Genomic DNA, 139,524 nt, shown 5'->3' on the forward strand with positions numbered 1-139,524 from the left:
TAAACCAATATATCATAAGCTCATTTTATAATAGATTTATATCAACTACTTTTAAGTCTATGCTACTATTAATTATGTTAGTGCGTCAATGAGTAATAGCTCAAATGGCATAGTCTCTCCATACTTAATTAAGAGGTTGTGGGTTCGAGTCTCCTATCTTTAGTAAAAAAAAAAAAATTAATTATGTTAGTGCATTTGGATAATGTGCTAGGATCTTTATTGTTATTCCTTTTTCGGTTTATTCTCCATGTGTATCTTCAGCAAATTAGTAATTTAGCTCCTGTATTGGATGATAAATTGTTTTTTAAATTCTTATATATTGTAATTAAATTTAACTTTTATGAAATTACATATAATAATAATAATAATAATAATAATAATAATAATAATAATAATAATAATAATATAAAGTTTGAACGTTTTACATTGTAATTTTTCTGAAAACATTTTAACCTTCTGGAATTGTTATGGTATAAGTAGAGAATTAGGAAGAATTTATTTTAGTTATATTGTTTTTTATATAGAATTGGTATATGCATAAACATGAAAAATTAGAATCAATTTCAATTTCAAACCTCAAACAGAACGTAATAAACATTTTTTTGGTTGGTACAGTTAAAAAATACAAGGTGAAAAGAAATGTTTCACAATTAAATTTATAATTAATAACATGTTCTGTCAAAAACACAAACTGGCATGAGCAAAGACAAAGAGTAATACAATGGATAATGCTTTTATTTTATTATAAGACAATTTTTACAATTCCTCATGTGAGCTTAATCCTTATTAATAAGTGAGTACTTATTAGATTAACTTGAAGAATTTCGAATTATTCATACACTTGCTGCTTGCACTGTTTGCAAAGAAAGACTTTAACTGTTAAGCAAACTGGTAAGTTTTTAGTATTACTTTTAGTGTTACTTTTTTACCATATATATCCGTTTCTTTTCCGTCATCCCTTGCCTTAAAGTTCGTTTTTTCTTTTCCTCAGGGCACCCCTTGCCTTGAGTTCGTTTCTTCTTTTCCTAAGTTTTTAGTGTTTTTTTAGTGTTCTTAAAAAAAAATATCATGTCCTAAACTGTTCAAAATGTGATGTTGATAGTTTGATGCATTAGAAAAGATTAATAGAGAGAAATAAGTTATTTTCATTGTTGAAAAGAATGAAAAAGTTAGAATTATGTAAATTTAACAATTCTAACTTGGAAACATTTGCAAAAAATCCACGAAGAAAGATAACCAACTAGCTTCACAAGTGGCAACAACAAAAGACCTATATTCAGCTTCTGCAGAGGACTTGGCAACAGTGGTTTGCTTCTTACTCTTCCAGTTAACAAGAGAGTTCCCAAGCATGAAGCAATAACCGGAAACGGAGCGACGAGTATCAGCGCAGGTAGCCCAGTCAGCGTCGGCAAATCCAGTAAGATGCAGATTAGAAGTAAAGGAGAAGAATAGACCAGTTGCAGGTCAGCCTTTTAAATATCGGAGTACGCGAAAAGCAACCTATAGGTGAGAAGTGGTTGCACAGTCCAAAAATTGGTTCAAACGTCCCACAGCATAAGAGATATCGGATCTAGTGTTTGTGAGGTAAAGGAGTCGGCCGATGAGCTGTCCGTAAATAGTGTTGTCTGTTTAAAATGGTACCTGATTCCTTTGAGAGTTTCTAACTATAATCAAATAGGGTAGAGAGAGGCTTGCAATCTAGATAACCAAAATCCTTGAGAAGGTCCATGACGTACTTCCGCTGATAAATGTGAATTCTAGATTTAGAGCGTGCTACTTCCATTCCCAAGAAGTATTTGAGATCATCAAGATCCTTTATTTTAAATTTGTCATCCAAATTTTGCCTGATGGAATTGATTTCGTCAATGTCATTCCCGGTTAAAACCAAGTCATCAACATATACTAGAATGGCAGTGAAGCTTTCAGATTGTTTCTTGATGAAGAGTAAATGATCATAAAAAAACTGCTTATAACCAGCATCCACAAGAGTCTAAGTGAGCTTAATGTTCCATTGCCTGCTTGCTTGCTTAATCCCATATAGAGTCTTTTGCAATTTACAAACCAAACCTGGTTGTGACACAGCAAAACCGGGTGGTATATTCATATAAACTTCCTTGTCCAAATCTCCGTGAAGAAAGGTAGTATTGACGTCCAGCTGTTTCAAATGCGATTTCTTTGTCACTGCTAATGCTAACATTACTCGTAGGATAGTCATTTTGACAACTGGACTAAAAGTATTACCATAATCTACTTCTTGCACTTGAGTGAATCCTTTTGCAACTAGCCTCGCTTTGTGTCTCTCTATGGTACCATCGGGATTGAATTTTACCCGAAAAATCTATTTACAATCCACAACCTTCTTGCCTTTTGGGAGTTCAGTGAGACACCAAGCTCTGTTATGATCTAGAGCTGTCAATTCATCTTGTATTGCCTTTCTCCAATATTCATATGCAGCCACTTCCTCATAAGTGCTAGATTCTGGATTTGAGGTAATGGCTAGAGAAAGTGACTTATATTTTGGGGTTAGTTTATCATATGACAAGTGTTGTGAGATAGGATATAAAGAGCTAGAGTTGGCAAAGTTGCTAAAGTGAGCTGTGTGGGTTATCATACAATGATAGTCCTTCAAATAAACAGGCGGTTTCTTGACTCTTCCATATTTTCTCGTGATGCAGTCATGTGTGATGTCAAAATGTTGTGATGTAGGTGCATTGTTAGTGTGTGGTGTGGTAATGGGTGCAATGGTGTGTGAAAAAATTGGTGAGTACAGTGAACTTGAGAAATGTTCATCTGAATCTGTGAGTGTGGTATGTGTGGGTGATTGCAAATGATGTGTGGATAGTATATCCTATTGAAAAAGATCAATGCATTGTGGAGTACGAGTGGGTACTGATAAAGAGGATTATGTCGATTCAGAATTTCTCAAAATAAGAATCACTTCGTTGATAGCAAAGTCCAAACCGACAATCTATCCTCTCAATCAAAGTTTAAATTCCAAATACAAATATAATCGAGAGTAATTCAACCTCAGGTCGTTCTCCCTAGAAATGTAATTGAAGTGTCACGCTTTCAGTTATGAGGAAAAAGGATTTTGAAATCAAAGAATGAAAGATTAAAGGAACTAAGGAATAAAAGAACTAAGATATGATTAAAAAAGGGAATTGATGCAAGTAAAAGGAATATAAGATCAAAACTTAGTGAAAATGCTATAAATGCATAAAGAACCTTAACTCGGGAATGAGAATTAAGGAATCCTATCATCGTCATAACCACAACTATGGCAACTATGATGAGTCAATCTCGCTTCGTCTATCCATAACACCGAGGAGTAAGTCAAGCAAGCATAATTGACCTCAATCCATAAGTCCTAGCTAACTTACCAAATTAATTGGTGAAAAGCTAGCGTCAATGGAAACAAGAGTCAACTAACTACCCAAGAATTGCCACTAAATGTCGGACATTATGACTCTAGTATCCTAGGAACTCAAATTCCAAACCAAGGTGTGAAAATCTACTCAAAACTCATAATTGGCATTTTCACAAACACCTTGTGGTATAAAACCAAAACATGTAAAATTACAAAGGAAAAAGGAAAAAGGAAAACTATAGCCAAACTATTCACAATATCAACAATAAACATGCAATCAAGCAAACATAAATCATAAAAGACAAAATTCATCAATCAAAACTTCAAGAAACCCAAAATTGCATATATTAACAAAGTAATTTGAACCAAAAGAAAATGAGAGTAAAGATGATGTAATTAAAGAGAAATTTAAGAGTACTTACAAAAGAGTTGATCAACCCAAGATGAAAACTTGATACTATAAAATGCTACAATGGAAATTGACAAAACCATAGGAGAGAAATTGCTATCTACACTACTCCTACTCCTAATTATGTTCCAAGACTATCTAAGTGAGCTCCCTTGATGTATGATCACTTCCCTTTGATATAGCATCACAAAAGGCTTCAACAACTCCAAAAATTGGGCCAAAAGAGCCCCAAAATCGCGAGCCACGTGCTTCATTAATGAATCCACGTGCAGGGACCTGTGCGTACGCATACCTCTGATTTCTGTACTTGTGCGCATGCACGGGAGGTTGTGCGCACGCACACATCAGTGTGTGCTTCTTCTTTGTTTTCTTCATGTGTTCTCCATTTTTGCATGCTTCCTTCCACTTCGTGTGTTTAACGCGTGCATTTAAGAAGCTAAAACGTGTGAGTATCATCTCAACTTATGTTCTCTCGCTTGATTCCTCCCCGAAGTCTCTTCGGTGGTCGAAAGCTCCCCACAGTTGGCCAACAAGTGGTATCAGAGCCGATGGTTAATCGGTCTCGCTTGATTCCTCAAACTCCCCACGGTTGGCCCAACAAGTAGTACCAGAGCCGATGGTTAATCGGTCTAGTTGTTTTAAGGGGTATCCAAGGTCGAAAGCTCCCCACGGGTGGCCCAACAAGTGGTATCAGATTCGATGGTTAATCGGTCTGGTATCATCTCATCTAAATTTACGTTTATATAATTTTTTTTCTCTATTTTTACAATGCTAATTTTATTCTATATAAATTTTTGTATTTTTTATCTAATTTTTTTCTGTATTTTTACAATGTAGGATTCTATATATAAGGGTTTTATAAAAGAAGATCGTTATCACACAGTTTTAGTAGTGGGGCGTGTTACTAGAAAAATTGGAAGAAAAATGAGGGAATACTATATAATTAAAAACTCATGGGGAACAAAGTGAGGAAAGAATGGTTTTGGAAAAATCAATCGTAAAGTATTTATAAGTTAATGTTACAAGTGTGAGGTGTATGAAAAATTAAAACTCTTAATCTTAATGTTGTTAGTGTTACCATGGTACAAAGAGTATAGGAAAGAAACCAAGAATTATTTAAAAGAGTATTATTTTTATTATTCATATTTTTTCTGTGATTACAAAGTTCTTACCAATATATAAACAAGAGTACGCTAAGAGTACGCTCGTTATAGAATAATATCCTAATAAATTACATTGATTTTTTTAAGGAACTGCCGGTAGAAACTGATTTGTTAAATTTAAATTGCTGTTGGTTATAACAGTGGCAACTGCCATAGAAATTAGGTACAATATAATTGACAAATTTAATGGTGGTGAAAATATTATTATTTCACCATAAGATTTGTTGGACAATTATTTGAGGAATGACCAAATAGACAAATTAAAGAAGGATGAAAAATACCTGCGAAGAATAGGAGTTGGTCGACTCGATGACCAGGATTGTTATACAGCAATACCTTATAATGTTTTAAGATGGATGATTACAAATGGGTGCGTAGAAGAGAGCATGTGCAAGTTTATAGCACAAAGACAATGTAACACAATCAACAGAAAGGTATCCATTTAATTAAATATTGTTAGAAGTTTAATAATTTTTATTTATTACAATAAAGTAATATTTTTTTTACATATAAAATAATATGTTATAACATAACTTAACTTATATGTTCTTATATATATTTATGCAAGCTGAGTTTAAGGTGGAAAATTGTGAAGAAACCAAAAATTATTTAAAAGAGTATTATTTTTATTATTTATATTTTGTCTATGATTACAAGATTTTTACCAATATATAGACCAAGAGTACGCTAAGAGTACGCTCGTTATAGAATAATATCCTAATAAATTACATTTATTTTTTGAGAAACTGCCGTAGAAACTGATTTTCTAAATTTAAATTGCTTTTGGGCTACTTTTTGTAAGAGCTGTGAGAGCTCGCGACCTTCCGTCGAAGGATGTCAAAGGACGTAAAAAATATACTAAATTTAAAAGTATTGTTTAAAAAATATTAAATTTAAAGTCTTATTTGTAATATCAAAAGAAAGACTTGATCTTCACCGTACAAAGTATATTTTTTTTTTGCCTTTTTTGAGCAGGCAAGCTTGTAGTCTTACTGTTAGTTAGTGTTCTTTTTAGTGCAACTCTATATTAGTGTTCGTTATCACACAGTTTTAGTAGTAGGGCGTGTTACTAGAAAAATTAGAAAAAAAATGAGAGAATATTATATAATTAGAGATTCCTGGAGAACAAAATGAGGAAAGAATGACTTCGAAAAAATCAATCGTAAGGTATTTATAAGTTAATGTTGCAAGTGTGAGGTGTATGAAAAATTAAAACTTTTAATCTTAATGTTGTTAGTGTTACCATGGTACAAAGAGTTTAGGAAAGAAACGAATAATTATCTAGAAGAATATTATTTTTGTTATTCATATTTGGTTCTTACCAATATATAGACAAGAGTACGCTAAGAGTACGCTCGTTATAGAATAATATCCTAATAAATTACATTGATTTTTTTAAGGAACTGCCGGTAGAAACTGATTTGTTAAATTTAAATTGCTGTTGGGCTATAACAGTGGCAACTGCCATAAAAATTAGGTACAATATAATTGACAAATTTAATGGTGGTGAAAATATTATTATTTCACCACAAGATTTGTTGGACAATTATTTGAGGAATGACCAAATAGAGAAATTAAAGAAGGATGAAAAATACCTGCGAAGAATAGGAGTTGGTCGACTCGATGACCAGGATTGGTATACAGCAATACCTTATAATGTTTTAAGATGGATGATTACAAATGGGTGCGTAGAAGAGAGCATGTGCAAGTTTATAGCACAAAGACAATGTAACACAATCAACAGAAAGGTATCCATTTAATTAAATATTGTTAGAAGTTTAATAATTTTTATTTATTACAATAAAATAATATTTTTTTTACATATAAAATATGTTATAACATAACTTAACTTATATGTTCTTATATATATTTATGCAAGCTGAGTTTAAGGTGGAAAATTGTGAAGAAACCAAAAATTATTTAAAAGAGTATTATTTTTATTACTTATATTTTGTCTATGATTACAAGATTTTTACTAATATATAGACCAAGAGTACGCTAAGAGTAGGGGTGTTCGCGGTGCGGTTTGGTTCGGTTTTTGAAGGAAAAGCCATCCGATCCGATCGTTTAATTAAGATGCGGTTCGGTTTGGTTCGGTTTTTTTTTCAAGGTCATCCGAACCAAACCAAACCAATTAAAATCGGTTTGGTTTGGTTCGGTTTGTTCGGTTTTTTCAATCAAATAAAAAAAAATTCTACCATACTATTATGCAATGTCATAAGATTGAAATCAACAAGCCAAAATACACAATAGCTAACAAAGTCTTGATCTAATAAAATATAACGACAATAAATTCAAATACGACAATTAAAGAAGTTTAATATCTCAACACAACTGAAGTTTAATTCCCTCGGCCTCTACTAGCAAGCTTCCTTGTGTTTCGTTGAGGAGCTGGCACAGGAGGCAAAGCAGTCGGAGATCTGATGCTTGTTGATTCATTCGGAATAGGAATTGGAAGCAATCCAGTGTCGCCCATATTCTCACTTGAACTAACCTCAAACTACATAAACAAGCAATAACCATTAACCAGCAATAAACAAGCAATAAACAAAACAGAACAAAACTTGATAATGCAAACAAGCAATGAACAAGCAATAAACAAATTAAACCAGCAAGGCAGCAAACAAATTGAACTTGATAATGTGAACCAGAATTAAACCAAACAGAATTGGCACTTGATAATGTGAACAAGCAATGAACAAATTAAACCAGCAAGACAGCAATAAACACTAAACAGAATTTGCAAATTGAACTTGGCAATGAACAAATTGAACTTGCCAAATTAAACACTAAACAGAACAAAACTTGATAATCTCAAAATTAAACCAGCAATACCAAGCAGCAAGCAGCAATACCAAGCAAGCAATACCAAGCAGCAAGCAGCAATACCAAGCACCAAGCAGCATTGCAGCAATACCAAGCAGCAATACTTATAAACTATTTTTCAGGTTAAAATTAAAACTGAACATTGAACAATAACCATTAACCAGCAAGCACCAAGCAGCAATACCAACAACAAGGCAAGAATGAATCAGTAAAGTTTACCTGAATAGATGGCTCGGGCTCCATATGCACTTGAATCGGTGGCTGGGTGGGAGGCTTTCTGGGCGGAGGCCGCGAGGTCGGAGGTGGTGAGGGGACCCTACAGAACCCAAAAACGCTGCTGGGTGGAGGCTTTCTGGGTGGAGGCGGTGACGTCGGAGGTGGTGACTGGTGAGGTCGGAGGTCCTGTGGGTGGGTGAGCCGGGGAGGGGAGGGACTCGCGCAGCAGTAACGCGTTTGGGGGATGGGGGTGGGGGTTAGGTTTCCTTATATATATTTATGCAAGCTGAGTTTAAGGTGGAAAATTGTGAAGAAACCAAAAATTATTTAAAAGAGTATTATTTTTATTATTCATATTTTTTCTATGATTACAAGATTTTTACCAATATATAGAACAAGAGTACGCTAAGAGTACGCTCGTTATAGAATAATATCCTAATAAATTACATTTATTTTTTGAGAAACTGCCGTAGAAACTGATTTTCTAAATTTAAATTGCTTTTGTCTACTTTTTGTAAGAGCTGTGAGAGCTCGCGACCTTCCATCGAAGGATGTCAAAGGACGTAAAAAATATTCTAAATTTAAAAGTATTGTTTAAAAAATATTAAATTTAAAGTCTTATTTGTAATATCAAAAGAAAGACTTGATCTTCACCGTACAAAGTATATTTTTTTGCCTTTTTTGAGCAGGCAAGCTTGTAGTCTTACTGTTAGTTAGTGTTCTTTTTAGTGCAACTCTCTATTAGTGTTCGTTATCACACAGTTTTAGTAGTAGAACGTGTTACTAGAAAAATTAGAAAAAAAAAATGAGAGAATACTATATAATTAAAGATTCCTGGGGAATAAAGTGAGGAAAGAATGACTTCGAAAAAATCAATCGTAAGGTATTTACAAGTTAATGTTGCAAGTGTGAGGTGTATGAAAAATTAAAACTTTTAATTTTAATGTTGTTAGTGTTACCATGGTACAAAGAGTTTAGGAAAGAAACGAAGAATTATTTAGAAGAATATTATTTTTGTTATTCATATTTGGTTCTTACCAATATATAGACAAAGAGTACGCTAAGAGTACGCTCGTTGTAGAATAATATCCTAATAAATTACATTGATTTTTTTGAGGAACTCCCGTAGAAACTGATTTTTTAATTTTAAATTGCTGTTGGACTATAACAGTGACAACTGCCATAAAAACTAGTTACAATATAATTGACAAATTTAATAGTGGTGAAAATATTATTATTTCATCATAATATTTGTTAGACAACTATTTGAGAAATGATACAGCAATACCTTATAATATTTTAAGATGGATGATTACAAATGAGTGCGTAGAAGAGAGCATGTGCAAGTTTATAGCACAAAGACCATGTAACACAATCAATAGAAAGGTATCCAGTTTAATAATTTTTATTTATTACAATAAAATAATATTTTTTTACATATAAAATAATATGTTATAACATAACTTAACTTATATATCCTTTTATATATATATATATATATATATATATGCAGACTGAGTTTAAGGTAGAAAATTGTGAAGAAGTATCTGATATATGGAAAACTGTTGAAAAATAACCGTGATTGCAAACATTTTATTAACGAGTGCATTTAAGAAGCTAAAACGTGTGAGTAACATCTCAACTTATGTTCTCTCGCTTGATTCCTCCCGAAGTTTTTTCGGTGGTCAAAAGTCCCCACGGTTGGCCAACAAGTGGCGATGGTTAATCGGTCTGGTAGTTTTAAGGGGTATTAAGGTCGAAAGCTTTCCATGGGTGGCCCAACAAGTGGTATCAGAGTCGATGGTTAATCGGTCTCGTTTGAGTCCTCAAGCTCCCCACGGTTGGCCCAACAAGTGGTATCAGAGCCGATGGTTAATCGGTCTGGTAGTTTTAAGGGGTATTCAAGGTCGAAAGCTCCCACGGATGGCCTAACAAGTTGTATCAGAATTGATGGTTAATCGGTCTGGTGTCATCTCATCTAAATTTACATTTATATCAGAGTATTTTTTTTACAATGCTAATTTTATTCTATAAAAATTTCAGTATTTTTACAATATCTATATATAAGGGTTCCATTGCAGAAGAAGAGATAAAAGAAGATCGTTATCACACAGTTTTAATAGTGGGACGTGTTACTAGAAAAATTGAAAGAAAAGTGAGGGAATACTATATAATTAAAAGCTCCTGGAGAATAAAGTGGGGAAAAGAATGACTCTGGAAAAATCAATCGTAAAACATTTACATGTTAATGTTGCAAGTGTAGGGTGTATGAAAATTAGTCCACATTGAAGAAAGCAAGCAAGGAAGAGTGAGGAGTTTATAAGATGAGAGACTCATTAACTTACTACCTTATGGTTTTGAGTTGGATGTGGTGTCATCTCATCTTATGTTCTCTTGCTTGTTTCGATAAAATACCCAAAAATTGAACATCGATTCGTTCAGTATATAAATAATTCTTATTTGAATTGTGATTTTTCAATTATTTGTAATTTAAGTTGGAGATGAAAAAAATTGGTGCCAAAAATTTTTTTAATCAATATGTTCTGTGATACATTGTCAATTATTTTTATTACAATTGAAGATGTTTATTTTGTTTGTTCTTCGTGTCCTTGACAAGATTTTTTTTATACAAAAGTCACAATTCTACTCATAGTTTATTACCTCAAGAATTTTAAATGTTATAAAAACTAAATACTTATAAGAATGCTTTATTTTGAATTAAAACAAAATATTTATAAAAATTACTTAGATTTTGTTGAAATTTTTAGAAGACCATTTCTAGTTTGAGGATTTAAAATAATCTTAAAAAGTAAAATTTTCTCTTTAAATATTCATCTAATAATGATTTAGTATTTGCTAATTTTGTGAAGTATTTTAAATTTAGATCAATAAATCTTTTCACTCTATCATAATTTACATCCAAAAACATTAAATTGTTGTACCGGTCCTACAATAGTTTAACATGAGAAAGAATATTAATAAACGTATTTGTTATGTTTAATCAATTTTTTTGCTTGAGAGATTAACTGTGTGGCCAACAACAAATATTTCACCGACATTTTTTTTACTAACTCATTTTTGTCTTCAAAAAATTTTGAACCAGTCATATTGAGATTCTCTCAATTTATTTATATAGGAAGTTAGAGATAATTTAAAGGAAAGATAATGTAAGACTAGCGTTTTGGTGATGAAAGTCTGAAAAGTGACCATGTGAGGAGATATTTGATTTGTTCAATCAAAATTTTGAAGTTTCAACTAACTCAAATTGGACTAGCCAATAATATTGAGCTAATTCATACGTATCAATTTCATCCATTTTAAAGAAGTGTATATGAAAAAATAATTCATGAACGTACGTGATAATTGGACTCGAATATAAATATTAAATATTATAAAAAAGGTTAATGCAGTTAATTTTTTGTCTAGAAAATTCAATAGATTAACTTAATCTTATTTTTTATTCGTCAGAAATTTACTAATATAACTTATTGAACGCCTGAAAATTAATCATATAACTTAATGGATATTTAAATTTGGGTTGAATTAAACTGGTTAAGCAAAATTTACAAAATCATAAAATTGATAATTTGAAATAATGGATCGAACAAGTCTAGGAATCTCACAAAACATGCATTATCAATTCGTGCATATGTATACAATTGCTTCGATCTAAAAGAAAATTAATTTATGAGTAAAAAAATGAGTTTGTCTATCTTATGTTCTAACTTCTAAGAACACATGCTAGAATTTATTAAAGAACGATCATAAATGTACATAACCATTAGACTCCTATATAAATATTTAATATATTCATCTTTGTAATTTTTCTTCTTTTTTCCCCTACTTTTACATTTTTCTTCTATATTCATGTTTGTATTAGAGCCAAATTTAAAATTGAGAACGTTATTTTTTTGAAATACAGAAAGGTTAAAAAAGTGCAACAGGTCCAAAATTACCACAGCAAAAAAGAGTAGCAAGAAACCACACATTCTTGGTTTGATTCCCTTTATTATGGAACAAGATTCTAAAAATATAAGTTAACGGTTGATAAATACAATTCATACTGTTCAAAAGAATGTTGTAAAAAAAATTTTGTAAAACAAATAAACATTTTTTCTGTGAAAAAAATTATATGAAGTAATTATTAAACACAACTTACACGGCTCATATGGCTCATAGGCATTAGATATGGAACAAATGATTTTAAATTGAGGTTCACAAGAATACCCATAGAAGCAAAAGATAAGAAAATATAAAAAAGATAGCACATCATACAGCAGTACAATTAACTAAGATATTAAGAAAAAGTGTAGATTGAATTATGAATACCCCTTCTAGCTTTTTCACTTGTGTAAAATGGTGACCAAATGACATATAGCGGTTACCACACAGAACAGGTGCTAGATATACTTTCAGCTTGTCCTGCAAAAATTTCAGTCAATATGGTTAACATAGCTAAATCCGATAATATCCAGTACAATAGAGAAGTGGATATAGGTGTTTTATATATGAAAACCATGTTATACACTAGCTTATGGAAGATAATTAAATATGTACAGAGACAATGGATGAAACATGCTAAAAGAAGTTAGAATAACATGCTATGAAATATACTAGAAGATAGAACTGAGCATTTAAACACCCAGAACACATGTCTACAAAAAATTATTTAAAAATTGTCAACTACTTTCTACTTATATATCTGGTTAAGAACATCAAGGTCACAAACAGCTTCTGCATCACGAATGTTGCACCCATTCTCTAGCATCTTTAAAGCTGTTTGAACAGCCTGAATACACACAAGACATAACATAATCTTAAAATAAGATCCACATGACACCACATTGCACAAATAATATATAGCTATGTACCTTAACAGAGCACTCCAACTTCCTAAGTGTAGTCTTTTTTATAAATTTTTCAATGAGTGAGAATGAGTGCAAGCAAATTTATGTTTTTTTATAACTTTCTTAAAAGTAATTGATGACGTAGCTTCATTAAACAAATCCAACAGTCTAAATCACAAGAAAAAAATATTAAAAATAACATATCATAAATAACTACATAAGATCAAGACATTGTATAAGTTTTAAAAAGAATTCGGCGAAGATAACTAGTTTACAAAAAAAAATCAAGGCACAGGGATAAAAAGTTCGGTGGCTTGTGGTGGTGTACAGCAATTTGCTCATAGCTCTAAGCAATGAAGAGCAAAATTGAAAGTAAACAATTAATAAAAAAAAGGAGATTTAGTGCTTATAATTTTTGTGGTAAGTAGAATTGAGTACATTAGAAAACAAGAGTAAGTGTAGAAATTTAAAAGAAGTTCTTACTGTCCCTTCACACAACACACACCTTCAAACCACCAAATGATATCCTATATTCAAGCAATCATGGTTAAAAATGGAGATATGGTGGTCTAACAAGTGGTATCAGAGCCGATTCGGTGGTCGAGAACTCCATAAGATGTCCCAACAAGTGGTATCAGAGCCGTTTTGGTGGTCAAAAACTCTCTAGGGTGACCATACAAGTGGTATCAGAGCCGCACGGTGGCCCAACAAGTGGTATTAGAGGCGATTCGATGGTCAAAAACTTCCTACGGTACCCGAACAAGTTGTATTAGAGCCTAACAAGTGGTATCCGATCCGATTTGGTGGTAGAAAGCTCCCTACAGTAGCTCGATATTTAAAGATTGTAACTTTTTGGTCCATGCATAAGATTGATTATTGGTCCACTCCTCCGGAGACTAACGAAAATAAACATTTTAACTGAAAATATTAAATTCAAAATACTACTCACCAGCTGCCATCTTGATAGATATTGAACAAAAACAACTTTAAAACATTCCCACAATATACAAAGTAAAAAGAATAATTAGAGAACAAGAAAAGTTTAAGCACAACAACATTATAAATAAATGAACAAAGAAAGATGCATACCGTAAAAAGTCATAGAAGAGGAAGAAGAAGAAGAAGGCAAATGAAGAAATGGTGTGATAGTTTGAGTGAGAGGGATATAATTGAACACCTCTATTATATAACCGTGCTATCCGATAAAAGAGAGCAAGCTCATCACAAAAGCAACAACAGTTTGTTGGTGAGACTTGAGAGAGAAGCGTTAAATACAAATGACCAACCCCATTTACCTAATGTTTAATGCCTGACCCTTATTAGGTTTTAACTTTTCATAGAAATAAAAAAAAAATTGCTGAAAATTTAAAAGGACGAAGATGTGGGATTTGTTGGTTTAAAATAAAGATATCCTGAGTTTAACTCGTTAGTGTAAGTAGTAAGGTAGATGGGAAGTTATGAAGCACCTTTATTAGTAGAATCCAAATTAGTTTGGACGTAAAAATGGAAAAAACAATTTTAAAAGTGAGCAAGGCTTTTTAAAATGGCTAAAGTATTTTGGAATACTTAGTAAGAATGAAGAAGGCAGTAGGCTTGTTTGTTTAGATGAGATTTTAAAATATATATATATATATATATATTTTTAATTTTTTTAAAATGATCTTATAAAAAAATAAAAGTAATTTTTTTTGGATATCTGATATAAAAAAATTTATTTTATTAATTAATTATATTTAGTTACAACAATATAAAATTATTATTTTTTATTTATTACACATCAAAAACATTTTTTTAAGAAAAAAATTTAAAAAATATAAATTAGATATTTTTTATTTTGTTAATATTTTTATTTTTATTATTAAAATTTTGTTAAAAACACTAACAAATAAAAAAAATAAAAAAATATTTTTTTAATGAAACCCAAATAAACATAATGTAGCTTTTGTATTTAAATCTTCTAAAGTAAAAAAAATTAATAAAGTGATAAAATAAAGAGTTAATCACTATTAATTTTATAATTTTTATAATATATATATATATATATATATCACTATCTTAATTAATTTAAAAATATTAACTACTCATTTTATTATTTTACTAACTTTTTCATTTTAAATGATCTTGATCTACAACCGTTAATGTGAGTAATTAGTAAAGATTAATGTTACTAATATTTTAATCAAAATTTGGTTATGTTGTGAAAGCATATGTATTTTTAGAATAATTATTACAATAATAATCTATGAAAAGTTATCTAATTTAGGGTCATTTTTGACAAAAGTTTAAATAAAAAACAGCCTCAGACACATATATAAATTTATTTTTCTGTATATTATTGTCTCCGTAATATTTAAAAATAAAATTTAAACTTCTTTCTAATATTTAAAATTCAAATACAAAAATTTATCAGATTGTTTAATATTAAATTCAAAAAATCAAAATTATAATCTAAACAAATCTGAAATTATGTAAACAACATCATAATCAAATTAAAAAAAAATCCAAAACTCTAAACCTTAAATTATAATTCCTAAATCATAAACAATAAAATTCTAAATTCCAAATGATAAAATCCTAAATTATAAACACTAAAATTCAAAATCCTAAATGCGTGTTTGGACGCTATTATTTTGATAAAAAAAATATTTTTTCAATAAAAAATATTTTTTTTTATTTTTTAGCGTATTTGGCAAATTTCTAGTAGTAAAAGTAAAAGTACTAAAAAAATAAAAAAAAAACATTTTTTTTTGAGAAACTGTCATTTATATTTTTTTAAAAAGATTTTTTTCTTTAAAAAAATATGTTTTTCATATAATAAATAAACAAAAAAGTACTTTTATATTGTTATACCCAAACATAATTAATAAATAAAAAGATTTTTTTGCATAAGATACCCGATCCAAACATAAAATTATTTTTACTTTTCCATAAAATCTTTTAAAAAAAATAACTAAAAAAAAAAGATATTTTCTTAAAAATTCACTAAAACAAACCATAAATTTTAAACAAGAAAATTCTAAAACGCAAATAATAAAACTAATCTTAAATTCTAAATCCTAAAATTCCTATTAGTTGAGATATTTCAAGATTTAAATTTGTATGTTGAATCTAAGTGCGAGTAATTTTCTTATAAAATAGATGACTAAATTTTAAAATAAGATAGTCATAAATTAAATTATACTTACCTAAAAAAAAAGGCGACTTAATAAAAAATTCATTTAATTATATTATTAGATTAAAAACTGAGTGATGGTTGAAGATAAATTAATTATTCGTACTATATATATGTTCTACTTGTTCAACAAGTTGGATAGATGAGAATGAAAAACTTTGATAAATTAAAAAATAATTGAGAGTCAGAATTTTAACTTATATTCCTAATTATTCTCATAACTTTTATATAAAAAAACTTTGATTTTATTTTAATATTTTGATATTTTTAGAAGATAATATATATAATTAAATTTTTATTTTTTAAATATTAAGAAAATAATTAGAGAATAAATTTTGATTTAAGATTATTAGTGTACTCATATTATATATATGGAATTAGTTTAAGAGGCGGCATAAAGTTGTTGAGATTTATTATATATTATATATTGTATAGTTATATATTTTCTTCAGATTATTCTTTTTTTTATTTGATAGATATTTTCTTTACACTATTGAGAAGGCCCAAGACGGCCGAACTATACCTCATCATTTTTTAATGTTTTTTTATTTTTTTTATTTTTGGTGTTGTTTTAGTATTCATTAATATATGCATTGGATTTTACACAACATTTGATTCAATATACAGTTTCATTTTTTATTTATACATCACGAAAAATTAGCTTCGTCCCAAAAAAAAAAAATCATAATTCTCGAATCAAATGTCAAACAAATTGTTCCCAATGTCCCTGGGCCTGGAGAATGTTTTTTTACATATTATCAAGGGACACGTTCGGGTCCTTTTATGTTAAAGTTAATTTATAAGAGCCCAACATATAAGCCCAATAAACAACACTTACCTCCATCAATTCAAGGTGGCGTGTCTAGTCCAAGGCTAATAGCCAAGTTGTTGCTGGCCTTATGTATTACATTATTAATTTTACTGCACATTCTCGGGATAATGCGTCTCAAATTTTTTGCTGCAAAGTATGGAGAAAAATAATTAATGAATAAGGGAATAGAAGTCAAGTTTTGTGAGATGGCAACTGATTAAGCAAGTACCATCATGATTTATCTGATTTTTATGGTGTATCTTGGCATATTGTTTGTTTTAGTTATGATTTTATTGTTTGTGTGTGGATGTATCTTTTACTTTGATAATGTTGTTTTACTTTATGATTACTTTATCATAAGGTTTGTGTACATTGTGACTCAAATAACTATTTGTGATTGTTAAGTTATTTGCATGAGTAATCATGGTTAGTGCCTATTATAAAATAATCAATACATAAGTAATATTGCTCTTATCTTTTACTTTATCAAGATATCTCATTTGATTTTAGCGTGATCTTTTTGTATATATTGATAATTATTAACAAATAAAAATTAAAAGATGCCATGGCTTCAAGTATTTTGTAGCTTTGATTAAATATTGTATTTAAATATTTTTCTCTTATTTTTCATGTGATTTGTCTATTTTTCTGCATTGATTATTTACTTTGGAGCTAATGTTAACAAATTGAGATTCTATTTTAATTTATTTATACGAAAAGTTGGTACATATCAGATGGTGCATATTAGGTGTAAGTTGCAGACAAGTCTAGGTCCTATCCTAGTTGTATTCTATGGGTTATTCCTAAGTTATTATATAATTTGGTGAGTTCTATGGTACCTTTATTATGGTGTCCGTGGATCGGATCGGATCGGATATGGCAAAAAATTCGATCCGATCCGCATTAAAATTATCGGATTGGATCGGATCGGATATCGGATATATCCGCAAAACACAAAAATATTTTTAAAAGCTTATTTTTATTAAAAAAATATTAATAAAATTTATTTTTTCTATTCTTTTAAATATGTTTACTCAATTAAGAGGTTGCGGGTTCGAGTCTCCTATCTTTGGTAAAAAAAATGTTTACTCTTAAAATAATATTAGCATACTTTTCTTAAATAATAAATTAAAATAATATAACATATATGACAATTATTAATTGAAATAAAACATAAAAAAAATATTTACTTATTTATTTCTTTAATTTTGCGGATACACGGATATGCGGATATCAACACAAAATCCGCAATCCGAACCAATTAGTGTGCGGATCCGATCCGATCCGATTCAAAAGCCTTGCGGATCGGATCCATATCCGCAATTTTCGAATCAGATTCGGATAAACACCGCGAATATGCGGATAGTATCCGATCTATGGACACCCCTAGGTGTCTAAATTATCTAACTTCCCTTTTAAAGTAAAAAATAATTATAGTAAAAGAAGATGTTACAGCAATCCAAATTAATTTTTCCGCCCAAATTTAATTTTAAAGGAAGAAGTTGTACATCTGATTGGGCGGGAATTTTACCGCTCAAATTTGGCCCTAAGAAATCAAATTTTCTAATTCATCTATATACTCATGCTCCCCCATTTACTCTCATAACTACCCTCTTTTCTTCGAACCCTTTACCCTTCTCCTGAAATTCTAAAATTCTCTCATTCTCATCCTCTGAAATCTTTTCTCATCTAAAATCTTGAGTGGGAAAACAGGAGATTCGTTCCCAGCAAGAAGAAGGTGTGTTGCCGGCAATTCTCCCTCTTTCGTCGTTGCCGGAATGTCTTAGACGGCGTCGATCCCCTGTGACAACACCTCCACAGATGTACCAAAAACACCCAAGCGTCGTCGTATGGGGTGGCCGCTGCTACTACAACGGTGAGGATCTTCATGGTGTTTTACTCAATGTATGGACACGTGGAAGGCCTAGCAAGGAGGTTGAAGAAGGGCGTGGACAGCGTTGAGGGAGTGGAAATGGTTCTCTACAGGGTGCCAGAGATGCTCTCAGCAGAGATTCTACAACAGACGAGGGTGTCGTCCAAAGACGATGGAATACCTGTGGTAACGGCAGAAGACCTGGCGGTGGCGGACGTGGTGCTGTTTGGGTTTCTAATGAGGTATAGGAGCATGGTTGGCCGGGGCGCAGATGAAGACTTTCTTTGACTCCACTGGTCAGCCGTGAAAAAAAAGTAACAGTTGTTGCAGCAATTGACGAACTCAGAAAACTTGGAAATTCAGAGTATGTATACTATTTGTTTGTTTGTTTTTTTCATTAAAAGTTGAAATCAAAGATGATGAAATTGTTTGATTGTTTATAACCTTTTTTACCTACTAGATGCGTTTGTCAATTCAGAAATTTTCTTCCATTTTCTGCTGCTGCTGGAAATTATTTTAATGATTCCCTACAAAAGAAGATTTGCCATTAGTCCAGCTTAGTTCATGACTTCATTCTCCATATGCCAATGAAATGGAGTAATTTGTCACTGTTGAATTGTTTAATGAGTGTGTGATAATCCATCCTTCACTAAACCCATTCAAGAAGATGAAGTTCGTGTTGCTGCTGAAACCTGAGGTTATTTTGTTGAAGTTTTTTTTTTTTTTTGGTGATGTTGTGTATTCATTGTGTCATCTTTGCTTACCATTTACCTGCAATTTAATGATACCTGCTTGCTTTATGATCAGCTAGCGAGAATGAAGAGGAGGTTGATGGATGGAAGTGGTCGAGGACTAACATAAGCACTGAAGACATAAAAGATTTAAACAAAACAAGGTATATCTTAAACAAAACTATATTTTATTTTTTAAAAATTATTTTATTCAAGACACTTTTCTTATGGGTGTTAATCATAGGCTAAAGTGGATTGAGTTGAATTTGTCATTTTCCTGTAAATGATATGGCTTGAGTTTTACTAATATTTTGAGCAAAATTTATGTAAAATTTTGTAGGTTGCAGATTATAATCTGGTTAAAAAAATATATACATGTGCTTTTACTAAAACTTGGCCCAAATTTAGTTCTGTTTATGAGTGTTAATTTTCTTTTCAAGGTGTTTTATACACTTCCATGTACTGATTAGTTATCCATATTATATCCAATATATACTCATAACTTGTGGACATTTCTGAACTATTTAATACTGTTTTCTTTTCACTTGGATTTTTGGTTAGCAGAAAATGCTAAAAGATCATAGGAGCAAGGTGGTATAAATGATCATAATTATTATGATTATTTAAGTTAATAGTGTAAGATTATGTAGATTTATTTTAATAAAAATTGTTTTGTCAAAGTCTAAACTCTACTCCTCAATTGTTACATCTATAGGTGGAAGCCATCAAAAGAAGTGCTGTGGATGTTGTTCAACTGAAAGAGTTGGAAAATGACATGGGAAGAATTTATACATTAAAAGAGAATTTCGGCATATTACGGTAACATGGGAAGAATTTATACATTAAAAGAGAATCTCGGCATATTACGGTAACTCTAATGCTAATAATCAAGAAAAAAAAAATAGCCTAGCTACATAAAATATAGGGAAGAAATATTTAAATACAATTTTTAATCAAAACTATGAAATACTTTATGCAAATTATTATCAATATATATAGTAAGCAAAATGAGAGTAAAATTAAATGAGAGATATCTTGACCAGACAAAAAATAAAAGCAATATTATTAATAATTTTGATGATTTATGATAGATAGTAGTTTATTCATAATAAAAAGAACAAATTAAAATATCAAGATATATTTAAAATATGAATAAATGATGATTCATGCTCTTCTAAATAGATATTGTCTTCCATTTTCTATCTTTGTTTTTTCTTGTATGTAAATGACTTATAAATGATTTTTTTATAGCCATTTTGTTCCATTTTTAGCTTCTTAGAAGCATGCGTTAAAATATTTGCAATCACTGGTTGTTTTTCAACCGTTTTCTATATATCGGACACATGTTTGCAATTTTTCACTTTAAACTCGACCTACAGAAAATTTATATAAGGATATATAAGTTAAGTTTTGTTATAAGATATTATTTTATATGTAAAAAAATATTATTGTAATAAATAAAAATTATTAAATTAAAAACATTATTTAATTAAATAGATATCTTTCTGTTAATTGTGTTACATTGACTTGTGCTGTAAAGTTGCACATGTTCTCTTTTACGTACCCATTTGTAGTTACCCATTTTAAAATATTATAAGGTACTGTTCTATAACAATCATGGTCATAGTTGACCAATTCCTATTCTTCGCAGTTTTTTTCGTCCTTCCTTAGTTGTTCTACTTGGTCATTCTTCAAACAATTGTCCAACAAATCTTGTGGTGAAATAATATTTTCACCACCATTGGATTTGTTAATTATATTGTATCTACTTTCTATGGTGGTGAAATAGTATTTCAATGTTGCCATAGAAACTAGGTACAACATAATTGACAAATCCAATGGTAGTGAAAATATTATTTCACTACAAGATTTGTTGGACAACTGTTTGAAGAATGACCAAATAGAAAAACTAAGGAAGGACGAAAAAAGCTTGCGAAAAATAGCAGTTGGTGGATTGGATGGCCAGGATTGTTATACAAAAATATCTTATAATGTTATAAGATAGGTGATTACAAATGAGTGTTTATAAGAAAGCATGTGCAAATTTATAGTACAAAGACAATATAACATAATCAATAGAAAGATATCAATTTAATTAAATATTGTTACTAGTTTAACCATTTTCATTTATTACAATAAAATAATATTTTTATTGCATATAAAATTATATGTTATAACTTAATTTATATGTCCTTATATATATATTTGTGCAGATTGAGTTTAAAGTAAAAAATTGTAAAAAAGTATCTGATATATAAGAAACTGTTAAAAAACAACCAATAATTACAAATATTTTATTAACATGTGCATTTAAGAAGCTAAATTTTTTAATCAATTTTTACAATGTTAACTTTATTCTATATGTATTTTTACAATGTAAAATTCTAAATATAAGGGTTCTATTACAGAAAGATAAAAGAAAATCCTTATCACACATTTTAGTAGTGGGCGTGTTACCAGAAAAATTGAAAGAGAAGTGATTAAACGCTTGGAGAACAAAGTGGGAAAAGAAAAAGATAGAAAATGGAAGACTATTGAGCTTTTAACAGAAGGATTAATTTCTATTAATGTTTCTATGTTAGAAGAGCAAGTATCATCATCATTTATTCATATTTTGGGTGTATCTTGATATTTTAATTATGAGTAAGCTACTGCTTATCATAAATCATATTACTTCTATTTTTTTTTTCTGGTCAAGATATTTCATTTGATTTTAACCTCATGTTGCTTACTACATACATATTAATAATTGGCATGGTATTTCATAGTTTTGATTAAAAATTATATTTAAATATTTTTTTCTTATATTTCATGTGGTTAGTCTATTTTTTTTTTCTTGATTATTTATATTAGTATTAATGTAACATGCTGAGATTCTCTTTTAATATATTTATCTAGCAATCTGGTAAACTGGTACATCCAGGAAGCTAGTACATCTCAGGCGTAAGTTGTGGAATCTTGATTTTAGGTTTATGTTCTTTTGTGCGTTTGTGGTCTTTTCACGAAGAAAAATTCTGATGCTGCTATATAATTTTAATACTCATGAAATAGTACAATGTGTATTATTACAATGATAGACATAACTGATGCTGTTATATAATTATATGTACAATTTCGAACCTCAAACAGATTCTAATAAACATTTTTTTGGTTGGTACCATTAAAAAATACAAGGTGAAAAGAAATGTATCACAATTAAATTTATAATTAATTACATGATCTGTCACAAACACAAACTGGCATGAGCAATGAGTAATACAATGGATGGTGCTCTTATTTTATTATAAGAATTTTTACAATTCATCCGGCGGTGAGCTTAATCCCTATTAATAAGTGAGTATTTATTAGATTAACTTGGAGAATTTCGAATTATTAATATATACACTTGCTGCTTGCACATATATCCTCAAACTTAAAACAATAAATGATGGAAATTTCACACTTAAAACACCTCTTCTTCCATCATTTCTTCACACATTTCCTGCATACTTGGCAAAAGAAAATTAAGAATCATCAATCATATGTAAAGCAATTATACAATTTTTTTTTCCATCTCTCTTTTATCTCATAAGTTCAATTTATATACATGTACTGATACATTTACCTTTATCTTAAAACATGTCAAAAGGTAAATAATGTTAAAGAAAAAGACAGAATAATAATAGTATTGTAAATTTAGTTACACTATTTTTTGGATTCACGTGCAAAGTTATTTGGTGAAAATTCACTTGTAGATGTCTTTATGTGAAGTTGATATTTAAAAATTGTTAGATAATTTGACAACTTTAATTAAATAATTATCTAACGATTTTCAACTATTAACTTTACGTAAAGACAATTGTACGCGAGTTATAGATTATTACCAAGTTTTAGTATAAATCAAGCATTAGTCCAAAAAACTTGCATTCCACCCCAATCCTTCTTTGGAACACCCAAGGCCTTCCAAACAGCTCTGGAGGCATCAACAACATTGTTAGGGCAAGGAGGCTGGAAATCATGCTCAGAATCACACCCCATTGTAGAGTCACACTCATCAACCACCATTGCATTAATCTTTCTTCCATTCCCAAATATGCTAATCTTGTTCACGCACCTCTTCTTTTTGTTGAACCACCCCGACGACAGTGCCACGATTGGAACGTCGTCTGAGTGGTACTTGTCGCACTCAGACGGCGCTCCTCCGTCCTTACCCTTCTCAAATCCGTTCAGTGTTAAGATCGCCTTCGTTCGGTTCGTGATCTTGGGCGAACAGTCGTACGTTGTATAAACCTTGCCATGTTTGCAACACTTAGATAAATTGTCTCTCTTGCATTTTCCTTTTGGCGGTTTTTTGCCCCTTAACTTGCCACTAGGCTTACATGTGTGATCATCATAATCATGTTTATGAGCTTGGGCTAGTGCACTTAGAAAGCTTATTATGAGAAGAACCAAGATTACACAAGCTTTTGAGATCTTCATGTTTAAATAGATGCTTTCTAATCCAGGTATGATGGGAGCTATTTATAGTTTATATTCGGGTTATACATACAACGCATATTTCCTTGATTACATAAAACAAGGCATCTTTTTATTTTTAATATTTATAACCAATTCTAGTCTCAAATAACATTTATCTTCCATAGACATATAAAGAAAAATAAGTACAAGTAAATATTTTTGGAATATCAATTTAATTATTTAAATGTTTTAAGATTGTTAAGAGAGAGAGTTTGAGTAGCATTTATTATGAAAAAAATTGTAGAATCGCCTCTCAAGTGGTTCGGACATGTGAGAAGAAGACCGACAGAACACTCGGTCAAGAGGGTGGATGAGATGGAAGACGGACAAAGGGTAAAAGACAGAGGAAGACCTAAAAAGACCATTCATGATGTGGTCAAACGAGATCTACATGTAAACGATCTTTCTATAGACATGATACATGATAGAGCTCGATGGTGTCGTTTGATTCATGTAGCTGACTCCACCTAATGGGACAAGACTTTGTTGTTATTGTAAACGTTTTAAGATCGTACAAACATTTCTTTTTTTATTATTTTTTTAAATCATTGTTCTGGAAGAGTGTGATTAAAAAATCAAGAAGAAAAAATTCACATTTAAAAAAAGGGGGGGTTCAACTTTTTAATAAAATGAATGTCATAAAAATTAACCACTTTTCTTGTTTTAGCTCCTTAGTTAGAGTGAAACTAATGCTTGCTTATAATAGACTACTAATAATAATATACTGATGGTTAACAAAACCTTTTGTTTATTTAGTTTTCATGGTGTGGACGAAAGGAACCAAATATGAATTAGTTAAAACTCCCCAAGCATAAATAGGAATGTTGATTGTATCACCACGGATGAGTAATGCAACAAGTTAAAAAACCGCCTAGTAATTTGAATAATAACTTGCTCAAAGTTGATGATTCTGTGGGCAAGTTGTTGTCCTTGGAATCTTATTCTGCTTTGTTGGCAGAATTTGTCCACATAGTAGAATCTTACCCACATTTGATGTATATTGAGATTCTGAAGTTGCTAGAATAAGATCAATTAGAGTTTAATAACCTCCATATATAAGTGGTATAGACAAAGAAAGAAGGAGAAATTCCATTAGGCACAACATTAGCAACCAAATCTTCATACCAACATTCGCCCTGGCTTAAATCTATGCCTAAACCAACAAATAAACAAGTACAAGTATTCAATCAAGGTACATGAAATCTTCCAAATTAAATACTCCTCACAGCTAAAGCCAAAGTCAATCATGGGTTTGGGTTCCAAATTAAAAAGTCACCTAAATTCTCTACTCTCATCTCTTCTTGCTACAAGAAAATTAGATTTGTGACCAATAATCTGAATATATATACCAAGTACTAGTTTATATCTGCTAAACAAGGTTTCACCCGCGCATTAAATCGATGTCAATATGCGAATGGCGCATATCCATTGGACGCGAACTAGGCCACGGACTTAGAGACGAGGTTGGAGTAAGATTTTGATTCGGGGAAATGTTATGAACCGTCTGATGATCCGGCTCCATAGCAACTTCTGCTCCTTCGGAAGAACCTTCTTTTTTCTGTTTCTTCGCCTTCGATCCGCCCCAAATAAAGCTCCCAACTACAACCTGCAACCACAAACTTCATCAAATCTAGCAACTACAGGTTTAAGGATGGATGCACAAGAATATAACTCTTTCAAGTTCCATAAGTTGCACATTTTGATGTGAGAACTAAGATTTTCGAGATATATAATGCTGCGACAACAAAAAAGGTGTAGTTACCTGAACTGTAGATGCTGCAACAAGTACTCCGCCAACTCCTCCGCCGATAACACGGCCATCGGGACTAGCAAGGGAAACACTTAGTCCCCCAGATCGATTGCGAGATCCACCACTATCGGTAAGTAAGTAAGAGCCTGATAGGCACAATATCTCAAAACGGCCCTATTGATTAACCAATAATCATGGGTGAGTTTAACCATAGATAATATTGCCATAATAGATTTATGAATGATTGGGGGAAAGGAGAAAATAAAAAAGCTTCTGACCTACTTAGGATTACACTATTTTTCCGAATTAAATTAAGAGTGTTATTGAAAAAAAATTATCATGATATTAAAAAATGACAATAATTTTGATACTTTACTTTTCAGAATGTCAGATATAGTAAAAAGGAGGAAGTATATAACTGCAAGAAACTGATCATCAATGACCATGATTAGGTAGGGTGGCAACTAGAGCTATTTATAATTCAGCATCGGTTTGAATATTCGGTGCATCTAAGAGTCTATGAGAATATGGAAGTGTATAATTAATTATGAACATGAACGTGTTACTAAGAAAGTTCCAAACCTCATATGTTACAGTGCCGCCGGAAGTTGAAGGTTGTCGAAGTGTCACGGTAGAGACAGCACCAGTGGCTGCCATAATACAAATTGCTCTAGGCCCTTGCTGAGAAAACGCCATAACTTTGGTTGCGATGTCCTAAAAGAAGAAATAACAAAATGTTCTAAAGAGTACTTGTAAAATATTTGTCAGAAATGGCCTAACATATAGCACAAAACTCAGAGAATCATCTCTTGTAATCATTAACAGAGATGTACAAGATTTGTGGCAACATTGTATATCTGATATGAAATCGACATCAAGGTAACTTACCATATGATTTTATCTTTCCATGATAAACAATCAAGTTTGACACATTTAGTTTGATGCATTCACACACCATTATCTTCTTTATTATCATTTCACAATGCTTGCTTTTGGCTTTACTGAGTCAATAAAATAGTAAATCCAAGCATCTATCTTGGATTTAATACTATCAGCTTTATCATTAAATTCAAGAAACCATTTCAACACAGATAATATAAACACTGAAAAATATAAATAACAACTTCATCTAGAGATTATAAATACTGAAAAATATTCTATAAGTTGAAATATTTAACGAAACTAATAAGAGAACATAAAGGTTGATACAAATTCCAAAAGAAATGTAACATACTTCTCCAACAGCAACGGTGATGATATGAGGAGTGAAACCCATCCCAGCCGTACCAGACATCAATTCACCTGGCAATAAGAATAGAGGATGGCATACACATCAATAAAAATATTTAAACAAAATTTAATATGAATCCAAGCTGATCTTATTGTAACAAGTTTACAAAATATTTATCCATTTTTTTTCACAATTTTACACAGCATTACAGGTCTAAATTGTTATTTTTTTATATTTTTTTCAGTGCATAGGATCAACTTAAGACTAAGAGCATAACCCCATTTGGGCTATACAGATACCCGAGCATTTTATATGAAGAAAAACAACACTAAAGAAAAATACATATTGCTATGTCTACAACTTTAAGGTCTGTTTGATCTCTGTTTTCATTTTCCTATTTTCGCTTTTCTTTTCATTTTCTAATAGTGAAATTAATGTATGATAGAACTACTCAACCAAAATCTCAGATCAAGAATGAATCATTTCAACCTGTAAACAATTTTCATAATAAAAAGTTTGCATTAAATATTGTCACTCTCAATAGTTGTAACTTTTAACACTCAGAAAGCAAAACTTCAAAATAATATCAAATCTAGCGTTTTCACAGTAAAAATACCATTAACTTTATAGTATTGCATATGAACACTAGATTGTTTTCTAATAAGTCTCACTATTAATTACAAGTTACATGATAAATGACAATTCACACCCCTGCTGTGAACTCAGCATATAATTTTTTCTTTACCAATATGTCTGTTTTAATAAGATTTTGCCTTATTAAGATTCGCGTATTAAGACAAAACCGTATCTTGGGTTCAGTCTAAAGTTTATATTCATGAGATCCGTTTAGAGGTATAAATTGAAATTTATTATCTAATACACAAACTAATGGACAATGACTCAATGAGAAATTGAGGATTACTCAACACTCAAGTGCAAACACCTTATTTTTATATTTAATTACGAAAGGTAGGTTAATCAGAAGAAAAAAGCTAAATACATATATATTTGGATAAGACAAGCATTTCTATAATTGATAGTTAAGCTGCAAAAGCTATGAACAATTTGGATTTTTACATAAATCTCAATAAGTATTTTCAAACAAGAACAGTAACAATTCAACATCAAATTATAATAACTTCAATTCATCACAAGACATCATAAAAGTTGAAACAGATATTTACCAAGAGAAGCCAGCTGCTGTTTCTTCCCAGACCCTGGGGGGCGACCTCTACCCCGTTTCTGGCCTTGTTGTGTCATGGTTCCTGGATGAGTAGCTGGCGTTGGAGTCAATGCCAGTGAAACGGTTCCATCCGGCCCATACTTCCTAGGCCTACCCCTCTTCCTTTTGACCGGTTCTCCGGAAGGAGCTCCAGCAGGGGCACCAACATTGACACATTGAGACGACATCCCCGAAGATTCCAATGGCATCGTGGATCCAATGGTACTACCCCCAATGGTTTGCTGAAATGGGAGGTTAGGATTCGACAATGGACGCATACTAGGCGAATTGTGCAAGTCAGGTTGCTGTGTTCCAGAACCAGGCATTCCTCTCTGCATATAATAAGATGCAGAACCAGACAACGCCATTTGGTCCCCACGATCCATGCATTTACTCTTCAAGCTCCTCTAATCTCAAGAAAATTTCACAACAAGATTCCAACCCCACAATGTTCAATACACCTAACTGTTCTCATAAGCAGTCAACAACAAATTTTAACAGGGGGAAATGCACAAAACCAGAATACTGCATATGAAAATCAATAAAACTCAATGTCCAAAGTTCTTAAATTATAAGATTAGTAACTGCAGTTTGAGAAGAACAACAGAAGTCCTTCAAATCAGAAACTAAAGCCTATAGATATATATACATGTTTGAAGGCCTAAATAACTATATGTTCAAAAGGAAGAGAAAAGGACTTCAAGATTTAAAGGCACACACACACATGCAAAAGACAACCATAAAGTAGAAGATAAAAATTGAAAGCATAACTAACCCTATGAAATAAAGGCAGAAAAATTCCACAATAGTTCCAATCAACCAAAACAGCAAAGACAAAAAGAGAAGCTGGTTTCACACAGCTTACCAAACTTTATAGAAAACAACTAAAAGGCTTCACATTAAAGATAAAAGACCAGCATGAACTGCAACATGTCCACTCACACACCAACCCATTATAAAACCTTAAACACCAAGCAAAATTCCAAGCCAAACACCCCAAACAACATAAATCAAGCTCACCCAAAAAAAAAAGAATATTTTTTTTTTCAAAATAATAATTTAAAGGGCCAGTTAATTACTTCAAGTCAGTGTCATGGAATAATTGACAAACCCCAGTTCCAAAATTAAAGCAAACAGCAGAAAATGCCACTCAGAGAAAACATAACAGCTCAGAGAATCACAGAGAAAGTTACAAACTTTGGTGAATTAACACACACCCAAGATACTGAAAACAAAATAAAACAAAGAAGCAATGCTATGAATGCATCAGGAATTACACTTGAAAAAGGAATTGAAGTGGGGAAATAAAAGAAAAGGAAACATTACTGACATTTATGTAGAGATTGAGGATCAAAACTGAAAAGGGTCACAAGACAGAGGGTTATGAGTGATTGTATGAAGAAGAGCAAGCTTAGTGTTGCAACGGTTTCATGGAGCAGAATTAAAGAGCGGTGACAGAAGCAGCAGAGAGGAGAGAGTGTGTGAAAGTGAAGTGAGTGAGTGGAAACAGAGAAACAGAGAAACAAAGACATTAACTACATAAGAAGATGAGTGAGAAGAAATGCAAAATTCAGAAACATATAATAATATTATTATTTATTATGAAGTCATGATGAAAGTGTTGGATGAATAGTGAGTGTGTGAGGCGCATAAGTGAAGTCCTTATCTGAATGCATATATTTCTAGGTCAGAGTGCTGAGGATCCAGATTTGATTAATGAGTATTGAGTACTCATCAACCATTAACGACCAACCTATGACTTGGATTTACCTTATGCTACTATTTACCATCATCATCATCATCATCATCATCATCATCATGAGATCTTCTATAACCATATAATCCTAGCTTGTAAGGTAAATAATTAAGTTAATCAAATAAACATATTAATGATTTTTTTTCTATTTTAATTATATCTTTATCTTGAATATTGTTTTAAAACTAACCAATTACAATCTTAGATAATATCTGATACCACCTATTAGTCTTTTAATTAACAATATAGATATGAAGACATTGACAACATAAACTTATTTTAAAATAAGACAAAAATATTTTGTCAACTGGTCATTCTTTTTTCTTTATAAAATATGTTCAGAATCTTTATATAATTCATATCCATTCTAATTGACTACTTATGAAACCATTTTTTGTTGCAAATTGATTTATATAAAAGTCCTATAAATTAAAACTTTTTTATAATAATATTTCCTAATTTATGGTATATATATAGTATTGAAAAAATTTTAAATGTATCAAAAATATTGATGTTCTTAATTCAGATCAACAGTTAAAATAATTAGAACAACCAGAATTTTTAGTATAGTTGAAATTCTTCCTATAGTATTATATATGTTGATTAAGTATGAATTTAAGAAAGTGTTACAACTGTGATTATCTAAAAATTACTCTCTACTCAAACTTCGGATTTCACAAACAAAAAGGATAAACATGAAAGCACTTCTTGTTTGGAACTGGATAACATTGAATAATGGATTTTTCTTATTTTTCGTTTTTTTATTATTATTTTACTTTACTTTTCTTGTGTCTTTGCTGAACAATTAGTTGGAGTAACTTTTGCATATTATTATTTTTTAATAAATTTTTGTAAATTATTAATATAAAATATTTTATACTGTCAATAAATTATATCATCTACACATAAAAATAACCGTAGTTAATATTTAGATAATTATTAAAAACTTAAGTATTTTTAAAATATAGAATAATTTAAAAGTAAATTGAACGAATTGCTTTTTACTCTAATTTTTTCAACAAATGATTTTTTCAGTAGAAATTTAGCGTCTATTGAATCCTGATTTATCTAACTATAATGAGTGATGAGACACCTTGATGTATTGTCTTCCAAAATATTGTTATGAAATTAAAAAATTTAAATCCCAGAAAAAGAAATAATTTTTAAATTTAGAGATGTTTATTGCATCTCCAATGGTGGTAACCTTTTTTTTTTATTGAAATTCATATTATTCAAATATTAAATAATTTACATAAAAAGTATAATACAATTTCACAAATTTTCTACTTAGTAATACAAATTTTGGAAAGATAATATAATAAGAATTTAATTTAATATATTGTTACTATTAAAATTTAGATGAATATCTAATTATACATTAATACATTACACATAGAGTTTACTTAATTATTTAGTATTGAAAAATATTTAAAAGTATAATACATTAAAATAATAATCAGAGTTGCCAAGTTTGATGAAGCGCCAGTTTGACAAAATTTAGGTCTAAATCCAGATGCAGGATTGTCTTTTACCTCAATATTATCGAAATATCTCTTGAAGAACTAAAAAGTAATTTTAAAATATTCAATTAGTTTAATAAAATAAACGTGATTTATATATCAGTATTTAAATATTCATTTTGATCTATATTATTACTCACTTTCTAAGAGAGTAAGAGATCCTTTATCCTGTTAATTATGTGTGATTATTAAACTTTTCATTTGATAACAATTATTTGCTGCTTCTTTTTTAATAGCTTCTCACTTTTTATAAATTGTCAAAACTTATAAATCAAAATTACTTTTGAAAACGGAATTAATAGGACAAACATATGATACAAATATTAATGCTATTGAGATTTATTCTTTTACCTTTTAAATAATGGAATATAGTAAGATAAGGGAGTGAAAGTCAAAGACCATATTTTAAACTGAAATAGAGAATTAAAATACAAGACTAAAAAAAATAATTTTGCTAACAAGAAAGAACAAACATAAACAAAATAAATAAATAAATAAAAATGTTGAGAAAGAAGCAGGTCGAATAGTCAGTTTACTCGTTTATTTAAACAAATATTCGAGATTTGAATTATATTTTATACGGATTAATAGTTAAATTAGTCCCTAAAAGATAAGGCATTCTTTAAATTTATCTCTGAAAGATTTTTCAATCAAATTGGTCATTCAAAGATTACAAATTAATCATATTTGTCCTTCAGTTACTCCACTCACAATTTTTATCAACGATTGATAATGTGCAATGTTAACTAATAGCATACACGACACATAATATGTTCAATTAGACGTTGACTAAATATGTTTACGAAAATATATCAATTTAGTCACTAGGTCATATTAGGAATAGGATTTTTATAATTGGAAAAAATGACTAAATTAATAAATTTTTATAAACATATTTAGTCAATATTCAATTAGACACATTAGGTATTATATATGTTATTAATTAACATTTTACAACATCAATCTTTGAAAAAAAATTTTAATCGAGTAACTGAAGGATAAATATGACTAATTCGTAATTTTTGAAGGACGAATTTAATTAAAAAAAATTTTAAAAATAAATTTAAAAAATATCTTATCTTTTAAAACTAATTTAACTATTAATCCTATTTTATATATATAATAATTTATTAACTAACCATAAACTTTTAAATAAAGTTAAGCTTGCTAGGAAAATATCGCCGATAACCCAAAAAAAAATGAATGATGGAAGGCATAAGCACTTACGGGATTGCTGCAGAGAACAGTGAGACATGAACGCGCCACGTGAGCGCGTGAGTTATAAACGAGAAGGCTCGTGAGTCTGACTGAGAAACGGGTTTGCCACTTGGAACCTCACTTTCTTTGCACGTGACTTCTCTTCACTTTTCTCGATTCTTTTCTCTGCTTTTTACTTTTTACTTTTCACTTTTTACACACCACTACAATAATTGAGCTCTTCTCTTATTTATACGTTAACAAAAACAAAAATCTAAAGGGTTAAGATTGCTCAGTTAAATTTATTAGTCATCTTTTATCTATAATTACTTAAATACAGTCTTCATGACTTGTTTTTGCTTCTGATTCTCTCTCTCCGTATTATATTATGAGAAAATTTTTAAATGTACTAATATAATAATTAAAAATTATTAAAATATCAGTATTAGTACATTTAAAAATTTTTATTATGCCAATGAGTTATAGTTCAAATGGCATAGACTCTCCATATTCAATTAAAAAGTCGCGAGTTCGAGTCACATATCTTTTCAAATTGCCAATGAGTAATAGCTCAAATGGCATAATCTCCTTATACTCATCTAAGAGGTTGCAGGTTCGAGTCTTCATATTTTTGATAAAAAAAAAAAATGGGAGTGGCCCCATCGCCCATACTCAACAAAATATCTTTGGAAAGTTTGCATTTGGATAGCTTCAATTGGATCCTTCACTCCCTTTCCCTCTTTCTTTCTCTCTTTAAACTCTCCATTCCACAATGAAAGGGGTTTGTATAATGACTTAATAGTATTGATAAATTTATAATTAAGGTTAAAACTCTGTTTTCATTAATAATCTTAACAAGTGTGTCATTAACAAAATCAAATTTTAAGTTAGTTGTATTCTACTTGCATTTATATCCAGTGAAAAAATCCAAATCAATTTTAGTTTGTCAATGTGTTAAAAACAAATGATGATAATCTTAATTGTTAAATAATATAGTGAAATTATGGATCAAGTTGCAAGTATTTAGCTACAAGTATCATATTGTAATATAGTTGAAAATTTTATTAATTCTTATATTATGACAAATAATATACAACTTGTTTACAAGTTATATGATTAAATTTTTTTTGCCTTTACAAAATTAATATAAAGAGTTTAATTTATACGATTTATACAGTTAGTGCAATCATATCTATTTTTTTGGATAACTATTCATGCGATTAATGTGAATGGTAGTTATTTTTACTTATATGATATTACATAATTGGATGCACGTGTAAAACTACTTTGTAGTCTATATTAACGATAGTGCATCAAAATTAAATTCTAATATAAATAGATAGTTTGATCTCAAGTTTATGTATAGTATTTTTCTTAAGAATTATAAGTCATAGTTAGTGAGTACTAAAGAGAAAATTATTAACAATCTAATTCTCTCTCTTTCTCTTTCAAAATAAAGATTAGATGATTGTTTAATTTACTTGCAATAATGAACTGTTTTATTGCTGTTAGAAAAGAAATTAAGATGTGAATGGAGTTCCTAACAAATAACAAGTAGGGTTTCTTAGTCAATGAAACACTCATAATTCCTTAGAAGACTTTATATGTACCAAAAGACACCACTTATGTTGACTCTAATGAAATAGAGAGGTTGAGGTATGCTTCATCCCACACATATAAATCTCTTTGCTTTTTGAATTCCTACCTCATATTTTGCTTTCCTCATAAGTGTTGTTTCCCACTACCAAAATTGATGGAGAAGGCTACTTATATATATATATATATATATATATATATATATATATCATTGAATTGAAATATTTTCTTAGGGTTATATGTAATTGTATGTTAGTGTGATTAATTAGATTGTTGTTTTATTATTTCCAATACATGGTTCATATGATGTTATTATTTTTACTATTATTTATAAAATTCTAAAAATAAAAATATTAAAAATAAAAGTAGAAAATGTTCTTTTAAACCAAATCATTAATTAGTCACAAAAGAAAAAACAAATAATTAATTTCTCTTAATTATACTACTTTATATAAAATATTACTACCACTCATCATTGTAAATGATTAAAACCATATGGATCTGAGTAACTACACTTCTGTCTTTAATATAAAATAAGATTTCATGATTGTACTTCATGAATTCGGACAGAATTAGTTAGCTAATCAAACCATTATAAACTTTAAATGTTAAATTAGGACAATAATTAAGTGTGATCATTATCTTTTTCTTTTTTTTTATAAATAGAAGCTCAACACATAAAGTGAGGTATAGAAAACACGAACAGATAAAATAAAACAAATAAAAAAAAGACAAATAGAACAAACAAACAGAATTATATATTCTCTTATTATCTCTAAAATTACTATCAACAACAAAAGGTTCGCACCTAAAATTGTTAACTCTTTAAAATAAATTGATGTATATTTCTTCCTTAAATAAAATGGTCGCTAAATACAAATGACCAAATGAAATTACTAGCATTAATACGAACACCTCTCTCAATTAAAATCGAGGCTCAAATTGGAAGAGATTAATCCTTTCCCATTCTTAATATTGATTCTTAAACTAATGCCTGTACGAAAAAAAAAAAGGGTGAAAAAATGCTTAAATAATGATAAAATCAGAAGTGTTGGCTCAAAAAGAGTGTTATTATATGTTTCCAAGCAATGATTAGATCCTTGCTTATTTTGATAACTTGTTACACATATAAGATCTCATCTCACTATGGGTCACTTTCAATCTTTAAACTATTTTTTAACAGACATATGATATGTTCTTCGCGCGCATCGATATAAAAATAGATCAATATTAATATGTCAGCTCAAAATAATATTATTAACCCTACTAAACTCCAGAAAAGAGTAGGGGTGAACACGGGTATCGGGTACCCGATTACCTGTCTGAACCTGAACTGAACCAATTAAATTGGTTCTGGAATCAACAGGTAATTGGGTCTAACCCGAACCAAACCAATAACCTTTGTTAGTAATTGGTTTGAGTATCGGTTTTGGGGGTGCGGAACTCAAACTAACCCGTGAATTCGATCATATATTAATTAAATAAAAAAATAAAAAATAAATATGATTTTTAGTGGCTTTTAGTGAGATTATTCACTATTAATATGTTTAAATTTTAATGAGTTTAATTTTTAATGTATTTGGTATTCAATATGTTTAGATCATTTATATTGAAGTTACATGTTTATTGTATTTGTTGAATTTTTAAGATAAAATTTGGTTTTTTTATGAATTTTAAAGTCATTGGGTACCCAATTACCCGAATTGAACCAATTCATTCTTAATCGGTTTGGTTTGGTTCGGATACATACACAAAAAAATACAAATCCAAATTAAATTGAACCAATTATATTTTGATCGGTTCGGTCTTAATTTTATCTTAAATCTAAACCAAACCGACCCGTGCTCACCCCTAAAAAAGAGAGAGGAAAAAATGTAGTTGGCTTGACATGTATGTATATATATATTGACGATTAGTGCCATGTATTATCGAGTAATGCCTAAAGTACAGAAGTCGTAATTAAAAACAAAATTCCTTGATTTGGCCCACAGGGGAATCATGAATAAATAATGAATTAGATTCCTCTATTTCTACAAAATTTAATATATATTAATATTGCATTTGACTGGTTGATGTCAACATATATGCTAATACCGCTATGTCCTTTAATATATATATAATTTACCAGTAATATTAGATAGAGAAAAAAATAATTAAATTTATTTTATTTAACATTCATTATTTTTAATTTTAGTTAATTTTTTTTATTATCAAATATTTTCGTAATTTAATTTGATTGCTTAAGTAGAAAAATGGCTAAACACAGAGTGGTGAGCCAACTAATTAATATCGCGTTGTTTTTAACATCCAATCAAAACAGATGTGCCGTCGTTTTCATAATTATAAGCATCATGTAGGGATAGAATTAGATAAAATATTATAGAAAAACAAAAAATATTTATATAATAAAATAAAATTAAAATAATATTTTAAAGAGATTAAACTAAAATTTACATGTAAAAGTTTAAAATTAGAGAATGTCATTTTTTCCTTTTTCACTATGTGAGTGATCAATCTTAATGTAGAGTCCACTATGTGAGTGATCAATCTCAATGTAGACCCTCTGGATGTTTAGGATTTAGGGTTTTTTTTTTTTTTTTTTTTTTTTTTATAATGTGTGGGGTGATAGAAGGGAATGAAGGAAATTGTGGTATACATAGATGAAGAAGGAAAATGTTTTGAGCAGATGGAGAAAATGACCAAACACACCACTCAAAATCATGATCCAAAGATTATATCTTTCAAAAAGCCAAATTAAAAATTGAGACAACTAAATTTTTAAAGATTATATTAATTTATTAATAAAACTTTTAAGATCTTATCTTATTAACAAAATTATTTTAAATTTAACTCGTTGAAAAATGAATAAAACAATCAACACATTACTCATATTTGATTACAACAAAGTAATGAATGCTTTGTGAAGTACTAGTAAAATAGGTAGATTACTATGATATATCATATATCTATATGATTATATGCAGTCCACAAAACTCTTAACCAAACTATTCTTTATAGTTTTGGAAACATTTCAAGTGCATTAGAAGTATCGGTGTTCCAGTTATTTTAACCGTTGATCTGAATTATAAAAAATATATATATTATATATTAATTAAAATTAACAGTTAAAACAAATGGTGCACCGGTACTCTTCGACTTGAAATGTTTCCTATAGTAAAGTCCGAAAGCCTGAAAGACTGAAACTGACAAATAATGAGTTAAATTCGTAATAATAATAATAAAAAAAAAAAACTCGGATGCAATAGTTTCAAGTCACGATAAAATAATAATTAAAAAAAAAGTCCAATCTAGGAATGACAACCCTATTAGCTAGCAGTTAGCAGTACAATAGAAATGCATGCACACACGACACACCGAAATTCCAAAACCAAAACTTAGTACGAATACATGCATCATTGAGCTTGTGGCCGAGGTTTTGTTCAACGAAAGGTTGGGCCCTACTATTAACGTATGCAATCATTGGTACTCCTTTTCCTTTTTCTTTTTTAAAAAAAAAAATCAGTGATTTTATATTTAAGCTCTAGGTTTTCAGGTTTTCTTAGGAATTAGGACACTTATTTATTTATTTTCCCATTTTAAATTCAAGATTTTAACTACCAAAACGAATTTGGACTTTTACTGACAAATGTTACAAGAATATTCTTTAAGGATCCAAAAAAGAGCATTATTGACATGTTAAAAATTAAAATTTCAATAGCATTAGATACATAACTAAACTTAAAATTGTTCCAATTTTAAATTCTTAAAAGTCATCTTTTTTGCCACTAATTATAGAACTCTTAAAGCTTTTAATATAAAGATTAGGTTGAAGAAACAATTTTCAAACTAAATGTACCACTGTATTTGACTTTAGACATTAAATCATAATTACTGTAATCTCCTTTTCATGTTAACTAAAAGAGTGACCAAATGTTAAAAAAAGGGTTTATAGATAAATTATGGTCCCACACTATTTTCGTACTAGAGGGATTTAAAGTAATCTCGAATACTATTTCGAATATAAATATAATTTCCCATCTACTAAAGTCAAATGAATCTTTATAAAGCAAGGTACCAAAAGAAAAATTTCCACAAGAAAGGGTAATACTCTTTTTTCCTTTTCGTTTTTTGAGATCAGCAGGTAAAGAGTAAAATCCTTTCTAATTTCTTCTCTTTTTTTTTTGTGGGCCGGGGTGGGGGGGGGTGTTTCAGAAACATTCTTTCTAAGTTCTTTTTGTTTTGGTATTGAATTCTTTCTAATTTCTATTATGTTACCTTACCCCTTTTTTTTTTAATTTGGTGAGAGCTTTGCTAGTTGGGCCACCTATACTATACAATTTTGGGCTTATTTCTTCCAATCACACGGCATTTCGCCCCCTCCCCATCTCAAAGGTCTCGGATTCGAGTCCTACCAGCTGCAACCGAGAAGAAAAAATGGGTAAATATGTGAGGAGTGTGTGGGTGTGTACTGTGTACCTAGGATTGGGGGTTGTCCAATCCACCGACCCAAAAAAAAAAAAAAGGATGTGAAGAAATATTTTTACACAAAAACAGGATGTGAAAAACACTGCAATTTTCGGTTTTCTACCATTCTTAAGGATTTCAAACATTACTCACAAGCATTAGTCTCCCAAAATCTTTCTGAGATTCAGCATTACTCACAAGTCACTACCAATCATTTTTAACAGCACTTACATCAACAAACTCATTACCATTCTTAAGACATCGGAATCAAGGACAAGATGCAAATATTTGATGCTCAAGATGCACATATGCAGACTTAGATGGCATAGAAGGACATTAATAAATCAATTACACCTCACAAGATCCTATAATAATGAACTTCACTCAGTGCTAGTACTAAGTATATACCGCATCAAGTAAACAAAAAGCTTAGCTTTCTTCCTATCAACAACTAATTTATCCAACAAACACTATATAGGCTGCGTGTGACGACACGAGTGTAAATTGTCTTTTATCAATAATAAGATAAGATGAAAAGATAGATCTGTAAATTGTATAAAGTTCATAGATGATCAGAGGCAAAGTTACAGAGGAGAGACAACTACCACAACAAAGTTGAATATACGAGCATAATTTGTTATCAATGAATAGTAATATGTAAATGGAAATTCTTAGATTGTATTATAAAGTTCATAGATGGTGATTAGAGACAAAATTGTAGAAGAGAGACAACTATTACAATGAAATCAGTCTGCCTAATATACAGAGCTTGCAAGTCACAACCTTATGTGGAAAGCAGAAAAAAAAAGAAAGGATTATCGAACGTCAACAACTCTGTGATCCATCAAGGTTAAATACATCACCTAAAATCACAAAAATGAAGTCAAACCTCATTTATCAAGCTCCATTGCCTGTGTAGCTTTAGCTTTAGCTACTGCTGTCAACTTGGTCTTCAGCTTTCTCTTCCCCACTTGAAATCCACTTCCACCCTTCTTCTTGCCACCATCAACCTATAAATATTTCCCAACAGAATACCATTAATCCTTAATAGTTAACACACACACACCACAATAAATAGCCACACATGAGTTTAATTGCTATGCAATCACAATGTAAGAGAGTTTTATAAGCCAATTAGATGTTTGTGTTTGCATTAGTTATGAGATCATGGTAGTTGAGTCGAACACCTTTGCTAATGCAACAGTGGAATCACATAAAGAAAGCAAATTTGATGCAGTATCCTCACTTAACAAAACTTCATATCATAGTGGTAAGTAGGATAACCACTTTTCCACACTCACCAAAAAGAGAAAGAACCTTTTATATCAAATTATCAAAGTTGGAATCTATAAAGGTATAGTAAGCTCAAAACAAACATTCCTAACTTTCTTACACAAAAAATAGAAAATAAAAAAGGAATTGAGAAATTGAAAGGGGAAACTTACTTTCATCTTGTTTTTCTTTGCGTTGAGCTTCTGTTCTTTCTTCAGCTTCTCCTGCTTCTCTCCTGAAAGTGAATTTACCGCAACAACAGAACAATTAGAACACGAAAGCTTGAATTTTCAAAATTGGCAAAAAAGAATTGGGAAATTTTTGCAGAGGAGAGAGTGGCAGACAGTACTTTGGAGATCGAATTCGTACTGCTTCTTTCTCTTAGCGAGGTTGTTCTTCTTCGACATTTTCAATTGCTGATTGATGAACTCACAAATACAGAAGATTTGGGGAAAATTTTCGAGCCTCTAGGGTTAGGTATTTGATTACAGTGTGCGCTGAATCAGTTCGAGTTAAACCCTAATCCCACAGAAATCCTCAACTATATTATTAGAAGCCTTTTATTTTTCAGTTAATTACTTAATTTACATTTGGTCCTCTCAGTTTGCTCATTTCACATTTTCCTCCCCAAATTTGTTAATTATCATTTTCAGAGGCGCCGCAAAAAAGTATTTATCTGTTTATTAATTATTCTATTTTAATTTTGTAAGTTTATAAAATTATAACATTCTTTAATTTAAACTAAAACATAAAAATTAGATTTATATTTTTATTAATTTTAGATATTTATATTTTAAATTTATTAATTTACAATCATGAAAATGAAATGTCAATGTAATAAGTTATTCATATTTCACTAATTAAATATTTGTATGTATTTTACTGAATTAATAATGTACAAGCTCATGAAATATTTCGTATTTTTGAATAAAAAATAAAATAATAATTTTTTATATTTTAAAAGTTTGATTTTCATCCAATTTAAATTTAGTATAATTGTGATCTGAAAATATTTAAATTTCATTAAATTTAAGGATTAAATTAAAGTCTAAAAAATAAAACTAATGTATATTAAAATTAAGTCTAAGTTGAGACAAATCCAATTTTATTCGTACATTCCTAATAAGTTGATTAGTTGCTCAAGCAAGATGAGATTCCCGTCGTCACTACCCACTAAGATATATGAATTTTATTTATTTGATCAAAAGCCAAGGATATACTGGTCCTTGAGCAGTCCAAACAATAAATATAGAAACTAGACATGATTAAATAATTAATCGCCAGCTAATCCCTTCAGATTTCATAACAACAATTCGGCAAAGAAAAATGAAATAAAAAAGGAGGAATAAAAAAAATACTTCCGAATATTTTCAATGAGCTTATTAATTATTATTTTTTTTAAATAATAGAGTTCAATATAATAAGTGAAGCAAGAGTAACAATAAACAAACAAAAAAGTTTCAAAAAAAATTACAAAAAGACTCATTAATTATTTTTTGTGCTCTTCCTTTTTATAGTGTATTTCTAATTTTGTACTTATAGAAACATTTTCAACCACTCCACTCTTATTAAAACTCTGTCAAATCTATTGTAAGATCGCTAAGTATAAGTCCTCCAATAGGAGTGCACATGGCCCGGTCCGGCTCGAAGACCCGGCCCGGCCCCGAACACTTTAGGGGCTAATTTGGTGTGATTTCATTGGGTTTAGGGCCAGATAATGGTCTCAAAAATAGACCCAGTTATTATTTTGGGTCAGGTCCGGGTCATAGCTCGGGTCACCCGAAGTCAGCCCGGTGGCCCGGTCATCATACACAATTAATATTTTGTATTATTAGTGATGGATCATGGCTATTCTTATGTGAAATTTAAGTATTGTAAATCTTAATATTTTGTGTTATTAGTCATTATAAGACTATAAGTTAATGTTTTATGTTTAGAATGCATAAGACTTTAGACTAATGCATAATATTGTGTTATTTGTATTAATTTAAATATTTGGTGTTATTAGACAATATTAGTATTGATTGTAGTTATGCTTTAGTATTGATTGTGGTTATGCTTTAATTTTGAAGAAGGGTTGGTTCTTGTTATATTTTTCTAAGTGAATTTTACCATGTCAAATAATGGTTGGAGTCTTGGAAATTTGGATATTTTTACATGCTAGCTTATAAGAAGGTATCAACGTAATGTAATGTTAACGATCCGGTTTTCACCCGGTATAATTGTGGCCCGAAATTGTATTGGTTTTATCGGATTTAGGTCGGGTTCGGGTCTAATAAATAGACCCGGTGTATATTTTCGGGTCGGGTCTGGGTCACATCAAACCCGGCTTCACCCGACCCATGTGCACCCCTATCCTCCAGTTGCATATATTGTTGTATCAAATTCTTACTTAAACTCTGTTAATCTGAGAATATATTTTCTCCTCTTCACCAGCACAATCTCGTTGAAGTCTCCCATAGAGACGGACATAATCCTGCAATATAACTCAATTTGTCCCACTCAGCAAATTTCTCTTCTCTTGTATGAGCCCCATACACCAAAAAAACATTATTGAAATTATTTTTAATAAGACCCTTTCAACACATAACTAAAGCTTCCCTTTATGACAGCGACTCATTTTAAACATTATTTCATCCCAAATTAACACTAAACCACTTGAGGCACCATCCGATTCAACATATTTTCATCCCGCAATATCATTCCCCAAATTCTTATTACATCAAACTTCGTTACTTCTTGCCACTTAGTACTAAACAAGTCTAACATATTCATTATAATTTTTTTTTTGAGATTTATTATTATTATTAAGATTTAACTCATACATATCTTTAGAATATATATTAAGATAATTAATTAAAATACATTTTATAAAAAGTAAATATTTTTTATTTGTTTAATATGTTTGTTGTATATTTTGTTGAGTCAAGATTTAAATATTAATTCTTGTGATGATAAATATAATTAATGTTTCTTATTATGTGCATAACAATTATCAGATTGCTTTATGATAGAAAAGTTGCTACACATTGTAATCAAGTCAAAAAAGGAAGTTATTTTCAATTAAAGTTAATGGCTATCTCCTTAGTGAGTGCAACGAACGACTACTACAACAATTAGGGAAATGATTTATACATTAAAGGAAATTATCAACAAGCTCTATATATGATGATTTGTTCAAAGAAAAAGGCAATCAATTTGAACTGAACTAGATTCAATTCACAACCTTTGCTGATATAGTTTTCTTCTTTGATATTTAGTGTGTTTCCATTTTTATGTTGTCTATATTAAATTCTGATTGGGAGATATAGAAGATAAAAAAATATTCACTTAAGAGTTATTTTTATTTTTGTTTAAATGTTTGTCACGAGAATTGTTTTTTTTTTAGTTGGCACTTAGAGATTACTAAGTTTGGGATAATTTAAATGAGCGATAAAAATGTGAATAAAGGCAAACCAAGATATATTGTAAAAAAAAAATTAAAATTTTAGATATAAATATGGAAAATCTAATGATATAATATAATCGTAGCATCTTTTAGATTCGATTAAGTACATGTTTGGGCGCCATTATTTTGTTAAAAAAAGATCTTTTTTCAATGAAAAAAGATCTTTTTTTATTTTTTAACGTGTTTGGCAAATTTCTAGTAGTAAAAGTAAAAGCACTAGTAAAATCAAAAAAAGATCTTTTTTGAGAAGCTGTAATTTACATCTTTTTTTAAAAGATCTTTTTTCTTTAAAAAAAAAGATGTTTTTCATGTAATAAATAAACAAAAAAGTACTTTTATATTGTTATATCCAAACATAATTGATTGATAAAAAGACCTTTTTACATGAGATATCCAAACATAAAATTACTTTTACTTCTCTATAAGATCTTTTAAAAAAAGATAACTCGAAAAAAGATCTTTTTTTAAAAGCTCACCCAAACAAGCCCTAAGTCAATTAGAATCTTACTAAATCAATTATATATATAAAAAAATTGATTATTTTAAGTTAGAAATGAATGGATAGAGTTAATTTGTTGAATGGATAAGTAATAAAATTAATTGATTAATTCATTAGAAGAAAACCAAACTTTTGTCTCTTCATAAAATAACCGATTGTTTTAAAAGAAAAACTGTTTTCATTCACAAATCAATTGATTATTTGTAGGGTCGTTAAATGGGCTAGCCTAACCTATTTAGATTCGACCGTTTAAGTTCGCTTCAATTACGGGCTATAAATTTTTAGTTTGGACTGTTTATAGTCAGTTCAATGGGTTAAACGGATTCGCCTATTTATCTTTTTATTTTATTTTTTAAAAAATATTTGTGATACAAAATATTATTTTTATGTCAAAAACTTTAATCAAACAGTATTTTTTTAGTTGATGGGGCGTATTTTCGAGTCGAGTCAGGAGAAATATTGTCTAAAAGTGTTATTTAAAAAAATATATAAAAAAATTAAATGAGCCACCTGTTAAACTTGTAATTTTTTTCGAGTTAATCGAATTCAGCCCGTTTAGTCCGAAATTTAAATAGACTTAATTTTAAAGATAAAATCTACCCGTTAAACGGATAAATATATTGACATGATGGGTTTAGTCTATTTCAACAGGCCTAATTATTTGAATAATAATTTTTTTTTTGTGTAAATGGTGATTTCTCCAACTTCAAAAAAAACTCACACTTAACAATTAATATAACATAATTAGAGTCATTGCAACAAATTAATAAACACAGTAAAAAGAGATTTATAAACTATTACAATTATAAAAATTAAATAATTAAAAAAAATTAATGATAAATTATAAAATTATTAATATTAGGATTGAAAAGAAAAAGTTAAGATCCGAAACTAAAAATATTAATGTTAAAATTATAAAATAAAATAAATGATAAAATAATAATTCAAATAAATTAAAGATAAATTTTAAAATTAAGTGACTAGTTAATAAATAAAATTGAAAAACATGGTTTGTTACTTAAAAATAAAAGAGTTGTGCTAGTAACTAGGAGTGGAGCTATACAAGAGGAGATCGAGATTCGAGATTCGAGATTCGAGAGATCGTTGTTTGTTGCAGAGATGGAATCATCGTCACCACCAGAGAGCCGTAAGATCTATATGGAACTGTTGCAGAAGCTCCAATCTGAGCCATCTGAGGATGTTCCTCCTTCTCTCGAGTATTCCATGATTATGGATGAGTTGAGGAGAATAGATCGATACATGGAGGGGCAATTCAGATCCATTATCCGGGAACAAGCTCGCCAAAGGGATGCCATAGTTCGTGAGAAACCCCAATTTGAGCCATCTGATGAGTATGTTCCCAAGAGGCCCAAGTATGAACACTCAGCGGAGCCATCTGAGTGAGTTGCCCTAATTTACCTATCAATTGAATTCAATTTTCATAAAAGAATTATTTACAGTTATTTACAACTGATCATGGCTCTTTCCAATGATAGCACATTGAAAGCTCAAGAAGAAGCAGTTCAACCTCCACCTCCAGAGGATTCCATCATTCTACGTTGATATAATGCCATTTAATTAAACTCTTCTTTTGATTTACGTTGTTGCTTCCTTGTTTTTATAAATTGCTATATGTATAAGCACATTGTCACAATAAAACTGACTTCTTTAGGTCACCCTTGTGCCAGCAAATTGAAAGCATGTTAAACATTTCTGTTCAATTTTTTGCTACTGTTCTTGACAAAACGGAAACTAAGTTTGAAAATGGATCTTCATCCTCAACTTGGAACTTCTTGGGGTTCCAACTGGGATGATGGTGGTGTTGTGGACAAAGAGGAAAGACTATGATGAAGGTGATGTCATGGAAGAGACATGCAAAATGGAGGCAAAATTTGTGGAAGGCTCAGAGGAGGTGAGGAAGCAACTTCATTATTATTGCTATGTGTGTAACAAATAATCTTAAAGGTGGAATTGTTCCCATGGCATATCCTATATCTAAGAAGATATATTTCAAACATTCAAGGGCAATCTTGCAAATTTCATAAATAGATAATATCTATGGTGTGTGTTCACTGCCAAAGGGATTTGCCCAGCAATTTTGCTACATGTTTTAATCAATGTTTTGAAAATGACATGAATAACATTAAGCTTGAAAAGGAACAATTTGTTGCTTGTGTAAAGGAATTGGAGACTGAAGTGTCTCTGAGGCTTTTGGTTAAGGGTTCTACCGAGCAATTTCTCTTTGTTTTAATAATGCAAAAAGGGGAAAAAGAATTTAATTAAGGATTTTTTTCATGCTTTGATATATCACAATTAGATTTCTTTAATATAAAAAATAGTTGTTTTGAAAAATTGAGAGAATAAACATAAACATGGATATAAACATAATATGTTTTCTTAGATAAAGGAGGAACTAAGTATTAATTATCCTGTTATCATGTTAAGTTGCTTTTGCATTTGATATTGATTTTGTGATTGAAAAATCTGTTTTTCATATGCGCTTTTTCATTTAACAACACAAGTTAGATTAACTTTTATATATTGTAACATGTATGATGAAGATGATAAACTAATAAATCATAAATCATAAATGAATTATCATGGTTTATCATATATAAGTGAAAAATGAAAAGTGAAAACGGGTGATCAATATTTGATTCAATTATACTAGTAGTATATTACAGTGTTAAAAACTATAATGTTAACTTAGATTTTGGTACTTTATCTTTCCAGTAAAATTGATTCTTAATGTCAAGAGATACTCTTATATGAGTGGTTTTGTTTTTGTGAATATCGCATTAAAAAAAGTATAAAAAAGAATTTAATCTCATAATTAGCTAATTTTATTTCAGTTGGATAAATTAGAATATAAAAGAATTTAAAAATTAATAGTTTAAACTTAAAAAATTCCATTTAGTTTATATAAATATATATAATAACTTATTTTTGTTCCATCAATAATTTAGCATCATAAGAAACTCGTTAAAAGATGTATGTAGTAATTTGTTTATGTATATATACACCACTAATAAACTTTTTTTTTTTCTTTTGAAAGAAATATTAGGAAGACAGCTGTATAGATCCACGATTTTCAGCATATGTCCTTGAATCTTGTTGATTATCATACCAAAGGACACTATCAATGAAAATTATTTTCTCTAAAACTTGATTAGAATATTATCATTATTTGGAACCATAATAATCCTTGGGATTAATGCAATTCCTCCTATTTTAATCTCTGTAAGTATTTTGCATTCAACTAAGTGATTTTTAAATCTCCTAACCTATAGTCGTGTACCATTATATAAGTCATCTGACTGGTTTATGTTCCTAAATAACGTCACCAAAACACTAATATAAATTACAAAATAATATATTATATAAAATTTATAGTTATGTATGTATGGCTAAAAATATTATAAAAAAGAAATAAATACTTATAGTCAAAACTCTTAAGCTCTCTAAATTTTAATATAATAATAGATTGTCTATTTGAGTGATTTTGCATGTACTCAATGAATTATTTTGTAAATTTTTCTCCCAATGTGCATTTCAATTTAGGTACACTCTTATATCACATGAAGACAAAATAGTTAAAAACATAATAATGGTTAGAAATCTAAAAAACAAACTTAATAAAACTATCACAATTGTTTTAGTTTATCCCATCTCATCAAGTTCTAACACAAAAAAAAAAAAAAAAAAAACTTATAAATTTATTAAAAATCTCTAAATTTTAGTATAAATTAATGAAATCTCTATAAAATTCAATTATTAGATCACACATCATACACAAATCACAAAATACTAAAACATAAATTATACCCTAATCTAACCTTATTATTTATTCTAGTGGTAACTAACTCTATCCACTAAATTCCATTTTTTTCAAATCAACCTAATTGTTGTATGATTTAGTTACCACTAGACATACGTCATGTTTTACCATTGTTGTGATTTATGTATGATATGTGAACTAATCGAATTTAGTAGAGATTACATTAGTTTATGCAATAAAAAATATTATACTTAGTGAAAAAAATGTAGGTGAAATATTGTGTATTTATAAATAAGTTTTTTTTGTCGTTTTAGCCTTTCAAGCAAAAAATTTGATTAAACATAACAAATACATTTAATAATATCATGTCTCATGTTAAACTATTATAGGACCAGTACAACAATTTAATGTAAATTGTGATAGGATGAAAAGATTTACTGGTTTAAATTTAAAATACTTCACAAAATTAACAAATAATAAATAAATAATTTTTATAAATATTTTATTTTAATTCAAAATAATGCATTTTTGTAAGTAATTAATTTTTATACCATTTAAAATTTTTGAGGAAATAAACTCCATTCATGATAAAATTATAATAAAATTACTCTCATTTATAGAATAGAATGGTGACTTTTGTACAAAAAAAATCTTGTCCAAACAAAATAATCATCTTCAATTGCAATGAAAATAATTGACAATACATCACAAGACATATTGATTACCAATTTTTTCCATCTCCAACTTGAATTACAAATAGCAGAAGTAGAACAAATAATTAGAAATTCACAATTCAAATAAGAATCATTTATATATTGACCGAATGATCAATATATAATATTTATAGACCATGAAGAAGCTCAAAATTTTCAAAGTTGACAATTCGCAGCTAGTAAAACTTGTTGATGTTCAATTTTAGGGTCATTTATTTTATTGAAACAACATAGAACATTGTCAATTGATATTCTGAAAGAAAATTTTGAAGCACTTCTAAAACCACCATTCACAAATCGAAAATTATATTAATGGAGCTAAGTTAATGATAGAAGCTAGAACACTAACAAATTCCATAATATCTGTAAACAGTGCTCATCAGATGTCAGTTATATCTATCATTGTACTAATACACACTGCACTATTTCATGAGTATTGAAATTATATAACATCAGAGTTTTCCTTTGTGAAGAAACTATAAACACACAAATATAACATGAATCCAAACTCAGATTCCACAACTTAAGCCTGAGAAGTACCAACATCCTGAGATGTACCAACTTCCTAAGTAAATACATTAAAAGAGAATCTACATTAACTCCAATGCAAATAATCAATGAAAAAAATAGACTACCGCAACCACATGAAATATAAGGAGAAATGTTTAAATACAATACTCAATCAAAACTATGAAATACTTGAAGCCAATTATCAATATATATACAAGGAACATGAAGCTAAAATCAAATGAAATATCTTCATCTTGACAAGAAAAAAATAGATACAATATCATTAATAGTTTTGATGATTTATGATAGGCAGTAGCTATGATTACTCATGCAAGGAACTTAACAATCATAGATAATTATGAGTCACAGTATAAGCAAACCTTATGATAAAGTAATCACAAAGCAAAACCATACTATCAAAGTAAAAATGTATCCAAACACACAAACAACAAAGTCATAATTAGAATAAACAAATTAAAATGCCAAGATACACCCAAAATATGGATAAATGATGATGGTACCTGCGCATCACCAATCGCACAGAACTGGACTTTGAGTTTATCATTGATTGTTTGCCATACTCTGCTGTAAAAGGTTTGAGGTGCATCATCACCAGAGCGTGCATTGAAAATAATGTAAAACAGAAGGCCAGCAACAGCACAATCAATAACGCTGACAAGCTTATCAAACTCAAAATTCAACTTCTACATAGTAATAACAAGAATAAAAATAATCATTAGTGAATGAGATTATAGACATAAATAAGATTATGGACATAAATAAAACACAATAAAGCAAAAACAATCATAGACACAACATTTTGGCGATTGTAGATTCGCAAGCTTTTCTGAATCATATCCTTCACAAGTTTCTGACTATACTTATCAGTCATCGGATAGGGTCCAACTCCGCAACACATTCTACCTCCATCGTCAGGAGGAACGAATCTCTGTAAACAACATAAAGATAAAAAAACCCTAAAGAGTTAAATTATGAGATTATCAAAAAAAAAAAAAAAAAAGCGTGTGGTGAATTTAAAAGAACCTGAATGTTGAAGAACTGTCTAAAACATTCATGAATTTGTTCATCAGTGAGTATCTCTTTAGCCGGACGGTGTACAATAGAAGTTCCTTTCACCGTTTTCTTCGGTTTACCATCCCCATCATCCCTACCTCTTTTAGGTCCGACAGGAGCAGGAGCCATATCTCTCTCTAACTGTCAATTTCAGAATCAATCAATAAATAACAACGAAACAGGATAGAAGCACACGGAGTTTCAATTCAATGATGCACAAAATCAAACGTGTGAATCGGAGAAGAGAAGGCGGAGTACTTACGACAATCACCGGAGCGTATGATATGAACAAAGAGGTCGACGATTCTGATTCTGGTGAATTGGGGTTAGGGTTTTTATTAATTTTTTCCTGGTGCCTTCAACGTTGAATTCACGGAGGTAAGTGGTTTATTGGGCTTATACGTTGGCCTTTTTATTGGGCTGCTTGTTGGGTTTATTTTCATGATTTTTACTACCATGTAGATGTTCTTGTAGGTTTATAATTGGTTCCGTTCTCCGGCGGCGCAGGAAGAGAGGGAACAAATCACTTCGTTCAGGCCGGGCGATAAGCGCGAAGCTTCATTGAAACTCGACGCGAAGTTTCAATGTCGGCAGGTTCGGACTTCAAGCGACAACGGTGATGCAGGATACGACGGCGTGGTGTACGAAAACAGAGGCGCAGGCGACGGCGGCAGGGAAGGCAAGTACCACGACACAGGGGTGGGCGAGGTTGCGGTCGACGACAGTGACGCAGGCGACGACAACGTGGCAGGCGAAGGCAATGAAATGGACGACGGTGGGGATACGGGCAGTAGCGCTTCACAAAGAGAAGAAGATCGCACCTTGAATCGCATGCTTCATACTTCATAGACAAATCCGTGTGTTTTAGAATCCGGGTCGAGTTGGATTTGGAGCTTCGCTCTCTTTGGATCTGGGCCGGCTTGGCGGTCCGGGTCTTGACAAAAAAAAATTGGTTCCGTTTCATTTTATTTAATATTTATAGCATCAACAAAAATTTGGTATATTCTTATATTAATGTATCTTTGATATATATAGTATTTAATTTTAACTGTAATAGTTAAAAGAAAAATAGTAATATACATATAGATTTAGTTAACATGTCTTCAGATTACGTACCAAAAAAATTGTATAAAAATATAAATTTCTAAAAAATGATTAAAAGATGTTGAGCCTTCTTAATAATGTGAATAAAATATACATAAGTATATATTATATAACAAATCATTATTACTTTGTGCTTGCTCTTAAACTAATTGCATATATACACAATATAAATAATAATTGTGAATCTTAGTTCATCTTCAAATTTTCTCTTAATATTTAAAAGAATAAAAATTTAAATACATGTTATTTTTTTAACATAATATACTGGTCTAACGAAAAATAAAACGATGTAATAATAAGAGAGGAAAAAAAAGAGACAAAGATAAATTTAAATACATATGTTAAAAAAAGGTTGCGATTATATATTTATTAGAAAAATAGACAATAAAAAATAAATTTATAAATTATTATATAGAATTATTTATTTTATAATAAGTGCTAAGTCTTGCGTTACCTTTCCCTCAAGTTATCCCTGGCTTCCTATATAAATAAACTAGCAAAAAGTCCGTGTTTATGAGACAATTTTTTTTTTTATAAATTTATTGATCTCAAATTATAATTATATTATTAATAATAGATGTTTACGTATTATTGATTTGTATGAAAATATCTGATGTAAAAATTTTAAAATTACCTATTTAAATTTTAAAGTAATAAAATAGGTGATATATAACAAAAAAATATAGAAATTGAATAATAATATATTTGTCATATATATATTGAGTTTGGAAAGATGATTATAATAATAATTTAATTTGTTTATAAAAAATTAATATATAAGATTTAAAATGGTTAATGCCTTTAATAATAGTTAATATATTTACAATTAATAATTTTAGTTAATAACTTTTAAATTATATTTTAATTAAATTTATAAATACAAATAAATATATGGATTTATTGTTATATAAAGGTGAAATTAACTATCTTATATGTATTTTAATTGAAAAGAGTAATGATACATAACTAATAAAAAAAAAGAAAAAAGACAGATAGGTCCTTTACTTTTTAAATTTTTTATAAATACATCCCTGACAAAATTTAAATACAAAAAAGTCCCTAACTTTAACAAACGGAGGACAATTTAGTCCTTTCGTCTATTTGCCTCTCATATACCAAATGGAACTGGCTGACGTGGCTGAAACGGTGTCCAAGTGTCCATTACGGTGTCACGTTGGAAGGACAATAAAGTTTGAAGGACAAATAAGTCCTTGAGGTCATTTTGCAAATAAAGTTCGAAGGATAAATACGTCTTTGAGAATTTAGTTTATTATACTTCTATATGTATCATATATTACTATTTAGTTGAAATATACCTATATTATGTATCATATATTACTATCTAATTTAATAATCAAATGTGTCACATGACACTCTTATTAAAATTGAGAGAAAATATTTTTTTTTCAAAATTAATAAACTCCTTTCCTAAATTCTCTCATCTACCTCTCTCCATTTTTCTATTTCTCTCTACTATTTTTACTCTATATATAATTATATTTTATATATTTTATATTAGTAATTTGACAAATCAAAATATGTCATCCGATATTTTTTTACAATTAAAATATTTTAAATGTAAAAGTATACACATTAAATTATTTTAAATTTTAGATAATGAATGTGAAAATTAATTATTAATAAAAAATTAGACTTTTTCATATAAAAATAATAACTAAAAATCTTATTATTTAATTTTTTATCTACAGATATCTTGGTCTTCTTAGCCAGAGACTTTTGTCAACTTACGACTTTTTTGTAAAAGTAGTTTGATTTTATAAATCTTTTGTGTCATGCATAATTTATACTGTTAGAACAAAGTGAACTATAATTTAAAAAAAATTATTCTCGTAATATTATTATGGATAAAAATACTAGTTCTAATATAATACACAAATGCACTAATGCTAACTTAATACATGAATTATGCACAAATGAACTAATGCTAACTTAATGCATAAATGAACTGATGCTAACTAATGCTACTGGTATGATGAAAACTGAATTAATGCAATTTAACAAATTCTAATATAATACACAAATGCACTACAACTGAACTAATGCAATTTAAGAAAATAAGTAGAAACAGAACAAGCCCAATTTTCGCAATTTTAATACAAATAATTTAAATTGCAGAATACAACAAGTTAACTAGATTTCAAAATACAAGCATAATTTTATAAACTAAATTCTCATAATAGAAGCATAATAGAAATATAATGAACTAAATTCTCCATAACCTATTTGTCCTTCGAACTTTATTTGCAAAATAACGTTAAGGATTTATTTGTCCTTCGAACTTTATTCCCCTTCCAGCGTGGCACCGTAATGGACACCTGGTGCCACGGACACCTAGACACCGTTTCAGCCACGTCAGTTTGGTGTATGAGAGGCAAATAAATGGAAGGACTAAATTGTCCTCTGTTTGTTAAAGTCAAGGACTTTTTTGTATTTAAATTTTGTCCAAGATATATTTGTCAAAATTTAAAAAGTCAGGGATCTATCTGTCTTTTTCCCTAAAAAAAAGACAAACAGATTCTTGACTTTTTTTTGCGGATATTTTTTGTCTTTGACCATTAAAAAATACTTTTAGATATTCTTAAAAGTTGAACGAATTAGTCCCTCTATCCAAATAACAAAAAATCTGACATGACACTTGTCACGCGTACATATACACATCGCCTGGCAGATTTTCCACCCATGCCTACGCGTCGACATAAATTCTCCACTTCATTAGTTGGCATGATTGAAATACTTAATAGTCAAAACTCAAAACGGGTGAGATTTATTGGGTGTTTTGTTTGCGTTTCGTTTTTAATTTTTCTCTGAATTCCGTATATGAACCCCCCACAATTCGCAAGACCTAATTCTCCGGTTTCCAGTTGCAGAGATGGAATCATCGTCACCATCAAAGCGCGGTAAGACCTATTCGGAAGTGTTTTTTCCACTTCCTCCTCTTAATCGAGAGTCTTCCATCATTATGTATGAGTTGAGGACAATCTATCGATACATGGAGGAGCAATTCTCATCAATTATCCGGGAACAAGCTCGACAAAAGGGTGCCATAGTACCCCAATATGAGTGTGTTACTCTGTGTCTCTTGGATATTCCTGATGACTATGTTCCTCTGAGTCCCATGTATAGTCCTCATTCCTCCGAACACTCAGCGAAGCCATTTGAGTGAGTTTCATGCATTCATGCATGTCCTAATTTACCTATCAATTGAATTCAATTTTCATAAAAGAAAGCCTTGAGAATTATTTACAGTTTTTATTTTGTACTTAATTGATTGTGTTTTATTCTTGATAGCAAAACGGGATGGATGGGGAAATGGATGGTGTTCAATTATCCTTATTCTCCTCCTGATGATCTACCACGGATGAAAGCTCAAGAAGAAGCACCTCAACCTCCACCACCTCCTCCTCCTCCTTCTCGAGAGTTTTCCATGATTATGGATGAATTGAGGAGAATGCGTCGATACATGAAGGAGCAATTCACATCCATAGTTCCTAAGAAACCCCAATCTGAGCCATCTCCTCCGAGTCCCGTGTATTATACTCCTTCCTCCAAACACTCTGAGTGAGTTTCATGCATTCATGCATGCCCTAATTTACCTATCAATTGAATTCAATTTGCATATTATTTTCATAAAAGAAAGCCTTGAGAATTATTTACACTGTTTATTTTGTACTTGATTGTGTTTTATTCTTGATAGGAAAACGGGATGGATGGTGTCCGATTGTCCTCCTCCCGATGATCCACCACTACCACAAGGCGGTGATGATGTTCAAGCCAAGATGGATCGGATGAAAGCTTATAAAAAAGCACCTCTACCTCCACCACCTCTTCCTCCTCCTTCTTCTCGAGAGTTTTCCATGATTCTGGATGAGTTGAGGAGAATGCATCGATACATGGAGGGGAAATTCACATCCATTCTCCGGGAACAAGCTCGACAAAGGGATGCCATAGTTCCTAAGAAACCCCAATCTGAGCCATCTGATGAGTATGCTCCTCTGAGTCCCGTGTATTATCCTCCTTCCTCCGAACACTCAGCGGAGCCATCTGAGTGAGTTTCATGCACTCATGCATGCCCTAATTTACCTATCGATTGAATTCAATTTGCATATTATTTTCATAAAAGAAAGCCTTGAGAATTATTTACAGTTTTTATTTTGTACTTCATTGTGTTTTATTCTTGATAGCAAAACGGGATGGATGGTGTCCGATTGTCCTCCTCCTGATGATCGACCACTACCACAAGGTGGTGTTGAAGTTCAAGCTAAGATGGATCGGATGAAAGCTCAAGAAGAAGCACTTCAACCTCCTCCTCCTCCTTCTCGAGAGTCTACCATAATTCTGGATGAGTTGAGGAGAATCCATCGATACATGGAGGGGAAATTCACATCCATTCTCCGGGAACAAGCTCGCCAAAGGTATGCCATAGTTCATTTGTACGCCAACTTTTTGGTTCATATCTTGCCGTGTTTTTGTTTGTTAACTGTTCTTTTGCAATTTGATAATTGTTCTTTTGAATACCATGGTTTTGAGTATTGTTCGGGCAATTCTGTTATTTTTGTTGTGTTTATCAAGAGCTGAATTGTGATTTAACATTGATATCATTGTTGATCATATCTCTTGTTTATACATAATGACATTTAATTAAACTCTTCTTTTGATTTACGTTGTTGTTTCCTTATTTTTATGGATTTTGTCGTGAAAATTGTTATATGTATAAGCACATTGTCACAATAAAATTACTTAGGGTATCCCACCATTTGTAAAATTGATTTCTTTAGGTCACCCAGTTTTGTATTGCAAAACACTTGGGGCCCCTGCATCAGTGTACCTTCGGTAAACGTGAGGAAAACACCCTTGGGCCAGCAAATTGAAAGCATGTTAAACCTTTCTGTTCAATTTTTTACTATTGTTCTTGACAAAAGGGAAACTAAGTTTGAAAATGGATCTTCATCCTCAACTTCTACTATTGTTATTAGATAATAGTATAAATTGAATCCCTCTTATTTTATTTATGTTTTAATGTTGTTATCATTCTATGTGAAGACAATTTTTGATTTGTATATGTAAACTAAAAAAGAATATTGCAGGTTTTTCATGCATCGACTCACTGAAAACGATAGCTGTTTAAATTCTTTTTTAAATAGGGACTCCAAGTGGGATGATTGTGGTGTTGTGGACAAAGAGACACACAAGAGGAAAAACCATCATGAAGGTGATGTCATGGAAGAGACATGCAAAAAGAAGGCCAAATTTGTGGAAGGCTCAGAGGAGGTGAAGAAGCAACTTCATTATTATTGCTGTGTTGCTATACATATGCTAATTCTGTAACACGCCGCTCAAGCAAATAATCTTAAAGGTGGAATTGTTCCCATGGCATATCCTGTTCTAAGAAGATATATTTCAAACATTCAAGGGCAATCTTGCGAATTTCATGGCGGCTACTATTAAAAGATTATCCTTTTTTGGCTGGAGATGATCATAAATAGATAATATCTATGGTGTGTGTTCACTGCCAAAGGGATTTGCCCGCAATTTTGCTATATGTTTTAATCAATGTTTTGACATTTTGTTCATTGATTAGTCACATTATTCTACATGAGGTTAATTATCCTGTAAAGTCTCCCCAACTTAATATTCTCTCTCTATACACACACACATTGTCTCTCCACTTCACTCTCCCAATTGTTTGCCCAACTCTTTACAAATTCAAAATATTCACACAGCTTATTGAGGTCATTGTGGTCTAAGCTTTTTCCGTTTATGGCTCTCTCTGATCAGTTTGGCCAATTCCCTGCTGATGGGAAGATGATCAATGAAGTGGGACACATAGGTGCCAGTTTGCAGGTATGTTTTGTTTGTTTTGATGAGTTATTGTGTGCTTAATGCTACTAATTAATATTTTTGCATTAGGAGGTTGGTGCTCGCCTTGTATCCATTGGTCGGACACAAGAGCTTGAAAAGGAACAACTTGCTGCTCGTGTAAAGGAATTGGAAACTAAAGTGTCCGAGGCTTTTGGTCAAGGGTTCTATCGAGCCGTGACCCAGGTTAAGGCTGTTTTTCCTGAAATTGATGTGGATAAGCTGGATGTGACCAAGGTGGTTTTAGATGGGAAGCTTGTGGATGAAGATGCTACTGGTGAGAAGAATGATTGAAGTTCTTCATTTGTAATGGTTTGCTTTGTTTTTTCCGTATGTTTGTAACGGTCGTCGTGCTTCCTCTGTTCGCTGAAGAACGAGGTCGCCAATTTTGAAAATTCGGGGAACGACTTTTTTTTAAGAAAAGTATAGGTAGACAATGAAAATACTAAAAAATGTGAACAATGGATATATTGGATGTTCATTTCACTAGGTGTACAGATGGTTATTCTAATATTAAAATTTAGGTGGGTAATTTAGAAGTGTAGTGTGTTTTGATTTGATTGGTGGTTGTTTATATTGTTCAAGAAAATTATTGGTTATCTAGCGTTACCTTTTTTTATTGTACTTACGTTGAATCAGTTGTTGCATTGCCTTTTGTCTTAGGGTTGCGATCTCTCTATTTTATTGCTTTGTTTTATTATTATGCACTAACCTTAGTAAGTTATGAGTTTTTTATTATTTGGCTTATGGTACTCTTTGAATATGTTTTCATATTATGCTTGCTTTATATTATTATGACTTGGATATTTTGGTTTGCTTATATATATATATGGTGCATGAATTCGTTGTTTTGATGAATGTCTTATAAAATAGGTCTAGTACACTTATTAACATTATAATTTCTCTTTGTTTTTGATAATGCCAAAAGGGGAAAAAGAATTAGTTAAGGATGTTATTCATGCTTTGATATAACACAATTAGATTTCTTTAATATAAAAAATAGTTGTTTTGAAAAATTTAGAGAATAAACATAAACATGGATATAAACATAATATGTTTTCTTAGATAAAGGAGGAACTAAGTATTAATTATCCTGTTATCATGTTAAGTTGCTTTTGAATTTGATATTGGTTTTGTGATTGAAAAATCTGTTTTTCATGTGCACTTTTTCATTTGACAACACAAGCGTAAATGGTCTTTTATCAATAATAAGATGAAAAGATAGATCTATAAATTGTACAAAGCTCATAGATGATTAGAGGCAAAGTTACAGAGGAGAGGCAACTACCACAACAAATTATGCTTGGCATAGTAACAATTTACAAGGAACAGTAGCAAAGACACAAATTATGCCTGAGCTATATAAAATTGAAATCATTGCTGACTACAACAATTTATATAAATTTAAAAAAGGGCAAAAATGTAATCAAATTTCTCATTTAGAATAATTAGGTAATAATAGAGTTAGATTAATTACGGGTGAAAATTCAGCCATTCAGGTACAATCAACTTCACATAAAATTGATAGTTGAGAGTCGTTAAATGACAATTTAGTCAAATCAGTCAAATTATCTAACCGCTCTCAATTATTAACTTAAAGTCGAATGTAGCTGAGTTTCCAGGTGAGTTTCCACCTTAATTAGTACATGCCAAAATCAATATCTTCTAGTTTTGTTGTAACTTGTATATATTGTATACATGTATGATGAAGAAGATGATAAACTAATAACTCATAAATCCTAAATGAATTATCATGCTTTATCATATATAAGTGAAAAATGAAAAGTGAAAACTGGCCATGAATATTTGATTTAATTATATTAGTAGTACATTACAATGTTAAAAGCTATAATGTTAACTTAGATTTTGGTACTTTATCTTTCCAGTAAAATTGATTAAGAGAATGGTACTCTTATATGAGTGGTTTTGTTTTGTGAATATAACATTAAAAAAAGTATCAAAAGAATTTAATCTCATAATTAGCTAATTTTATTTGAGTTGGATAAATTAGAATATAAAAGAATTTAAAAATTAATAGTTTAAACTTAAAAATTTCCATTTAGTTTATATATTTAACAGCTTTTTTTTGTTCTATCAATAATTTAACATAATAAGAAATTCATTAAAAGATTTATATAGTAATTTGTTTATGTATATATACTCAATTAATAACTTTTTTTTTTTCTTTTGAAAGAAATATTAGGAAGACAGCTGTAACATGAGAAAGCAGAAGCAAGCGATGAGGAATAGAAGCATGAATTGAGGAATGGGAATGCATGTTGGAATTTTGAAGTGCATAATCATTTTTTTATGATCTTTTAGTCTAAAGCAAGACATCTATTACTATTAACACCAAAAGAGAACACAATGATAATTATGTGCTAAGGATGCCTTTTTAAATATATAGATTATTATACTCTTGACTTTATTATATATATATATATATATATTTCTTTTTTAGAAGATCAATTAAGTGACTGATAAGTTTGGTATTACTCCTAATCCTATAATGTTAGATTTTTTTACTGTATTTAAACTTTTAGTAAATTTTAAAACTCACTTGAATCTAATTAATTTTATGCAAATTAAATTTATTTATTATAATAAAATTTGAAATAATTCCACTTTATATAGATGTCAAATTTAAAACTTTAAAAACATTACGACAAAGTTGTTTAAAGAGTTAAATCTTAATTTGGTCTCTGAAATTTGGTCATATACTTAGAATGACCTCTACAATTTCGTTAGTCCCAATTAAAACTTTTAAATTTGTAATTGTGGCTCCAGCTTGTCCTTGCGATCATCTCCGTTACCGAAATGCTGATCTAGCACAATTGCATGACATGGTTGACACTACTTAAACGACGGCGCATTAGTTTTGCGCCCAAACTCTTTGGAAACCATACATTGTAAGGATTTTCTTGATGTTTTGCAACTTATGATTGTCGTAGTGAAAAAAAAAGGAGTTTTAACCCACAAAAAACTGAAACGACGTAGTTTCTAAAGAGTTTAGACGCGAAATTAATGCGCCGTCATTTAAGTTGTGTCCACCATGTCATGCAATTGCGTCAAATCAGTATTCTGGTGACGGAGATAATCGCAGAAACAAACTGGAGCGACAATTATAAATTTAAGGATTCTAATTGAGACCAATAAAATTATAGGATTGTTCTGAACATCAGACTAAATTTTAGAAGTCAAATTGAAATTTAACTCTTATTTAAATCACTCTAAATTTGACGGGTGAAAAATTATTATAGAAAATAACACATTAAAAGTTTCTATAGATACGTGACAAATTCTTTTGTCACCATCCATAAATTATGAATTATTTGCACGAAATTCTCAGTATGAAAACTGAACTATCACATTTCCAAATCTCTGAAAAATCTTTATATAGAGATTTGTGCATCCAATTTCATAGACACATTGATCCAATGCTGAGCCGTGCAACTATTTGTCGTCATGAGCATACCCACACCATATAATTTCTTTTTAATCCTTCCAAAATAAATGGCGGTGGAAATACATAAATTTATATTTATATATAATATATATAAGTTAACATCAACTTATATTGGTGTAATTTAAAGCATGTGTTTGTACAATTGTACTTATAATTCTTATTCTTAGAGAATATATTTTTTTAATTCGATATATACTGAAATTAACTACTAAAATCAGTATGAAATATATATTAAAATATAAAATATACATTAAAAATAAATTAAATAAAATATAAATTTTTATATATTTATATAGAAATATATAATGATTAATTTTAGTTTATAAATAATATATTTTATATTGATTTAATTGGAGAATTATAATTATCTATTATAAGAGTTATTGTGATAATAAAAAATTAGATAAAAAGTATATAAGAAATAAACTTTTATTAGCACAAAAATGATTAATTTATAAAATTAGCTAGATAATATAAAATTTAAATCCAATAACAAATTTTATAACAAAATTGAATGAATAAAAAATTATTTACATATATTGTTTCTTTAATATTATGTTAGTATAATTTAATCTTGAAATAGATTAAATATTTTAAACATAAGATTCTTTTATATTAAGTTTTTGTATATTGTCTACTATTTATTTATTATATATTTTTTTAGTTGACTAATTTTACGATTTAGATTTCATTTAAAAGTTTGTTGTTGACTAATAAATTATTGTATATATAAAATGAGTTCAAACTTTTAACACTTATTTAAAGTGAATTGCTCAATTTAAGTTAATTATTTATTTATCATATATATATTAATCAATAATTTTAAAAACGAAAACAGAAACATTATAAATGGAATATATAAAAGTCCACAAGACAATGTGTTTTGCCAACAAATCATGCAATAAAAAAATGTTTTAAATAACATGCAGATTCCAGATCTTCGAACATATGCTCATGACATACACTCATGACATGTCGGTAATAATTGATTTTTTTTTCACATTTTTATATTATACTATTTTTTATTTAAAAAAAAAACAAAAAGAAAAATAATTGTTTAGAAAAATCAAAAGCATATAGCTAGCTCCATCATCCATCACCATCTTTCTTTTTCTTCTGCTCTTCACACACAACCCTCAGATCTTTCAGTTCAGCTCCGAGTTTCTCAACTAGCTGCCAATTATTTTTCCGTTTCTCATTTGATTTTGCTCATTAAAAAAAAGCAAATTTTCATTTTTAGGGTTTAATGTTTTTACTTGATCTGTTTGGAAGTTGGAACTAAGAAGTGGTGATTTCGGGAAAATGCTGAGTTTATGAGGAGAAATGGTTATTGGGATTTGTTTGGATCGAGGAAAAGACTTAAACTTTTCAATTTGCAAAACGAGGGTCCTTGTTTCCAAAATGTGGATCTTGTAAAAGCTGTTGACTTTGATCAACAAAGAAAAATAAGAGAAAAGAGAAAAAAAGGAGCAACATTTCCCTTTTTTCTTTCCAGCTCAAGGTGGTTCAACTTAGAAGAAGCTTAAAGGTTAAGTAGCTTTTTGAAGTAGGATGAAAAAGTACTGTGTGTATGTATATTTATATGTTGAAGACTTGACTTGAGTTGCATTTCTGGGGTTGTTGAGTAACTGAGTTGACTCTGAAATCAGATAAGAAGGTAGATGCTAAGATAGTAGTATGTAGAGTATTATTTTATATGGTTATGAAAAAGTTAGGTATTCAGCATGTGTGTGTGTGTTTTAACTTTTACCTAAACCATTTTTGGATTAATGAAGTTACATATTCATGTGTGATGTTTGTCTCTCATGTTTTATTAGCTTTAAATGCAAAAACTGAGGTTGCTGGTGTTATTAGTTTTGGTTATGAGAGAATGTGAGATCACCTACCAAAAGTCCTTTTGATTTAATGAAGTAGCCTTAGATTTGATGGAGTTTTATTTGGTGGTTAATTATATTTTCTGTGCTTACTTGATCCTACAAAATGTTCATGAAGTTAGTGGCATCAGAAAATAAAGTGTAGAATTGACAGAATATTCTGTTGTAATGGCTTGGTACTAAATTGAGGATCACATTGTTGTTTGGTATACCCTTTTAACTTTCTACTTACACTGAGCTTTTAAAGTGATTTGCAGACAGTTCTAGCTCCAACATCTTACTACATGAGATTAGGAAAACCAAGTTAAAGACCATGATTGAAGTATCTCGAGGCAGCGAATAAGGTTTTGTTAGACTTCTGGTGGAGTGAAGGGGACTTGCCATTTTTAGACACATTTGGAAAAGGCACATTATTGAAAGTGGAAGAAGCTTTTGTTAATTCAAGTTTGACTTGTGCATATCAGAATGGGGATTCAGTGCTCCAGATTCTTTCCATGTTGTATGAATTCACAAGTTAAGGCATCTGTTCCTGAAACTCCAGATGCCGGTGGGTAAAATCATACCATAACCATAGTGGATTGTGTTGTTCTGGTTGTGTGACAAGAAGTTCTGATTTATGATGGATGTTTATTTGATTTTTGTTCCAGAAAATGAGGACACAAGTGAGGTCAGTAACTGGCCTATGTTCTGTGAATTTTCTCTAGAGCAACTTAAGAATGCTACCTCTGGTTTTGCTGTTGAGAATATTGTATCCGAACATGGAGAGAAGGCACCAAATGTTGTTTATAAAGGGAAGCTGGAGAATCAAATGAGGATTGCCGTTAAACGATTCAACAGAAATGCTTGGCCTGATTCGCGGCAGTTTTTGGTAAGTCTTTCCCCATGACTTCCTCCACAACTTAGTTTTCAATTATCATGTTGATGATCTAAGACTGTATCTAAATAAGTTTTCTTTCAAAGGGTAGATAAATAACATCTTTCAGCTTCATCTTTTATGTGAAGCTAATGTCCATCAAGTTGTGATGGTAGACCTTCTTTTTGCCCTTTTGTTTTAACCTACTAAAAACAAGTTTTTGCAACAACTGTAGGAGGAAGCAAGATCGGTTGGTCAGCTTCGGAACCAGAGACTAGCAAATTTGCTTGGTTGTTGTTGTGAAGGAGATGAAAGGTTGCTTGTGGCTGAATATATGCCCAATGAAACACTTGCAAAGCACCTTTTCCATTGTAAGCAATCCTTCCATGCATATATTTTCTCCTTGTCATATTTGAAAATATTATTACTATATCTTGAATATATGATTTATTTATTTAGTTTAAGGTTTTGTTAGGATTAGTGCCTAAGCCACCATTTTACTAACCATTTTCCATTTGGAATTTACATGATACCAATGGGTGCAGTTTATTTTTAGTTATAATGTTTAAAAGTTCTGTAAACATCAAGAATGAGTGGCTAGGAATGTTCTTGAGCACACATTAAATGTGCTCCAAGAACGTGCGAGTATTTTTGTTATACAATTCAAATGACATTAGAAAGGGCGCCATGAATAGATTCGACTTAAGAGTGGTTCTATTTCTTGTGTCTAAACCAGGGGAAACACAACCCATGAAATGGGCAATGCGGCTAAGAGTTGTTCTACATCTTGCACAAGCTCTAGAGTACTGTACAAGTAAAGGGCGAGCACTCTATCACGACCTTAATGCATATCGGGTTCTATTTGATGAGGTAAGCTTTATGTGCCTTGCCTATTTTATATGTGTCTAACATAATTAGATTGAGATAAAAATGTTAGAAACTTTCAGGATGGTAATCCTAGGCTTTCGAGTTTCGGCCTCATGAAAAATAGTAGGGATGGGAAAAGTTACGGCACAAATTTGGCATTTACCCCTCCGGAGTATCTCAGAACCGGTACGAATGTTGTTTAGTCTGGCCTATTAATGCTTCAAACTCAGCATAGTTGAAAATCTGTATTGCATTTTAAATTTACAACCAGTTATATTTTGCAAGATCTGAGTGATGCAATATTTCATATATCTCTTTGTTCCATAGGGAGAGTAACACCGGAAAGTGTGATTTATAGCTTTGGCACTCTTTTGCTGGACCTTCTCAGTGGGAAACATATCCCCCCAAGTCATGTAAGTTATTCCTTCTGGCTGAATTCCCTAACAAAGACATAGCATGTTTGTGTACTATTATTAATACACATACATATATAAGTATTGTAAAATTTTGTGCAGGCCCTTGATTTGATTCGGGACAGAAATCTTCAGATGCTAACAGATTCTTGTTTGGAAGGGCAATTTTCTGATGATGATGGGACTGAGTTGGTGCGGTTAGCGTCACGGTGTTTACAGTACGAACCTCGAGAACGGCCTAATCCGAAATCGTTAGTGGCTGCACTGGCTCCTCTTCAAAAGGAAACAGAGGTTTGTTTATTAGTATATGTTCACATAAAACATGCTGAAATGACAAACATATCACAACTCCTTACTATTTTCTCATAACAAAATTTAGATCTCATCTTTTCTTTATAGGTTCCTTCAGATGTCTTGATGGGAATTCCACATAGTGCTGCTACTTTTGCTTCATTGTCTCCACTTGGTGAAGCATGTGCAAGAAAGGACTTGACTGCCATACATGAAGTTCTGGAAAAACTTGGCTATAAAGATGATGAAGGAGTGGCAAATGAGGTTCTTTATCTATATTATGTTTTAATTAATTGCTATATTCCTTTTAAAATTTTTTACAAGATTTATGTAATATACATTTTATATGCACAAGTGGACAAGATGCTTACTTTTGTGTTTGCTTTTCTCTTTTTGGATACTGCAGTTATCATTCCAGATGTGGACTGATCAAATGCAGGAGACATTGAATTGTAAGAAAAAGGGCGACGTTGCTTTCCGGCAGAAAGATTTTAAACTAGCAATTGAATGCTACACGCAGGTAGTTTTTATGCTCTCTTAATGATTTACATGCACTTGTATGTTATACAGATCACTACTTTTTACTGAATTCGAAGGTAACTGGATCCTAATCCTTCATAGTTAGCATGAAAGTTTCATGTTTGTGAATAATGCTTTAGATTTCTAGCTAGAGCATAGTTACCATGGCTCTCTCTTATTTGCATGTGTACATTTACTGAATTCCCCATTTCCTACACTGCTTAGCAAATTCTCTATAAAATATAGTTTAATCACAAAAGGTACTGAATTTAGTACTGAAACAAGTCGTATATCCCGCTTTCTGGTAACTAGAGTTTCACATCAATATTTTGTTGATAAAGGAATAGTTTTGGTAGAATTTCTGAATCCATTCTTTTTAACTGTTCATACACAGTTCATTGATGCCGGAACGATGGTTTCTCCTACAGTCTATGCACGACGCAGTCTGTGTTATCTTATTAGCGACATGTATCAGGAAGCACTGAACGATGCAGTGCAAACAAGAGTGATTTCCCCTGTATGGCACATTGCATTTTATCTTGAATCTGTTGCACTTGGAGGACTTGGAATGGAGAATGAAGCACAAGTAGCAATTAAAGAAGCTACAACACTTGAAGCTAAGAGGAGTTCAAATGCTAAACAAAAGTGAATAAGGCTTTGTACAGAGACAAACCTTTCTTGCTGATTTATGTTCTGCATGATGATGATGACAACCACCACCCCCACAAGATTAATTATTACAAAGATTTCATCTTTGATTACACCATAGATCCACAACAACAAAGTTGAATGTGTTTTTTTAAGACTACTACTTCAAGGAACAGTGATTGGATTGGATGAGTGTTGGTTATGACACACCCCTTCCCCCTTTTTTGTTGGGTTGGTTAGGATGTTCAATTTAGTTTATGATTTGATTCATTGAAGCATGGCTCCTTACTTCTGGCAAAATTTTTCAAATTTTTTTTTTTCTATTTTATAAAAGGTTGAAAGTGTGAAAAGTGAATAGCTTTGTTGATCATGGCCTTGTATTTTCATTATTTTTTGTTGGAATGCCAAGATATTGTGTTCATTTGTTGGTGCCTTGAAGCTTGTGACATCAATGCTTTTGATTGAATGAAAAAAAAGAAAGGGTTGGATGAGAAGTAAAAAATGGGAAGAAAAAAACCTATGATATTTGCAAGTTTCATCATACTTAAGGTATCATAATGTTGGATATGCTGCTCATTCAATAATGATGAGAGCTATTTGCTCACTTTACACAATATGAAGGTTGGTTCATAACGAAAATATACACTTGTGAATGCATCATTTTATATGACAGGCCACAGGATCCAAATAAAAGGGGAGGAAAGTTAACAAAAGATAAACGAAACATATCAATACATAATTAAAGTAAGAAAATGGACGTTGGGAAGAGTATAGCAATGGAAAAACTGACAATGATGCTACTCTGTCATTTATGCCATTGGTACTGAACTTGAGTGGGCACACTTCTCATGTAAAATGAGTATAACAAACATTTCTCGTCATTCAACCATTCTATTAGACAACATTAATTCACATATGCAAATGGCTAAAAAGAAAACCTTCACTCATCAAGATGAATCAAATGTTATGATCATAGTATGAAGATGAGTTCATGGATTCTCCTTGCCGCTGTCCAATTTCGCCAGGTTATTTTCTTGAGACTCTCTCTTTGATCCGAAAATGTACTCCTTCACGGTACTCTGAGCTGAAAGTATTTGCTTCTTAACCTGCCATTAAGAAACCATTCCATCAGAAACAAGAGGGAAATAATCCTTAGGAATTAGCATTTCAACTAAATCATCTTCAACTTGACAAAAAGGCTTAAAACTAAATAAAATAAAACAGTATTCTCATTCAATCTCTAACTCCCTACCTACCCCCCCCCCTTTTTTTTTCTCTCTCTCTATTTATAGACAACTATCTCTTCTAACTAACTTTGGTGCCCTGATATTATAACTTGAAAAGTTGAAAGTTGTAAGAGAGTAACTAGCAATATATATTGAAAACAAGTTATTCTGCTGTTATAGATGCATCAAACGTTTTATATAGCCATATCTATGGACTATGATAGTGAATGTTGACTAGTGAATTACTAATAAGGATAGGTTTGGTTGCGGAATAAAATTCAGGTGGACACTTTCATGTATCGAATTCATCCATGAAAACTTCATCCCATTTTTACACCTCTACCAAACAAATAAGTGTAGTAGAGATGAGATTGCTGAACTCTTTTGGGTATGACCAGACAAGTAACAAGTAAGACTAATAACAAATAAAATTGTGAGGCAGAATCTAGTATAGAGAAGATGACATAAACTTAAATAATAAGACTAACAGATGCTCTTAATAAAACTGTAAATCAAACATTTTCTGAAGCTTTTGGGTTTTGATAACCCAGTGGCAGTAGATTGATGTATTGACATTCAGGCACTCCTGCCAGTGAAGCACATAAGCATCAAGGGCTCAAACTATGCACTCTATTAACAAGGTTTATTCAGTGATACTTGAGAAGGTGAACTCAAATGAGGAAGTTAATTTTCAGAGTACAACCAGAATAGAGGTTCTAGAAACAGCATTCTAACTAGAAAAGGCACATACTTATCTCTATTGCAAGGCCATAGTTTCTAATATACAAAGTTAGTTATTAGTGCAACATTTTACAGCTCATCCACAAGCAATTGCATGTACTTGCAAAAATGAAAGTATTGATATTTGATTATTTGAATAGTTTTTGAGAAGGGAACCATGCACCAGTAGAATAATCATGGTGGTCCAACCCCCAATTCACCAGTAGATTTTGAATAAAGTTTCAAATTGAAACCAGCATTCATCCAATAGGTATAACCAACACCAAATTAGATGACCTAACTTGACCTTTGTTTGAGACAAAAAAAAAATTCCAAATTGCAGCCATGAAACTTGCAACTAATAAGTAATAGCCCATAAACCAGAAAATCAACTGAGAAGTATGGGAAAAACTAGAACATCTATCCAATAATAATAACAATAAAGAAGAAAAGGGTAAAGATTAAAGCTTTTGAATCAGAGAAAGAGAGAGATTACACACAGGGTCGAGAGCGTTAGGCTGAGGGCCATAATCAGCGGTCAAGAGGAAATAGGAAGCGGTGACGGTTGCAACAATGGTTACCCTTTTCACCAGCTTCTCCGTTTTTGGACTCAACAAACTCATTTTTCTTCAATTTGATCAGATCCAATGCGATTATCTTCTTCGCTTCTCTCTAACTTCAAGCTTCAAGCTTCAAACTCTGTTCCAGGTTCGGCACTTGGGTTATTCGTTATTGTTTGTTTGTTGCCATTACCACTATCAAAGTAAAAACGAAGAAGATAATATATTTATTTAAATGAAAAAATTCTAAATAGCCCTCGACAATTATTTTAAAAGACAATTAGGTTTTGGAAAAAATAAATAAATAAATAAATAGGTCCTGACTTTTGTCCCGCAGGTATTTTTGTCCTTGACTATTAAAAAATACTTTTAAGTTCTTCACTTTCACAAAATTTAGACGGATCAGTCCCTCCGTCCAAATGCATCCGTCAGGACTGATCTGTCCAAATGTCTCCGTCAGGAACTGATCCGTCCAAGTTTTGTGGAGGTCAAAGACTTAAAAGTATTTTTCAATGGTCAAGAACGAAAATATCCGCAGAACAAAAGACCAGGAACCTATTTATCCTTTTCTCAAAAAAAAATACTCATTCCAATTTCTAAACTTTATTTTTATCGTATTGATTAGGCTTTGTGCCAAAAAAAATTTTTACACATAGCTAATCAATCCCAAAAAAACAAAGATCAAGAATCAAATTAAATATTTTTTTTGTCAAAAATCTCATTGTCCTTTCGAAATCATTGTAAAAAATCGAATCGAATATTCACTCTTTATTTAATAACTTTTTGTTTTATGTACCTTCTGGATTTAAGACTTTTTAATGGAATTATTGAATTTTATTTACCGTTTATTTATATTATAGTTGCTTTGGTGACTTTATTATATTACAAGAGAAAGTATGTGTAATTAATTTTAGAGTTTAATGTTTATAATTTATAATAAAAGATTAAAAATTTATAGTTTATGATTTAAAATTTAAAATAAATAAAATAATTTTAAAAGAGTTGACTAGTGTTAACTAAAAAAAATTAGTTTAGAATATATTTGTTAAAATGTATGCTTAGAAGTAAAAGTTGAAATATAATTTAACATATAAAATAATTTTTTTTTCAAAAAATTTAAGTAAAATAAATTATCTTAAGAGGATGGGATGGAGTCCAACTAAATTGGTTTATAATTATCACATTGTTTGAGTAATATATGGTTTTCAGTTTTTCACTTCATCTTATACGTCCCAACTTAGAATTAGATGGAATAAAATAGGAGGGATTTGATGGAATGAATGGAAATATGGAATCTATTTTATGTAGACTACTTTACTAATTTACTTCATGAAATTGGCAAGTTATATAATAGAAGTCTATTCAATTATTGAGAAGAGGACAAATAAGTTCTTGACCTTTAAAGTCTGTAGATATTTAAATTTTCAACGATTTGAAAATATATTAAAATTTTTGACTTTCTCAAAATTTAAATACATCGTTCTCTCTGTTCATTTGGGACCAGCAGACCTAACAAAAAAAAATCAAACATGATTTTCGTTATACTGACCTGATGAGAAAATTTTTAAAATAGAATAAATTAGACCTAAAAATCGATATGTCTAAATTTAAAAAAAAAATTAAAAACTTAAATGTATTTTCAAATCATCAAAAATATAAATATCTACATTTTAAAAAGTCAAAGACCTATTTATCATTTCTCTAAATTCTTTTGATTTTTAAACTCTACTTACTTCCTATAATTTTATACCACCAAGTCAACACATGGATACCCTAAAAAGAAATTGATTCCATGTTATTGATTTCTTTCTAGTTATTAAATTAGTGTTTTGCTTTAAAAACATATTAGTGCACTAACATATCACTCACACTTAGAATATGTATATGTCTAGTGAAGAAATCAATCATTTTGAGTAACACTATAATTATCTATGAATAAAGACACTAAAAGTTTCTCTAGAATTTGGTTTATACTTTTCTAGAGAAATGACATGTGTGTTCCATAGCAATTAACATTTAACAGCCTCTCAAACCAAACTACCCCCATCCTCTCTCTATTTCACACACACCTAACCACTGAAACTACTAACCAACAGTAACTACCTACTCTTCACTCTCACACCCTTCTTCATCAAACAAAACCAAACTATGCTGTGTCTTTGGAGACGAAATACAGAAACACATTCACACAAACCATTGAGGCATTAACACAAACACAACATGCTCACATATTCATATTCATAGTCCCACCCTTCATCAATCTTCTTCCTCCGCCATTTCCAATGAACCAATACCACACAAACCCCACCACCACTACTACCAAATTTTATTCCCAATTCACCCCAAAATGCAACCACCTCAACCATCACAACCCCAAACCTCTCTCCTTCAACCTCACCATATCTTCTTCTCTCAAAAACCAATCACAAGACCCATCAAAGGATCCTCCTTTTTCACAAACCCTAACTTCAATTTTCCTCTCGCTGCCGGACTGGGCCGACGCCGTCAAAGAGCGTGGCATGCAGAGGAAGAGGGGACTCTACACCCACACCGAGTGGCTCCAGCACCGCTCCTCCCTCCGCCACCTCCGCCACCTCCTCTCGACCCTCTCCTCCCGTGTCGTCCTCTCTTTGCTCCCTCCAGTCCTCGCATTCACAACCTTCGCCGCCGCTATCGCCGCCTACAACTCCGCCGTCTCCGCACACTTCCTGCTCCCGGAGTATTTCCCGGTTCTCAGGGCTTCTTCTCTGCCTTACCAGCTCACCGCACCCGCCCTGGCCCTCCTCCTCGTTTTCCGAACCGAGGCTTCATACGCAAGGTTGCTACTCAGATTTCAGATAATGGTGTGAAAGAAAAAATTATACTTTCCTGCTTCGTAGTAGAATTGTTTACTCAAGTGAAAATTACTTGATTTATGATATTGTATCGTTGGATTCTGTAGCTGATTTCGTCAATTGGGATAAGTCTTTAGTTGTTGAATTTCAATTTTCGGAAAGCAATGCTACTATAACCGTAAAAAACAAGGGGAGAAAAAGGAGGAGATTTCAGTGTTGCTGTGAAAAACACCATGGTTGTTTTGGTTGTCAAATGGAATAGTCTAAGGGTTAACTTGCATGAACAAATTTGATTTGAATAAATTGGGACAAAAAAGTTCTGGCTAAAGGAGGTTGTTCGATGGAGTAAAATGGAGGGATATGCTTGCCCCTTTGAGGTTTAACTTGAATGGCACATGGTGATTTTGCCAAATAATTACATGCACAAATTATTGTTGTATAGTATTCTTTTCATTCTCTGAATTGTGTGGTATATATTATATACTCTTGTCATTCAACACAATCTACTATAGCAGTGATTGTGGAACAACTGATGCAACTAACTGCAAGTTTATGTGGGTTTCATTCCTGAGTACAGATTTGTGGAGGGGAAGAAGGCATGGACCAAGGTCATTGCTGGGGCACACGATTTTGCTACGCAGGTTATGGCTGTTGTTGAGAGTCCTTCGGATTTGCCTCTCAAGAAGGCACTTTTGCAGTACATCATGGCATTTCCTGTTGTGCTTAAGGTTGGAACCGTCTTTGTCTTAGTTGGGTTTTCATCAAGTTTAGATTACTCTTAATTACTATTGTGATGGTGGTCTGTGAGGTTTGTTAGTTGTGTTGGTAAGATTGGTGGTGAGTTGGTGGAGGTCAAAATGGTTTTTTCATTTGTTGAGCTTCAGTCAAGTTGGGATGTTTGCCATGGTAATGTAAAGGATAGTTTTTGAGGTTCTGTTGAAGGCATGTAGGTTTGGGTTTTTAGATGCTTGAGGTCAGAATACTAGAATAGCTCCATATTTTTAATTCCCACTAATTTTTGGCTTATTATTGATCTAGTCAGGAAACTCACATTGTGTATGATTTGAATGCAGTGTCATGTGTTGTATGGTTCAGATGTTAGGAGTGATCTTCAGCATGTGCTAGAAGTAGATGATCTAGCTATAGTGATTAATTCGAAACATAGACCTCGGTGCATTGTTGACTTCATATCTCAAAGCATTCATCTGCTAAAGTTGGAGGATGCCAGAAGAAGTGCATTGGTAGGCATTTATCAGAATTGTTGGCCTTTTTTAGTAAGTAGATGTTGAATGCAAAGATAAAATTGTAAAAATTTTACTTCCAATGTCAAAAATTGAAGTAGTAAGTTATGTGACTGCTTGGTAATTAGGTGGCAATATTTCGGATGTGTACCATCCTCTCTGTTAGAGAGTTTAACCTTTCCTATATCATGGTACATGGCACACTAGCAATCCCTTATTTTGTATGCCACTTGTCTTATTGCCTTACAGGAATCAAAGATCTCTTGTTTCCAAGACGGGATTGGCATCTGTGAACAACTTATGGGTATTCCCATTCCACTATCATATACTCGCTTGACGTCAAGGTTTCTTGTCCTGTGGCATTTAACGCTCCCTGTCATACTTTGGGATGATTGTCATTGGATGGTGGTTCCTGCTACCTTCATTAGTGCTGCTTCTTTGTTCTGCATTGAAGAAGTATTTTCCTTCCTTTACCTCGACTAGTTTATATTTCAAAATGATGTTGTTCTGCAAGTTTGTATGGTTCAGAGAAAATTGACCTCTAAGGCTATTTCACATTTGTTTATTTTTTCTTGTCTCTGTAATTCATGAGGTGAATTTAAGGGTGTGTTTTTTGTTTCAACTTATTTTTCTAGATTAAATTTTGCATGTATAAAACCAGAAATGTAGAGTCTTTAATCTAAACCAATTCTAGTTGAATTTGCATACAGCTGCCAAAGAAACATTGCTGAATCAATTTTTCTTGAACTGCCCTAAATCCAAACTTAAAAAGTGATTGATGGATTGATTCATGATTAATGCAGGTTGGAGTTCTTATAGAGGAGCCATTTCCTATGCTTGCACTTGATGCTCTGTGCCAAAAGGCCCATAACGACATCCAAGAATCAATTGAAGCTGAAAACTTAATCCACACTCAACTTGTTGCAAAGCAAAAGAAGGCAAAGAAGCACTCCCAGAGCGGCCACACGAAGGAGCATTCACCAAATGGCTGGCCTAATTCCTAGTTTAAAGGGAAACTTTCCACGAATCTCTCCAACTTTTGCTTATGAGGTGCCTCTGTACACTACTTGGAAGCCAAAGCTGATTGGTCACGAATGCTTCATGTTATGTAATTACTCACATTAGTTATGCAATACTTACAAAATTTTGAAAATAGGGCAAAGTTGTGCTCTCTAATGATGTATTCTACTTATGAAGTGACTCTTCAACTCTGTATATATCATAATCCATGTACATATAACTTGGTTCTCAGTGTATTTATGGAATATTGATTATTTATACAAACCAGTTACTTATAGCCATTTACTTTCTCTGGGCTTGTATATCAGCAATTGTTGAATCACTACAACTTGATACGATAGGATCATTTTTTCCAAGGTTGGTTCTGTTTGATTTGTAAACCTTGAAATACAGTACTCCCTGTAGTCTTAGTGTCTTACAATTGTTTGCGGAAGTTACTAAAATAATCATTAAATGTGTTTTAATAGTATACAAGTATTTTTTTGGGGGGTCTATATCATAAATTAAAGACCCGACTTTGTGAAAAATATCTCAAAGCAACCCTATTCTGACATGCCAAAGCAACCCTCTTCATTGCACAGAATTGTGTACATGCATTAAAAAAATTGAATAACAAAGATGAAGGATTATTGACAGTGGTATTATTTCCATGTATCTTCACTATCATCATTGTTCATGAAAAAAACATTGAAATTACATAATTGGCTATTTTACACTCCACAGAAATAATGTGAAAGTAAGCTCAAATGAAGTACCTGAATTATTCACATCAAATCATACATAGCAAATAAATAGGGGAGAGTTCATAGGCATCCAAACCTTGATCAAACTAGTTGATTCAGAATTCCCAATTACTTAAAATTTAAAATGTCCTTCAATTATAACATTTTGATCTGAACACTTGGACTTTAAATTTTCCACTTGGATTCCTTGATCTAACCTTTTTACCGGTATTAGAGGATCTGTCTCACTACTTTTATTCCAAATAGGCAAAATTTCTATCATAAATTTACTAATGTTTTTCTTCTGAATTCCCTCCTTAACAAGCTCTTCAAACTCACTGGAATTTCCCCTCAAATCTAACAGAACACTGCACATCCCTTGTCGATTACAATAGTCCAGAATCACATCTAGATTTATATGATCCAAAATGACGGTTTCAATTCCTTTTTTGGCCAGTTCTAGAGCGCTTGCTGTTCCATTATCTGTAAAAACTATCACTTTATCAGTAACTTCATTGACAGCAAGTGGAATTTCATTTGAAGAACTAGAATCCTTATGTATTACAATCCGGAGCGGCTGATTTGCTCCAGGTTCTTGAGATGCAGGTATTGATATGTTCCCACTGAATAAGGAAGAGGAAAGTATCACTGCATCATATTCTTGCAATAAACGTGAATAGTATCCACCACATTCTGTAACTCCATCTCCAAGTAAGTCTGAAAAATTCCCATTGACAGAAAGAGAATATCTGCAAATCAGAAAAGGCAATGCTATGAAATATATATCATTATATGCTAAAACCAAAACTTCAATGTGCACCAACAGAACAAATGTGCCTGAATAAGTGTGTTTGGAAACATGTTTGGACAGGTTAGAAACAATTCTGGAGGATGGAAAATCGATTTTTGCAATTTTTGCAAAATCAACTATGGCTTCCAGAATTGATTTTTGAAGGAATCAATTTTTTTTAGATGGCTTTTAGAGAAACTACCAAATATAAATCACTTTATATCATAATCTGTTTTGCAGAATTATTTCTAACTAGATTCAACTCTAGAAAAGCAGAACCAAAACCATTAATGATAAGCAAAAAGAGGATTTAAATTACCTCAATGTAAGGAGAGGTTTTCCGGTTAACATGCGATGAACAAAGGCCTCGTTAAGGCTCTTGCATAACTCTTCCTCTACACCGACAACAACTTCAATACCTGCATCTCTCAATCTAGCCAACCCTTTGGATTCCACAAGGGGATTTGGATCCACCATCCCAACCACCACTTTTTTCACTTTGGCTTTGATTAAAGCTTCAGTGCAAGGTGGAGTCCTTCCAAAATGATTACAAGGTTCTAAGCTCACATAAGCCGTGGCATTCTCCGCCAAATCGCCAGCATCTCTCAAGGCAAACACCTGAAAATTCACATCTACTTTCTCAGCATAATCATCATCAAAGGCATTCTCTTTCTATTTTCTAAACCTTGATGAAGAGTTACAAATTTACAAATTCTCTTTCTAATCATAACTATATGAAAACTATGGTCACAAATACAAATATATTCTTATGTTCACAAGAAAATCATTTGAATTCAAATTAGGCTTCTTAATCCTTATACATGTTAGATTGAAATACCAATGCAATAAAACATATAGAGAATCTAACATACAATACATTGTAAAAAGATGCACAAAAAAAAATTTACAAATAATATAGTAATATTACATTCAAACAAATAAAAGGGAAAATTTTGAGAAGGTTCATACCTCAGCATGCGGTTGACCTGCTTTAGGGTGGAACCCTTGACCAACAATTTTCCCATCCTTCACAATAACACACCCCACCATTGGATTGGGGCTTGTGAAGCCAATAGCTTTTCTTGCAAGCTCAACACACCTTCTTATGTAAAACCCATCATCACAATCGGCAACATCACTTTCTCCATTAAAGGGACCACATTCTGCTACTACACCCACATAACCATCATAGCTACTCATCAAACCAGGTACGCTTTGAAAAAAATTAGATTTTTGAAGCAAATGATTGAGACCCACATTGAAACTGAGCTTGGAGGAGTGATGGGATTGTTGAAAAGTTGCAAAATTTGGAGGAGTTGCATTGTTTGGGAATCTGGACACAGGTAGGGTGCAGTGTGCGAGTGAAAAGAGTTGTTCTTGCATTGTTGTGGTGACAGAAAGATGCAGAAAGTGTAGGATTAAAACTTAAAAGTAAAAACAAATAAATAATAGAACAAAAACAAGAGGAAAAAATAACAGAGAATCTCAATTCTCAACAGAGCAGAACCGGTAAAAAGATTAAGGTTGTCTGAGCCCGGGTTCGAACCGGGGACCTCTAGTGTGTGAGACTAGCGTGATAACCAACTACACCACCCAGACCAATTTGTTTGATTACTTGCAAAGATTTTATTTGACACAGTTGCAGTGGCAACAGACCATGGAAAATTTTCAATTTTTCATGAGCTATTCTGCAATTGTGTTTTATCAACAGTGAAAGTAATGTGATGTCAGTTTGAAACAGTTTCATTTGAGTTAAGGCATAAGGTTGTCTGGTTGGAAGATTTACTTCTGATGGTAGAAAATAGTTTAATACAATGAAGAAAAAAAGAATGTGTGCATATTACACACTCTATTCTATTTGAGAGTTTATGTAAGAGAAATTTAGAGTATTTTTGTTTGACTTTAATACTTATCTCGAATTTGGGTAAACAACTTAATTAAGTTATTTTTATAAAAAATAGCTTAAACAATAAATGACTATATTAAAAGTAACTTATAAATAAATTATTTTATATTTGAATTTTCAATTTTAAAAGTGTTTGTTTTATAAAAATATAATAAAAAATAGTAGCATTATGAAAGAAGTCATTTTTTTTAATTTCTCTATAAGTTTCTAAATAATTTCTTAGAAAATTACAATTTAATTTTAAAAATTACACTAAACATTAATACTAATACTTTTCATAAGTCAAAAGCTCAAAAAAATTACTTTTAAAATTTTTCAAAGTGACTCTTAATGTATTTATATGCAAGCTACACCCAATTATAGATTGTTATTATTTATTTAACAAAAGAAAATCAGCAAAAAATTTTCGTTTATTTATTTATAGTTTCTTTCTCTGCTTAAAAAAAAAGTAAGAAACTTCCAATTATCCAATTTATAACAAAAAAAAAAAATGGTGGTTGAAGAAAGTAAGAAACTATAAATGTCTCTCGGAATTGCTTGCGTGGAAATTGTTGTCGTGTTTTTGTTATGCACTTTTCTGAGACGAATCCCTAGCTCCCTTCCGGTGAGTTCATCTTCACACCTACCATTCTTCTCTCCCCGCAGTTTCGTTCTTATTTTTTCAATTTTTAATATTTAGCTCGTATGGTACTCGATTTACATCTCACAAATTATTCTGCATTTATTTGCAAGTTAGAAACTTTTCTGTAATAACCAACGAAAATTCTCGAAGCTAACTTTTTTATTTAAGATCTAGAATTGCAATGCACAGGGTATCTAATTAATTCATGGTCTATGCAAACTGCAAATGCATGAATTTTTCTTAGCTGTGCTTGTGTTGCTTCTGATTTTGTTTTTTATTTTGATTTTTCCCCTTTTGACCCTTTTTGCTAATAAAGCTGGCTTCTTTTTGCGGGGGACAATGTTTTGATGCTCAAGGGGAGCACCATTGTAATGAGTATAAGATTTAGGGTAGGATTATTGGGGAATTTGGGGGAGAATTATACAAATTGAAAGAAGATTAACCAGGAGAAGAGAGTTCAACTATCCTCTAATTCACTTCCTAGTTCCTATTATCCTATTTATACTAATTCCTTCAGTAACTAATTCCATTGCTATAAATTGTACTACTTTGGGCTATTTAGGGCCATAGTTGTTACATAGGAATTAGATTTTGAAACGCTGAAAAAGATTAAGCATGTGATTGTACTTTGATGGCTTACCCTTTTCCTTAACCATGCCTAAGTTTACACATGGTATATACATATAGTCTGGCAATTTGTTGTTCTCTTATCCTACTTATATTGGATGATAATATTTTGCTTGAAGTTAAAGTGTATTGTGATATACCTTTGATAAAAGAAGTTTGTGTCTCCGGTATTGGCTGCATCGTTGTCCATTTTAACTATGATTTATGATGCCTGTGAAATGGGGGATTAGCTATTCATCTTGAATGTGATTAGGAAATATCAGCTTTCGCCAACCTTTTTAAGTCTCATACATTTACATTCTGTGGTGGATAGTGACAACATGGTGGGGATACACATAATATAGGATCACATGGTACAAAATATCTTTCTTTCTCTTTTTACTCAACTTTTTTAAGCATATGATTTTATTCTTCAATGTGTTATGTAGTGCAGTTGGCTTTCAGGTAGTTCATCTTGCTAGCTGTTTCTTTAGGGTTATATTGAGCTGTTTGCGTGACTGTGTGAGGTCAAAGGCCTAATAATATGATTGTGACCTGTCCTTATTGTGAATGTCAATCCTTTAAAATGTATGAACCTGGTTGCTCTTGAATATGTATTTGAATGTGTCTTCAGGACTTCACCCTTGACTTAAGCTTCAGTTCAGAATCATATTGAAAAGATTTTTGTTGTATTTGGTAATATACCCTCAAATTAGTAGAAGTTGAAGAGAAACCGAGCATATGAACTTAAGATTTGAGTCGTGGCTTTATTAACATTTTTCCTTTCTTTTCAGGTCCTCTGCATTAATTCCAGTGGAGCATATGGATGATAGTAAAGAATCATTAACTGATGCCAATGAAGCAGAAGCCACTACTTCAACGCTCATTGCTGGTCTTCCAGATGACATATCTCTTTGCTGCTTGGCACGAATTCCTAGAAAACATCATTCGGTCCTGAAGTGTGTCTCAAAGAGATGGAGGGACTTAGTTTGCAGTGAAGAGTGGTATCAATATCGCCGAAAGCACAAACTTGATGAGACCTGGATCTATGCTTTGTGCAGGGGCGAATTAGAAGATCGGATTTGCTGCTATGTTTTGGATCCAAACTCATCAAGAAGATCTTGGAAGCTTATTCCGGGACTTCCGCCTCGCATGTTGAAGAGAAAAGGCATGGGATTTGAAGCTTTAGGAAATAAACTATTCTTATTTGGAGGTTGTGGGTGGTCTGAAGATGCTACTGATGAGGCCTATTCTTATGATGCTTCCACAAACACTTGGGTTGAAGCTGCTTCCTTGTCAACTGCTAGGTATAAATCCTGATCATGTATTCATGTCTATCCTTTTTTGAAAGCTAAAAAAGTCGATATTTTACAAAATAAGATAATCAGCATTGGTAGCATGAACCGTCTATTTAGCTTTTTGTAGTATATATTAGGGAGAATATCATAATTACTTTAGTTTTGGGGAATTTTCAATACCAAAAACACAATAACAAAACCACAATATTGGTATCGTATATATGTTGAAAGTAAGAACTTAATATGTTTGTAAGTTACAAATTTGAAATTTACATTTTGTCTTTATCCATCTTACTTTTAACCCCACCTACCATGGAAAAATAAATCACTTTGTTATTTTACCTAAAAAAAAAAACTTTTTCAGGTGCTACTTTGCTTCTGAAGTTTTAGGTGAGAAGTTATATGCCATTGGAGGAATAGGTTCAAATTCAAGTGATCCTCATTCTTGGGATACTTTTGACCCTTGCACAAATACTTGGATATCTCATAGAGATCCCAATATTGTTCCCGAAATAGAAGATTCTGTAGTGATGGATGGGAAGATATACATCCGGTGCGGCAAATCTCCGGTAACTCACCGCGTGTATGGCGTTGTATATGATCCGTCGAATGGCACATGGCAGCATGCCGATACTGAGCTGGTATCAGGATGGAGCGGTCCTGCAGTTGTTGTTGATGGAGTCCTTTATGTTTTGGATGAGAGTTCGGGAACGCGATTAATGATGTGGCATAAGGAGAGGCAGGAATGGTTGCCCGTTGGAAGATTTTCGCCGCTGCTTACAAGGCCTCCATGCCGGGTTGTTGCAGTTGGTAAGACCATTTTCGTTGTTGGCAGAGGACTTAGCACTGTGGTTATTGATGTTGGTGATTTGGGAAATATTGGAAAGAGAGTTATGATTGGTTCTTCCATTCCCAAATTAATGTCTGCTTCCAATGTAATTAGCTGTAAATGCTTGGCAATATGAAGAAAGAATGAAATTCTTTTCAGCAGTTAATCATTGTTAGTGAAGTTAAAGTAAAGCACATGTATTAATGGTGCATAATTCTGAATGTATGTGTTTGTATTCAAGTGTGTTACTTTGTTGAACAACATTGCATATTGTAACAAAAAAGATGTATGTATTATAGAGTATGCTTTTATCTACTTCATTAAAAATGTATAAAATCTGTTTTTTTTTTTTTTTTCCTTTTAGAAATACAGACAAATCACTCATGTTAAAAAATAACTTTCTGTTGTAAAAAATTTAAACAAACGAGCCAATTGTAACTGGTACACTTTCTATTCAAGAACCAAGAATAAATGTTTACATCAACATAACAAGGAAGAAAAACCAAAGTTAATCAGTGCAATTATTATTATTATTTTTTTAACCAACACAAGATGGGGGAATCTGTTGGCCATAACAAGCACCATTGACAAAAGAAGACAAAGACTTGAGTTGTCCTTTGCCACCATAAGGCCACAAATTTATGTCCACCCTTGTTATGTTCTGGCATGGCTTCCTTTTGCTGCAATTCAATTCTACTCCAATCTCAGAACTTCCACTTCCTTTAATGTTCTTGTATGTCACATCACTGATTTGAACACTTGAAGCCACCTTAAAAAGACAAAAATAAAATCTTAGGCTCAGTTTTAGCAACAATATGATGATAATTTTTCAATGTAAACAAAAACAAAAAAGAAAAGATGTTAAGAGGTACTAACCTGATTGCTACAACCATGACTTGGACAATAAGCTTGATCAATGATAATAGGACTAAAAACTTTATCCATGAAAATGTCTTGAAAGAGAAAATTAGAAGCCCTAAGAGGTTTACTCAAAGAAGCAGCCCAAGTTTTGATTCTAAGGCCATTACTAGTACCATTAAATGTGCAATTCTTCACAACAATGTTTTGAACATCTTTTTCTCCATCATTTTTTCCAAGGCTTCCAACACTAATTCCATGGCCAGGGCCACAATGAACACCAAAGATGGTAATGTTCTTAGCACCAGAAATCATAGCAATGCAATCATCACCAGTGGCTATAGTAGCACTTGTGATGTTTATATTATTGGATTCACCAATTTTGATGCCATCAGTGTTAGGGCTATCCCCAGGTGCTGATATCTTTAGCCTTTCCAATTTCACATTTTCACTTCCAAATATCATAAAGTGTCCACCTTTAGGGTTAATTGATTTCAAGTCATGGATTTTACCATTGTTGATGAAGTCAAACCTCACTGTCTGATCCACAAAAGTGAAAAGAGAAGTACAATGTCATTATCATTATAAAATATAACATTTTGCTAACAACAATTTCATAAACCGGTTTGAAAAAGATCAATTAGAAAAAATAAACTTTTTCACTTATCAAGATATTGAAGGCATCAGATAAATAAAATCATTTTTATTGAGAAATTCTTGGAGGCTATCCGTTAGTAATTTTGGCCATTATTTAACAAGTATAAATACTAAATTATTTTCAACAAATATATTTACTAATTTATACGTGCAAATTCTGATAAATATAAGTATAAATTATATATTTTTTATGTATTTTCCTGTAAATATAGACATAAATTATTGCTGATCAAATATTGATCCAAATTAAAATAATAATATTTATTGTTTATATAACATTGTTCATTTTTATATTTATCTCTTTAATCTTAAGTCGTCACTGTGATTTTAAGAAACCCTAATATATACACAGACACAAAATCATGATCAAATACCATTTTAACAAATTTAAATTAAATCAAAGATGAATTTTCTGTATCATATATGAACATAATACTAAACACTACTTATTGGGTGGGAAAGAGAATTTTCTCTTTTAAGCAAAAAAAGATATGATTGTTTCCATCCAAAAATGTCATAAAATATTAAATGAGAAGAATTCACTTTTTTTTTTTCTGTTCCACAAATTATTCCTTAGTGAACAGTAATTACTAATTAATTAATGTATTATGTGTTCAACAAATTAAAGCCGGAAACTATAATTGTCATAAACTCACATTAAAAGCCAAATCAAAAGAATGATGAATACTTATGATGTTTTCCTATCTAAGCAAGATATATGAATGAATCAAATTAAACTTAGTAAATACATTGAAAGGTGACAGAAATAAAATATTAAGAATAATAATAATAATAATTAAAAAAAAAGTTATATACATACTATAGGAAGAGTTGGGCAATGTGGATCCTTGTTGCAATTATGGTGAGGCCATGAAGAAGCTCCTTGACCATCCAATGTGCCACCACCACTCAATGTGAGTTTGTTAACATACAAAAAACCTATCCATTTATCAGTGTTGAATAAAGATGGATATGGTGGTGCCTTCAAAATCCCTTTGATCACAAAACCCATCCTCAAAGCCTTGCATGGCCCTTTGAACACAATTGAATTCAGCATATATGTTCCTTTTGGAATAAAAACTTGTGCCTTTCCATTCCAATTGCATGCATCATTCCATGCTTTCAAAAATGCCTACATATGTATATAAATAAATAGATATTAGAACAAATATAGTTGAAAATAATAGAATAACATTTTTATACTTTTTCAATATATAAGAGGTGGCATATAATAGTCATATTTTAGTTTTTTTTTTAATTTTTTTAAAAGAGATTGATTTTTGAATAAACAGGATAATGACTGTAGTGAAAACTCAGGTACAGTCAACTTTACGTTAAGTTATGAAAATTTAGTCAAATCATTCAAAACATTCAACGGCTCTCAACTATTAATTTCACTGTGAAGTTTACTACACAATTGATTTTTGTGCCAAAGATATGATCATTTCTCTAAAAATTATACAACCTAAACAAAATAAAATAAGACTAATATGTGTATACCCAAAAACCAATTTTTTTTTTTAACTTTAGAATATTGGAATAAAGGAGATAATATATAAGAGATCAAGAACAAATAAAATAAAAGCTAAGGGAGGAAGAAGTGAACAAATGGTTTCTTAATTACCACACTATTATCAGTGTTGCCATTAGCAACTGCTCCATAGCTTTTAACATTGAAAATCTTGCTTTCGAGACGTGCTTCTGCAATAAAAATAAGTGAGAATAATATGAGAAGCATCCATCTTATCATATCCTCCATTTTTTTGGGGGTGTGTGTGTGAATAGTTAGAGTTTGCATATATATAATTAATTGAGGATTTGATTCTTTTAATGCTAATTAAGGGAATAGTTTTAGAAAAAGTCGGAACCAAATACAATATAAGTCAACTCAAGTCAACTATTTGTATTTTTTATTTTAAAATTTTAAAAAATTAGGATAGTTGGAAATTGTTTTTTCTTTTTTATTAACAAAACATATTTATTTTTTTACTTTTATGGTAGTTACCTTCAAATTATTTAATAATCATGCAATATGATTAATATGTTATATACGATATTATCTTTGTTTTTATTATTACTGTTGACTACTTTAGCTTATCTTTTTCTTTTTTCATAATATTTTCGTATTCAAAATTTTATCAATTATACCGTTAGTCTATAAAATGTTAAAAATTATACCATTCAACTATTCTTTTCTTTATTAATTAAATGTTATTTAGTAATACATATATATATATATATATATATATATATATATATATATATAAAAGAAAATGTTAACTTCTAATTAGTCAACTCTATATGTTTTTAATGGCTCTAAAGTACATTAATATCGAATCATTTCCAATCTAATATATTAATAATATAAAGGAGCAATTTAAATATTCATCAAATTAAATATATGTTGATTAATGGTAACTAAAGAAATTTAAACGAGTAAAATAAAATAAAATAAAAATTCATCTCTCTTTCTCTTAGATTCAAAGAATAATATACTGATTTTATTCATAAGTTTGCATGCCTTCCCTTCAAATATATCCATGAGTGATTCAAATAAGTTTTAATTTCACAATATATATTCATTATATTGACTTTGTGGTCAATGAGTGATTCAAATTCAAGTAATTGAGGATACAGTATATAATAATAAATAAATATTACTGATAATTACATAAAAACAAGTGTCAAGAGATAAAATGTTAAAAATTTTATGGTTAATTGATTTCAAACCTTGGATTTTACCATTGCTGATGAAGTCAAACCTCACTATCTGATCAAAAGTATCCACAAAAGATCAAATTAGAAAAATAAACTTTTTTCAGTTATCAAGAGATTGAAGGCATCGGATAAATAAAATAATTTTTATTGATAAACTTTTGGAATTAGCAGTGGTTAATAATTTTGTTCATCATTTGATAAGTATAAATATTAAATTATTTTTAATAAATTTATTTATTAACTTATATATATGAATTTTAAAAAATACAAATATAAATTATTGTTGGTTTAAAATGATAATATTTATTAATTATATAATATTATTCATTTTTATTGTTGTCTCCTTAACCTTAAGTCCTAACCGTGATTTTAAGAAACTCTAATATATATACACGCACAAAATCATGTCTCCTTATCCCGATCCAAATCTGCCTTTCTATTCATCATCAAATCTCACTTCATCTCTGACGTACTCAAGGAGAATGAGAGAAGGAGAGAGCGGGGGCGAGCGGTTGAGGGTGAAACACGGTGAGGAAGATGGCCATGCCATCGGAAGAGATAAGGGGGAGAGCGTGGGTGGGTGTGTATCCGGTGTTAAGGAGGTTTCTTCTCGAGAGGGGTTAGAAAAGCCATCCAAGGTCTCTTTTAGAGATAAAGTTATTGGTGCAGAAAAGTCTAAGGTCTTTGCATTAGTAGGGTCTTTATCTGGGGATGGTATCGCGACGGTGACAGGTAAGCAGGGTGATTCTCGTCCACCAAGTGTAAGTTTTACCAAGGAGGCAAAGAGTTGTCTAGCTGAACCTTATAAGGAAGCCATCGTGATCAAGGTGCTGGATAAGCATTATGGCTACACGGCTCTCATGCATAAGTTTCGGATAGTATGGCGCATCAAAGGAGGGTTTGATTTGTTGGATGTGGGGTTTGGATATTTTTTGGTTAAATTTGATATTGCTGCGGATCGTGAGAAAGTCATTCTTGGTGGCCCGTGGTTGATAGATGGTCACTATGTTGCAGTAAAGTCATGGGATGTGGATTTTAGGCCATGCAAAAAATTCTTTGGATCAACGCTGGTATGGATTCGAGTCTCGGGACTTCCAATTTGGTGCTACCAGGAACAAGCAATGCTGCGAATTGCTTCTGCAATAGGAATTCCGGTGAAAGTAGATTTGGCTACTAAGCTTGCAGAAAGAGGAAAATATGTCCGAGCTTGTGTTCAAATTAATCTTGAGTTGCCTGTAATCAAACATATTATAGTGGAGGGTGTGACTTATGAAGTGGAGTACGAGAGTTTACAGTTGATTTGTGCTACTTGTGCACGGTATGGGCATGATAAATTGTTGTGCATGGAGAAGGAGTCCTTGGAAGGAAACGAAAATTCCTTTGGTGATGGAAAAAATAATGAAGCCCCGACATTAGTGCCACACAACAATCATGAGATTCAACAAGAGGCTAAATCAGAAGCTCGTGATTTGGGTGAGAAATTAGGAGTTGTTAAAGGGAAGGATGTAGTTACGGAATCATTGGCTCCTCACGTGCCTGATAGTCATGTTAATGAGGCATGCATAGATGATGGAGAGGGCTGGCAACAAGTGCTGCGTAAGGGAAAATTCACAATGGGCCAGTCATCAGGTTTGAAGGACCAAGATGGAAAGCAGCACAAGTTTGGTTCGAGAAGGGTTCCAAGGCCCAATTTGCATGGTGATGGAGGCAAATCAATTGGCATTAGGATGGGGAAGCGAGAAAAACATGAAATTGCGCCATCTCCATCGCGCAGAACTCCTGCACGTCGTGGAATTTCTCTACGGAAGCGTCCTCGGCCTTCCTCCTTGCAGAACTCGCCAGTTGATAAAAATGGTGGCACAACGGAGGAAACCTTAGTAGATGGAAGCATGGCAGGTGCAATGTCAGGAGGTCCAAAGGTGGCAATTATTGAGGATCAGAGTATGCCAATACCGCAGGACAAATCACCTATTGAGGTTGGTGATTCTGTTTAGAGTTTATGTTCTTATTTATTCTGTCCCTATTATTTATGGATAGTTTAAATATGATTGTTTGGAATATTAGGGGTGCTTCTAATAAGTTAGCCCGGGTGCATTGTAAGGAACTTGTTAGGAAATTTAGACCTGTTTTCTTTATTGTGGTTGAAACTCACTCCCCTTTTCAGCATTTAAAATTATTTTGGGAAAGGTTGGGATATCACTCTGTTGGTATAGTAGAAGCAGAAGGGCATAAGGGAGGTATTTGGTTTTTATCCTCTATGAAGGGTGTTTGTTGTAAGTTCATTGATGCTTTTGATCATGGTGTTACTGTTGAGGTTCACTTTGATAATTTAATTTGGAGGTGTAGTGGTATTTATGGCAGTCCTCAATTTAATAAAAGGGTTCTCCTTTGGGATTATCTTGTTGCACAATCCATGGTTTTTCAAGGACCTTGGATTGTTCTTGGTGATTTTAATGAAGTCAAATTTTCTCATGAATCTAAGGGCTGTCAATTTTCTCATCAAAGAGCCGACATGTTTGCTACTTCATTAGGGGATAGTGGTTTATTTGATTTGAAGACTATTGGGAGGCGGTTTTCTTGGTACAGGAGGGTGAAAAATTATGTTGACGTGGCAAAAAAGCTTGATCGAGTCTGTATAAATAGTAGTTGGTTATCTAGCTTTCCAGAGGCTTATGCAGAAGTTTTAAATAGGCTTCAGTCTGATCATTGCCCTATTCTGGTGCGTTGTAAAGGTCGTCCTCAGCCTAAAGGGAATCGACCTTTCCGATTTGTTGCTGCTTGGGCTACTCATCCTGGGTATAGGGATATTGTGAACCAATCATGGTGGTCTGGTAATAGAGGAATTCATGGCAAGCTTTCGGAAGTACAGAAGAATTTACTAGAGTTTAACTCGAAGGTATTTGGTAACATTTTTGTTAAGAAATGTGAATTAGAGCAGCAGATTAATTATTTACAAAAGCGTTTGGAAGTGGTGGATAGTATTTATTTGCGTCAGAAAGAGCAACAGTTGCTTGATGATTATAATAATACTCTATTGCAAGAAGAGCTCCTATGGTTCCAAAAGTCCAGAGAGCAGTGGGTAAGGTTCGGGGATAGGAATACAAGATTTTTTCATATTCAAACTCTTGCGCGAAGGAAGCATAATAAGATTCATGGCCTTTTTCTCAAGGATGGAGTGTGGGAAACTGATCCAGAGGTTCTGAGTCAAGAAGCAGAGTCTTTCTATAAAAGCTTATTCTGTCATTTAGAAGATGTTGATTTGGGTTGCCTTGGTGATGTGCCTCTTCCTTCTCTGAATGAGGAAGCTTGCAATAACCTTACGGCACCAGTTACTATGGAGGAAGTCAAAGCAGCTGTTTTTCACATGAACTCTTTTAAAGCTCCGGGTCCTGATGGGTTTCAAGCTTTCTTCTTCAAAGAATATTGGGAGATCATTGGTCTTGATGTTTGGAAGATGGTTAAGCAGGCATTCTCCGGTGTTCCTCTTGATCCGAGAATGTTGGAGACTTTACTGGTTCTCATTCCAAAGGTTGAATCACCGGTATCTATGAAAGATTTCAGGCCGATTAGTCTCTGCAATGTAGTTTACAAGATCATCACGAAGGTCCTTGTTAATAGGCTTCGTCCTCATCTTGCGGAGATTGTTGGCCCGCTTCAAGGAGGATTTATTCCGGGACGAGGAACTCCTGACAACATCATTATTGCTCAAGAAGTCCTCCACTTTATGAAGAAGACTAAATCAAAGAAAGGCACACTGGCCTTTAAGATTGATCTAGAGAAAGCTTATGACAGAGTTGACTGGAGGTTTTTAGCTCATACCCTTAAAAGCTTTGGTTTTCCTATTCCTACACTTAATTTGATTATGAATTGTGTCACTGCTTCTTCCTTATCTATTCTTTGGAATGGGAGTCGTCTAAATGGCTTTACTCCTAGCCGAGGTCTTAGACAAGGAGACCCTATGTCACCCTATCTTTTTGTGTTGTGTATGGAGCGATTGGCATGCTTTATTAGTCATCAGGTTGATTTGGGCTTGTGGGAGCCGGTTGCTATTTCTAGAGGGGGACCAAGAATATCCCACTTAATGTTTGCAGATGACTTGCTTCTGTTCTGTAAAGCTACAAAGAGACAAGTGCAAAATGTGATGTTGATTTTAGAGACTTTTTGTAAAGCATCTAGGATGAAGATTAATGTCGAGAAGTCTAAAGCGCTTTGCTCCAAGAATGTCTCTGCAACAAGGAAAGAGGTTTTCACTGGGGTATCCTCTATCAGATTTGTCCAGGACTTGGGCAAGTATCTTGGAGTTACCCTTAGCCATTCTAGGGTGACTCGTTCAGCTTTCAATGGTGTCCTGGATAAGATTCGGAGTAAGCTAGCAGACTGGAAAGGAAGTTTACTCAATCGGGCTGGTAGGCTCTGCTTGGTTAATTCTGTTGCTGCTGCTATTCCCACGTACCAGATGCAGGTCTCTATTTTTCCCAAAGGAATCATTAGTAAATTGGAGTCTATGATGAGGAATTTTCTTTGGAAAGGACAAGTTGATGGAAGAGGATTGAATCTTGTTAGTTGGAAGGTACTGGTTACTCTAAAAAAATATGGAGGTTTGGGGATTAGAGATCCTTATTGTGTAAATATTGCTCTTCTTGGAAAGCTAGTTTGGACTTTTTTCCAGCAGGCAAACAAGCTATGGGTCCAATTGTTGGATGCCAAATATCGATCATCTCTATATGACTATTTTAGTTATCCTAAGAACAAGGACTCTCCCATTTGGAGGTGTCTTTGCAAGGCTTGGGAAGTGTTGAAGGATGAGTTTGCTTGGTGTATTGGAGATTTGAACCAGAATTTTTGGTTTTCTAGCTGGAGGAGAGAAGGACGGTTATCTAATGAGATGGATTATGTTCATATTTCTGATTCGAATCTCCGGATACAGGATATTTGGTCGGTTGGTAGGTGGCATTTGGATACTCTTTATTCTCCTTTATCTCAAAATCTGAAAGATAATATTCTCTCTTACAATCCAGATGAACAAGCAGGTCCGAAAGTGGGTTGGTATTGGAGTGGGTCTGCTGCCAAAGTCTATGACTCACGCAATGATTACTTGTGGTTGTGTAAGCAGCTGTTTGGTTGGGAGGAGCGGGAGAATTGGCTTTGGCTTTGGCGTCAGCTTGTTCCGGAAAAGCATAAGTTTTTGGCTTGGTTGTGTCTTAAGGAGGCTCTTCCTACTGCAAGTTTTCGCTTTAGAAGAGGGATGTCGTCACCGGATAGGTGTCCAAGATGTCTTTCTAGCCAGGAATCGGTTTTACATTGTATTCGGGATTGTCCAAAAGCTCAGCTTGTCTGGCATAGGTTGGATATTTCTTGTCATCCTTTGGATTTGAAGAACTGGTTCTTGTATCATAGCAGAGAGCATCCGTTCAAGTTCTTTTCGGGACTTTGGTGGATATGGCGAGCAAGGAATAATGACATCTTTAATCCCCATGAAACTTGGCCTCCGGAAAAAGTGATTTGTCTGGCATTAACTTCAGAAAAGGAGCTTAAGAATATTTTTGAATTACAACGTATGTCCCTTCCCTCTACTCTAAATGGTTTTTGGAATCCCCCATCTATTGGTACTTTTAAGATTAATTGTGATGCTAGTTATTTTGGTTCGGGTGATAGTGTTGGTTTTGCTTGTGTTATTAGAGATTGTAATGGGAGCTGGCAAAGGGGGTGTTTGGGAATGATTGAGAGTAATAGTATTCTTCAAGGAGAATTGTTTGCTATTTGGAGAGGATATCTCTTAGCTTGGGATGTGGGTCAACGAGACGTTATTTGTGAGACGGATTGTGTGGAAGCATTTAATCTTGTTACTCAAGATGCTTTTGGGTTTATTGATCCACTGGTGCTCAAAATAAGAGATATCATGCATTAGAATTGGCGGGTTGACTTTCGTTTGATTATGAGAGATGCAAATACGGTGGCAGATACTATGGCAAAGATGGCGATGAAGTTACAACTTTCGCATGTGGAGCTACTTTCACCTTGGGAGGAGTTTAAGAGTAGTCTTGAACGAGACTGTCCCTCTATTTAGGCAGTTCCTTGTTTTATTTGTTTTGTTTTTCTTTGTTTAATTTATTTCAGTTACAAAAAAAAATACCATTTTTGACAAATTTAAATTAAATTAAAGATGAATTTTCTGTATCATATATATGAATATAGATTTTAGGTGATTGCTACGGTACCATAATAAATTCATACGTACCGATACTTTTAAAATATGAACAAATAACAATAAAACATGTGGAATTTATTTTCCATGTCAGCATTTAATTTTTTCTTTTTTAAATATATAGTATATCACAACTTTTACTAAAATACCCTTTTAATTAAATAAAAATAAAAAATATTTATTTATTTAATTTTATAAAAAAATTTAAACATTCTTTCTTTATTTGATTAGACAAAAATACCCTTTTAAATTAATCAAATTTTAGAATTCAATTAATCCTAATTTTATAATTTCAAATAATTGAAACAACAAAAAAAAAAACATATTAAAAAAACAAAAAATTAAAAATTGTTCTTCGTCTTCTCCAATTCTTTTGAGTCTTGATCATTCTTGCTCCTCTAAAGAAAAGCAGTTAAAGACCCAAACTAAATCGACAAAATCTTAGCCCTAGGTTTTTTGTAGCCGCTGTCTCCAGGTTCTCAGCGCTTCCGCTTCTTCCTCTTCCCCTGTCCGGAACCCAGGTAGCTCGGCACGTCGTCCCCATCCTCGCTGGCTTCTCTGTTCGTGGCTTGGAGCAGTTCGCCGTCGGATCACCGCTTGCCGTCGTCTCTACTCTCGCCGTCGTCTCTACTCTCGCCGTCGGATCACCGCTTGCCGTCGTGGCAAACCTACGTCGATGACCACCTTCTCTGCGAAATTGAAGGCAACCACCTCTCCTCCGCCGCAATCGTCGGCCAAGACGGCAGTGTTTGGGCTCAGAGCTCTAATTTCCCTCAGGTTATCTTTAATACTTCTCAATTTCTCTCTCCAAAACTCTCCTTCTTTCTTAGTGCTTTGTTTTCCAGATTCATCTGTTCTTTTTTTTTTCCCGTTAATTTTCCTCCGATTTATCAGATTTGATTTGCATGTGACATACTAACATATCCTATGGTTTTGGTGTTAATTTGATACATTCGCGCTTTAACCATAGCTGTTTAGTTTTATCAACTGGAGCTAATTGATTAATTTTTCAGATTCTTAATGTTTCACTTGTTAAGTGCAATTTATGCTATAAATTAAAGCTTGGAGAGAGTCATTAGGAATGACTTGGAGTTTGGACTGTGTGATTATCTGATATGAGATGCATTCCTTTTTATTAGTATGTAACATCATAAGATCAATCATACACTCGTTATTGTTATATATGAAATCGGATATTCACATCACTTGTGCAAGTAACATGTGGCTGGGGATTTCAAGTGTGTTTGGTTCATAGCATAAGTCAAGTGATCCTTGCAATCTGAAATAGTTTTAGTTGATCTGTTCTTGATTGGTCTTTTGTGTTGTGCAGTTCAAGCCTGAGGAAATTACTGCTATCATGAACGACTTTGCTGAGCCTTGACCGCTTGCCCCCACCGGGTTGTACCTCGATGGCACCAAATATATGGTTATACAAGGTGAACCCGGCGCTGTCATTCGAGGGAAGAAGGTACTGACTGTTTCTAATTATAGCTTGAATTTTGATTGCACAAGTTCATCAAAGAAAATACAACAATCTATGATAATGTGAATCTGCTAATCTGATTGAGTAAATTTATGATGTAATCATGGATTCAAATTGTGGTATGTGACTGCTTTAGGCCATAGCTCACAATGAATCAGCATCAGCGTAAAACTCATTGCTGCACCATGTCCATACCGTTGTTACCTTGATGCTGGTTTTTGGCCATTGGTTGTTAAAATCTCAGCTTGTCCTTGTCATGCAGGGTCCTGGTGGTGTTACCATTAAGAAGACGAATCAGGCGTTGATTATCGGAATCTACGATGAGCCGATGACTCCAGGGCAGTGCAACATGATTGTTGAAAGGCTGGGTGATTATCTCATTGATACGGGTCTTTAAGTCCTCTTTGTTATTTCATGTTATCTGCTTGCTTATTTCACTGGCTCCTATACAAGGCTTCGCATCGATTTGCCAAGAGAATGCTCGATTGTAGTGTAATAATATTAATTAATGGTTATTCAAAGTCATGGGATCTGCGTCTAGGGAAGAAGTTATGGTGCTTGAGAAGTGAATGATAACTATAATCTCTGTTGTACTTTTTAGCAGGTATCTGTATACATTTTACAAGTGGTTTTAATGCTATGGGCATAGATTGGCATAACTTTCTAAAACCTTATATCTCCCATGCTTTTTCTTCTCAATTTTATCTATGCCCAAGGAATTTAATGTTATTATCATCACTGATTAACGTTTCTGTTAGCATCATAGTATATTTCCTTTTACTCTTGGAAGAAATGTTACACCTAATAGTTCTCATCAATTTTGAGATTTCTAAACTGTGTTCTTGGGGTGTCAAATTATGAGTGGAGAAAATGGAAAGGGATAGAAAATAGGGACTAAGAATCTCAATCCATTGGCTATGGACTTTTGATTAAAGTCTTATGTATGCATTGTGTCTCCATTTAAAATTTGACACATGCATAAATTTCGTCCCCGTTTTCGCCAAGAATTTGGCACTCAGAAACAAATAGGATAGAAACAAATATTTGACTATCCACAAGTACCAAAATATTCATGGCTTGATGCGCACAAGTTTTCTTTAACCTCAAGAACCAGATGAACTTTTTATTAAACAGGGTTCAAATAAAATGTTCCCCTTAGGCCTTAACAACATAATTTATTTTTTAATTCCCTTGTATTTCTTGTGCGTCTTACGATCCAATAATTTCCTTTGTTGAGTTTACGAAAATATACAACATAAAAGTTCACAAGGGACAATCCACATAGTACATTCTTTTAGAGACAAACAATCCCGAACATGATACTACTCATCACCATAAAAGAGGGTAAGAAATCTTTGAATATGTAGTGATACAAGTATATGTTTTCTGACGAGTTGGCATGTATAGATGGGGGAACCCCACTCTGCATAAAGTAGAAAATTGGAAATAAACCAACTATACTTACAACATTTTTTGTATAAACTATTCACAAACCAATGACAATGCAAACTAACAAAATACAAATCCAGAAACGACCCAAAAAGTACATACCAATTCTCCACGCTGGTCTAAAGCTTCAAGATAACAGGTATATCTAAATCCATACCAATTCTCCACGCTGGTCTAAAGCTTCAAGATAACAGGTATATCTAAATCCTATTTGTTGAGGAAATAGCTGACAGAAAGAATAATCTCTCTTATTATAGAAGACGGTTGGATAACACTATTGCTGCTTATAGTATCTACCTTGATGAGGTGGAGGGTATGGAGATGGAACGGTATATGGAGGCCTGGGAACAGAACCAGGTTGCTGAGCCGGCGCATTATAGTATGGACCACGCCATCTAGGATATGCAGGTTGGCCATACTCTGCTGGTGCCTGCTGATGAACCTGATGGGGTTGGTATGGAGCGGCAGAGGTTGGTGGAATGTGGTATGGAGGTGGAGGCTGATGCGCTGCTGAACCATATGAGGGAGGGGGATGTCCGTAAGAAGAAACCGGAGGCTGCTCAGGTGGTTGATAATAAGGTGTTTGGGGATAGGATCTGTTTGTTGTGTACTGGGTCTTTGGTTTTGGCTTCCAACTGGTGGGTAGCTACTACTAAAAGCACCTGAGTTTTTATTTTGGATGACCGTAGCAAACACCTTATTTAATTTGTTACTAACTAAGTTCAATATATATTCATCTCATACCAAATCCATTATTCTATAAGTAACGTTTCATGTATTCATGAACAGTAGTGTACTTCACTTCGGGATAGAGCTCACAAGCTTCAACTCCACCATCTCCTATCTCAAAATTTGCAAGACACCCTTCAATGCAAACATGGTAGTAATGCACCATTGCCACTTGTTCTGCATATGATTTTCCTGCATGTTTCAAAATTAATAATGTAATTAACAACTTTGAGTTCCTTTTCTAGTGTTATTTTCACTATTATTAGATATATGTGTATCTAACATTCTCACCTTTCATGGAACTCAAAAATTGCTCAGCAGAAATTGAAGATTTCTTCAACTCTTTCTCAATCAACTTTTTCTAAGTTTGTACAATTTCTAACGGCGATAATATGTTTTTAGGTGGCCTTATATAAACTGTTTTGTTCAAAGTTTTAGTATTATCTATGGTCTTAATAGTATACTTGGCTATGTCATCTTCATCCACAATAATAGCTGTCGAATTTGAGAGACATAATATATTATTAATTATATAATTAATCAAATGGTATATGCTACTTAATTAGACATATGTATGTTCAACTAACTTCAATAGTAATATTAATATAATAACAACATCAACTAAATTTTGTATGTCCAAGATGCATGATAATAACATGAATCATGAAATTTCAGTGTTCTATCATAAAATTATAGGGTTAATCAATTTTTGTATCTGTAAAATTGTAATTTGTAATTATTTTGGTTTATATAATTTTTTTCTTAAATATTTGAATTTAATTTAATCCTTTATGTTAGAAAAAAATTGAAAGTAATTAAATTATAATATATCTCATTTTATCACATTATCATTTAGCATGATTCTGAGAACTAAATCGAATTGGTTGATTCAATTCGATTAATTGAAAACTGACTACTAGTAGTTAGATTTAAGATAATAAAAATTTTGTCAATAAATTAGTCAAAAATTGAAAAAATAGTTAAAAAACAGTTGATAGATCGAATCAGTATAATTTTTTAGTGATTAATTGTTTTAAAATAATAAATCACAAAAAATTAATTTTTGAAAAATTATATATTTTATATAAATATATTATTTTATTATATCCGATTTAATGTCAGTTGAACTTTTAAACAACTAATTTTATTAGTTTAATGATCGGTTCAATTTTTAAAATCTTGTTATTTAGTAATAGTAAAAACTCAACTATATTACATGTATATCAAAAATTATTTACCAAATAAGTCATTTATATAAAATATATATTAAAATATAAAATATATTAAAAAACAGTTAAAAATAATAATTAATTTAATTACTATTTTTTATGTGCACATACATAGCTTTGTAGATAAAAATTGACAGAAACTTCTTAAATTTTATAAAGTCGAAAACATGAAAGGTAAATTCTAAGCAAGAAAATAGAAAAAAAAAAGACAAAATTTACCATATTTAATCTTAAATAATTTGTTATGAAAACAATTAGGTAATAACTCAAGCTAAGTATATATATAAGAAGATGCATAGTTTAGTAATTACCCTTGACATTGCCGTCTCCATAGAAGACCACAGAATCCCTTGAAGGCATTAGGGGTGTTTGCGGTGCGGTTTGGTTCGGTTTTAAGAGAAAAAGTCATCCGATCCGAACGCTTAATTTATGTGCGGTGCGGTTTGAATTGGATGAACCATTTTTTTAAAATCCGATCCAATTACAAGCGGTTTGGATCGGTTTAGATTTGCAATTTTTTGAATAAAAAGAATTAAATACATATAACAAGTCTTAACATCAAAAATAATTTATTATTTCATGGTTATATGCGATAATGTTTTCTTTCTTGCTTTTACACTTTGGTATAGCTTGAAGAACTTGAAAGTCAGATTGAGTTGAAGACATCCATGCAAAACCAGTCAAAAAAACAAATTTCTCAGTTGTCGGAGAAATTTGTAAAAAAAGAAGAAACCTGCAAAAAGCAGGAAGAAAATGTATTTTTCCTACAAATTTAGTTTCTGTTGAATATATGTTACACTGGAATTTATTGTCACTTATTACTCAGCATTCTCTCTCCCGGGTATGTAACGATTTTTATGTTCATTATTCAGATGAAGGAGCTCGAGAAAAAAAAGAGCAGGAACAGAGCTCAGCTATGCTTCGTCAGCAGGTAACTTTTTATGTTCTTGCATGAATTGTACTTTTGCAAATTGTTATATTATATAACACGGACTTTATTTTGTTGCAGATGAAGGAACAAGAGTGGCAAAGAAAGGCCACAGTCGACGCGGCCCAGGAGCTTGACATGCTCTGGGCCCGCTCAAAGGCTGTGGTCATGGATGCCACGAACAACTGCTCCTCTTTACAGCAGAAGTTCCTGGACCTCGCATCGGAGATATTCGCCATGCAACTCTCTATCTCCGAAGTCAACCAGTCAATTGCAATTGGTGAGAAGAGTTCGGATTCCCCTTGTCAAAGGGATCTGAATTCAGTGGAGCTAGTGACTCCAGTGGAGCTAGTGATGGGCAATCTTTTGCAACTGCAGAAGCTAGCTTGGGCAGTTACATCTAGAGGAAAAGGACGAGGACGAGGACCAGGAAGACCTCCAAAGCGAACTAGCGGATTGTAAATACCTAGTGGCTCTGGAGGTCTTCCTGGTCCTCGTCCTCGTCCTTTTTCTCTAGATGTAACTGCCCTGCCTTGGGTAGTAGCTTGCAGCACTCGAACAGGAGTTGAGAAGCTAGCTTCTGCAGTTGCAAAAGATTGCCCATCACTAGCTCCACTGGAGTCACTAGCTCCACTGGATTCAGATCCCTTTGACAAGGGGGAATCCGAACTCTTCTCACCAATTGTAATTGACTGGTTGACTTCGGAGATAGAGAGTTGCATGGCTAATACCTCCGATGCGAGGTCCAGGAACTTCTGCTGTAAAGAGGAGCAGTTGTTCGTGGCATCCATGACCACAGCCTTTGAGCGGGCCCAGAGCATGTCAAGCTCCTGGGCCGCGTCGGCTGTGGCCTTTCTTTGCCACTCTTGTTCCTTCATCTGCAACAAAATAAAGTTCGTGTTATATAATATAACAATTTGCAAAAGTACAATTCATGCAAGAACATAAAAAGTTACCTGCTGACGAAGCATAGCTGAGCTCTGTTACTGCTCTTTAAGCTTTTTCTCGAGCTCCTTCATCTGAATAATGAACATAAAAATCCTTACATACCCGGGAGAGAATGCTGAGTAATAAGTGACAATAAATTCCAGTGTAACATATATTCAACAGAAACTAAATTTGTAGGAAAAATACCTTTTTCTTTCTGCTTTCTGCAGGTTTCTTCTTTTATTTTCAATTTCTCCGACAACTGAGAAATTTGTTTTTCTGACTGGTTTTGCATAGATGTCTTCAACTCAATCTGACCTTCAAGTTCTTCAAGCTATACCAAAGTGTAAAAGCAAGAAAGAAAACATTATCTGCATATAACCATGAAATAATAAATTATTTTTGAGGTATTACACCAGAACTTACCATTGCTTTTGTCTTTTGAAGTTCACTTGTGTCAACTTGCATCTTACCGGAACCTAACACAACACCCCTCACTCTAGTTGCGAAATTAAGTGAGCTAAGGGTTTCATCTAAGTCCTTGTCCGATGGACTGATTTGCTGGAACATCAAAGTTTTAGAGTCACCCCCTAAATATGTTAGGGAAGAGCATTATCAATATATGCCTGAAGAAGCTGGGTGTTCTCATATGCACATAAAAAACAAAATGAAAAGAAGTAGACATACCTAAAGAGTCTTCAAGTAAATGTGTCAATTTTGAGTTCCTGAAACTCCCAGAAGAAAATATCACTAAATATTTATTAAGAATAGTGAAAGGTAAGGATAATGGTGTTATACCTATAGGGAATGTGCCTACTCTTCGCTGCTAAAGCAGATATAACAGTGCCAAGAGCCGAAAGAGATAGGTTGATATTTTGTGTTTCCTTAAGCCGCTCCCCTTGCACATCTGTCTTTGCAAGTCTCTCACTACCCGCCAAATCCACAAGCCGAAGCTTACTCTTGGTACACTCACCATTCAGCAAATTTTTAGCCATTACCATTATACAAAGTATGCTGGAAAAGGAAGTAAGAAACAAGCAATCATTACAAGTATTCAAAGAAGAAATTTCATTTTGATGAAGAGAAGACATATATACTAGAGAACTTCTTATAGAATGCAAAAGCTTGGTACCAGTGAGATCTACTACTATGCTTATTAACAGTATTACTTTCCACTGCTCTAGCTTTGCATCCAGCTTGCAGTACATCCCAGGCCTCCTTAACATTTTCAACTTTAGCTTCTACGACACCAGGAATGTAATGAGATCCTTTAGAGCCTTGTTTTATCTCCAACCTGAACACCAATTCAGGAGAAACAGTTATCAATGTTATGGCAGTTTATCATACTTGCACAGCATTATTATAGAGCAGTTAATTTACCTTTTTGTTGTTGATCCTGTAGCCAATAGGTCTCTGATTTGTTCATTATAAACCTCAAGTACACTAACAGATATGTCATAAGAAAATGTATCACTCCTTTTTTTCTCAGGTCGAACAAGAGCTCAAGAGTCCTATAATTTACTCCTCTATTCAGCTCTGTTCCCTCCATGGTAAATGTCTTTCCTGCTCCTGTTGGCCCATAAGCAAATATGCATACATTGTAGCCGTCCAACACAGATGTTACCATTGATGAGGCATCAGCAAAAACATCAACTGTAGAAACAAAGCAACACTGTCCATTTACGAACCACCGAATTCCAGATCTTGCACAATAAAATAAAATATATAAAATAGTACTAATAAAATAAAGCTTTATATGTATACCTTGATCATCTTTTGGTGTATAAACTCTGTCAAATCTGTATTGTTTTTTTGGCATACTAGTTGTCAAAATTCCATCCTTTGCTGCACCAAAATCCAAAACTGTAGTACAGCCAGCGGAGATCTCGTCCTTATTTAAGGGACGGCAACGGCAGAAAACCCTAATGTTCCCTGATATTCTTAACAGAAATGCGTTAGTGCCTTTGGCTTAGAATACTCTTCAAATCAAAACAACTTTTGCTTATAGAACATGTAAGATGTACCTTTAGACTCTTGAAGTTCACTGAAGAGCTTTTTTCTCTGTCATCTCTTCATTGTACTTCACTTTGAGATCTTCACACTGCTTAACTGCAAAAAGTTTAGTCCCTTAAGTATTTTTGTAATATTTCAAAACCAAAAAAGTTAAGTGCAACTCAACTCTTGAATAAAGAGAACAAGTGTATTACTCAAGCATACCCAATTCCTGAATTGCAAATACCATCTTATTTAATTCTGGGATTGAATCAACGCATTCATGCGCTTCAAGAGAAAGTTGACAATAATCACTCTTCATCAACTGCAGGGCAAATTAGGTGCATGTACACTTAGAATGCAATTCTGATCATGATAAAAATAATCTCTCTTAAATATAAATGTTTCCTAGATTTTCATAACTTACCTTTACTTTCTCCTGTAAATTGCTAATTGCTTCTGTCCATTTCTTCTTATCAACTTCATACCAGCTAGAAATGCTTCCCACAGTTTGATCTACAAGGACAATGAAAATAAAATTAGGAAATGCTACCAAGAAGCCCAAAGCACTTCAACGATATACAAGTACTTTAACAACCAGTATCAAGATAACTGAGAAAAAACACCAATGGAACAGTGAGCTCTCCCAACTTAGTGTATCACATCATGGAAATAAGAGAAAATAACATTGGCAGAGGGATTCCAATTTCTCAATGCCCTCCCTCACCCTCACTCACTCCCTTAAATACCCACTCTTACACCCTCGCTCTCTCACGCCCACTATTTTAAAACCATGAGCTATCCATGGATGAAAAAAAAAGGCCCAGATCCTCATGTTCCTACATATTCATGTGAATTAATCCCATTAACCAAGTTAAATAAATTTCATAGACTCCAATATAAGAAAATCAATACAATTCATATACCATTAGTTAGGAATTTTAATTTGAAATGATCAAAGGTCATATCCATTGCTTGCAGTTGCTCCATCGTTGCAGATAGTGACCTACACTCCTGATGGATTTTTTTGTTGAGAAGCTCATATTGCATGTCCATTTTATTTATTTTGTCCATCTGAATAAGAAAGCTCACTGTAACACCCTCACTATCAGAAGTCACGCTTCCGGCTGCGCTACTCTGATAGAAAGAAGTATTACGACTACTTTACATACTAAATACTAAAATAGGAGCCTGTGACTTGACACTATATCGCTGATTTTTTTGAAAACCAGAAATAAAAACTTTATCTTAAGAAAAATACAAGCAGGCATAGATTCATATACAAGACTCCTTACATAATAATTCAATATAATATACATATAAAACATACAAATCATATCCCTCTTGCAAACTTGTAATAACAAAAACGAGGGAAGAAAATAATCTAATTGATACAACAACATATAAACCAAACACAGTATAATTCTTCTTAATGCTTCTTCATCCGGTTTCTGAAAAGGTAAAGCTGTAGGGGGTGAGAACCTAACCACACAGTCTCACCACGGAATTTCAAAGTTGTCATAAAAAGATATTTTATAAGAAAACTATTTTCAAGCTCAGTGATTATCATTGCCTTATGAATCTTTTAAAAACCAATAGGTAATCGTTCAAAACCTTTTCAAAGAAACAATGTTTATTCTTTCAGAAATCTGAAACTTTTCCTTTCTTAAAAGAAAATCTCAATCAGAAACCAACCATACAATCAAACAACACAATCATTAATTCAGCACCAAAATTCATTCTCAAATTAGCACGCCAGGACAAACACAGGCAAGACAGACAAGGAAAGCACAAGTATGTAGCAGTTACAGCAAATAGTTCAAGTAGCAGTTAAGAACAGTTTAGCAATTAGGCAAACCAAAACAAGTTCAAACTCAAGCAAAGCATACAAATGCATATGATGCATGCCTGTCCTATGGCTGATGAGGCTCATCTGTCGGTTATCCAGCCAACCCGACAAGTATGAATTGTCCTTAGACTGTCCCCCGACGTGCATCCCCAAGAGTCTATGCATAGTTTTTCTCAAATAATCAATATTGCTCAATGGGGGTAAACATTCCCGGAAATTTATATAGTGCCTGGTCACACTTACGTCGTAGGGTCAACAGAGTATCGAGTTTTCAACCTGGTACACGTGGTGGCAAGCCACGGCACTTAATCCAGGGAACTTCGTATCTCAGATATTTCAAATTCATAAGCCATATGAATAATTCAAAGATCATATCTCAACATTCTCAACATTCATAATCATTCATTAATCCAAATCTCATTTCCAAATTCATTCAAAAACCATATTTCAGAGAAAATTCTCAATCATCCTTCTTTCCATTCCGTTCACTAATAATTCTCAATCCAAAACATAACTCTTCCTTTGATAAATGAGATAGTTTTAAATCATATAATACTTAAAACCTTTTTAAAATAACTACTTTCAATGAAACTTCTAATTTTATAAAATTTTGGCAACATCTCAGATACTGCCACCCTTTTCGGGTCCCATCCAAACATTTCTCAAACCATTTCCAAATCTCAATCACTTTCCAAAATTCAACCAATTCCAGTATCAAATATTTTAAAACCAGACCAATTCCAATAATAAAACTCTTTTTAAAGTCAAACCAACTCAAGTATTAAATCATTTATAAAATCAGACCGACTCAAAATCAAACCGCTTTAACTTCAAACCAAAAAAAACCATTTTTCCTAATAATCAAGTAAATAACTTTTCAAATCCACTTCTTATCAACAACCGTACTTCAGTCAAGCAATCAAGCACCCAATAATCCAGTCCAACAAACCATCACATCTACAAGACAAATATAATCACAGAAATATATCTTTTTGCATCAATATCTATTTATCACAACTCTGTAATGTAAAATAGATTTTAAGAAAAACCCCTACCTCAACTCGTCGAAACTCTCAAAATCAAAACGCATCAACCCATTTTTCCTCGACCAGCGACAGCTGCAGCTGCAACCTCAGCTTTATCCACTATCAGTAGCAGCAACCGAAACTCTAAGCGCGACACGCAACAACCGGAACTCGATCCTACGTTACCAACATCTCAGAATCTTTATCAAATTCATAACAGAGCAGACATACACTAGCGGTGAAGGTTTTGGAAAAGATATGCTTACTGGAATAAAGGAGAAACATGGAGACGAAGCAACGGCAGCAGCTCCGACACTTAGAAGAACAAGACTCAGCATAAACGAACCACAGTCGGAACCCAAACTGGAGTGGGCTAGGGTATGGCAGCTGTAGGGACGTCCTCCAGCGACTGCAGCAGCGGTTTTCTAGCGCTGTTCGGTGAGGCAGAACAGCGGTGGTAACTTCCACCGTCGTTATCTCCTCTCTTCCGGCGACAAGCTCCTGCGGTAAGGATGGTCGAGCTCCCTTCCAGTGACGGCAACGACGTTACTTTCTTCCTCTTTGCCTCGTTTGACGGTGACGGCGCGGCTGGGGTTCGGTGGCGGTGATTTCTTCGACAGCGGCTACGAGATGCGGCTTCTCGATAGTGTCTCTCTTTGGCTCCCACAAGCGACAGTGACACGCGGTGGCCTCGACTATGGTGGCAAGGAGCACGGCGGCACGAGGACGAACGGCGAGGCAAGCTTGACGGCAGGACATGGCGCAGTGGCGGCGCGGGCTGGAAGCGGTCTGGCGGCGCGGACAGCTCCCCCCTTTCCCGGCGTTCTCCCTCTCTCGGATCCTCCCCCTTCTCTCGCAACCCTCACTCTCCTTTCTTTCTTTTCTTCTTTCTTTCACTGAACTCTGTGTGTGTTAGTGAATGAGTGTATTGTTTGTGTGTGTGTGCTGATTGTGTGGGTGGGGTAACCGTGAGTGAGGGGGGTGAGAGAGTGAGTGTCACATGTGACTGTGGGGTGTTATTTAGTTAGGGTTTGGGGTAGATTAGGAAATTTTAATAAAGATAGGGGTAATAATATAATTTTATAAAATAAATGAAAAGATAAAATAATAATTAAAAATTAAATTAATATAAAGTATCCATCTTTAAAAATATCTTTTAATTACAAATCTATAAGTTATTTCCAATTAAATACTAATTTAATAAAAATTAGAGGTAAGTAAATTAATTCTCCTTTATTTATAAAATAAGGTTAAAAATTTATATATTAAAATTAAGGCATACAAAATATTTGTTATTTTTCAGTTATAAGAACTCTAAATAATAAATAAGAGTTTACTCAATTTTTATACAAAAATATCTAAAATGTAGTCTTAAATAAATATAATACATCATAATAATTTATTAATAATTTTTAAATATTTATGGGTCTTACACTCACCAAAGCATAGTTATCAGAACGGAACCGGTAATCAAACATCAATTTGAAGCTACAACAGGATTACTGATTATCACAGCATTCATAACATCAAATCAAACACTTCAAACCACAAACTACAAAGGACAACTGAATCCAAGTACATAGTAGTATCTTCACTCTAAAGCATAAAAATAGCCTACTTCCAACTGAATCCGATGTGTCTATGCATGAAACCATAGAACCAACCATTTCTAAGTGGAGTACAAGGGTTTGCTCTGTCCAGCATTCATTTAAAAGCAGCAGACAAAACCAAATGAAGCACATATACTCGGCTATGATTCATTAGAGATTGACCTATTTTTACAAAGCATTTATAGAGAGAGCGCTCCAATAGAGGAGACGACGACGGCCACAGAGCTTCCACACAACGGCGACACAGCTTCCTAGGACGGCGACACAGCTTTCTAGGACGACGACGACACAGGTTTGGTTTAACATTCAACAAATCAAATAAATAATCCAATTTCAAACTCAGAACAGAGACTCAGCTCAGAATCTTCAAAATTAGTTGGAAAAAAGATGAATGGCGAAGACAGAATGAGCTCGGAGAGTGTGAAACAGAGTTACCTAAAATCAGAGGAGAAGATAAGGGACGACAGCCAAAATGGCGAGGAGGGAGCAGCGAGAGGGCGACGAGGCGACGGCGACGGCAACAGGACGATCGCGAGCAGGACGAATCTGATGGAGGATGGGCGGCGAGCGAGGAAGAAGACAGAGAACGGGGGTTCGACTTGGATAACGCCGACAGTACGAAGAGAGACTCCTCGAATGGCCACGGACGGCGGCAGTGGGTCACTGAGCTCAGCGGCGGTGGAGGAACGAATGAAAGTAAGAAAGGAACGAAAACTCGAAAAGACACTACGCGGGTTCTTCTTTCTTTTTTTTTTTTCTCTCAAAACGACGTAGCCTTAGGCAGACGTAGCATTAGTAATTAAAACTTATTAAAATTTAAAAATTTGAAATTTTTTAAAAAATTAAAGTCTCTAGTAACAAAATTTTTTAGAATTGAGTTGGACTATTATTCTATAATAATTATATTAAATATACATTAAAATTATTTATCAAAATTAGTTATTAGTATAAAATATATATTAAAATATAAAAATATATTAAAAATAAATTAAATTATATATAAATACATAATAGCTTATTTGATATTTGATTTTTTTAAATACATAATGATTTTTTATTCTATAAATATTTAACTTTTCTTTCCAGTGGTACAAACTATACAAGTATACAACACTTGAAATAAGGAACTGGTTTACTTGGATGACAAGTTAACATTGATTTGTGGATATCTCAAAGTTATATTATATTACTTTACAACCGATGGATCTAAGCCACAAATATATAATATATAGTAATAAATAATCTACATGTACACTACAAGTCTCCAAGACATAGATGGCACGCAGGCCTTATTATGCATTGTATACCATAAAACTTAAAAAGCAAGAGAGATATTGAAGAGCAAGGTGCTTATTGTAGGGGGAATAGGAAAAAGGTTGGTGAAGGCAAGTTTAGATGAAGGGCATGAAACATATGTTCTTTGTAGAAAGTTCAGCTTCTTTTGTCATTCAAGGAACAAGGTGCTAACCTTGTAACAGCTTCCTTTCATGATCATCACTCACCTTGTCAATTCAACTTAAGCTCGTTCATGCTATCAAGGAAGCCGGAAATAGCAAGGTATACCATTCAATTTAATTTCTATATATAAACTATTAATAATATTAGGAAAAAAACCATTATATCAAAACATTCCATACGATAAAGTTTTAATAGAAAACACGCGTTGAACGAGGGCGCCTCTTACTTAAGGAGCACTACTTTACTAGGGTTATTCCTTTTATTTGCTATTTGGGTCAAAAGCTATTAAAGCCCAATCGAAAGTCTCTTTTTTTTTTTTCCTTATTTATGAATTGTTTCCTTTTTTTTTTAATAAAAAATTCATTTATTTATCTTTTATTATAAATTATATTTATCTTTAAACTAATATAATACATCTATTTTTTTTAAAAGATACATCATACATTTTTTAAGTTAAAAATTAAGATAAATTTTTGTTAATATTTGTGCTGACAACCTTGTTAAAATTATACTGAAAATCTTAATAAGTAAATGATCAAATATTTGTTGTTAGTTTAGTTAATTCAATTAATTTTTCTTGTTTTTTTATGACTGTCTTGATGAGTTTAATAATGAATTTGCAGCAAATTTTTATGCATTTTAATAATTGATGATAAATTTTAATATTGGTATTTTATATTTGAATTTTTTTATTATTTAACTTTTGTCTTTGTATTTTAATAATATTATAATAAATTTTGTTGATATAATACTTATGTATAATAGAGATTTTTTGCCTTCCGAGTTTGGGATGAACCCAGGAAGAATGGAACATGCTTTGGAGCCAGGAAGAGCAACATTTGATGACAGAATGGTAGTGAGAAAAGCCATAGAAGAAGCTAAGATACCACATACCTATATTTCTGCTAATTGTTTTGCTGGTTACTTTCTTTAAATCCAAATCGATCCAAATTAAACCGCTCATTCAATCCAATCCAAATCGAAAACCGATTAAAACCGCACTAATTCGGATTTGATTGGATTTTATTTTTTGCAAACCGTTGGATTGGATCGGATTTCGGATCTACTTTTCATAACCGATCCAATCCAATCCAAACCGCATAATGTACTATAATATTATTATTTTATTATTATATTTACAATTATATTTATAACATGTTTAATTTGTTATACATTTTTTTATTATTCATTTATTATTTTTATTTAATAAATATTTTATGTTTAAAATATTATTTATTTATTTATTTTAACTAACTTATAATTTTATTTCTATTGTTATGTTATCGTTGGCTTTTTAAGATATGTTAAATGTTAAGACTTGTTATGTCATTGTTGATTATTTAAAATTTGATGTTAAGACTTGTTATATATATTTAATTTTTTTTATTCAAAAAACCGCAAATCCAAACCGATCCAAACCACTTGTAATCGGATTGGATCGGATCAGATTTAAAAAAAAAGTTCATCCAATCCAAACCGCACCGCACATAAATTAAGCGTTCGGATCGGATGACTTTTTCCCTTAAAACCGAACCAAACCGCACCGCGAACACCCCTAATGCCTTCAAGGGATTCTGTGGTCTTCTATGGAGACGGCAATGTCAAGGGTAATTACTAAACTATGCATCTTCTTATATATATACTTAGCTTGAGTTATTACCTAATTGTTTTCATAACAACATATTATTTAAGATTAAATATGGTAAATTTCGTCTTTTTTTTTCTCTATTTTCTTGCTTAGAATTTACCTTTCATGTTTTCAACTTTATAAAATTTAAGAAGTTTCTGTCAATTTTTATCTACAAAGCTATGTATGTGCACATAAAAAATAGTAATTAAATTAATTATTATTTTTTAACTATTTTTTAATATATTTTATATTTTAATATATATTTTATATAAATGATTGATTTGGTAAATAATTTTTGATATACATGTAATATAGTTGAGTTTTTACTATTACTAAATAACGAGATTTTAAAAATTGAACCGATCATTAAACTAATAAAATTAGTTGTTTAAAAGTTCAACTGACATTAAATCGGATATAATAAAATAATATATTTATATAAAATATATAATTTTTAAAAAAAATAATTTTTTGTGATTTATTATTTTAAAATAATTAATCACTAAAAAATTATACTGATTCGATCTATCAACTGTTTTTTAACTATTTTTTCAATTTTGGAATAATTTTTTGACAAAATTTTTATTATCTTGAATCTAACTACTAGTAGTCAGTTTTCAATTAACCGAATTGAATCAACCAATTCGATTTAGTTCTCAGAATCATGCTAAATGATAATGTGATAAAATGAGATATATTATAATTTAATTACTTTCAATTTTTTCTAACATAAAGGATTAAATTAAATTCAAATATTTAAGGAAAAAAATTATATAAACCAAAATAATTACAAATTACAATTTTACAGATACAAAAATTGATTAACCCTATAATTTTATGATAGAACACTGAAATTTCATGATTCATGTTATTATCATGCATCTTGGACATACAAAATTTAGTTGATGTTGTTATTATATTAATATTATTATTGAAGTTAGTTGAACATACATATGTCTAATTAAGTAGCATATACCATTTGATTAATTATATAATTAATAATATATTATGTCTCTCAAATTCGACAGCTATTACTGTGGATGAAGATGACATAGCCAAGTATACTATTAAGACCATAGATAATACTAAAACTTTGAACAAAACAGTTTATATAAGGCCACCTAAAAACATATTATCGCCGTTAGAAATTGTACAAACTTAGAAAAAGTTGATTGAGAAAGAGTTGAAGAAATCTTCAATTTCTGCTGAGCAATTTTTGAGTTCCATGAAAGGTGAGAATGTTAGATACACATATATCTAATAATAGTGAAAATAACACTAGAAAAGGAACTCAAAGTTGTTAATTACATTATTAATTTTGAAACATGCAGGAAAATCATATGCAGAACAAGTGGCAATGGTGCATTACTACCATGTTTGCATTGAAGGGTGTCTTGCAAATTTTGAGATAGGAGATGGTGGAGTTGAAGCTTGTGAGCTCTATCCCGAAGTGAAGTACACTACTGTTCATGAATACATGAAACGTTACTTATAGAATAATGAATTTGGTATGAGATGAATATATATTGAACTTAATTAGTAAGAAATTAAATAAGGTGTTTGCTACGGTCATCCAAGATAAAAACTCAGGTGCTTTTAGTAGTAGCTACCCACCAGTTGGAAGCCAAAACCAAAGACCCAGTACACAACAAACAGATCCTATCCCCAAACACCTTATTATCAACCACCTGAGCAGCCTCCGGTTTCTTCTTACGGACATCCCCCTCCCTCATATGGTTCAGCAGCGCATCAGCCTCCACCTCCATACCACATTCCACCAACCTCTGCCGCTCCATACCAACCCCATCAGGTTCATCAGCAGGCACCAGCAGAGTATGGCCAACCTGCATATCCTAGATGGCGTGGTCCATACTATAATGCGCCGGCTCAGCAACCTGGTTCTGTTCCCAGGCCTCCATATACCGTTCCATCTCCATACCCTCCACCTCATCAAGGTAGATACTATAAGCAGCAATAGTGTTATCCAACCGTCTTCTATAATAAGAGAGATTATTCTTTCTGTCAGCTATCTCCTCAACAAATTGGATTTAGATATACCTGTTATCTTGAAGCTTTAGACCAGCGTGGAGAATTGGTATGTACTTTTTGGGTCGTTTCTGGATTTGTATTTTGTTAGTTTGCATTGTCATTGGTTTGTGAATAGTTTATACAAAAAATGTTGTAAGTATAGTTGGTTTATTTCCAATTTTCTACTTTATGCAGAGTGGGGTTCCCCCATCTATACATGCCAACTCGTCAGAAAACATATACTTGTATCACTACATATTCAAAGATTTCTTACCCTCTTTTATGGTGATGAGTAGTATCATGTTCGGGATTTTTTGTCTCTAAAAGAATGTACTATGTGGATTGTCCCTTGTGAACTTTTATGTTGTATATTTTTGTAAACTCAACAAAGGAAATTATTGGATCGTAAGACGCACAAGAAATACAAGGGAATTAAAAAATAAATTATGTTGTTAAGGCCTAAGGGGAACATTTTATTTGAACCCTGTTTAATAAAAAGTTCATCTGGTTCTTGAGGTTAAAGAAAACTTGTGCGCATCAAGCCATGAATATTTTGGTACTTGTGGATAGTCAAATATTTGTTTCTATCCTATTTGTTTCTGAGTGCCAAATTCTTGGCGAAAACGGGGACGAAATTTATGCATGTGTCAAATTTTAAATGGAGACACAATGCATACATAAGACTTTAATCAAAAGTCCATAGCCAATGGATTGAGATTCTTAGTCCCTATTTTCTATCCCTTTCCATTTTCTCCACTCATAATTTGACACCCCAAGAACACAGTTTAGAAATCTCAAAATTGATGAGAACTATTAGGTGTAACATTTCTTCCAAGAGTAAAAGGAAATATACTATGATGCTAACAGAAACGTTAATCAGTGATGATAATAACATTAAATTCCTTGGGCATAGATAAAATTGAGAAGAAAAAGCATGGGAGATATAAGGTTTTAGAAAGTTATGCCAATCTATGCCCATAGCATTAAAACCACTTGTAAAATGTATACAGATACCTGCTAAAAAGTACAACAGAGATTATAGTTATCATTCACTTCTCAAGCACCATAACTTCTTCCCTAGACGCAGATCCCATGACTTTGAATAACCATTAATTAATATTATTACACTACAATCGAGCATTCTCTTGGCAAATCGATGCGAAGCCTTGTATAGGAGCCAGTGAAATAAGCAAGCAGATAACATGAAATAACAAAGAGGACTTAAAGACCCGTATCAATGAGATAATCACCCAGCCTTTCAACAATCATGTTGCACTGCCCTGGAGTCATCGGCTCATCGTAGATTCCGATAATCAACGCCTGATTCGTCTTCTTAATGGTAACACCACCAGGACCCTGCATGACAAGGACAAGCTGAGATTTTAACAACCAATGGCCAAAAACCAGCATCAAGGTAACAACGGTATGGACATGGTGCAGCAATGAGTTTTACGCTGATGCTGATTCATTGTGAGCTATGGCCTAAAGCAGTCACATACCACAATTTGAATCCATGATTACATCATAAATTTACTCAATCAGATTAGCAGATTCACATTATCATAGATTGTTGTATTTTCTTTGATGAACTTGTGCAATCAAAATTCAAGCTATAATTAGAAACAGTCAGTACCTTCTTCCCTCGAATGACAGCGCCGGGTTCACCTTGTATAACCATATATTTGGTGCCATCGAGGTACAACCCGGTGGGGGCAAGCGGTCAAGGCTCAGCAAAGTCGTTCATGATAGCAGTAATTTCCTCAGGCTTGAACTGCACAACACAAAAGACCAATCAAGAACAGATCAACTAAAACTATTTCAGATTGCAAGGATCACTTGACTTATGCTATGAACCAAACACACTTGAAATCCCCAGCCACATGTTACTTGCACAAGTGATGTGAATATCCGATTTCATATATAACAATAACGAGTGTATGATTGATCTTATGATGTTACATACTAATAAAAAGGAATGCATCTCATATCAGATAATCACACAGTCCAAACTCCAAGTCATTCCTAATGACTCTCTCCAAGCTTTAATTTATAGCATAAATTGCACTTAACAAGTGAAACATTAAGAATCTGAAAAATTAATCAATTAGCTCCAGTTGATAAAACTAAACAGCTATGGTTAAAGCGCGAATGTATCAAATTAACACCAAAACCATAGGATATGTTAGTATGTCACATGCAAATCAAATCTGATAAATCGGAGGAAAATTAACGGGAAAAAAAAAAGAACAGATGAATCTGGAAAACAAAGCACTAAGAAAGAAGGAGAGTTTTGGAGAGAGAAATTGAGAAGTATTAAAGATAACCTGAGGGAAATTAGAGCTCTGAGCCCAAACACTGCCGTCTTGGCCGACGATTGCGGCGGAGGAGAGGTGGTTGCCTTCAATTTCGCAGAGAAGGTGGTCATCGACGTAGGTTTGCCACGACGGCAACCGGCGAGACGACGGCGAGAGTAGAGACGACGGCAAGCGGTGATCCGACGGCGAACTGCTCCAAGCCACGAACAGAGAAGCCAGCGAGGATGGGGACAACGTGCCGAGCTACCTGGGTTCCGGACAGGGGAAGAGGAAGAAGCGGAAGCGCTGAGAACCTGGAGACAGCGGCTACAAAAAATCTAGGGCTAGGATTTTGTCGATTTGGTTTGGGTCTTTAACTGCTTTTCTTTAGAGGGGTATGAATGATCAAGACTCAAAAGAATTGGGGAAGATGAAGAACAATTTTAATTTTTTGTTTTTTTAATATGTTTTTGTTTTGTTGTTTTAATTATTTGAAATTATAAAATTAGGATTAATTGAATTCTAAAATTTGATTAATTTAAAAGGGTATTTTTGTCTAATCAAATAAAAAAAATGTTTAAGTCTTTTTATAAAATTAAATAAATAAATGTTGTTTTATTTTTATTTAATTAAAAGGGTATTTTAGTAAAAGTTGTGATATACTATATATTTAAAAAAGAAAAAATTAAATGCTGACGTGAAAAATAAATTCCACATGTTTTATTATTATTTGTTCATATTTTAAACGTATCGGTACGTATGAATTTATTATCGTACCGTAGCAATCACCTAGATTTTAATTTTGATGCACTGATAATGTAAAAGTTTTATACAGTCGTATAATTACATCTGTTTTTTTGAATGACTATTCATGCAGTGTATGTGAAAGAGAGTTATTTTGACTGATATGATATTACGTAATTAAATATACGTATAAAAGTATTTTACACTAATAGTGCATCTAAATTAAATTCTATTAATATAATCGTAAACAGTAGGATAGTAGGATGGCAAACAGAGAAGTCCGCCTGCCCCGCCCCGCCTAGTGAGACAGTCTTAAATTTCTCTCCCACTTCGCAGTTCGCTTAACAGCCGGTTGGTGAGTCAAACCTGCCAAATCTCTTTTTATTTGTTTTAAAAATCATTAAATATTAAATAATATATATAATTTTACAATTATTTTAATAAATTTATAATTTCTAAAAGACATTAAAAAAATTATAATTTCTAAATTCACAAACATTAAAGTCTTTATAATTATAAATATATAATAAACATAATCATAAACCAAATTTTTTGAAACAAAATAATAAAATCAACATTATCCAAAGCAAAACAAACATTGTTTAACACATATAATTAAACATTTCTAAATTTATAATCAATCAAATGTAACACATAATCCAAAATATAACTTAGAAAGCCGTGCGTGTTAGACGAACTTTTTAAGTTTAACAATTTTAAATTTCTAACTTAGTCCGTCCTTTTTAATGGATTATGCAGGTCAAACTGACAATTTTTGACTCGTTTGCCACCCCTAATAAACACTACTTATTAGGTGAGAAAGAGAATTTCCTCTTTTTAAGAGAAAAAATATGATTGTTTTCATCTAAAAATATCATAAAATATTAAGTAAGATAAATTCAATTGTATGTTTTCTTTTTGTTCCACATAATATTCCTTTGTGAGTAAAATATAATTGTCACAAACTCACATTAATAGCCAAATCAAAAGAATGAATACTTGTGATGTTTTTCTATCTAAGCAAGATATGAATGAATCAAACTTGGTAAAATCCATTGAAAGGAGAGAAACAAAATGTTCCGACCACAACCTTCAGATCTCCCAAACAGCCAAACAATTACCTGATTTTTCGGGTCCAGGCCCAACATACGAAATACGATTCAAAATTGGTTAGAAAACCAGAAAAAGAAATCTCCTCTATCTATGAACAAAAAAAAAAAATATCCTCTATCTTAACCTATAAAATAAAGAGAAAATGACAAGTACGTTTTTTATCTTTTATCCCACAGACATTTTTATTTTTGACCATTAAAAAATATTTTTAAATTCTTGACTTTTACAAAATTTAGATGGATCAGTCCCTGGCGGAAGCATTTGGACTTATCAATCCTGACGGAGGCATTTGAACTGAGGGACTGATCCGTCCAAGTTTTGTAAATGTCAAGGATTCAAAAGTATTTTTTAATAGTCAGAGACAAAAATGTCTGCGGGATAAAAAGTCAGGACTTATTTGTCATTTTCTCTAAAATAAAATAAAATAACGACTCACTATATAAAAATATTCAAATAACCAAGTTGGGTTAAAATAGTAGTTAATTTACAAACAAGTGTCGTGAGTTCGAATTTCACCTTGTATATGCAACAATCCATTGACAAGCGGCACGACGGGATTAGTCTTGACCTGTCCGGTGGATGATACGTAAAAAAATAAAAAAAAAATTTCAAATTAAATTTATATTACTTTATAGTTTATTCTACTTTCTTGTTCCCTGTCCAGTCGCCGCCACACTCCCACCAGGCCAACACCGTCCCGTTCTGCTGCAGCCACCAGCGTCCAGTTCTTCTCCAGACGCCGCCGTCCTTTCTGCTCCGCCGTGATAGTCTCCCTCATCTCCGACGTTGCCTGGCCTTCCTCTCCCAGAGATTGAAGCTGCGAGTTCCTCTGTCCGCCACTCCGCGAGCTCTGTTGTCGCCTTGCCGTCGTCTTCTGCCTCTCGTTGCCGTTTTCTTCAGCCAGACTCGCCTCCAGTTCCATCCCTTCCGGCGTTCAGGTATAATGCGCGACTCTGTTCCTCGATTCAGCTCTTCAACATCTCGTCGCTAATTGTTCTTCTTCAGCATCCGTTAGTTGTTCTTCTTGTTGCTAATTCTTGTAGTTATTGAATATATTTGCTGTTATTGTTCTTGATTACTTAAAGTTTTTGCTAATAATTGTTCAGTTCTTGTAGTTATTGCTGTTATGGTTATTATTAATTTGTTAGTGATTGTTGCTGTTGCTGCTACTGTTCTTGTTGATTTATTAATTTTTTTGCTAATAATTGTTCAGTTCTTGCTAATTTTTTTACTACGATTGAACCATTGATCTAGTGAACCAGTAGCTAGATTGAATAATCATTCATTCTTCTAAGGTGGTGCTAATAAATTGTGTCAGCTAATGTAATAAGATGTCGCTGCGGCGTTTCTTGGGATTTTCCGATGGTGAGCTGATGAGGTCTGATGCAAAACCTTGCTCCAGGTTGATGAGACACACTGCTGGGATATTCAGTGTTGGTGGAGCCTTAGGATTTTGGGTTCTTTGCCGATTGCACTATGGTTTGCTTTTTTCTTTTGTTCCCTTGTTTATGTCTATGCATCTTGTTATTTTTCACATGCCTTCTAAGTGTTTGGTGAAATGCTACACTTATCATAATGGTAAGATTTTAGTTTCTGCTTCCTTGCATTTATGAATGTCTTTCACAAGCAAATTTCAAAGGTTCACCCATTTATAAATATATAATACATGTTTTTTTATCCTTTTTTAATCTGTGTTATTCGGTACTTTATGTATGTATTCTCCTAAGCCCTTAACGACCCATAGTTAACAGTATCACTAGTGGACTAGGAAACAATAAAAGATCATCATTCTAGTAAATAATGGGAAGAATGTAACTCTGAATACTTGGTTACAGAGAGATATGCTTAGCTCTACTTACCTCGTCCAGAATTACTACTATCGAAATGGGAAATGAACAAACAATGTAATGCTAGCAGTATCACTGAATGTTTTTTAGAAGATTATAGTAATGTAACAGGTTCAATACACTCTTGTAGCTGTATCAATATAAAGTGTAAGATTATGGTAATATAACAGGTTCACTACACTTAACCCTTTGATTCTTTAACCACACTTGCAATTAGTCAAAGAATTGGGATCAAAATAGAAGAATGGAGAGAGACGAAATCCTATTCATGGATTAGGTAAAACCATGCTTGACTTCAGACTTTTTTCTGATGCTAGCCCCATATAACCCCTCCAATTTGTAGCTAACCCTTCACGAAATCCTTAAGCGGCCAAGCCAATTCAGGCCCATTGGCACTGCTACAGAAGAGTAGTGACATTGTCCCACTTGAATCTCAGCAAACTCTTCTGTTTGATGTTTTTCCATGTTTCATTTCCTGTGATTTATTTGGCTTCTTGAAATTGTTACAACTTTGAGCCCTTGCTTCTTTTTTTGGCCTTTTTTCTATTTACCAAAACCAAGAATAGTCATTTGATCTTCCTTGGATGATGATATTAAAGCAAATAGATAATGTATGGATCTTTTTCTTGTCTAATTAGAAATAGGAAATCAACTTATTAATGTGAGCCAATATGACTTATACAGATTTCTTGTCTGCTCTTTTGGTAGAAGCTAGTCCTAATGTTATTTGTGAACATTGCACTGAGATTAGCCACTACTTTTCATTTGTCACACTTTTTCTCTTGTTGGCTATGAGTTTGTTTGTAAGTTGGTTTTAGAGAGAAAGGGAGGGGAAGGAGGGTTTGTAGTGTTGTACTTTGAAATTCTACACTATAAACCACTTCCTTCTTCTCCTCTCCAAAATCCCAACTTGCAAATTACCCCTTAAATAGAATATGAGAAAAGAAAATAAAGCTGTAGAAAAGAAAGTAAATGTGTGTTTCAGATATCTGGTTTCACTCTAAAATGGTCTTATGAATTTTTCAAATAGTTTTGGGTGCAAACATTTTCAACTTTTTTGAGTCCTTCCACAGTTCCACTACAACTAATAATCAAGTTTTTGCATCATTATCACTGCAGGCCCTCGAATTACAATTCCCAGGAGTCTTCGTTGGGCAGCTTGTGGTGCTGTAACTACAAGCGCAAGCACAGCTTTGCTGGTTCGTTTATTTAGTCCCGAGTGTGAACCCCAGAATATCGCTGCTTATGACAACAAAAAGTAGTACTGGCTGTTCCTCTCTCTCTCATTACATAGAAAGCAGAAAATGATATATTTTGGGATGCTTTAATGATGGACTAGCAAGAGTGAATTACACCACACTAGTAACTCTTAGCATCTACTTAGTGAATCAGGTTACCGTTGTATTGCATTTGTAAGTTTTATCGTATGTCCTATGAATTCGATTATATGCTGACTATCAAGATCATCAAGAAAGTCAGCAATTTCCTCTTTGGTCTGATAATATGCTGAAACAAAAAAATATCTTATATAATAAAAAATCACACTTGATAATATCAATGGAATTGAAAATAAAAAAGATTTATTCTCATTTCTATATATACTCACTTTTTATAGACAAACTTGATTTGATTTAAGGGACTACAATGGTTAGATTCAACAAGCATTCTAAGAACAACATTTTGGTTAATGTATTACATTGTATATTTCTATGCTGTAGTGACAAAACTTCATCTCAATTTTATATCACTTATCACAGTATTGCATGTTGTGAACCCCCCCAACTATAAGGGAGACAAAGAATGACCCTGTCCATAGATATACAGGCTACATGTTTCTTTCCATTTTCAGCGGTTTCATAACTTAGAATTAGCTGCAGAACTTTGGCTTTTAACCTTTCTGATTAGGCCTTCTTGAACCAATGATGCAAGAAGCTGCATGTTTTTACAAAATAGGCACACCCACCATAAGAATCAAAAGGAATATGATTTTTGATGGAGATTATGTTCAAATGATATTACACTTACCTCTCGTTTCTGATTGAACATCTGGCCTGTGACAGTGCCACGTGCATTATAGGCACTAGGACTAAAAATCTGCAGAACACATTTGAAGGAAAAGTCACAATTGTCAAATATTAATTGATTGGTTCATTGTTCATTTGAAAGAGGAACACTGTGAAACTCACCACATATAGTATCCAGTCATCAGCTATTACAGGTCGGTGAAACCACATCCTGAGAAATGAATTTGAAGAATTGAAAACTTTTGTATGGTATGCCTGAGATGTAAAAAATGTTAATTGTGTACTTACGCATGATCAAGACTAACAGAGCTTGCCTTCATACCCTGCTTCCGGTGGGGATTCAAAGCTACTTGAAGAAATATTAAATCAGAAGCAAATGCCACCACACACCTAATGGATAATGGACAAACAAAAAATATGAAATCCAAGAAAGCTTATGCCTAATGTTAAGTATTCCAAAGTGATATAAGATAATGTACCTATGCAAGGCCTGATCATCTGAAAGTTTTCCCTTTGCTCTAAACCAAAAATTCAAACTGCATAAAACATTTAAACAAGTATTAAAGAAGGCAAAGAATTGATCTACCCTTCTTTTCCCCAGCAAAGTATTACCTGGGAGGAGATTTGGTCTGATTTGTTGAAGTTGTAGGTTCACAGAACCGTATCTCTATTGGCCAGGGGGTGAATTTAGTTGTAGCAATTTTGTTCCGGTAAGTTCTGAAGCAACAAATTTAGTCATCAAAGATCCTTAGCTTTATACACATGAACGTTCTCTAAATAGAATCTTATATTCTCTAAGAACACATTGCACCCCCCCAAAATCTTACTTTGGAAGACGAGGATCAGTAAGACGTCTCTCCCGCAGCTCCTCCATTGACAAAAGCTAGAAACAATTAATAATCTGAAATCAGCAACACCATTTTCATTCTTAAATCTTAATTAATATAAATAACCATGTAACTTACCTTATCTGGTGGAGGCACAGATGGCATGGCTACCTCCTGGTGGTCAAATCCTAATTCTTCTTTCTGTATATTAAGAAAATAACTTAAGCATACTCTGAATTTATGAAAGAGAATATGTTAAATGAACATGTCTCAGTTGTTGTTGCATGGGAAAGTTCATTCAATACTGTCTCTAAGAAGAACATAAATTACTTGAAATGAAGCCAGCAAAGTGAACACAATATTTCCCTTTTGAATTGCATCAACTCTCCGCGTGGCAAAGCTCTTTCCATCTCGGAGACGATCAACTTTATATACAATTGGCACTGGAAGAAGAATGTTCATACTAAGTATGTTTGTTTACAATTATGAAGTAAAGCAAACAATTTATTTAGCAGTGCAATAATCTACATGAATGCATTGAGTTTATCTTGGTACAGAAGCATAGAGAGCTTGAAAATTGAAATTACTTACTGCTATTATTGCTTATAGATAGCTTATGCTTAATGAGTTATTTACCTATTTTTATTCAAAGAATATTACCTACTAATTGATCTAGTCTCAGCAAAAGACATTCAAACAAAGGATAAACAGTTCAATAAATATATATATATCTCATCTTAAGAGAAGTAAAAAGAATCAGAAAGACAAGTTTATGAGTAAAGGTGCTTACTGTGTAGGTCCCCTGGAAGAATAAAATAGGCATGCAAGCTGTGAACAAGCTTAGAAAAGTCAACTGATTTTGATGCAGCAGCCAGTGCCTGTAAGTAAGAGGTCATCTCAGTAGTCTATGTCTAGAAGCTTCTACTGAAATAAGTCAAATGCATTATATGAACATACAGCAGTTTTGTCATACCTGCCCAATAAACTGTCCCCCAAACACCTTTCCAAAATGTGGAGCATCCGGAAGTGTAACTCCTTTGAAAATATTTACCTTCAAAACAGAAAGAGGAAAAAAAAGGCTATAAGGTTTTCAATGTTGATATACAACATGTTAGTACCAATCATCAAAGATAGACATCTATGTATAGGTTAGGAAATAAATATGAATCCATTTCAAAGATTTTCAAATTAATAAGGTAAACTAAGATGACCTCAATGGGTTCCAAATGCAATATAATCTCCAGAGTTGAAGATGTTTTGACAGAGTTGTCGGCTCTCCAGATAGAATTAGGGTGCAGCAGTGGCAAGTGTTCTTGGGGCAGCACCAAGCAAGTGAGCTAACACAGGAATCAACAAAAGTGAATACAGGCTAACATAGGAAAACAATAATTATGATAAGAAACAAACTAATAGGGCACCTTTGACAAAGCAATGACATCTGTCTGGTGAACTGGATTTGAAAAACCTGCAAGTAGAAGGATTATAAACTAAAGAAAATCTAAAGAGCCAGCACTTTTATTAAAATTTAGTCAGCATTTAACTAGCAGAAAAAGAGTGTGTAATCTCACACCATCAGATATAATTTCACATTATTAAAAATACTATTAATGACTACAAATTACAAAATGTACTGATCCCCTAACACTACTGAACTAACTATGCATGGTAAGACAAAGATCCAAGGACGAATTATGTTTACTACCATAACCAAAGTAGTCATATCTTTTCAATTGAAACTGTGGACGAATTTCATCATTGGCCTTCACAGATCCAACAACCTCAGCCTCTCCCTCCCAGATGAAGTAGACACCATCCCCAGCCTCACCCTCGCGAGCAACATACTCTGCTGCCTCTACACAAGTACATACAACAATTCAACAACAATACTAGAATTTCCAGAAAATTCACTGCATGATTCTATGCTAACATGTTCTTCGAATTTACCATAGTGTTTGACAACCACGAGTTGAGATATCTTCCTGACTGAAGAGCGAGGAAGCCTCTGCACAAGAGGAACGCATCCCAAAAACTCAATCACTGCAACAGAAAACAAAAAAACAAACAATGTTATCGCATTCGTTTTGTGTTTTTCTCTTGATCCAAACACTCAATTCTCTCACCTTGCTCGTTGTCCATTTCGCACTCGATTCAAAAACAAATTCAAATTCGCTTTTTGTTTGGTTTTATCGCCACAAATATGACGTATATATATATATATATATATATATTATTATAGTACGTGGAGTGGGTGGAATACAGTGTGATGCGAGTGTGGCTTTATAAGGTGGAGCCGCAAAGGCAGAGACGGTGATGTAAAGGTTAGGCGGAGAGAGAATGATAGAATAGAATGAGTCAAAAAACACTTTTCTCAAAATTTAAATATGTTTATTTATTTATTGACTCATATCATATCATATCATATATATGAAACTGAAGAAAAGAAGAAGGAATGATAGAATGTTGGGCGTGCACGTGAATAACGGTGGTCGGTGGTGGGCCACAGCGGATCTTAGTCTCTGTTCCGTCCAGAAAATAGGTACGTAATTAATTGCCATGCCGTCTCTAACTAACTCTAACCCACCTTAGATACAGTGGAGCGACACATATCTAATTATCTATCACATCCAATCACTGGATAACAAAATATATATCTATCCCAAAATAATTTCGGATATAAGAAAATATTCTTGTTGCTCATAAGATAAGATAACATATATTTTGGGGGTTATTTATTTTATATTATATTATTGAAGCCATTTATTAAATTAGGATAAAATATTATTTTAGTCTATAATATTTAGACTAAATTTTAATTCAATTTTTAATGTTTTAAATATTTTATTTTAATATAATAAAAATTTAAACAAATTTAATATAATATCACTTTTAAATTTAATATGAATTATTAATTAAATGAATAACATAAACACTAATAATATTTTTAATTAGATCATATTTTTTTATTTTCATGTGTTAGAAAAATATAACTAAAAGTTTTCTTATAACACTTTTTTTTATTCTTTTTTTTTTTTTTGTATAAAACCTTAAATTCTAATAATCAATGGTCAACGTTCTAAAAATAAAGAAAATCATATATATTGATGATTGTTGGACGGTCGATTTCACTTATATACTAAAATCGAACGTTATTGTCTCTTCAATATGTTAATTATTCGTGTTAAATTTAATAGTGGTATAATATTAAGCTCATTTAAAACTCTTAAAATTAAAATATATGTTTGAAATATTAGAAATTAAATTAAATTTTATCCCAATAATTACTTTATCCAGTAAATTATCATATTATATTGAAAATTAGAAATACAGTTTACCAAGAGCTTATTGCTTACATACATATAAATATAAATAATGTTCATGTGATATGTATGATCTCTAATAATAGTCTAATTAACAGAAACGGGTCACCATGAAGAGCACATGATGATGATTATTAAACCTTAATTCAACTAAAATGAGTAAATTAAAGGAAGAAGTAATGCAAAAAGTAGTTAAAAAAGTCAAAAGTCAATCCACTCATAACACAAGGAATTGAACATGCGTACAAAAATGAGCACGACCCACAACTAATTAATTAGTAAAGCAAATTTTATCAAGATATTAGAGGAAAATGAAAATGCTAGAAGGGATAACATACCATACTACATTAATAATAAAAGTACTTTAACAAAACCAATAAGTTATAACTCAAATGACATAGTCTTCCCATATTCAATTAATAGGTTGCAAGTTCGAGTATCCTATCTTTGATTAAAAAAAAAGTACTCTACAAAAATATATTTTTTCGATTTTTTTTAAAAAGATTTATAGAAAAATAAAACTAATTTTATGTTTAAATCTCTTGCAAAAAAAATTTTCATTTATTAATTACGTTTGGACATAATAATATAAAAATATTTTTTTGTTTATTTATTATCTAAAAAATATTTAAAAACAAATATATAAATAGTAATTTCTGAAAAAAATATTTTTTTTATTTTTTAGTATTTTTTATTATTAAAAATTTATTAAACATGTTCAAAAATAAAAAAATATATTTTTTATTAAAAAATATTTTTTTATCAACTTAATAACGTTCAAACAAACACTTAACCTCTTATAAAATATTTATTCTTCCCTTTACTATTAAATAAATTAGCAATTGGCCTTTGTCGTTAGTAGTATAGAACTTTACTATCTTATTATATTCATGAGAGAGCCTAATATATCTTGTTATATAAACTAAAATTAACTCAATAATGGATATTTATTGAAATGTGCACAAAGAAGAATTAAGATCATATTGGTATAATTAAATGGATGAATTGGTAAAAAAAAAAAAAAAATTAGAAATGTTTGTGTGGACTATGGAGTCATAATGCACCGATGTTAATTTAGGGAAGCGATCAAGGGATGTTCTACCAAGTCCAATAACTTCATCACCAAAGCCCAATGTTATTGGGTTTGGTTTAGATTTTTCAACTTTCATCCGATGAGGTTTTTGCATAACTTCAATTATACTTTATATTACAGGTCCAAAAAAAAAAATTATACTTTATATTAGTGTCTAGCTTAGAACAAAATCATATAATTTTTTAATTTTATTGTATATGTTTATGGTTTTGCAAATATTATGATTTTGTTTTAGCTTCTGTTTAATATTTTCCTTTTAAAAAAACGGACTTATTGAGAAAAGTTTTTTAACACTAAGTCTCATAAAAAATTAAGGTACTTTCATCTAATTCGTAATTATTTTTTTTTTCTTTCTTTCTTTCAATCTTAAATTGATTTATTAGATTTTGTAAATATCTATTACATAGAGACATTTATTTGTCTTGTTTTATTTAATTTTTTTAAGTAAATTTATGTTGTTTGTCTAATTTTGTATGCTTTACTTTACTGTGTTGAGTTCTTATTTAAAAAAAAAAAACTATTAAATTTACATATAAAAAAAATCATTAGATTTAGCTAAGCGTACGATTATTAATTTTAAATTATTTAAAAAGATATAAAATTTAATTTTTAAAATTTTTATTTATCAAGTATTCATTAAAAAAATTACTAATAATAATTTTAACTTATGTCTTTAATTATCTTTTATTATTATTGTTATCTATGGTACAAAAAAATTATATTTTTAATATTTATAATAGGGTTAAGTACTGAAATCGTCCCTAAGCTAAGGGGCGAAAATCAAATTCGTCCCCAACCTTTTTTTGTTATTAAAATCATCCCGAACGTTCAGAAACACTTTAAAATCTTCCTCAAGTCCATTAAAAAAATTTTAATTCCAAATTTGCCCCTGAACCCTTTGACGCTTGGTGTTTTATTCCCGCGAATTCCAATTCATTACGTGAGTAACGTTACACAAAGGAACACTGATCCTTCACTTTCAATGATGCCCTAACTGAGTGAGTGCTGGCCTGAGGAGTAGCGTCACTGCGTCTGGATTGCGTGGAAAAGAGTAGAACAGGAGCTCGTTCTCATGGCAGTCATCTAGAATCAGGTACGTGTGCAGCATTTGTTTTGATTTTTTGGAGCTTGAACTTAATACTGTGTGAAGGGTATTTGGTGGTTTACAAATGGGAGTTGGGTGTGATTTTTGTTTGTAGGTTTTAGGTGATGGGAACCTTTAACCTGACTGTGTACCATGGTGGTAGATTTGGGTATGACAATGGTACATTGGAGTATATAGGGGGAGAAAGGACTGTGATCGAAGATGTTGATATGGATTGCTGGTCTTTTTTTGAGGCATATGCTGAGGTGGGACAGTTTGGGTACACAAAGGAACAAATCGCAGCTTTCTGGTATAAGGACCCAAGTTCTGAATGGTTAGAGAACGATTTAAAGTTATTTGAGGGAGACAGAGATGCCATTGAGATGTGTAAAATAGCGAGGAAGAGGGGTCATGTTGTAAACCCCGGTTAAATTAGTAAATAATTAGTCAATAAATTAGTTTTAATAAGAAGGATTAGAAATGTGAATATTATATCAAATTAGGATAGAGCTCATCAAAACGAGAATTTTGACACTAATTTTGAGAAAATCGGCCCAAGATTGGACCGAATGGGCCGAACCGGTTGAACCGGATCCAAACCGGACCATCGGTCCAACCGGACCGACCTATTAAATGAACCCACGCATTGCATCTCCCTCATTTCAGCAACGTGACGCTGAAAGCTTGCGTCCAGGGAGGAGAAGAAAAAGGGGTCCGAACCCTCGTTCCAAGTTTAAGGCGCCGTAACTTTCCGATCCGAGCTCCGATTGTCGCACCGTTTGCGGCCACGCGTCCACCGCGTCGAGCTCTACATTTCTACCGGAACAATTTCATAGGTAACTTGCTATTTCACTCTCAGCTTCATCTTCCCCCAATTTTCGAATTTTAAGTGGGAATATTGAATTTCTTTGATTTCTGATGTTTTAGGATCCAATTAGCTTGAGAGAAACGTTCACTCTTGCTTATGTGAAGCTTGGGTGAAGTAAGGATACGATAATTCTATTTTAATTTCATTAAATTTGAGTTTTGAGTATTAAATTGGGTATATATGTATTATGAATGTGTATTAGGTTGAAAATAAATAATTGGGGCTTGAAATTGTGAATACTGGAACTTGGAGGAAGCGGATTAGTTGAGTTTTGAGGGGTTGTCTTGGTTTTGAATAAATAGCTTTGGTCGTTACGTGGAAATCGGCCAAGGTATGGTTTAGGTTTCTTGCATTTAATATATAATGTTCTGTGAAAACTTAGGCTAGATGACCATAGGATAAGTTGGAATGCAGGTGTATGCTTAATGTTTAGTAATTTGTCGATGAATACATATATTTGGTTGAAGTTTATTGGATAATTAGTTATTAACTAACGATTTGGTGAATTATTGATTTGAGGTATTTGTGTTAAAAGCTTAGGATTTGTGAACTATGATTCTTAGTTGAATTTTGGTTGTTGGATTTGAATATTATATGAGTTTAATTGTTGATTTGAAGTAGATTTATTGTGGTGATTGTTATGATGATGAGGAAGGGTATGTTGAATTGAAAAGAAAGCAGGTTTGGACCCGAACAGGGTGGCAAAGTCCGAGTTTTAGAGGAGATGCTGCCGAAATTTTATAGAAATTAGAGATTTTGTTTATATGATTATTTAAAAAGATTTAGATTTAAAGGTTATATGGTTTGATTTTGAGTTATTAAGAAAATGAGCATGTTTTAAGTTTGATTCATTTAGAAAAGAATGAATTATATTTTGAATTGGAACTATTGATGGACGGAATGGGAGGTGTGATAATGAAGGATAAGGATTGAATATGATTGATGTATGATGATGAATGAGATGCAATTGAGAATGATGTGGATGTTGAGGAATTATAATTGAATTATTTATATGGCTTATGAATTTGAATAATCTGAGATACGAGATTCCCTGGATTAAGTGCCGTGGCTTGCCACCACGTGTACCAGGTTGAAAACTCGATACTCTGTTGACCCTACGACGTAAGTGTGACCGAGCACTATATAAATTCCCGGGAATGTTACCCCCATTGAGCAATATTGATTATTTGAGAAAAATCTATGCATAGACTCTTGGGGATGCACGTCGGGGGACAGTCTAAGGACAATTCAGACTTGTCGGGTTGGCTGGATAACCAACAGATGAGCCTCATCAGCCATAGGACAGGCATGCATCATATGCATATTACTTGAATTACTTGCTTGTGCTCTAATTGGGTGTGCCTATCTGTACTTGCCATGCTAAATGTATATTTGTTATCTGCAGTACTTGTAACCTTCTTGTGTTTGCCTTTGTCTGTTTAGTTGTCTGTGAAAATGCATGATGGAGTTGGAGGTATGGAGGAATGGCAGTATGGGATTTAGATTTAAGGTTAAGTTAAGTTAGGATTAAATATTTTTAGAGAACCACCCTTTATGGCTTCTGTTTAATACTTTAAGCTCTATAATCTGAGTGTCGGTGTTCTAGGATTGCCTCTGGCATTCCCAGGACCTTATATATTATGTGTGTGGCACCTTTACCATACTGAGAACCTCCGGTTCTCATTCCATACTATGTTGTTATTTTTCAGATGCAGGTCGAGAGGCATCTCGTTAGGCGTCTGGACTCTTAAAGCGGAGGGGTTACTGGATAGTGTTGTTGTATAGTTTTGTTGTACAGTGATGTATATATATGTACTTAGCTTTCTCTCCGCATAACTTGTCCTTTTTGATCCTCTTAGAGGTTTATGGAGAGGCAGGATTGTGTGTATGTACTTTTGGGTTTTGGATATGTATATATATATGTGTAAATATTCTCCGGCCAGTCTTGACTTCGCAGGCTGAGTTAGGAGCTTGTTATTTTGTATCTTTGGCACTCTATTCCTACTTCTGTTATCTTATGTTTGACAGTTACAGTTTTCTTAGCATGCAAGTTAACTCGTTCCTTGAGCGTTGCGCTTTTATCTCGCGATTTTTATTTTCCCTATCCTTCAAGGCTCCTAGCATATTATAACTCTTCTGCTATTATATGTACTTATTTTATTTTAGAGGTCGTAATACCACATCACCTCTGTTTTACGACTTAAGCGTAAAGCTTTGTGTGGTAGGGTGTTACACATGTCGATCTGTACGTGGTCCATAAGGTTGAGGTTGATGAAGACTTTCCTGAAGTAGGGTTTCTTGATGTTGGAGGCCCAGGTGAACAGGTTCAGGAGACGGAGAGGGCCAATGATGAAGAGATACATAATCAAAAACAGCTGGTGATTTATCAGGGTGATGGGGTTCAAAAGGTGGAAAGGGCCAATGCAGAGGGGGTTAAAGAAGGAGATAAGCTGAATAGTGATGAGGATAGTGACGATGAGGATTTCATTCCATCTGATGGTGAGGTTGACAGTGCAGATGATGTGATGTTTACAGATAGTGAAGAGGAGTATGATGATGAGAGCGAATTTGATGAAGTACGAGGTGGGACGGATGGTGATCGGGTTGAAAAAGGAAAAGGGGTTGCAGGAGGTGATTTCAGTGATGAGGAAGGGTTCAATAGTGATGAAGTTGATGTTGATTATGAAGTGGGTGGTGGTTCCGAGAAAGAGGATAGCGAGGATGATGATAACAATGAAGCAATTAGATATCCGATCCATAAAGATGTGAAAGACATGACAAGGTACAAATGGGAAGTTGGAACTGTGTTTGCTTCAAGGGAGGAATTCAAGGACACTGTAACAGCTTATGCAGTGCAAACAAGAAGGGGAATGAGGTATGCGAAACTTGACTTGGTCAGGGTGAGGGCTGTTTGTCAAGAGGGTTGCCCGTTTTAGTTATATGCAGCAAAAATGAGTGAGAGCTTTAATAGTGTAATAGTAGACTCTAGGGAGAAACCTATAGTGACAATGTTGGAGGACATTAGGGTTTATTTGATGAGTAGGTGGGCTCTTAATAGGGAAAGAATTAAGAACTTTAATGGGACAGTTTTACCTCGGATTAGGATGAAATTAGAGAGGAGAGGCAGATCAGCTAGTGAGTGGAGGCCTTACTGGTCTACTGCACAAACATATGAGGTTGTTAATGGTTTGTCTAAATTTGCTGTTGATCTTTCTGCTCACGAGTGCTCCTGTAGGAAGTGGCAGCTTAGTGGTATCCCCTACACCCACGCCATTAGCTGCATCAACTATAAGGGCCTTGACATAGATGGATTTGTTGATGACTGCTACAAGAAGCCTGCATATGTCAAGTGCTATGATTCAGTCATCAATCCTCTGAATGGCTCAGATTTGTGGGAGGAAACCAACTTTGATGATGTCATGCCCCCTCCTTATCGAAAGCCTAGCCACAGACCAGTCAAGAAGAGGAAGAGAGGACCTAATGAGCCTCCGGACAGCAGCCAGTTCCACTTGTCTAGGAGGGGACAAATTCAAAGGTGCTCAAACTGTGGTGAATCTGGACACAAGAGGGGAGGATGCAAGAAGCCATCCCTGGATGTAAGTGTGTGTATATCATCAACTGCATGTATGTTAGGTTTACAGTTTCATTTTTTAATCAACTAAATTCTTTAATGTCTTTCAGGCCCAACAACCAAGGCAAGCTGCTAGCAAAAGGACCAGAGGAGGAAGGAAGCCTTCATCTATCAGACCTAAAACCAGATCTAAGACTTCATCCCAGCCTGACATGCCATCTGCAAGTGGAGGTTTGAGGAGGTCCACCAGGTCTAGAGCAGCATCTCAGTCCCAACCAGCCACCCCCTATTCTCAGCCCAACTCAACCCATTCCAGGTCCAAGCCCACATCATCCTCTACTAGGCCCAACAGAAAGCCCACTAGAAGCCTTACACAAGAATCATCAGCACCAAAGGAAAAGGGTGCAGCCAGCTCCAGCCAACCAGCCAGGCCAGTCTCCTTTAGTTACAGAATTTCACTGTATGTTTTCCCTAAAAGGCTGAGGCTCATGGCTAAACTTCCACCAAGACTTTGGGAAAAAATTTAGGCTGTTCTAAAAATTTGTCTTTTGTGCTGTAATTAATGTACTGTTGTTTGGTTTGAGATAATGTTTGTGACACTTTTCTTTTGATTTTTTAAAAACTAGACAACATGGCTTATGATCTTTCTTAGTGAGCAACAGAATTGCAGTAGATTTTTTGAGTATCTTGGACTATATTTTGTTTAGTCTCTATGTAATGGAATTGATGGTATCCACCATTTGGTGTTATTTTCCTATGCTTATTACTGAATTACACTAGACTGTGTTCTGCCTCATATTATGCTGCTTCTGTTTAATGAATTTCCTTAATTGAGTTGATATGTTACAGAGTTGATTAACAGAAGAGTTAAGTCACAATTTTCTTGCTAACAGATAAATTTTCCATTCCAATTAATTGTCAAATTACATGGAGATAATTACACTCACAAAATTAATCAGCAAAATCCTAAACTAAATCCAGATGTTCAGCAAGACCCAATACATCTCAATTTACATAACTCAGACCCAATCAAAGAAATGCAAACTGAACACTAAATTCTCTCCTAATTTCATCAACCATACTTCAATGGCATCACACACGCTACCCCCTCCCTCTGATTGAACCAAATCTGAGACCAGAAGCAAAACAAAACAAGCCATCCAGAAATCCCTAGCACTGCAGCAACCTTGAACTTCCACTCAATGTCCCTCACTTTTGCTTTCAGAGCAGCAACTTTCCTCTTCATCTTTGCAACATGGGGATCCTCACTCTCTGCTTCTGGGTCTGCCCATCGGAAGAAATCACACTCCTCCTGGATCTGCAACAACTCATCAGAGTCAGAGCCCAGAACAAACAATACCTTGCCATCACCCACCTACAGAAACTTAAAACCCTAACCTCATAGTAGACACACCCCCAAAATCGTCGCCCAGGGTTGTTCCTCGTTCCCGAAATCCTAAGCACGGGTCTCTCTCCATGTCCACACACAAGCTCCCTCTTCTACGCAGACGACCGACTCCGGCACGACCGTGAGCTCTCGGTAGCCATGGCTCCACTCACCTTCGCATGCCCTTCCTCCTTCTCTGCTTCGTTGGTTAGGGATGACTTCTCTGATTTAATCCCAACCCTCCCCAAATCACAACTTTATATAAATAAATAAATAAACAAATAAATTAACTTTATTTATTAAACCCTCCAACGGATAGTAACGGCTAAAGGACAAAAGTGTCCAAAAATTTTGTTTTCAGGGGGAAAGAACGATTTTAAAGTGTTTCTGAACATTCAAGATGATTTTAATAACAAAAAAATGTCGGTGACGAATTTGATTTTCACCCCTTACCTTAGAAAAGATTTCAGTACTTAACCCTTTATAATATCTATTTATCAAAGAATTAATTATTATGTTAATTTGTATAATTTTATCAAATTTTTAATTAAATTTTTATATATTTTTTTAATTGAATCTTTATACTATATTAAATTTTATAATTAAATTTTTATTATAATAAAATTATTAAAATTAATAAAATATTTTATTTAATTATAATTAATTATTAAATATATCTATTTTGTTTAATAAAATATTTTATAAATTCTAAAATTTTTGTTATAATAAAAATTTAATTATAAAATTTAATATAATATAAAAATTTAATTAAATAATATAAAAATCTAATTAAAAATTCCTTATGAGGATCTTAAATTAAATCTTTTATCAAACGGCATCAAATGATTCCAGTGAGTAGATTCTAAAATCCTATGATTAAGAAAATGACTTTGACTGGCAGGTATCTTTGTCTCACCTTCAATACCCTTTTCTTCTCTTTCTTGTTCTTCTTTTCTTCACTGTTCATTTTCCTTTCTAATTCTACTGATTTACTCCAACCCACACCATCCCTTCACAATTCTCTGCTACCCTTTTGGAAAAAGTTTCAATTGTTGGTTGTTGAAAGTTCAAACTCTCTGCTATTTAGTCTTCACCCAGCAACCATTCATAGGAACATACAAAGAGTGTAACCAATCACTTCCTCTCTCTGCTTGTGATCAAGGACTGGGTATCTTGGAAAATGCTTTAGGTACTTCAATTCAACTCAAAGTTTTCTTTTTTGAGCTTGTGACTTGCATATCTGTGTATTCACCTCTTGAGTTTTGTTTGTCTACCATGTTGGTTCATGTATGGAGATTGGAGATACAATAGTGGTTTCTTTAAGCTTTCAGTGTTTGTTGTTACTATTCATATTGCATAGAGTTGTTGAATCTATTCTGAATCCTTGATTATCCTTATATGTTATATTGAGGAAATAGTTAAGGGTTTCAAACTTTGTTTTGAGCTGAAGCTCATTCAATCATTGTATGGCAAGTGAAAAGGTTCTGATACCATGTTTAAATCCATGGAAGTGAAAGTCTCAATTAACTTGAGAGAAAATGTGAATGATTTCATGATATTTTTGGAGGTACAATGTGATTGCAGCATATGTCCTTTTTATATAGACACAAACACAACCCTATTTTTGATATTATCTCCAATATGAGATTTATATGCTATTTCCATTTTTGACACTTTTCAACATACTTGAATCATAGGCATTGATGTCATTTATCTGTGGCCTTCCTATACTTGAGTGTGTTTATTGTCTTGGGTGTGCTCGTTGGGTTTGGAAGAAATGTCTGTACACTGCAGGCTATGAGAGTGAAAACTGGGGCCTAGCTACTGCTGAAGAATTCGAGCCTGTACCTCGAATCTGCCGGATAATCTTATCGGTTTATGAGGAAGATCTTCGTAACCCCCAATGGGCTCCGCCAGGGGGTTATGGCATGAACCCTGACTGGGTTGTCTTGCGTAAGGATTATGAGGATAATCAAGGTTGTGTTACTCCATACATGATATATCTTGACCATGATCATGCTGAAATTATACTGGCTGTTAGGGGCCTTAATTTAGCAAAGGAAAGTGATTATGCAGTTTTACTTGATAACAAACTGGGGCAGGCTGAGTTTCATGGTGGTTATGTTCATAATGGGTTACTTAAGGCTGCAGGCTGGGTTTTCGATGCGGAGTATGAGGTTCTTCGGGATTTGATAGCGAAGAATCCGACATATATGCTCATATTTGGTGGACACTCCCTAGGGGCAGGGGTGGTAGCATTATTGACATTGCTAGCACTTGATAACCGAGACAAATTGGGGATACAGAGAAACAAGATAAGATGCTTTGCCTTAGCTCCTACTCGGTGCATGTCTCTCAATTTGGCTGTAAGATATGCAGATGTTATCAATTCCGTTGTACTCCAGGTTGGATAGTTTTCTCTGATTTTGATCTTGTTAACATATTCCCTAACTGAACTAGTTGGCATAGTAGTGTTTTAAGTGGACAACATTATCTGTTAAAGTTTACCAACGTATGCACAAATTAGTAATGGCTGAGGTGAAATGGACTTCATATCACATCTATGTTTGCATATGTAGCATGTTTTTGTGTCAGTTTGAGTGTTGAATATAAACAAGTAAGAAAATACATTCTTACAATTCATACAAGTAAACGTATATAGCCTATCTGGAAAAGATATTTTCCCCTCTTAACTTTTACCTTTGAATTTATTAGTTTTGTGCACTAATATTCCATACATGGTTTTATCTGACAAGCAGGATGATTTTTTGCCTCGGACAACTACTGCTCTAGAAGTTCTCTTCAAGTTGCTTTTATGGTAAATTTTGTATGTCTTCCTTACCCTTTCCCCCCAATTAAGGCATCAATGAAAACTATAATTAAGCCGTCAGTGACTTAACTGTGCGAAAACTGAAATGTAAAGAGATTGAATTCAAGATGCATTACATGGAATAATTTGAATTTTGATACAAATTAGTGAATTTTGCATTCTATATGTACAATTCATCTTTTGCCATTAAGATGAACTAAAAAAGTTTTGAACCCTTTTGTTGGCAGTTTACCTTGTTTACTGTGTATAATGTGCCTAAAGGATACTTGCACACTGGAGGAGAAGATGCTTAAAGATCCAAGGCGTCTATACGCACCTGGTCGTCTCTATCACATTGTGGAGCGGAAGCCCTTGAGGTAAATTATGATACTCTGAGTACAAATGCTTTGAATGTTACTCTACAAATGTTATCAGGTGGAAACTCAGGTGCAGTCGACTTCACGTGAAGTTGATATCTGAGAGCCGTTAAATTTTTTGACTTATTTGACTAAATTTTCATCTAACGGCTCTCAGGTATCAACTTCACGTGAAGTCGACTTCACCTGAGTTTTTACCATAGATAGATAAGATAGAGTTGAAAGTTGTAAGTTTATGGTTTCTTACATAGAAGAGACAAATTTGCATATATTTTTTCTTTTGGGGAAATTCAAAAGAAATTTAGCTTATTGTGGGTGCAGGATAGGAAGATTTCCACCTGTCGTTAGGACAGCAGTACCCGTTGATGGGAGGTTCGATCATATTGTTCTTTCTTGCAATGCAACTTCCGACCATGCCATCATTTGGATTGAGAGAGAAGCCCAATGGGCTCTTAATGTAAGCTATTAATTTCTTCCAATGAATTGTATTCGTCAGGTTCATCGTAGCTGTCGAATTAACAGAATACATAAATTCAGTTCTAATTTTAGTCTTTATTATCTTATCTTATATTATATTATCTTTACTTTTATCTTTCGTAGGCAATGCTCTATATATATTTAGTTTTACCTTCATAATTTACAAATTCAATTCAATCAATCAACATTCAATAAAAGTTCTTCATCTTTTCTTTTCCTATTCTTTCACAATTTTATCACAATTAATTGAAACTATATAGATTTGCCGAGTAATCTAACCTTCAATATTATATAGGGATATCCTTCAAATATATCAATGTATCTTGTTCTTCCGAATTTTGTTTCTCTATATACTGATGACTATATTCTATAAATATGGTCTAAATCCTAAAAGTTGAATTCTATTTTCTATAAGAATTTGTGTTACTATTTAGTTCTAATTGATCATTGTTTAGTTTTGACATGGCAGTGTGTATCTGCATTTAAAGCATTATATTTCTTGCAACAGTTAATGCTAGAGAAAGATAAGCAGATGGAAATTCCGGCAGAACAAAAGATGGTCCGGCAAGAATCACTGGCTCGGGAGCACAGCCAAGAGTACCACGCGGCCCTTCAAAGGGCGGTCGCTTTGGATATTCCGCAAGCTTATTCGCCGTCCTCATACGGAACCTTTCAGGAAATACATGACGGGGAAGATTCGGGCGGTTTGAGAAGGTCCAAAGGGTCTTTCTTGTCCAACAAGCAAAGAACAGAAAGTTGGAATGAGTTTGTTGGGCGCCTTTTTGATGTAGATGACTCAGGTCATATGGTTTTCAAGAAAACAAATGTGTAAAATAGTGTGTTTTTCTAATAACCACTATCTTAGCTTGAATAAGTAGCATTTCTTTCTTTCTTTTCTTTGTCTCTCTTCACTTTTTCCTTGTTTTAATTTTGGTTTTATTAACAATCTTAACGAAAATTAACATCATAATTGAATTATATCTTTTGGTTTTTTACGGTATCTCCTAGTCCGACAGGTCAATCTCCTAGTCCGACAGGTCAATGACTAATCTGTCATGGATTGAAGTTCTATTTAAAAGTTTGTTGCCTGAATTACATCTTATTAAAAGGGTTTGACTCAATTTGGGTTAAAGGGAATTGGTGTGAGTATTTAATTGGATCAACAAAATGATCCAATGCAAGTGCAATATTAATACATATCCCTATCTATATTGCAATCTAGTGTCCAGATTCTGTGTCTTACAACTAATTTTCGTAGCTAAAAACCTTTTTTCTTAGGTCAATCTTATTATATATGTTTTAGATATCATTTTATCACACTGTTTTCTGGTTGGAGCCAGAGACATTAATGTCTCTGCATCCATGGTTGGAAATTGGGACAATCTCAATTTTGGAATGACTTCTTTATTATCTATTATTTAACTAAATGATGATTATAAATGAAGAGATTTCATTTTACTACATTTAGTTCATTGATTAAGGATATACTTGACAAGCCAATGAGATATAGTTTAAATGGTATAGTCTTCTCATGCTTAATTAAGAGATCGCGGGTTTGAGTCTCCTATCTTTGGTTAAAAAAAAAAAAGATATACTTAACAATTTAGTAATAATTTTCATATAGAAAAATTAGAGTAATAGATATCATAAAACAAAAAATGGCATTATAATTTACATAAAATGTTACCCCATTTATAGGGGAAATTACATATTGTGTTTGATATAATTAAAATAACAACTATGTTATATACACACTAAAATCAGCTACCAAAATTAACTATTAGTATAAAATGTATGTTAAAATATAAATATATATTAAAAATAAATTAAATTATATATATATTTATGCATAAATGCATTAGTAGCTAATTTTAGTATACGAATAGTATTTTTATTAAAATAAATACATGCACAAAAAAGTCATCCCGAAACACTTAAGTCAAACAAATAAAATATAATTCACTAAAAAATAAAAATAGTCAAACAATAAAATAACAGACTGAAAATATTTTTAAATTCTTCAAATTGTAATGAACCATTATATGACTAAATATCTATTTCTTTCAATTGAGAGTCTATATTCTTATAATATTCTTTGACTTGCAAGGCTAAAATTAAAGGATATGTATGGAATCAATGTATCAAACTTTGCATAAATGTTAATTGGCTAATATATGTATTTTTATTTTGCAACAGCACCTAAATTTCAAGTACTTGCTTGTGTGTTCATATGTTTGAATTTGACCAACAATTATATTATATATGTGTACTTATAAAATATTAATATAATGGACATTGTACTAAATTACATCTTATTATTAGATCGATTGACTGCAAATTCAATTAAGAATTTTATTTCATTAATAGTAAATAAACTGTGACAATCAATATGGTGTCTTGTATTCTATAAGTCTCATTTAATAACTACTTTATTAAATAAAGAAAAAGATATAAAAATATAAATTTGTTTGAAAAAATGAAGATAGAAAATAAAACAAGAAAAATATTTTTGTACTTACACAAGATTTGTTCAATTTTATGTTTATTCCTATCTCTATATATCATCTCAATAATGTTTTTATATTTTTATCTTTAAGTACATAATATAATAACTAGAAAAAAGGACAAATCGATCCTAATTTTTTTGGTCTGTAGACATTTAAGTCCTGAGAATTTAAAAATACATTTAAGTCATTGACTTCTTCAAAATCTGGACACATCGATTTTTAGGTCTAATTTGTTACATTTTAAAAACTCTCACGTGTGTATTCGTATCAACCAGATCAGTACAAGAAAGTCACGTTTGATTTTTTCATTGGGCCTTACAAATCCAAGTGAATATAAGAGATTGATATGTCTAGATTTTAAAAAAGTCAAAGACTTAAATATATTTTCAAATTTTTGAGAACTTAAATGTCTCGGATCAATCAAAAGTTCAAAAACTTATTTGTTCTTTTCTCTAATAACTAATAAGCCAACAAAGCTTCTTGTATATGTTATTAACTTAAAAATGATGGTTTAATGGTTAATTTCCTGGTCTTAAGCACCATTAGTAGTGGTTATTGACCAAGTAATTTAGTCAAAACCTTTTCACATAAGAATGTGAGTTCCATGCATTGCGGAATATACAATTTCCATCATGGTTGGTGTGCTTTCCTTACCAGCCTGTCCTTCTGACTGTGAATGCATTTTCTTACACATATTATAGTTCAAGCTGGAAATTAAAAAAAAAAAAAAAAAAAAAAGAAATATATTATATGCCATGACCAAATCATGTTGGTGTTATTATTTTAAAATCAGGTTGCTGGGAAAAAAGAAAATGAAACTATAATGCATGCTATGATATATAATAGAATATATCAGGCTTCTTTCTTTAATTTTCTTAAATAAAATATTAAACCATCTACAACATTAAATAATCAACAATGCTTCATCACCAACTTAATTAAACAACTAGACAAAAAAAAAAAGTATTTTTCACGGTGAAAACTCAGGTGCAGTCGATTTCACGTGAAGTTGATAACTGAGAGGCGTTAGATGATTTGACTGATTTGACTAAATTTTTATATAACGACTCTCAACTATCAACTTTACGTGAAGTCAACTGCACCTGAGTTTTCGCCATTTTTCACACACACAAAACAAAGTGTATTAAAGTAAGTAACTCTCTCATAGTGGAGGCTAAGAAAAATTTTTAAGCACTTTAGGAAAGATTTTATATTTTTACTAAAGCCATGTTGAAGGCCTTTACAAAAAGCCATGCCTCATGCTTGATGCTTGCTTATATATATATATAGTCTCATTCAGTTTAGGCCTCCATTCTTTTATAAGTTATTAACTTATATACTAATAATAAATAATTAATGACTAATGACTCTACGCAAAGGGCACCAAGAATTTAATTAGTTTTGCTTTAAGCTTTTTGGTATATATCTTTGTTGGCACTTCTCCACCTTCTTGACAAATAATAATAATAAAGGGAGAGCTAGGGGAACAATGAAAATTTTGAACAACATGAACAATCACCAATCAAATGAAAATACACTACATCCTAATTTAATGCTACTAATAAAATTTACTCTTTTAACCCTATTAATTCACATTATTTACACATTATTCAAAAATTTTATTAGTTACCTATACTTTTCCTAATAATAAACCCTCATTTTACTTCTTGCAAAAACACAAAAGACAAATTTGTCTTCCAAATTTAAATATATTAATTTATTTTACATTATTTACCAAAAAAAAATAATTTAATTTTTACAAATATATCTCTAACCATCCAAACACAATCACAATGTAAATCTAATTTAATCCTCGACAAAAGTACGGAAAACAAAGTTGTCCTTAGAATTTAAAATAAATAAATAAATTCATCTTTCACTGTTCAAATAAAAAAAAAAAAACAATGCAAATGCCCATAAAAACATAAAGGATAATAAAATCATTCTTATCATTCAAATAACAAAAAATATTATGTACACAAGTCATCATATATTTGTATAATATATATATATATAATTTAATTTATTTCGTATGTATAATTTATATTTCAATAATTAAGAGTGACAAATTAGTTACTACATATAGAACTAAAATTGTACATGAGGAGTAAATGATTAATATATGTTCAATTTTTAAAATATTAAAGAATGAATTATTAGCTCAAGAAGAAAATATTTTGTCTCCCATAATTGTTTAGATAAGGACAAAATTGAGAATATATTATTATAAATTTATAATAAAAACTTGTCTTATTTACACTCTGCCTCAGCTTATATATGCATATGCTTGAGTTCCATTCTTCTTGTGATCCAAGCTTCTGACTTAGAACTATATATATATATATATATATATATATATATATATATATATATATATATATATATATATATATATATAGATAGATAGATATTAAATTAAACCCAAAACCTTAGGCAGAAACATATATACATAAGCACATACATACATAATCCTCCTTCTTCATATACATACATTTTTTTTTTGTTTGATTAATAAGAAGAATGTCATCAAAATCCAATAATAATAAAGCTTATTATTATGCTGATCTTCCAATTTTGGACATATCTCAGCCATTAGAAGAATCTTCATTAGAATCTCTCTCCAAAGCTTGCAAAGAATGGGGTTTTTTCCACATAATCAACCATGGAATCTCCAAAGATCTATGCAACCAGCTTCATTCACTGTCCAAATGTCTCTTCTCTCTCCCATCTGATACCAAGCTTAAGCTTGGGCCTTTCTCTAATGTCAAATCTTACACTCCACCCTTCATTGCTTCTCCATTCTTTGAGAGCCTCAGAGTTAATGGACCTGATTTTTATCTCTCTGCTAAGTCTTCTGAAGATGTTTTATTTCACAGAACCAATTCCAAATTCAGGTAATTAATATAATCTAATTTAAATGCATTTATTGTTAATGTAACAAAATTTTATACATTTCTCGTGGCATCAGCAAAAATAACTACTTTTTATCTTGAATGCTGTTGGTTATTCAAAAAGTACTCTTTTACTTTATATTAGTATAATATTATGTTTTACATTAAAAATAACAAAATATATATGTTTAATTCATTTAGGGTCCGTTTGGAAAGTTTTAAAATAATTTTTTTGAGTTTTTGACTTATAAAAAGTAGTAGTTTAAATGTCTGGTGCAATTTTTAAAACAAAATTGCGGCTTTTTAAGAAGCTATTTAGAAATTTATAGAGAAGTTAAAAAAATAGACTTCTCTCATAATACTACTACTTTTTATCATATTTTTATAAAATAAGTATTTTTAGAACTAAAAATTCAAACCCAAAATAACTTATTTATAAGCTATTTTTAATATAGTCATTTATTATTTAATCTATTTTTTCAAAAAGAGCTTAATTAAGCTATTTACCCAAACTGGGCCTAATAAAAAATTGATTCTCTTTTTGTTTGTTTGACAGTGAAACTTTGCAAGAATATTGTAGCAAGATGGCAGAACTGTGTGAGAAGATTGTGAAGATTGTGTTGATGAGCATAGGTGAAGGATTTGAGAAAATGTTCTATGATGATGAATTCAGAAAGTGCCATGGATACTTAAGAATAAACAACTATTCAGCCCCAGAAGAAGAAAGAGAAGAAGTTGAAGGACTTGGAATGCACACAGACATGAGTTGCATAACAATCTTATACCAAGATGAAATTGGAGGGCTTCAAGTGAAGACAAATGATGGAGAATGGATTGACATAAAGCCTTCAGAGGGAACACTTGTGGTTAACATTGGAGACATGTTACAAGCTTGGAGCAATGACAAGTTGAGATCTTCAGAACATAGAGTTGTTTTGAAGCAACCTTGTGTGAATAGATTCTCTTTGGCATTCTTTTGGTGCTTTGAGGATCACAAAGTCATTGTGGCACCCAATGAGGTTGTTGCTCTTCATCATGCCAATAAGAGATTCTATTCTCCCTTTCTTTGCTTGGATTATTTGAAGTTTAGGGAGAATAATCAAAAGGGAAGCTTTGAGAAGGTTGGTTTTACTGTTAGAGATTTTGCTGGAATTTAATCAACTCCCATCTGTAATTATTGGATTTTTTTTACTTAATTAAAATTTTATCTGATTATGTCAAGTGCGAATTTTTATCATATTAAATGTAAAAATTCGTATTTGTCATAATCAGATAATTTTTTTTTCATAAT

The 139,524-nt window shown here is 32.2% G+C and overlaps 18 protein-coding genes, 3 long non-coding RNA genes, 1 other non-coding gene and 3 pseudogenes across 40 annotated transcripts; 12 read left to right on the forward strand and 13 right to left on the reverse strand.

Annotated features, from left to right (window-relative positions):
- Positions 1–7,121: 7,121 nt before the first annotated feature.
- Positions 7,122–8,243, reverse strand: LOC140177252 (uncharacterized). The gene is made up of 2 exons (XR_011869079.1): positions 7,985–8,243; positions 7,122–7,439 (listed from the first exon to the last, which is right to left on the reverse strand). It is a non-coding gene; the product is annotated as an uncharacterized lncRNA (long non-coding RNA).
- Positions 8,244–18,422: 10,179 nt separating this feature from the next.
- LOC112726238 (uncharacterized) lies at positions 18,423–22,588 on the forward strand. Of its 3 annotated transcripts, none has more exons than XR_003812512.2 (4): positions 18,423–19,048; positions 19,145–19,381; positions 19,492–19,579; positions 20,131–22,588. It is a non-coding gene; the product is annotated as an uncharacterized lncRNA (long non-coding RNA). The 3 variants fall into 3 exon arrangements; XR_003165237.3 differs by having other exon boundaries at positions 19,163–19,381; XR_003165236.3 differs by lacking the exon at positions 19,145–19,381.
- A 706-nt stretch (positions 22,589–23,294) lies between these two features.
- Positions 23,295–32,413, reverse strand: LOC112726240 (kiwellin-1-like; the record flags this gene model as incomplete). Its single annotated transcript, XM_025775553.3, has 2 exons — positions 23,295–23,857; positions 32,401–32,413. Coding segments are annotated over 2 exons (576 nt in total), but the record flags the coding sequence as incomplete, so codon positions are not given.
- Positions 24,945–29,916, reverse strand: LOC112726239 (AT-hook motif nuclear-localized protein 11). 3 transcript variants are annotated; one of them, XM_025775550.3, is made up of 6 exons: positions 29,446–29,916; positions 28,078–28,580; positions 26,897–26,964; positions 26,245–26,376; positions 25,675–25,836; positions 24,945–25,518 (listed from the first exon to the last, which is right to left on the reverse strand). In XM_025775550.3, the coding sequence occupies exons 2-6, from the start codon at positions 28,499–28,501 to the stop codon at positions 25,294–25,296; spliced, it is 1,011 nt and encodes a 336-aa protein (XP_025631335.1). In that variant the 5' UTR covers positions 28,502–28,580; positions 29,446–29,916; the 3' UTR covers positions 24,945–25,293. The 3 variants fall into 3 exon arrangements, with proteins under 3 accessions (XP_025631335.1, XP_025631336.1, XP_025631337.1); XM_025775551.3 differs by having other exon boundaries at positions 28,078–28,640; positions 29,446–29,834; XM_025775552.3 differs by lacking the exon at positions 29,446–29,916 and having other exon boundaries at positions 28,078–29,426.
- Positions 32,414–39,306: 6,893 nt separating the features above from the next.
- Positions 39,307–40,482, reverse strand: LOC112726241 (uncharacterized). Its single transcript, XM_025775554.3, has 3 exons — positions 40,270–40,482; positions 40,094–40,155; positions 39,307–39,658 (listed from the first exon to the last, which is right to left on the reverse strand). The coding sequence occupies exons 1-3, from the start codon at positions 40,325–40,327 to the stop codon at positions 39,539–39,541; spliced, it is 240 nt and encodes a 79-aa protein (XP_025631339.1). The 5' UTR covers positions 40,328–40,482; the 3' UTR covers positions 39,307–39,538.
- A 4,323-nt stretch (positions 40,483–44,805) lies between these two features.
- On the reverse strand, positions 44,806–50,862 carry LOC112726242 (uncharacterized). Of its 4 annotated transcripts, none has more exons than XM_025775558.3 (5): positions 50,205–50,862; positions 49,913–50,083; positions 49,686–49,817; positions 49,390–49,572; positions 44,806–45,286 (listed from the first exon to the last, which is right to left on the reverse strand). In XM_025775558.3, exons 2-5 carry the CDS (start codon positions 50,069–50,071, stop codon positions 45,278–45,280), a joined length of 483 nt encoding a protein of 160 aa, XP_025631343.1. In that variant the 5' UTR covers positions 50,072–50,083; positions 50,205–50,862; the 3' UTR covers positions 44,806–45,277. The 4 variants fall into 4 exon arrangements, with proteins under 4 accessions (XP_025631343.1, XP_072066113.1, XP_025631342.1 ...); XM_072210012.1 differs by lacking the exon at positions 44,806–45,286 and adding an exon at positions 48,648–48,919; XM_025775557.3 differs by lacking the exon at positions 44,806–45,286 and adding an exon at positions 48,648–48,923.
- On the forward strand, positions 44,987–45,588 carry LOC112726244 (uncharacterized). Its single transcript, XM_025775559.3, has 2 exons — positions 44,987–45,267; positions 45,364–45,588. The coding sequence occupies exons 1-2, from the start codon at positions 44,987–44,989 to the stop codon at positions 45,428–45,430; spliced, it is 348 nt and encodes a 115-aa protein (XP_025631344.1). The 3' UTR covers positions 45,431–45,588.
- Positions 50,863–53,793: 2,931 nt separating the features above from the next.
- On the forward strand, positions 53,794–59,418 carry LOC112726245 (uncharacterized). 6 transcript variants are annotated; one of them, XR_011868985.1, is made up of 8 exons: positions 53,794–54,226; positions 54,356–54,625; positions 54,762–55,112; positions 55,249–55,479; positions 56,209–56,562; positions 56,843–56,908; positions 56,975–57,200; positions 59,118–59,418. XR_011868985.1 is itself a non-coding variant. In XM_025775560.3 (8 exons), exons 1-8 carry the CDS (start codon positions 53,937–53,939, stop codon positions 59,138–59,140), a joined length of 1,584 nt encoding a protein of 527 aa, XP_025631345.2. In that variant the 5' UTR covers positions 53,796–53,936; the 3' UTR covers positions 59,141–59,418. The 6 variants fall into 6 exon arrangements, 2 of the variants coding, with proteins under 2 accessions (XP_025631345.2, XP_025631346.2); XR_003165239.3 differs by having other exon boundaries at positions 53,796–54,226; positions 56,209–56,420; XR_011868986.1 differs by having other exon boundaries at positions 53,796–54,226; positions 56,209–56,420; positions 59,127–59,418.
- A 2,010-nt stretch (positions 59,419–61,428) lies between these two features.
- LOC112726246 (serine/threonine-protein kinase BSK3) lies at positions 61,429–66,275 on the forward strand. Of its 2 annotated transcripts, none has more exons than XM_025775563.3 (11): positions 61,429–61,917; positions 62,521–62,810; positions 62,911–63,131; positions 63,352–63,487; positions 63,853–63,986; positions 64,064–64,169; positions 64,311–64,396; positions 64,499–64,687; positions 64,796–64,951; positions 65,094–65,207; positions 65,601–66,275. In XM_025775563.3, the coding sequence occupies exons 2-11, from the start codon at positions 62,729–62,731 to the stop codon at positions 65,853–65,855; spliced, it is 1,479 nt and encodes a 492-aa protein (XP_025631348.1). In that variant the 5' UTR covers positions 61,429–61,917; positions 62,521–62,728; the 3' UTR covers positions 65,856–66,275. The 2 variants fall into 2 exon arrangements, with proteins under 2 accessions (XP_025631348.1, XP_025631349.1); XM_025775564.3 differs by having other exon boundaries at positions 61,481–62,046.
- A 294-nt stretch (positions 66,276–66,569) lies between these two features.
- On the reverse strand, positions 66,570–68,565 carry LOC112726247 (uncharacterized). Its single transcript, XM_025775566.2, has 2 exons — positions 68,301–68,565; positions 66,570–66,960 (listed from the first exon to the last, which is right to left on the reverse strand). The coding sequence occupies exons 1-2, from the start codon at positions 68,421–68,423 to the stop codon at positions 66,844–66,846; spliced, it is 240 nt and encodes a 79-aa protein (XP_025631351.1). The 5' UTR covers positions 68,424–68,565; the 3' UTR covers positions 66,570–66,843.
- Positions 68,566–70,175: 1,610 nt separating this feature from the next.
- Positions 70,176–73,736, forward strand: LOC112726248 (voltage-dependent chloride channel 1, chloroplastic). 2 transcript variants are annotated; one of them, XM_025775567.3, is made up of 5 exons: positions 70,176–71,178; positions 71,772–71,922; positions 72,268–72,435; positions 72,685–72,891; positions 73,239–73,736. In XM_025775567.3, the coding sequence occupies exons 1-5, from the start codon at positions 70,643–70,645 to the stop codon at positions 73,437–73,439; spliced, it is 1,263 nt and encodes a 420-aa protein (XP_025631352.1). In that variant the 5' UTR covers positions 70,176–70,642; the 3' UTR covers positions 73,440–73,736. The 2 variants fall into 2 exon arrangements, with proteins under 2 accessions (XP_025631352.1, XP_025631353.1); XM_025775568.3 differs by lacking the exon at positions 72,268–72,435 and having other exon boundaries at positions 70,276–71,178.
- A 324-nt stretch (positions 73,737–74,060) lies between these two features.
- Positions 74,061–76,514, reverse strand: LOC112726249 (riboflavin biosynthesis protein PYRD, chloroplastic). Its single transcript, XM_025775569.3, has 3 exons — positions 75,937–76,514; positions 75,287–75,585; positions 74,061–74,926 (listed from the first exon to the last, which is right to left on the reverse strand). Exons 1-3 carry the CDS (start codon positions 76,348–76,350, stop codon positions 74,311–74,313), a joined length of 1,329 nt encoding a protein of 442 aa, XP_025631354.1. The 5' UTR covers positions 76,351–76,514; the 3' UTR covers positions 74,061–74,310.
- TRNAV-CAC (transfer RNA valine (anticodon CAC)) lies at positions 76,493–76,566 on the reverse strand. Its single transcript has one exon. It is a non-coding gene; the product is annotated as a tRNA-Val (tRNA).
- A 673-nt stretch (positions 76,567–77,239) lies between these two features.
- On the forward strand, positions 77,240–80,555 carry LOC112726251 (F-box/kelch-repeat protein SKIP4). Of its 3 annotated transcripts, none has more exons than XM_025775570.3 (3): positions 77,240–77,477; positions 78,896–79,408; positions 79,764–80,555. In XM_025775570.3, exons 2-3 carry the CDS (start codon positions 78,924–78,926, stop codon positions 80,362–80,364), a joined length of 1,086 nt encoding a protein of 361 aa, XP_025631355.1. In that variant the 5' UTR covers positions 77,240–77,477; positions 78,896–78,923; the 3' UTR covers positions 80,365–80,555. The 3 variants fall into 3 exon arrangements, with proteins under 3 accessions (XP_025631355.1, XP_025631356.1, XP_072066114.1); XM_025775571.3 differs by having other exon boundaries at positions 77,429–78,475; XM_072210013.1 differs by lacking the exon at positions 77,240–77,477 and adding an exon at positions 77,515–77,685.
- A 197-nt stretch (positions 80,556–80,752) lies between these two features.
- Positions 80,753–83,502, reverse strand: LOC112729041 (exopolygalacturonase-like). Its single transcript, XM_025779418.2, has 4 exons — positions 83,368–83,502; positions 82,564–82,875; positions 81,105–81,626; positions 80,753–80,997 (listed from the first exon to the last, which is right to left on the reverse strand). Exons 1-4 carry the CDS (start codon positions 83,500–83,502, stop codon positions 80,767–80,769), a joined length of 1,200 nt encoding a protein of 399 aa, XP_025635203.1. The 3' UTR covers positions 80,753–80,766.
- A 2,848-nt stretch (positions 83,503–86,350) lies between these two features.
- On the forward strand, positions 86,351–92,818 carry LOC112729042 (profilin-1-like; annotated as a pseudogene).
- A 660-nt stretch (positions 92,819–93,478) lies between these two features.
- LOC140177181 (uncharacterized) lies at positions 93,479–93,839 on the reverse strand. The gene is made up of 2 exons (XR_011868987.1): positions 93,701–93,839; positions 93,479–93,572 (listed from the first exon to the last, which is right to left on the reverse strand). It is a non-coding gene; the product is annotated as an uncharacterized lncRNA (long non-coding RNA).
- A 3,514-nt stretch (positions 93,840–97,353) lies between these two features.
- Positions 97,354–103,265, reverse strand: LOC112726252 (kinesin-like protein KIN-14R). The gene is given in 16 exon segments (XM_029290464.2): positions 97,354–97,503; positions 97,619–97,745; positions 97,838–98,001; positions 98,099–98,136; positions 98,210–98,425; positions 98,544–98,705; positions 98,792–98,897; positions 98,900–99,064; positions 99,176–99,343; positions 99,436–99,476; positions 99,478–99,520; positions 99,629–99,728; positions 99,831–99,919; positions 100,330–100,540; positions 102,308–102,454; positions 102,544–103,265. Coding segments are annotated over 14 exon segments (1,593 nt in total). The 5' UTR covers positions 100,478–100,540; positions 102,308–102,454; positions 102,544–103,265; the 3' UTR covers positions 97,354–97,477.
- Positions 103,266–103,785: 520 nt separating this feature from the next.
- Positions 103,786–109,292, forward strand: LOC112726254 (bifunctional pinoresinol-lariciresinol reductase 2-like; annotated as a pseudogene).
- A 660-nt stretch (positions 109,293–109,952) lies between these two features.
- On the reverse strand, positions 109,953–114,076 carry LOC112729043 (uncharacterized; annotated as a pseudogene).
- LOC112726257 (uncharacterized) lies at positions 113,798–116,555 on the forward strand. 2 transcript variants are annotated; one of them, XM_025775574.3, is made up of 3 exons: positions 113,798–114,092; positions 114,473–114,633; positions 116,121–116,555. In XM_025775574.3, exons 2-3 carry the CDS (start codon positions 114,486–114,488, stop codon positions 116,261–116,263), a joined length of 291 nt encoding a protein of 96 aa, XP_025631359.1. In that variant the 5' UTR covers positions 113,798–114,092; positions 114,473–114,485; the 3' UTR covers positions 116,264–116,555. The 2 variants fall into 2 exon arrangements, with proteins under 2 accessions (XP_025631359.1, XP_072064596.1); XM_072208495.1 differs by having other exon boundaries at positions 113,955–114,092; positions 114,486–114,633.
- On the reverse strand, positions 116,547–120,091 carry LOC112726256 (acyl-CoA hydrolase 2). The gene is made up of 16 exons (XM_025775573.3): positions 119,973–120,091; positions 119,797–119,889; positions 119,555–119,704; positions 119,271–119,317; positions 119,064–119,189; positions 118,826–118,903; positions 118,643–118,730; positions 118,183–118,295; positions 117,991–118,053; positions 117,853–117,908; positions 117,638–117,742; positions 117,505–117,561; positions 117,314–117,415; positions 117,188–117,236; positions 117,027–117,095; positions 116,547–116,933 (listed from the first exon to the last, which is right to left on the reverse strand). The coding sequence occupies exons 1-16, from the start codon at positions 119,986–119,988 to the stop codon at positions 116,856–116,858; spliced, it is 1,290 nt and encodes a 429-aa protein (XP_025631358.1). The 5' UTR covers positions 119,989–120,091; the 3' UTR covers positions 116,547–116,855.
- Positions 120,092–124,003: 3,912 nt separating this feature from the next.
- Positions 124,004–128,564, forward strand: LOC112726258 (uncharacterized). Of its 2 annotated transcripts, none has more exons than XM_072210014.1 (3): positions 124,004–124,182; positions 125,924–127,810; positions 127,896–128,564. In XM_072210014.1, the coding sequence occupies exons 2-3, from the start codon at positions 127,166–127,168 to the stop codon at positions 128,310–128,312; spliced, it is 1,062 nt and encodes a 353-aa protein (XP_072066115.1). In that variant the 5' UTR covers positions 124,004–124,182; positions 125,924–127,165; the 3' UTR covers positions 128,313–128,564. The 2 variants fall into 2 exon arrangements, with proteins under 2 accessions (XP_072066115.1, XP_025631361.1); XM_025775576.2 differs by having other exon boundaries at positions 124,005–124,182; positions 126,381–127,810.
- A 1,480-nt stretch (positions 128,565–130,044) lies between these two features.
- On the forward strand, positions 130,045–133,835 carry LOC112726259 (uncharacterized). Its single transcript, XM_025775577.3, has 6 exons — positions 130,045–130,361; positions 130,870–131,577; positions 131,932–131,990; positions 132,230–132,358; positions 132,680–132,815; positions 133,344–133,835. The coding sequence occupies exons 2-6, from the start codon at positions 130,876–130,878 to the stop codon at positions 133,665–133,667; spliced, it is 1,350 nt and encodes a 449-aa protein (XP_025631362.1). The 5' UTR covers positions 130,045–130,361; positions 130,870–130,875; the 3' UTR covers positions 133,668–133,835.
- Positions 133,836–137,734: 3,899 nt separating this feature from the next.
- On the forward strand, positions 137,735–139,523 carry LOC112726261 (gibberellin 20-oxidase-like protein). The gene is made up of 2 exons (XM_025775578.3): positions 137,735–138,236; positions 138,790–139,523. Exons 1-2 carry the CDS (start codon positions 137,863–137,865, stop codon positions 139,388–139,390), a joined length of 975 nt encoding a protein of 324 aa, XP_025631363.1. The 5' UTR covers positions 137,735–137,862; the 3' UTR covers positions 139,391–139,523.
- Position 139,524: the final 1 nt, after the last annotated feature.

Source organism: Arachis hypogaea, chromosome 12 (assembly GCF_003086295.3).
Source record: "Arachis hypogaea cultivar Tifrunner chromosome 12, arahy.Tifrunner.gnm2.J5K5, whole genome shotgun sequence".
NCBI classification, from domain to species: Eukaryota; Viridiplantae; Streptophyta; class Magnoliopsida; order Fabales; family Fabaceae; genus Arachis; species Arachis hypogaea.

Bases quoted from the DNA above. Each gene is read 5' to 3' on its own strand.
- LOC112726239 (XM_025775550.3), bottom strand. From the start codon at position 28,501: ATGGATCGTGGGGACCAAATGGCGTTGTCTGGTTCTGCATCTTATTAT. The intron at 25,837-26,244 runs GTTTGGAACTTT...GTTAATCAATAG, and splicing joins GCGGCACTGTAACATATGAG to GGCCGTTTTGAGATATTGTG. The intron at 25,519-25,674 runs GTAACTACACCT...TTGTGGTTGCAG, and splicing joins TTGCAGCATCTACAGTTCAG to GTTGTAGTTGGGAGCTTTAT.
- LOC112726241 (XM_025775554.3), bottom strand. From the start codon at position 40,327: ATGTCGAAGAAGAACAACCTCGCTAAGAGAAAGAAGCAGTACGAATTC. The intron at 40,156-40,269 runs GTACTGTCTGCC...ATTCACTTTCAG, and splicing joins GTACGAATTCGATCTCCAAA to GAGAGAAGCAGGAGAAGCTG. The intron at 39,659-40,093 runs GTAAGTTTCCCC...AAATATTTATAG, and splicing joins CAAAGAAAAACAAGATGAAA to GTTGATGGTGGCAAGAAGAA.
- LOC112726244 (XM_025775559.3), top strand. From the start codon at position 44,987: ATGGAATCATCGTCACCACCAGAGAGCCGTAAGATCTATATGGAACTG. The intron at 45,268-45,363 runs GTGAGTTGCCCT...TTCCAATGATAG, and splicing joins CACTCAGCGGAGCCATCTGA to CACATTGAAAGCTCAAGAAG.
- LOC112726242 (XM_072210012.1), bottom strand. From the start codon at position 50,071: ATGGCTCCTGCTCCTGTCGGACCTAAAAGAGGTAGGGATGATGGGGAT. The intron at 49,818-49,912 runs GTTCTTTTAAAT...TGTTGTTTACAG, and splicing joins GACAGTTCTTCAACATTCAG to AGATTCGTTCCTCCTGACGA. The intron at 48,920-49,389 runs GTACCATCATCA...TTACTTAGGAAG, and splicing joins GTGCGATTGGTGATGCGCAG to TTGGTACATCTCAGGATGTT.
- LOC112726245 (XM_025775560.3), top strand. From the start codon at position 53,937: ATGGAATCATCGTCACCATCAAAGCGCGGTAAGACCTATTCGGAAGTG. The intron at 54,626-54,761 runs GTGAGTTTCATG...TATTCTTGATAG, and splicing joins CCTTCCTCCAAACACTCTGA to GAAAACGGGATGGATGGTGT. The intron at 55,113-55,248 runs GTGAGTTTCATG...TATTCTTGATAG, and splicing joins CACTCAGCGGAGCCATCTGA to CAAAACGGGATGGATGGTGT.
- LOC112726246 (XM_025775563.3), top strand. From the start codon at position 62,729: ATGGGGATTCAGTGCTCCAGATTCTTTCCATGTTGTATGAATTCACAA. The intron at 62,811-62,910 runs GTGGGTAAAATC...TTTTTGTTCCAG, and splicing joins TCCTGAAACTCCAGATGCCG to AAAATGAGGACACAAGTGAG. The intron at 64,952-65,093 runs GTTCTTTATCTA...TGGATACTGCAG, and splicing joins ATGAAGGAGTGGCAAATGAG to TTATCATTCCAGATGTGGAC.
- LOC112726247 (XM_025775566.2), bottom strand. From the start codon at position 68,423: ATGAGTTTGTTGAGTCCAAAAACGGAGAAGCTGGTGAAAAGGGTAACC. The intron at 66,961-68,300 runs GTGTGTAATCTC...TCTTAATGGCAG, and splicing joins AGCCTAACGCTCTCGACCCT to GTTAAGAAGCAAATACTTTC.
- LOC112726248 (XM_025775567.3), top strand. From the start codon at position 70,643: ATGAACCAATACCACACAAACCCCACCACCACTACTACCAAATTTTAT. The intron at 71,179-71,771 runs GTTGCTACTCAG...TCCTGAGTACAG, and splicing joins ACCGAGGCTTCATACGCAAG to ATTTGTGGAGGGGAAGAAGG. The intron at 72,436-72,684 runs GTAGGCATTTAT...ATTGCCTTACAG, and splicing joins ATGCCAGAAGAAGTGCATTG to GAATCAAAGATCTCTTGTTT.
- LOC112726249 (XM_025775569.3), bottom strand. From the start codon at position 76,350: ATGCAAGAACAACTCTTTTCACTCGCACACTGCACCCTACCTGTGTCC. The intron at 75,586-75,936 runs GTATGAACCTTC...GTGAATTTTCAG, and splicing joins CAGGTCAACCGCATGCTGAG to GTGTTTGCCTTGAGAGATGC. The intron at 74,927-75,286 runs GTAATTTAAATC...TCTGATTTGCAG, and splicing joins AAACCTCTCCTTACATTGAG to ATATTCTCTTTCTGTCAATG.
- LOC112726251 (XM_025775570.3), top strand. From the start codon at position 78,924: ATGGATGATAGTAAAGAATCATTAACTGATGCCAATGAAGCAGAAGCC. The intron at 79,409-79,763 runs GTATAAATCCTG...AAACTTTTTCAG, and splicing joins GCTTCCTTGTCAACTGCTAG to GTGCTACTTTGCTTCTGAAG.
- LOC112729041 (XM_025779418.2), bottom strand. From the start codon at position 83,502: ATGGAGGATATGATAAGATGGATGCTTCTCATATTATTCTCACTTATT. The intron at 81,627-82,563 runs GTATGTATATAA...TTTGTGGATCAG, and splicing joins ATTGCCCAACTCTTCCTATA to ACAGTGAGGTTTGACTTCAT. The intron at 80,998-81,104 runs GTTAGTACCTCT...TGTCTTTTTAAG, and splicing joins GTCATGGTTGTAGCAATCAG to GTGGCTTCAAGTGTTCAAAT.
- LOC112726257 (XM_025775574.3), top strand. From the start codon at position 114,486: ATGTCGCTGCGGCGTTTCTTGGGATTTTCCGATGGTGAGCTGATGAGG. The intron at 114,634-116,120 runs GTTTGCTTTTTT...TTATCACTGCAG, and splicing joins TCTTTGCCGATTGCACTATG to GCCCTCGAATTACAATTCCC.
- LOC112726256 (XM_025775573.3), bottom strand. The intron at 118,296-118,642 runs GTAAGCACCTTT...TTCTTCTTCCAG, and splicing joins TCTTCCAGGGGACCTACACA to TGCCAATTGTATATAAAGTT. The intron at 116,934-117,026 runs GTAAGTGTAATA...AAAAACATGCAG, and splicing joins TGTTCAATCAGAAACGAGAG to CTTCTTGCATCATTGGTTCA.
- LOC112726258 (XM_072210014.1), top strand. From the start codon at position 127,166: ATGAGTGAGAGCTTTAATAGTGTAATAGTAGACTCTAGGGAGAAACCT. The intron at 127,811-127,895 runs GTAAGTGTGTGT...AATGTCTTTCAG, and splicing joins GCAAGAAGCCATCCCTGGAT to GCCCAACAACCAAGGCAAGC.
- LOC112726259 (XM_025775577.3), top strand. From the start codon at position 130,876: ATGTCATTTATCTGTGGCCTTCCTATACTTGAGTGTGTTTATTGTCTT. The intron at 131,578-131,931 runs GTTGGATAGTTT...TCTGACAAGCAG, and splicing joins TCAATTCCGTTGTACTCCAG to GATGATTTTTTGCCTCGGAC. The intron at 132,816-133,343 runs GTAAGCTATTAA...TTCTTGCAACAG, and splicing joins AAGCCCAATGGGCTCTTAAT to TTAATGCTAGAGAAAGATAA.
- LOC112726261 (XM_025775578.3), top strand. From the start codon at position 137,863: ATGTCATCAAAATCCAATAATAATAAAGCTTATTATTATGCTGATCTT. The intron at 138,237-138,789 runs GTAATTAATATA...TTTGTTTGACAG, and splicing joins AGAACCAATTCCAAATTCAG to TGAAACTTTGCAAGAATATT.